This window comes from Erythrolamprus reginae, chromosome 1 (genome assembly GCF_031021105.1).
Source record: "Erythrolamprus reginae isolate rEryReg1 chromosome 1, rEryReg1.hap1, whole genome shotgun sequence".
Taxonomy (NCBI): Eukaryota; Metazoa; Chordata; class Lepidosauria; order Squamata; family Dipsadidae; genus Erythrolamprus; species Erythrolamprus reginae.
Window position 1 is genome coordinate 1660 of NC_091950.1, and position 133942 is coordinate 135601.

The 133942-nt window shown below is 56.8% G+C and overlaps 5 protein-coding genes across 5 annotated transcripts; 4 read left to right on the forward strand and 1 right to left on the reverse strand.

The window, feature by feature from the left end:
• The first annotated feature begins 5384 nt into the window (after window positions 1–5384).
• On the forward strand, window positions 5385–71764 carry LOC139158140 (inactive serine/threonine-protein kinase PLK5-like). The gene is made up of 16 exons (XM_070735558.1): window positions 5385–5844; window positions 6520–6627; window positions 7238–7354; window positions 7603–7732; window positions 9052–9145; window positions 9474–9569; window positions 9673–9871; window positions 26979–27117; window positions 27873–27913; window positions 58653–58691; window positions 59861–60083; window positions 60514–60619; window positions 67024–67047; window positions 67309–67409; window positions 67507–67586; window positions 71582–71764. Exons 1-16 carry the CDS (start codon window positions 5731–5733, stop codon window positions 71762–71764), a joined length of 1794 nt encoding a protein of 597 aa, XP_070591659.1. The 5' UTR covers window positions 5385–5730.
• Window positions 71765–77269: 5505 nt separating this feature from the next.
• On the reverse strand, window positions 77270–82521 carry THOP1 (thimet oligopeptidase 1). The gene is made up of 13 exons (XM_070743013.1): window positions 82330–82521; window positions 82019–82216; window positions 81781–81929; window positions 81507–81614; window positions 81285–81387; window positions 80724–80887; window positions 80516–80651; window positions 79952–80318; window positions 78670–78871; window positions 78404–78590; window positions 78109–78237; window positions 77658–77794; window positions 77270–77566 (listed from the first exon to the last, which is right to left on the reverse strand). The coding sequence occupies exons 1-13, from the start codon at window positions 82343–82345 to the stop codon at window positions 77408–77410; spliced, it is 2055 nt and encodes a 684-aa protein (XP_070599114.1). The 5' UTR covers window positions 82346–82521; the 3' UTR covers window positions 77270–77407.
• Window positions 82522–82637: 116 nt separating this feature from the next.
• SGTA (small glutamine rich tetratricopeptide repeat co-chaperone alpha) lies at window positions 82638–91093 on the forward strand. Its single transcript, XM_070743028.1, has 11 exons — window positions 82638–83063; window positions 83192–83295; window positions 84564–84648; window positions 85058–85157; window positions 85241–85345; window positions 85618–85756; window positions 85847–85909; window positions 86196–86233; window positions 86694–86783; window positions 87686–87811; window positions 90077–91093. Exons 1-10 carry the CDS (start codon window positions 82964–82966, stop codon window positions 87798–87800), a joined length of 939 nt encoding a protein of 312 aa, XP_070599129.1. The 5' UTR covers window positions 82638–82963; the 3' UTR covers window positions 87801–87811; window positions 90077–91093.
• Window positions 91094–91485: 392 nt separating this feature from the next.
• Window positions 91486–92952, forward strand: SLC39A3 (solute carrier family 39 member 3). The gene is given in 3 exon segments (XM_070731649.1): window positions 91486–91721; window positions 92149–92338; window positions 92341–92952. Coding segments are annotated over 3 exon segments (942 nt in total). The 5' UTR covers window positions 91486–91514; the 3' UTR covers window positions 92886–92952.
• Window positions 92953–111325: 18373 nt separating this feature from the next.
• Window positions 111326–112050, forward strand: DIRAS1 (DIRAS family GTPase 1). The gene has a single exon (XM_070731662.1). The coding sequence runs from the start codon at window positions 111326–111328 to the stop codon at window positions 111920–111922; it is 597 nt and encodes a 198-aa protein (XP_070587763.1). The 3' UTR covers window positions 111923–112050.
• Window positions 112051–133942: the final 21892 nt, after the last annotated feature.

Below are 133942 nucleotides of genomic sequence, written 5' to 3' on the forward strand. Positions count from 1 at the left end.
CTCCTTGGGGCAGACGGTGGTTTTTAAAAAGGGGGGGGGGGAAACTAAATTTAAAACAGTAATGAGAGAGGCACAAAAATCAGAGTATCAAAAAAAAACCAAAAAAAACCCCAGAACTTTTTTTGTGCTGTTCTCAGCGCTTCACTCCAGGATTCAGATGGAGAAAGACTTCGGTCATTCCCAAAACTATTTTCCCTTTCTCTGTCTCTCTCTCTGTCTCTTTCTCCAAAAAGCAGGACGTAATAGAGATGTTTCAAATGTCGATAATTCCGGATCCATTCAGAATCCTCTCGCCACCAAACTCTGAAGAGCTTTATCAACTCTACAACAAACCCCCTTTTCTCCCCCTCTTTCCTTCCTTCGGCTTGGTCACTCCCCCGCCCAAGTTGAAACCCGAGCCGTTTCCTGGACGGCTCTTCTGCCAATCACGAGTGGGGCAGTGATCCCCCTACTACGCACTTCGTCTACGTTGGAGAGAAGTGGGGTTCGCCTCGCGCTTTCTCCCCACGACGCGCCGTGAGGAAAACGCCTCCAAGCGGCACCGCAGAAACAGCCGCGGCAGAGAAAAAATCCTTTTCTCTTTTAACCGGCTCACTAAACTATGGTGAGGGATGGAGAAAGTGGAATACAGTGATCCCTCTATTATCGCGACGGTTCCGTTCCCAGACCCCTCGCGATAATCGATTTTTCGCAATGTAGGGTTCCGGAAGTAAAAACACCATCTGCGCATGCGTGCCCTTTTTTCCATGGCCGCGCATGCGCAGATGGTGGAGTTTGCGTGGGCGGCGGGGGAAGACCCAGGGAAGGTTCCTTTGTCCGCCTAGCAGCTGATCTGCTCGGCAGCGTAGCACCAGCGAGGAGCCGAACATCCGGGTTTCCCCGCTGCCCACGGAAAGGGGAAATCCGGATCTTCGGCTCCTCGCTGGTCCCCAATTCCGCCAACATCAGGCTCTCCACACGCCCTTTCGCCGTAACACGAGAGCCTTCCGAAAACTCTTTCCGAGCGCCTCAGAGCAGCACCGCCACCCCTCTTTGATTCCCTCAACCCGCCCGGCCCCTCGCTCCCCTTTTCCACACTCCAACCGAGAGAGGAGTCCGTGCTGCTCCGGCTGCCGTGTCTCCTTCTCCCTCCTCCTCCTCTTCTTCCCCGCTCTTCCATCTTCCGCCGCCGAGGTCGCCAGGAAGGGAGAAGAAGAGTCAGTGAACGGCGCCAGCCGCCTCCTCGCCCAACACAAAGCACGAGAGCCCAGACCCGGAGGCAACCCGCTCACTGTCCGCGGCCCTTCGAGTTTCTCCTCCCGGAGGCACGCTCGGCGCTCGCTGCAGCGGGGGAAGACCCAGGGAAGGTTCCTTCGTCCGCTGCCCACGGAAAGGGGAAACCCGGATCTTTGGCTGCAGCGAGCGCCGAGCGCGCCTCCGGGAGGAGAAACTCGAAGCGCCGCGGACAGCGAGCGGGTTGCCTCCGGGTCTGGGCTCTCGCGCTTTGCGTTGGGCGAGGCGGCGGCTGGCGCCGTTCATTGACTCTTCTTCTCCCTTCCTGGCGCTCGCTGTCCGCGGCGCTTCGAGTTTCTCCTCCCGGATCTTCGGCTGCAGCGAATGAGAAAATGATTGAAGCAGAGAATGACAGGAAAGAAAGAGAAAGAGACAGAGAAGTGACTCTTGGTGATGACGTATGACGTCATCGGGTGGAAAAATCACGATATAGCGTTTCGCGAAGAATGAGATCGCAAAACTCGAGGGATCACTGTACAGTGATCCCTCGATTTTCGCGATCTCCATCTTCGCGAAACGCTATATCGCGATTTTTCCACCCGATGACGTCACTCTCTTCCTTCCTTTCTCATCTTTCTTTCTCTCTCTTTCTCTATCTTGCTTCTTCCTCTCTCACACTCTCTTCCTCCCTCTCTCATCTCTTTCTTTCCTTCTCTCTCTTTCTCTATCTCTCCCCCTTTTGCTCTCGAGCGGCAAGCGAGCAGCCAGGCGGGCGGGTGACGGGCAAGCGGCAAGCGAGCAGCCAGGCGGGCGGGTGACGGGCAAGCGGCAAGCGAGCAGCCAGGCGGGCGGGTGAACGGGCAAGCGGCAAGCGAGCAGCCAGGCGGGCGGGTGAACGGGCAAGCGGCAAGTGAGCGGCCGGGCGGGCGGGTGACGGGCAAGCGGCAAGCGGCAAGCGATCTTGGGGTTTCCCCTTTGCCTGGGCGGCGGGAAGACCCAGGGAAGGTTCCTTCGGCCGCCCAGCAGCTGATCTGCTCTGCAGCGCGGCAGCAGCGAGGAGCCGAAGATGGGGTTTCCCCTTTGCGTGGGCAACGGGGAAACCCCATCTTCGGCTCCTCGCTGCTGCCGCGCTGTGGAGCAGATCAGCTGCTGGGCAGCCGAAGGAACCTTCCCTGGGTGCCGCCCGCCGCCCACGCAAACTCCACCATCTGCGCATGTGCGGCCATGAAAAAAAGGGCGCGCATGCGCAGATGGTGTTTTTACTTCCGCAACCCTACATCGCGAAAAATCGATTATCGCGAGGGGTCTTGGAACGGAACCCTCGCGATACTCGAGGGATCACTGTAGTCTGCTCCGTGGACCGGTCACAGACAGCGGGTGGGCCGGATGCGGCCCACAGGCCACCCCTTGCCCAGGTCTGCTCTAGGATTTGCAGCTGCTGTAACTGTCCAAGGGGGGGGGAGGGTCCTTCTACAGACGCACCAAGGGATTGTGACCAGCCACTTCCATTAGATCAGAAGCAAGAATGGGAGTCATGGCCTACCTCTCTGAGCAGTCTTCATTTTTAAAAAAATATATTTTATTAGTTTTTTCAAAGTAACAAACACAACAAACAAAACATATAACACTTAATGGAGCTACAGTCGCTCCACTCAAGATAGAAGTCTTCATATGAATATTAAAAAGTTTATCTGTAAAATACATATTGTTATATAAGATAAAAGTATCAATCTTAATATATAAATCTAAATCTATATCAAAATTTATAAAGATATATATGAAAAAAAAATTTATGAAAAGACAAAGAGAAAGAAAAGAGATGAAAAAGATTTATATTTGTACTAATAATTGCCATCTAATACAATTCTAATACTAAATTCAAATATGCAAAATAATATAGCAACACGCTTATCTCTTATTCCTTGTTTCCCACCAGATATATACTTTCTGCCAGATATCATAAAATTCTAAAAGTCTTCAAACGTACGTGTGTTCCCGTCTCACACCCACGTCTCTCTCCATCTATGGGGACAGCACACTCCCCACCTGGAACTGTGCAATTCCACGACTAACGAATCAACTGAGGTAAACGAGGAATAGCATGTGAGCAGCGTGGCTTAACTAAGTGGCTAAAGTAAAGAATTCATAGCATAATGCAACATAACTCTCTGATTGACTAAGCAAAGGTGCAGCATCCGACCCTGCAAACCTTGAGGTGGATAAAAGGCAAACAGAGCTTCAGGTTCGATCCTCCTCCTCCTCAGCCAGACTAGGCCGGTGGCTGCTTTGGGGTGGAGCTCCTGGGCAAAAGCCTTTGAGACGCGGCACGGGCCTTGTGGCTTGAAGCCCCACCTGGCAGAACCTGGTGTGCCTGTCTCCTAGGCCGAGACAGGGCAAGGGCTCCTTCAGGATTGGGCTTTGCGGTGAACCTGGAGGGCAGACAAGCACCCTTGCTTCCAGAAGGCATCGTTTATATCTCTCTGCACTCATCACAGAGACTTCCGCACGTGATATGTGATACGAACCCGGGGTTCGGAATTTTTTTGCCTCTTCTTAAAAACTTTTTTTGGCTTATGAACCCACCGCAGATCGCAAAATGGCGCTCTGCTGGGCGCCGCTGCCCGTCTGTCACCTTTTAAAACAGCTGGGGGGCTTCTCGGCATTCTCCTGAATCCAAACTTTTTGGGTTTGGGTTTGAGAGGCCGCTGAGAAGCGCCGCTGCCCAGCTGTCACCTTCTGAAACAGCTGGGGGGCTTCTCGGCGTTCTCCTGAACGCCGAACCCAGAAGTTTGGGTTCGGGTTCAGGTTCCGGAGGCCGCCGAGAAGCGCCTGGCTGTTTCAGAAGGTTACAGCTGGGCGGCGGTGCCCAGCGGAGCGCCGTTTTTGCGATTGGCAGCGGCGTTTTCGGCCGATCTGGAGGCTGGAAAGGAGGTGGGGAATCCCAATAGGGAATTCCATGGGCGGAGCTTTGACATCACGAAGACGTCCTTCCTGCAGGCCACGTTTCGAGTTCACGGAGAGGGGCGGCATACAAATCCAATAAATAAATAAATGAATTGCTTTTACATTGTTTCCTATGGGAAACAATGTTTCGTCTGACAAACTTTTTGCCTTACGAACCTACTTCCGGAACCAATTAAGTTTGTAAGACAAGGTATTACTGTAATTAAATAGAATGTTTCTATCCATAAACTATCTAGAACTGAACTTTTATAGCAATTCAAGAAAATCGAGCTACTTGCCTAATCTGTTATCATACTGAACCTTGTGGGTTCGGTACAAAACCTTAAAATGTGACTGCTCCTCAACAAATCATGCTGTCTATCATTGGTCCTTTTTGTGGCTATTCAAAGAATGGGACTTAATCAACTGGGAAAGAGTCCAAGCACCTATGTGAAAACCTATCTTGGTCGGTAAGCCACTCCTACCCAGTCACATGACCTTTAAGCCAATAAGTCACATGATCATCAAGCCACTCCCACCTGGTCACATCACCATTAAGCCACACCCACAAAATAAGCCATGCCCACAGTCTGTCAGTAAAAATGTTGGCAGCCCATCACAGGTTAGGGGGCTGAAGCCTAAATCGGTTGCAAGGGAGGGAAAGGGATTGTGGGGGACTTGATAGCCGCCTTCTGAGGTTCGAGGGGCTGCCGCAAAGAAGAGGAGGCCACCCACCTACTCTGCAAAGCCCCTGAAGGCGGGACAAGAAGCAACGGAAGGGAAGCAGCCTGAAACTTAAGACATTCACTGGGACGGCTTTTCTCCAGAAGTTGTAGGTGCTGCATCTCAAGATTTTGAAGAAGAGACTGGACAGCCATCTGGCCCGAATGGTATTGTGTCTCCTGAAGGCCTCCGGGACCCCTCCGAGACCGCTTCATAAGAACCTAAGAACCTAAGAGGAGCCCTGCTGTGAATGGGGCCCAAGCCCCTCGAGTCCAGCCCTCTGTGTCCCACAATGCCCCCCCCCCATTGTCCATGGCGGTCTTGAGCAGAAGAAGAAGGCAAGACCCCCCTTTCCCTTGACCCACCCCCAACAAATGGGACCCGAGGGAACCCTGCCTGCCTCAACCCACAGAGAGGCGGCTTGGCTCCCTGCCCTGGGACGGCGCCCCTCCCCGAAAGAGCCAATGTCTGAGGCGGAGAGAGACCGGTGCCGGAGCCCAAAGGAGCTTCTGATCAGAGCTCGGCCGAGCAAGAGCGGGGGCTTCTCGGGACGGCAGCAACGACGTCGGAGAAAAAAGCCCCCTCCAGACCCAGCCTGCCCACCCTCGTTCCGACAGTCAGGAGGAGGGCGGGGGACCGAGGAGGGCCGCTCCCCACCCCGGGGGTCCTCCGGACTCGCCGGGCGGGTCTTCCCAGCTGGCAGGCGGCCCGGGAGGCGGAGGCGCCTCCCTTCGGCCCGCCTCCCCCGCCCTCCCCAGGATCCCGAGGAGAAATCCGGCACGTGTGCGGGGCTGGCCAGACGCTCGGGGAGCAGCTGGACGGCGGGCCGGGGGCTGCGGGGCCGAGGCCGGCATGGGTCTGACTGCCACGGCCCGCAGGAGAGCCGAGGAGGGGGACACCTTGAAATACTTCGTGGAGGATCCCGGCACCGGGACGCTTTACAAGCGGGGGCAGCTTTTGGGACAGGTAACCCGACCTCCCTTGGTGGCTGCAGCTCTTGCTGGGGCCGCGCCGGAGACTGGGCGCCCCGAAGCGCTCCAGAGCCTTTCAAAGTTTCGCCCCGCGACGACGGCGGGTAAGCGGCAGGCGCAGGTCTCAGGCGTCGAGCGAGCCAAGGTCACAGGCGGGAGCCGCGGGCGACCAGACGGCCCGGGACAGACTGGAGCCGCTCGGCCCGCCTTCCCTGAACGCCCCGGGAGCCCCCAGCGCCGAGTCCCGCTGGCTGTCGCCGCTGCAGCCGGCGGGCAGGGGGGGCGCGTTTGCTCGCCTCTCGCAGCCCCCTGAAAACCTGCCCAAATGTCGGCTCTCGTCTGCAGAGCCCGAAGGCTGAAACCCCGGCCGGGCGGTAAGGCGACTCCCGTCTTCTCCGGGGCCCCCGTGGTGGCCGAGGGGCTCCGTCCTTCGGGCGTGGCTGGCCCTGAGGGCAACTGGCCCATCCATGCCTATTCCGTCCCCGCTTCCCCAAGGACTGGACGAACCAACGCGGCCAAGACAGACACTTTCAACCCCAGGATGGGGACAGAGCTGGGGGGGGGGTGCGCGGGGGTGTCCAGAACAACCCAAGTCAGCACTCTGGGAAGGAGGGGCCAGAGGCTGCTTCTGACTGAACCCCCCAACCCCACCCCTCTCTCTGCCCCCCAGGGAGCATTCGGACAATGCTACAAATTTACGGACACCTGCAGCCACAGAGTCTATGCTGTGAAGGTGATCTCTCAACAGCGAGTGGCCAGGCTGGGAAACCAGGGAAAGGTGAGTGAGGGGTCGGGGGGGTGTCTTCTGCCAGATCTGCTCCCACAAAACCTGCCTCTTCAGAGTCCATCCATAGGGAAGGGGGGGAGGTGGCATGAAAATCTAACAAAACCAAGGAAGGGCTGAAGGAATCTCCCCCTGGGCTCCTCTGTCCCTGGAAGGGGGCGGGGGGGGGCAGCGGAGGAGATGAATTGGGATGTCCAGCCAGGACCTGAAGGGACCGAGAGGTTAGGCACTGGGTGCCCAGCTGAGCTTCCCCTGCAGGCAAGGCTTGTCCCCCCCCCCCCCCTCAGCTTCCTTCAGGTCTGCCAAGAGTTTCTGTCTTTCTGTCCCATGGCTGGGCTGGGCTCCTCTGTCCACTGACCATGGGCAATGGGGGGGTGTTGGAGGGGGTTGCAGATCAGGGGTGGGAGGCCCCAATGCTTTCCTCTCGGGCTGAAGGGGTGGGGCAGGGGGGTCGCCCGGAGGCAGCTTCCTTTTGGGCCAAGCTGTGTCTCCGCCCCAGGTGTGCGAGGGTTTCAGCTGATTCCAGCGCTTCTGCTCTCCCGCACACCTGTGTGTGTGTGTGTGTGTGTGTGTGTGTGTGTGTGTGTGGCTTAACACTTTGCAGGTTCAACGTGAAATCGAGCTGCACAGCCAGCTCCACCACAGGAACGTTGTGGGGTTCCACCGACATTTTGCTGACCAGGAGAACATCTACCTGGTGCTGGAATACTGCAGTAGGAAGGTTAGACGGGGGGGGGGGGGTTCCTCTCTCTCTCCCTCCCTCCCTGCCAGAGTGAGGAGGAGGAGGCTGTGCTGGCGCTGTTCCTCCCACGGAGCCCGAGAGGTCAGGGTGAGGAAGGGCCTGGGCAGCAGAACATGGCCCAGACTCAGGGAAACGGCTGCCCAAGGGACCTCGAAGCGGCCAGGGGTCTCCAGAGCTTCCCCATAGAAAGGAGGCCCCCTGCCCTTCAGCTCACCTCTGCCTTCCAGTCACTGGCCGACATTCTGAAGGTCCGGAGGAGGCTGACCGAGGCAGAGGTGCGGTTTTATCTGAAGCAAATCACAAGTGGCCTGCAGTACCTCCACCAGCAAGGGGTCATCCACCGCGACCTCAAACTGAGTAGGTGGCAAAGACTTGGGGGGGGAGGGGACAGGGGAGACCCAGGGCTGTGGCCCCCAATCCGCCCTGGGCTCTTCCTGGAGGGATGGATGGTGATAGATGACAGACAGACAGACAATGATGGATGGATGGATGGATGATAGGTAGGTAGGTAGGTAGATAGATAGATAGATAGATAGATAGATAGATAGATAGATAGATAGATAGATAGATGATAGCTGGATAGATAGATAGATAGATAGATAGATAGATAGATAGATAGATAGATAGATAGATAGATAGATAGGTGATAGATGATAGACAGACAGATGATGATGGATGGATTGATGGATGGGTGGATAGATAGATATAGATCAATGAATAGATGGATAGACAGATAGTTGGATGGATGGATGGATGGATAGATAGATGATAGCTGGATAGATATATAGGTGATAGATGACAGACAGACAGACAGACAATGATAGATAGATGGATGGATGAATGGATGGAAAGATAGATAGATGATAGCTGGATAGATATATAGGTGATAGATGATAGACAGACAAATGATGATGGATGGATTGATGGATGGATGGATGGATGGATGGATAGATAGATAGATAGAGATAGATAGATAGAGATAGACAGATAATCCCTCCCAGCTGGCTTGAGGCCTTGCAGCCAGTTTGACTTCCTGCCTGCCAGGGCAAGAGGCTGGAGGGGCCACTCGGCCCAGGCCCCTCCTCCCCTCTCCACAAAGACCAGCCTGCAAGGGGATGAGTGCCTTTGCGGGGGAGGGGACCCTTTCCGGGAGCCCCCCCTTGTGGAAGAGGGAGCTGGGAGCCCGCCCCCCTCCTGGGGTTGCTGGGGGCCAGAGAAGCTCTAGGGAAGCTCCAGAGAGGAGACTTATAGTTTTATAGTTTTATTAGGTTTGTGTGCCGCCCCCTCCGCAGACTCGATAGATAGCTGTCTATCAATATCTTACGGGCCGTCACAGAGCAGAGGGACCTGCCTTGTTCTCCTTAGCACATGGAAGGACCAGAAACAAGGGGATGAAGCTGCCAGGGAGCAGATTTAGATGAGATATCAGAAAAATCTTTCTAACAATAAGGGTGTTACACCGGGGGGCCACTTTGCCACAGGAGGTGGTGGTGGGCTGGCCTTCACTGGAGGTCTTCAAACAGAGGCTGGTCAGTCATCTTTCAGGGATGGTTTGATGAATCCTGCATTGAGCAGGGGGGTGGACCCGATGACTCTGGAGGTCCCACTCTATGATTCTATGAAGGTGGGACCTCAGACCCCTCAGACCGCTCCCTGCCTCCCCCCCCCCTCCCCAGGCAACGTGTTCATCACCCAGCGCATGCAGGTGAAGATTGGCGACCTGGGCCTGGCCATGCGGGAGGAGGCGCAGCCGTCCGGGAGGAGGAGAGGGTGAGCGCTGGAGGGCAGGGGAGGGGCCGGGACCCCTGGGGCAAGGGGGGGAGGCCTTGGGCTCAGAGCCTTCCTTGGGCCAGCCTGAGTGGGCAGGGCAGCCTCAGCCCCTCCCCGGCCCCACCCCCCGGATCCACCTGCCAGATCCCAGGTCTGCCTGGGGGGCCCCTGAACAGGCCAGGAAAGGCCCAACTGCCCTGCAGTCCCTACGGTGCCCCCCCCCACAGATTGAACCTGCCCCCCACAGCACCCCCCACATGCTCAGTGGGTTCTGCCTCCCCCCGAGTAGCTTCCTGTGCATTTCTGAGTCCAGCTTCTTCCCCTCCAGGGGGGTCTGTGGGACCCCCAACTACCTGGCCCCCGAAGTCATCGCGAAGAAGGGTCACTCCTCCAGGTCGGACGTCTGGGCCCTGGGCTGCATCATGTGAGTGCTCCCGCAGCCCAGGAGGGGGGGGCCGGGGAGTGCGTGGAGGGTATGGGGTGGGGGGCTGGCCGTGGGCGCATTCACCTGTCCTTTCCCTCCCCAGGTACACCACCCTCGCCGGCTTCCCACCCTTCGAGGCCACCCCCAAGCAGGAGCTGTTCCAGAGGATCCGAGAGGGGTGCTACCTCCTCCCGGCCCACCTCTCTCCAGCCGCCCGCAGCCTGATCGGGGGGCTGCTCTCCCCTGACCCCTCTGGCCGGCCCAGCCTGGAGGACATGCTCGGCCACCCCTTCTTCGCCCAGGTGCCTCTAGGGGGGCAAAGAGGGGGGAGGAAGAAGTGGGAGGGTTGGTGGTGGGGGTCTCGATTTCACCTGGGGGGAGGGGAGGATGTGGCTGCCCCGAAGGGTTGGTGGGGGCCCTCTTGGCCAGAAGGGAGTCAGCGCCCCCTGCGCAGAGACCCCCTTGCTCCCCTTTTCTCTGGGTTGGCAAAGCCCTAAGCTGCCCCACTGGGCCTGACCCACAGAACTCTCTCTCCTCTGCTCTTCTCTGCTCTTCTCTGCTCTTCTCTCCTCTTCTCTCCTCTGCTCTTCTCTCCTCTCCTCTCCTCTTCTCTCCTCTGCTCTTCTCTCCTCTTGTCTCCTCTGCTCTCCTCTCTTCTCTCCTCTCCTCTGCTCTCCTCTCCTCTTCTCTCCTCTGCTCTTCTCTCCTCTTCTCTCCTCTGCTCTTCTCTCTTCTCTCCTCTGCTCTTCTCTTCTCTTCTCTCCTCTCCTCTTCTCTCCTCTTCTCTCCTCTCCTCTACTCTTCTCTCTTCTCTCCTCTGCTCTTCTCTCCTCTTCTCTCCTCTTCTCTCCTCTGCTCTTCTCTCTTCTCTCCTCTTCTCTCCTCTGCTCTCCTCTGCTCTCCTCTGCTCTTCTCTCTTCTCTCCTCTCCTCTTCTCTCCTCTCTCCTCTGCTCTTCTCTGCTCTTCTCTGCTCTTCTCTCCTCTTCTCTGCTCTTCTCTCCTCTCTTCTCTCCTCTGCTCTTCCCTGCTCTTCTCTGCTCTTCTCTCCTCTTCTCTCCTCTGCTCTTCTCTCTTCTCTCCTCTCCTCTTCTCTCCTCTCTCCTCTGCTCTCCTCTGCTCTTCTCTCCTCTGCTCTCCTCTGCTCTCCTCTGCTCTTCTCTGCTCTTCTCTCCTCTTCTCTCCTCTGCTCTGCTCTCCTCTTCTCTCCTCTTCTCTCCTCTGCTCTTCTCTCCTCTTGTCTCCTCTCCTCTCCTCTCTTCTCTCCTCTCCTCTCCTCTGCTCTCCTCTCCTCTTCTCTCCTCTACTCTCCTCTGCTCTTCTCTCCTCTGCTCTTCTCTCTTCTCTCCTCTGCTCTCCTCTGCTCTTCTCTTCTCTCCTCTCCTCTTCTCTCCTCTACTCTTCTCTCTTCTCTCCTCTGCTCTTCTCTCCTCTCCTCTCCTCTTCTCTCCTCTGCTCTTCTCTCTTCTCTCCTCTTCTCTCCTCTGCTGTCCTCTGCTCTTCTCTCTTCTCTCCTCTCCTCTTCTCTCCTCTCTCCTCTGCTCTTCTCTGCTCTTCTCTGCTCTTCTCTGCTCTTCTCTCCTCTCTTCTCTCCTCTGCTCTTCCCTGCTCTTCTCTTCTCTCCTCTGCTCTTCTCTCTTCTCTCCTCTCCTCTTCTCTCCTCTCTCCTCTGCTCTCCTCTGCTCTTCTCTCCTCTGCTCTCCTCTGCTCTCCTCTGCTCTTCTCTGCTCTTCTCTCCTCTTCTCTCCTCTGCTCTGCTCTCCTCTTCTCTCCTCTTCTCTCCTCTGCTCTTCTCTCCTCTTGTCTCCTCTCCTCTCCTCTCTTCTCTCCTCTCCTCTGCTCTCCTCTCCTCTTCTCTCCTCTACTCTCCTCTGCTCTTCTCTCCTCTGCTCTTCTCTCTTCTCTCCTCTGCTCTCCTCTGCTCTTCTCTTCTCTCCTCTCCTCTTCTCTCCTCTACTCTTCTCTCTTCTCTCCTCTGCTCTTCTCTCCTCTCCTCTCCTCTTCTCTCCTCTGCTCTTCTCTCTTCTCTCCTCTTCTCTCCTCTGCTGTCCTCTGCTCTTCTCTCTTCTCTCCTCTCCTCTTCTCTCCTCTCTCCTCTGCTCTTCTCTGCTCTTCTCTGCTCTTCTCTGCTCTTCTCTCTTCTCTCCTCTGCTCTTCCCTGCTCTTCTCTGCTCTTCTCTCCTCTTCTCTCCTCTCCTCTGCTCTCCTCTTCTCTCCTCCTCTCTCCTCTTCTCTCCTCTGCTCTTCTCTCTTCTCTCCTCTCCTCTTCTCTCCTCTCTCCTCTGCTCTCCTCTGCTCTTCTCTCCTCTGCTCTCCTCTGCTCTCCTCTGCTCTCCTCTGCTCTCCTCTGCTCTCCTCTGCTCTCCTCTGCTCTTCTCTGCTCTTCTCTGCTCTTCTCTCCTCTTCTCTTCTCTCCTCTTCTCTCCTCTTCTCTCCTCTGCTCTTCTCTCCTCTTCTCTCTTCTCCTCTTCTCTCCTCTGCTCTGCTCTTCTCTCCTCTTCTCTCCTCTGCTCTCCTCTGCTCTCCTCTGCTCTTCTCTCTTCTCTCCTCTCCTCTTCTCTCCTCTCTCCTCTGCTCTCCTCTCTCTTCTGCTCTTCTCTCCTCTTCTCTCCTCTGCTCTTCTCTCCTCTGCTCTCCTCTGCTCTCCTCTGCTCTCCTCTGCTCTTCTCTGCTCTTCTCTGCTCTTCTCTCCTCTGCTCTGCTCTCCTCTTCTCTCCTCTGCTCTTCTCTCCTCTTCTCTCCTCTACTCTGCTCTGCTCTTCTCTCCTCTCTTCTCTCCTCTCCTCTTCTCTCCTCTCCTCTCCTCTTGTCTCTTCTCTCCTCTGCTCTGCTCTGCTCTGCTCTTCTCTCCTCTCCTCTGCTCTCCTCTCCTCTCCTCTCTCCTCTGCTCTCCTCTTCTCTTCTCTCCTCTCCTCTGCTCTTCTCTCCTCTTCTCTCCTCTCTTCTCTGCTCTCCTCTGCTCTCCTCTCCTCTCCTCTTCTCTCCTCTGCTCTCCTCTGCTCTCCTCTGCTCTTCTCTCCTCTGCTCCTCTCTCCTCTTCTCTCCTCTTCTCTCCTCTGCTCTTCTGTCTTCTCTCCTCTGCTCTTCTCTGCTCTTCTCTTCTCTCCTCTGCTCTCCTCTCCTCTTCTCTCCTCTTCTCTCCTCTGCTCTTCTCTCCTCTTCTCTCCTCTCCTCTTCTCTCCTCTGCTCTGCTCTTCTCTCCTCTTCTCTCCTCTGCTCTCCTCTGCTCTTCTCTCTTCTCTCCTCTCCTCTTCTCTCCTCTCTCCTCTGCTCTCCTCTCTCCTCTGCTCTTCTCTCCTCTTCTCTCCTCTGCTCTCCTCTGCTCTTCTCTGCTCTTCTCTCCTCTTCTCTCCTCTGCTCTGCTCTCCTCTTCTCTCCTCTGCTCTCCTCTCCTCTGCTCTCCTCTCCTCTTGTCTCTTCTCTCCTCTGCTCTGCTATGCTCTGCTCTCCTCTCCTCTCCTCTCTCCTCTGCTCTCCTCTTCTCTTCTCTCCTCTCCTCTGCTCTTCTCTCATCTTCTCTCCTCTCTTCTCTGCTCTGCTCTCCTCTCCTCTTCTCTCCTCTGCTCTCCTCTGCTCTTCTCTCCTCTGCTCCTCTCTCCTCTTCTCTCCTCTTCTCTCCTCTGCTCTTCTGTCTTCTCTCCTCTGCTCTTCTCTGCTCTTCTCTCCTCTTCTCTTCTCTCCTCTGCTCTTCTCTCCTCTTCTCTCCTCTGCTCTTCTGTCTTCTCTCCTCTGCCCTTCTCTGCTCTTCTCTTCTCTCCTCTTCTCTCCTCTGCTCTTCTCTGCTCTTCTCTCCTCTCTTCTCTCCTCTTCTCTCCTCTGCTCTTCTCTCTTCTCTCCTCTTCTCTCCTCTGCTGTCCTCTGCTCTTCTCTCTTCTCTCCTCTCCTCTTCTCTCCTCTCTCCTCTGCTCTTCTCTGCTCTTCTCTGCTCTTCTCTGCTCTTCTCTCCTCTCTTCTCTCCTCTGCTCTTCCCTGCTCTTCTCTTCTCTCCTCTGCTCTTCTCTCTTCTCTCCTCTCCTCTTCTCTCCTCTCTCCTCTGCTCTCCTCTGCTCTTCTCTCCTCTGCTCTCCTCTGCTCTCCTCTGCTCTTCTCTGCTCTTCTCTCCTCTTCTCTCCTCTGCTCTGCTCTCCTCTTCTCTCCTCTTCTCTCCTCTGCTCTTCTCTCCTCTTGTCTCCTCTCCTCTCCTCTCTTCTCTCCTCTCCTCTGCTCTCCTCTCCTCTTCTCTCCTCTACTCTCCTCTGCTCTTCTCTCCTCTGCTCTTCTCTCTTCTCTCCTCTGCTCTCCTCTGCTCTTCTCTTCTCTCCTCTCCTCTTCTCTCCTCTACTCTTCTCTCTTCTCTCCTCTGCTCTTCTCTCCTCTCCTCTCCTCTTCTCTCCTCTGCTCTTCTCTCTTCTCTCCTCTTCTCTCCTCTGCTGTCCTCTGCTCTTCTCTCTTCTCTCCTCTCCTCTTCTCTCCTCTCTCCTCTGCTCTTCTCTGCTCTTCTCTGCTCTTCTCTGCTCTTCTCTCCTCTCTTCTCTCCTCTGCTCTTCCCTGCTCTTCTCTGCTCTTCTCTCCTCTTCTCTCCTCTCCTCTGCTCTCCTCTTCTCTCCTCCTCTCTCCTCTTCTCTCCTCTGCTCTTCTCTCTTCTCTCCTCTCCTCTTCTCTCCTCTCTCCTCTGCTCTCCTCTGCTCTTCTCTCCTCTGCTCTCCTCTGCTCTCCTCTGCTCTCCTCTGCTCTCCTCTGCTCTCCTCTGCTCTCCTCTGCTCTTCTCTGCTCTTCTCTGCTCTTCTCTCCTCTTCTCTTCTCTCCTCTTCTCTCCTCTGCTCTTCTCTCCTCTTCTCTCTTCTCCTCTTCTCTCCTCTGCTCTGCTCTTCTCTCCTCTTCTCTCCTCTGCTCTCCTCTGCTCTCCTCTGCTCTTCTCTCTTCTCTCCTCTCCTCTTCTCTCCTCTCTCCTCTGCTCTCCTCTCTCTTCTGCTCTTCTCTCCTCTTCTCTCCTCTGCTCTTCTCTCCTCTGCTCTCCTCTGCTCTCCTCTGCTCTCCTCTGCTCTTCTCTGCTCTTCTCTGCTCTTCTCTGCTCTTCTCTCCTCTGCTCTGCTCTCCTCTTCTCTCCTCTGCTCTTCTCTCCTCTTCTCTCCTCTACTCTGCTCTGCTCTTCTCTCCTCTCTTCTCTCCTCTCCTCTTCTCTCCTCTCCTCTCCTCTTGTCTCTTCTCTCCTCTGCTCTGCTCTGCTCTTCTCTCCTCTCCTCTGCTCTCCTCTCCTCTCCTCTCTCCTCTGCTCTCCTCTTCTCTTCTCTCCTCTCCTCTGCTCTTCTCTCCTCTTCTCTCCTCTCTTCTCTGCTCTCCTCTGCTCTCCTCTCCTCTCCTCTTCTCTCCTCTGCTCTCCTCTGCTCTCCTCTGCTCTTCTCTCCTCTGCTCCTCTCTCCTCTTCTCTCCTCTTCTCTCCTCTGCTCTTCTGTCTTCTCTCCTCTGCTCTTCTCTGCTCTTCTCTTCTCTCCTCTGCTCTCCTCTCCTCTTCTCTCCTCTTCTCTCCTCTGCTCTTCTCTCCTCTTCTCTCCTCTCCTCTTCTCTCCTCTGCTCTGCTCTTCTCTCCTCTTCTCTCCTCTGCTCTCCTCTGCTCTTCTCTCTTCTCTCCTCTCCTCTTCTCTCCTCTCTCCTCTGCTCTCCTCTCTCCTCTGCTCTTCTCTGCTCTTCTCTCCTCTGCTCTTCTCTCCTCTTCTCTCCTCTGCTCTCCTCTGCTCTTCTCTGCTCTTCTCTCCTCTTCTCTCCTCTGCTCTGCTCTCCTCTTCTCTCCTCTGCTCTCCTCTCCTCTGCTCTCCTCTCCTCTTGTCTCTTCTCTCCTCTGCTCTGCTATGCTCTGCTCTCCTCTCCTCTCCTCTCTCCTCTGCTCTCCTCTTCTCTTCTCTCCTCTCCTCTGCTCTTCTCTCATCTTCTCTCCTCTCTTCTCTGCTCTGCTCTCCTCTCCTCTTCTCTCCTCTGCTCTCCTCTGCTCTTCTCTCCTCTGCTCCTCTCTCCTCTTCTCTCCTCTTCTCTCCTCTGCTCTTCTGTCTTCTCTCCTCTGCTCTTCTCTGCTCTTCTCTCCTCTTCTCTTCTCTCCTCTGCTCTTCTCTCCTCTTCTCTCCTCTGCTCTTCTGTCTTCTCTCCTCTGCCCTTCTCTGCTCTTCTCTTCTCTCCTCTTCTCTCCTCTGCTCTTCTCTGCTCTTCTCTCCTCTCTTCTCTCCTCTTCTCTCCTCTCCTCTTCTCTCCTCTTCTCTCCTCTTCTCTCCTCTGCTCTTCTCTCTTCTCTCCTCTCCTATTCTCTCCTCTCCTCTTCTCTCCTCTCTCCTCTCCTCTGCTCTCCTCTGCTCTCCTCTTCCTTCCTCTCCTCTGCTCTGCTCTCTTCTCTCCTCTTCTCTCCTCTCTCCTCTGCTCTCCTCTCCTCTCTCCTCTCTTCTCTTCTCTCCTCTGCTCTTCTCTCCTCTGCTCTCCTCTTCTCTCCTCTTCTCTCCTCTGCTCTGCTCTCCTCTGCTCTTCTCTCCTCTCCTCTGCTCTCCTCTCTCCTCTTCTCTCCTCTTCTCTCCTCTCCTCTCTTCTCTCCTCTGCTCTTCTCTCCTCTCCTCTCTTCTCTGCTCTGCTCTGCTCTCCTCTCTTCTCTGCTCTCCTCTCCTCTCTTCTCTGCTCTGCTCCGCTCTGCTCTCCTCTCTGCTCTGCTCTCCTCTGCTCTTCTCTCCTCTCTTCTCCCCACTCTTCTCTCCTCTGCTCTCCTCTCCTCTCTCCTCTTCTCTCCTCTGCTCTCCTCTCTTCTCTGCTCTGCTCCGCTCTGCTCTCCTCTCCGCTCTGCTCTCCTCTGCTCTTCTCTCCTCTCTTCTCCCCACTCTTCTCTCCTCTGCTCTCCTCTCTCCTCTTCTCTCCTCTTCTCTCCTCTGCTCTCCTCTCTTCTCTGCTCTGCTCCGCTCTGCTCTCCTCTCCGCTCTGCTCTCCTCTGCTCTTCTCTCCTCTCCTCTTCTCTCCTCTCTTCTCTCCTCTGCTCTGCTCTCCTCTCTCCTCTTCTCTCCTCTTCTCTCCTCTTCTCTCCTCTGCTCTCCTCTCCTCTGCTCTTCTCTCCTCTGCTCTCCTCTCCTCTCTTCTCTCCTCTGCTCTTCTCTGCTCTTCTCTCCTCTCTTCTCTCCTCTGCTCTTCTCTCCTCTGCTCTTCTCTCCTCTCCTCTCTTCTCTCTTCTGCTCTTCTCTCCTCTTCTCTCCTCTGCTCTTCTCTCCTCTTCTCTCCTCTCTTCTCTCCTCTGCTCTCCTCTCCTCTTCTCTCCTCTGCTCTCCTCTCCTCTCTTCTCTGCTCCGCTCCGCTCTCCTCTCTGCTCTGCTCTCCTCTGCTCTTCTCTCCTCTGCTCTTCTGTCTTCTCTCCTCTGCTCTTCTCTGCTATTCTCTCCTCTTCTCTTCTCTCCTCTGCTCTTCTCTCCTCTTCTCTCCTCTGCTCTTCTCTCTTCTCTCCTCTCCTATTCTCTCCTCTCCTCTCCTCTCCTCTCTGCTCTGCTCTCCTCTGCCCTTCTCTGCTCTTCTCTTCTCTCCTCTTCTCTCCTCTGCTCTTCTCTGCTCTTCTCTCCTCTCTTCTCTCCTCTTCTCTCCTCTCCTCTTCTCTCCTCTGCTCTTCTCTCTTCTCTCCTCTCCTATTCTCTCCTCTTCTCTCCTCTCTCCTCTCCTCTGCTCTCTTCTGCTCTCCTCTTCCTTCCTCTCCTCTGCTCTGCTCTCTTCTCTCCTCTTCTCTCCTCTCTCCTCTGCTCTCCTCTCCTCTCTCCTCTCTTCTCTTCTCTCCTCTGCTCTTCTCTCCTCTTCTCTCCTCTGCTCTCCTCTCCTCTGCTCTTCTCTCCTCTCCTCTGCTCTCCTCTCTCCTCTTCTCTCCTCTTCTCTCCTCTCCTCTCTTCTCTCCTCTGCTCTTCTCTCCTCTCCTCTCTTCTCTGCTCTGCTCTGCTCTCCTCTCTTCTCTGCTCTCCTCTCTTCTCTGCTCTGCTCCGCTCTGCTCTCCTCTCTGCTCTGCTCTCCTCTGCTCTTCTCTCCTCTCTTCTCCCCACTCTTCTCTCCTCTGCTCTCCTCTCCTCTCTCCTCTCCTCTCCTCTGCTCTCCTCTCTTCTCTGCTCTGCTCTCCTCTCCTCTCCGCTCTGCTCTCCTCTGCTCTTCTCTCCTCTCTTCTCCCCACTCTTCTCTCCTCTGCTCTCCTCTCCTCTCTCCTCTTCTCTCCTCTGCTCTCCTCTCTTCTCTGCTCTGCTCCGCTCTGCTCTCCTCTCCGCTCTGCTCTCCTCTGCTCTTCTCTCCTCTCCTCTTCTCTCCTCTCTTCTCTCCTCTGCTCTCCTCTCTCCTCTTCTCTCCTCTTCTCTCCTCTTCTCTCCTCTGCTCTCCTCTCCTCTGCTCTTCTCTCCTCTGCTCTTCTCTCCTCTGCTCTCCTCTCCTCTCTTCTCTCCTCTGCTCTTCTCTGCTCTTCTCTTCTCTCCTCTGCTCTTCTCTCCTCTGCTCTTCTCTTCTCTTCTCTCCTCTCCTCTTCTCTCCTCTTCTCTTCTCTCCTCTACTCTTCTCTCTTCTCTCCTCTGCTCTTCTCTCCTCTTCTCTCCTCTCCTCTTCTCTCCTCTGCTCTTCTCTCTTCTCTCCTCTTCTCTCCTCTGCTCTCCTCTGCTCTTCTCTCCTCTCTCCTCTCCTCTTCTCTCCTCTCTCCTCTGCTCTTCTCTGCTCTTCTCTGCTCTTCTCTCCTCTTCTCTGCTCTTCTCTCCTCTTCTCTCCTCTCTTCTCTCCTCTGCTCTTCCCTGCTCTTCTCTGCTCTTCTCTCCTCTTCTCTCCTCTCTCCTCTGCTCTCCTCTGCTCTTCTCTCCTCTGCTCTCCTCTGCTCTCCTCTGCTCTCCTCTGCTCTTCTCTGCTCTTCTCTGCTCTTCTCTCCTCTGCTCTGCTCTCCTCTTCTCTCCTCTTCTCTCCTCTGCTCTTCTCTCCTCTTGTCTCCTCTGCTCTCCTCTCTTCTCTCCTCTCCTCTGCTCTCCTCTCCTCTGCTCTCCTCTGCTCTCCTCTGCTCTTCTCTCCTCTGCTCTTCTCTCTTCTCTCCTCTTCTCTCCTCTGCTCTTCTCTTCTCTCCTCTCCTCTTCTCTCCTCTACTCTTCTCTCTTCTCTCCTCTGCTCTTCTCTCCTCTTCTCTCCTCTCCTCTCCTCTCCTCTTCTCTCCTCTGCTCTTCTCTCTTCTCTCCTCTTCTCTCCTCTGCTCTCCTCTGCTCTTCTCTCTTCTCTCCTCTCCTCTTCTCTCTTCTCTCCTCTGCTCTTCTCTGCTCTTCTCTGCTCTTCTCTGCTCTTCTCTCCTCTGCTCTTCTCTCCTCTGCTCTTCTCTCTTCTCTTCTCTTCTCTCCTCTGCTCTTCTCTTCTCTCCTCTCCTCTTCTCTCCTCTACTCTTCTCTCTTCTCTCCTCTGCTCTTCTCTCCTCTTCTCTCCTCTCCTCTCCTCTCCTCTTCTCTCCTCTGCTCTTCTCTCTTCTCTCCTCTTCTCTCCTCTGCTCTCCTCTGCTCTTCTCTCTTCTCTCCTCTCCTCTTCTCTCCTCTCTCCTCTGCTCTTCCCTGCTCTTCTCTGCTCTTCTCTCCTCTTCTCTCCTCTCCTCTGCTCTCCTCTTCTCTCCTCCTCTCTCCTCTTCTCTCCTCTGCTCTTCTCTCTTCTCTCCTCTCCTCTTCTCTCCTCTCTCCTCTGCTCTCCTCTGCTCTTCTCTCCTCTGCTCTCCTCTGCTCTCCTCTGCTCTCCTCTGCTCTTCTCTCCTCTTCTCTCCTCTTCTCTTCTCTCCTCTTCTCTCCTCTTCTCTCCTCTGCTCTTCTCTCCTCTTCTCTCTTCTCCTCTTCTCTCCTCTGCTCTGCTCTTCTCTCCTCTTCTCTCCTCTGCTCTCCTCTGCTCTTCTCTCTTCTCTCCTCTCCTCTTCTCTCCTCTCTCCTCTGCTCTCCTCTCTCTTCTGCTCTTCTCTCCTCTTCTCTCCTCTGCTCTTCTCTCCTCTGCTCTCCTCTGCTCTTCTCTGCTCTTCTCTGCTCTTCTCTGCTCTTCTCTGCTCTTCTCTGCTCTTCTCTCCTCTGCTCTGCTCTCCTCTTCTCTCCTCTGCTCTTCTCTCCTCTCCTCTCCTCTCCTCTGCTCTGCTCTTCTCTCCTCTCTTCTCTCCTCTCCTCTGCTCTCCTCTCCTCTCCTCTTGTCTCTTCTCTCCTCTGCTCTGCTATGCTCTGCTCTGCTCTTCTCTCCTCTCCTCTGCTCTCCTCTCCTCTCCTCTCCTCTCTCCTCTGCTCTCCTCTTCTCTTCTCTCCTCTCCTCTGCTCTTCTCTCCTCTTCTCTCCTCTCTTCTCTGCTCTCCTCTGCTCTCCTCTCCTCTTCTCTCCTCTGCTCTCCTCTGCTCTCCTCTGCTCTTCTCTCCTCTGCTCCTCTCTCCTCTTCTCTCCTCTTCTCTCCTCTGCTCTTCTGTCTTCTCTCCTCTGCTCTTCTCTGCTCTTCTCTCCTCTTCTCTTCTCTCCTCTGCTCTCCTCTCCTCTTCTCTCCTCTTCTCTCCTCTGCTCTTCTCTCCTCTTCTCTCCTCTCCTCTCCTCTGCTCTGCTCTTCTCTCCTCTTCTCTCCTCTGCTCTCCTCTGCTCTTCTCTCTTCTCTCCTCTCCTCTTCTCTCCTCTCTTCTCTCCTCTGCTCTCCTCTCTCCTCTTCTCTCCTCTTCTCTCCTCTTCTCTCCTCTGCTCTCCTCTCCTCTGCTCTTCTCTCCTCTGCTCTTCTCTCCTCTGCTCTCCTCTCCTCTCTTCTCTCCTCTGCTCTTCTCTGCTCTTCTCTCCTCTCTTCTCTCCTCTGCTCTTCTCTCCTCTGCTCTTCTCTTCTCTTCTCTCCTCTCCTCTTCTCTCCTCTTCTCTTCTCTCCTCTACTCTTCTCTCTTCTCTCCTCTGCTCTTCTCTCCTCTTCTCTCCTCTCCTCTTCTCTCCTCTGCTCTTCTCTCTTCTCTCCTCTTCTCTCCTCTGCTCTCCTCTGCTCTTCTCTCCTCTCTCCTCTCCTCTTCTCTCCTCTCTCCTCTGCTCTTCTCTGCTCTTCTCTGCTCTTCTCTCCTCTTCTCTGCTCTTCTCTCCTCTTCTCTCCTCTCTTCTCTCCTCTGCTCTTCCCTGCTCTTCTCTGCTCTTCTCTCCTCTTCTCTCCTCTGCTCTGCTCTCCTCTTCTCTCCTCCTCTCTCCTCTTCTCTCCTCTGCTCTTCTCTCTTCTCTCCTCTCCTCTTCTCTCCTCTCTCCTCTGCTCTCCTCTGCTCTCCTCTCCTCTGCTCTCCTCTGCTCTCCTCTGCTCTCCTCTGCTCTTCTCTGCTCTTCTCTGCTCTTCTCTCCTCTGCTCTGCTCTCCTCTTCTCTCCTCTGCTCTTCTCTCCTCTTGTCTCCTCTGCTCTCCTCTCTTCTCTCCTCTCCTCTGCTCTCCTCTCCTCTGCTCTCCTCTGCTCTCCTCTGCTCTTCTCTCCTCTGCTCTTCTCTCTTCTCTCCTCTTCTCTCCTCTGCTCTTCTCTTCTCTCCTCTCCTCTTCTCTCTACTCTTCTCTCTTCTCTCCTCTGCTCTTCTCTCCTCTCCTCTCCTCTCCTCTCCTCTCCTCTTCTCTCCTCTGCTCTTCTCTCTTCTCTCCTCTTCTCTCCTCTGCTCTCCTCTGCTCTTCTCTCTTCTCTCCTCTCCTCTTCTCTCCTCTCTCCTCTGCTCTTCTCTGCTCTTCTCTGCTCTTCTCTGCTCTTCTCTCCTCTGCTCTTCTCTCCTCTGCTCTTCTCTCTTCTCTTCTCTTCTCTCCTCTGCTCTTCTCTTCTCTCCTCTCCTCTTCTCTCCTCTACTCTTCTCTCTTCTCTCCTCTGCTCTTCTCTCCTCTTCTCTCCTCTCCTCTCCTCTCCTCTTCTCTCCTCTGCTCTTCTCTCTTCTCTCCTCTTCTCTCCTCTGCTCTCCTCTGCTCTTCTCTCTTCTCTCCTCTCCTCTTCTCTCCTCTCTCCTCTGCTCTTCCCTGCTCTTCTCTGCTCTTCTCTCCTCTTCTCTCCTCTCCTCTGCTCTCCTCTTCTCTCCTCCTCTCTCCTCTTCTCTCCTCTGCTCTTCTCTCTTCTCTCCTCTCCTCTTCTCTCCTCTCTCCTCTGCTCTCCTCTGCTCTTCTCTCCTCTGCTCTCCTCTGCTCTCCTCTGCTCTTCTCTGCTCTTCTCTCCTCTTCTCTCCTCTTCTCTTCTCTCCTCTTCTCTCCTCTTCTCTCCTCTGCTCTTCTCTCCTCTTCTCTCTTCTCCTCTTCTCTCCTCTGCTCTGCTCTTCTCTCCTCTTCTCTCCTCTGCTCTCCTCTGCTCTTCTCTCTTCTCTCCTCTCCTCTTCTCTCCTCTCTCCTCTGCTCTCCTCTCTCTTCTGCTCTTCTCTCCTCTTCTCTCCTCTCCTCTTCTCTCCTCTGCTCTCCTCTGCTCTTCTCTGCTCTTCTCTGCTCTTCTCTGCTCTTCTCTGCTCTTCTCTCCTCTTCTCTCCTCTGCTCTGCTCTCCTCTTCTCTCCTCTGCTCTTCTCTCCTCTCCTCTCCTCTCCTCTGCTCTGCTCTTCTCTCCTCTCTTCTCTCCTCTCCTCTGCTCTCCTCTCCTCTCCTCTTGTCTCTTCTCTCCTCTGCTCTGCTATGCTCTGCTCTGCTCTTCTCTCCTCTCCTCTGCTCTCCTCTCCTCTCCTCTCTCCTCTGCTCTCCTCTTCTCTTCTCTCCTCTCCTCTGCTCTTCTCTCCTCTTCTCTCCTCTCTTCTCTGCTCTCCTCTGCTCTCCTCTCCTCTCCTCTTCTCTCCTCTGCTCTCCTCTGCTCTCCTCTGCTCTTCTCTCCTCTGCTCCTCTCTCCTCTTCTCTCCTCTTCTCTCCTCTGCTCTTCTGTCTTCTCTCCTCTGCTCTTCTCTGCTCTTCTCTCCTCTTCTCTTCTCTCCTCTGCTCTCCTCTCCTCTTCTCTCCTCTTCTCTCCTCTGCTCTTCTCTCCTCTTCTCTCCTCTCCTCTGCTCTGCTCTTCTCTCCTCTTCTCTCCTCTGCTCTCCTCTGCTCTTCTCTCTTCTCTCCTCTCCTCTTTTCTCCTCTCTCCTCTGCTCTCCTCTCTCCTCTGCTCTTCTCTGCTCTTCTCTCCTCTGCTCTTCTCTCCTCTTCTCTCCTCTGCTCTCCTCTGCTCTTCTCTGCTCTTCTCTCCTCTTCTCTCCTCTGCTCTGCTCTCCTCTTCTCTCCTCTGCTCTTCTCTCCTCTCCTCTCCTCTGCTCTGCTCTTCTCTCCTCTCTTCTCTCCTCTCCTCTGCTCTCCTCTCCTCTCCTCTTGTCTCTTCTCTCCTCTGCTCTGCTATGCTCTCCTCTCCTCTCCTCTCCTCTCTCCTCTGCTCTGCTCTTCTCTTCTCTCCTCTCCTCTGCTCTTCTCTCCTCTTCTCTCCTCTCTTCTCTGCTCTCCTCTGCTCTCCTCTCCTCTTCTCTCCTCTGCTCTCCTCTGCTCTTCTCTCCTCTGCTCCTCTCTCCTCTTCTCTCCTCTGCTCTTCTGTCTTCTCTCCTCTGCTCTTCTCTGCTCTTCTCTCCTCTTCTCTTCTCTCTTCTGCTCTTCTCTCCTCTTCTCTCCTCTGCTCTTCTGTCTTCTCTCCTCTGCCCTTCTCTGCTCTTCTCTTCTCTCCTCTTCTCTCCTCTGCTCTTCTCTGCTCTTCTCTCCTCTCTTCTCTCCTCTTCTCTCCTCTTCTCTCCTCTGCTCTTCTCTCTTCTCTCCTCTCCTATTCTCTCCTCTGCTCTTCTCTCCTCTTCTCTCCTCTGCTCTTCTCTCCTCTTCTCTCCTCTGCTCTTCTGTCTTCTCTCCTCTGCCCTTCTCTGCTCTTCTCTTCTCTCCTCTTCTCTGCTCTTCTCTGCTCTTCTCTCCTCTCTTCTCTCCTCTTCTCTCCTCTTCTCTCCTCTCCTCTTCTCTCCTCTCTCCTCTCCTCTGCTCTCCTCTGCTCTCCTCTTCCTTCCTCTCCTCTGCTCTGCTCTCTTCTCTCCTCTTCTCTCCTCTCTCCTCTGCTCTCCTCTCCTCTCTCCTCTCTTCTCTTCTCTCCTCTGCTCTTCTCTCCTCTGCTCTTCTCTCCTCTTCTCTCCTCTGCTCTCCTCTCCTCTGCTCTTCTCTCCTCTCCTCTGCTCTCCTCTCTCCTCTTCTCTCCTCTTCTCTCCTCTCCTCTCTTCTCTCCTCTGCTCTTCTCTCCTCTCCTCTCTTCTCTGCTCTGCTCTGCTCTCCTCTCTTCTCTGCTCTCCTCTCCTCTCTTCTCTGCTCTGCTCCGCTCTGCTCTCCTCTCTGCTCTGCTCTCCTCTGCTCTTCTCTCCTCTCTTCTCCCCACTCTTCTCTCCTCTGCTCTCCTCTCCTCTCTCCTCTTCTCTCCTCTGCTCTCCTCTCTTCTCTGCTCTGCTCCGCTCTGCTCTCCTCTCCGCTCTGCTCTCCTCTGCTCTTCTCTCCTCTCTTCTCCCCACTCTCCTCTCCTCTGCTCTCCTCTCCTCTCTCCTCTTCTCTCCTCTTCTCTCCTCTGCTCTCCTCTCCTCTGCTCTTCTCTCCTCTGCTCTTCTCTCCTCTGCTGTCCTCTCCTCTCTTCTCTGCTCTGCTCCGCTCTGCTCTCCTCTCTGCTCTGCTCTCCTCTGCTCTTCTCTCCTCTCCTCTTCTCTCCTCTCTTCTCTCCTCTGCTCTGCTCTCCTCTCTCCTCTTCTCTCCTCTTCTCTCCTCTCCTCTCCTCTGCTCTCCTCTCCTCTGCTCTTCTCTCCTCTGCTCTTCTCTCCTCTGCTCTCCTCTCCTCTCTTCTCTCCTCTGCTCTCCTCTGCTCTTCTCTCCTCTCTTCTCTCCTCTGCTCTTCTCTCCTCTGCTCTTCTCTCCTCTCCTCTCCTCTCTTCTCTCCTCTCCTCTCCTCTCCTCTTCTCTCCTCTGCTCTCCTCTCCTCTCTTCTCTGCTCCGCTCCGCTCTCCTCTCTGCTCTGCTCTCCTCTGCTCTTCTCTCCTCTGCTCTTCTGTCTTCTCTCCTCTGCTCTTCTCTGCTCTTCTCTCCTCTTCTCTCCTCTGCTCTTCTCTCCTCTTCTCTCCTCTGCTCTTCTGTCTTCTCTCCTCTGCCCTTCTCTGCTCTTCTCTTCTCTCCTCTTCTCTCCTCTGCTCTTCTCTGCTCTTCTCTCCTCTCTTCTCTCCTCTTCTCTCCTCTTCTCTTCTCTCCTCTTCTCTCCTCTTCTCTCCTCTGCTCTTCTCTCTTCTCTCCTCTCCTATTCTCTCCTCTCCTCTTCTCTCCTCTCTCCTCTCCTCCGCTCTCCTCTGCTCTCCTATTCCTTCCTCTCCTCTGCTCTGCTCTCTTCTCTCCTCTTCTCTCCTCTCTCCTCTGCTCTCCTCTCCTCTCCTCTCTCCTCTCTTCTCTTCTCCTCTGCTCTTCTCTCCTCTGCTCTTCTCTCCTCTTCTGTCCTCTGCTCTCCTCTCCTCTGCTCTTCTCTCCTCTCCTCTGCTCTCCTCTCTCCTCTTCTCTCCTCTTCTCTCCTCTCCTCTCTTCTCTCCTCTGCTCTTCTCTCCTCTCCTCTCTTCTCTGCTCTGCTCTGCTCTCCTCTCTTCTCTGCTCTCCTCTCCTCTCTTCTCTGCTCTGCTCCGCTCTGCTCTCCTCTCTGCTCTGCTCTCCTCTGCTCTTCTCTCCTCTCTTCTCCCCACTCTTCTCTCCTCTGCTCTCCTCTCCTCTCTCCACTTCTCTCCTCTGCTCTCCTCTCTTCTCTGCTCTGCTCCGCTCTGCTCTCCTCTCCGCTCTGCTCTCCTCTGCTCTTCTCTCCTCTCTTCTCCCCACTCTTCTCTCCTCTGCTCTCCTCTCCTCTCTCCTCTTCTCTCCTCTTCTCTGCTCCGCTCTGCTCTCCTCTCCGCTCTGCTCTCCTCTGCTCTTCTCTCCTCTGCTCTCCTCTCCTCTCTTCTCTCCTCTGCTCTTCTCTGCTCTTCTCTCCTCTCTTCTCTCCTCTGCTCTTCTCTCCTCTCCTCTCCTCTCTTCTCTCTTCTGCTCTTCTCTCCTCTGCTCTTCTCTGCTCTTCTCTCCTCTTCTCTCCTCTCTTCTCTCCTCTCCTCTGCTCTCCTCTCCTCTTCTCTCCTCTGCTCTCCTCTCCTCTCTTCTCTTCTCCGCTCCGCTCTCCTCTCTGCTCTGCTCTCCTCTGCTCTTCTCTCCTCTGCTCTTCTCTCCTCTCTTCTCTCCTCTGCTCTGCTCTCCTCTCCTCTCTCCTCTTCTCTCCTCTTCTCTCCTCTTCTCTCCTCTTCTCTCCTCTCCTCTCTTCTCTCCTCTGCTCTTCTCTCCTCTTCTCTCCTCTCTTCTCTCCTCTGCTCTTCTCTCCTCTGCTCTTCTCTCCTCTCTTCTCTCCTCTCTTCTCTCCTCTGCTCTTCTCTGCTCTCCTCTCTTCTCTCCTCTGCTCTTCTCTCCTCTGGTCTTCTCTCCTCTCCTCTCTTCTCTCCTCTGCTCTTCTCTCCTCTGCTCTCCTCCCTTCTCTCCTCTGCTCTGCTCTCCTCTCCTCTCCTCTCTTCTCTCCTCTGCTCTTTTCTCCTCTGCTCTCCTCTGCTCTCCTCTCTTCTCTCCTCTCCTCTCCTCTTCTCTCCTCTCTCCTCTCCTCTGCTCTTCTCTCCTCTTCTCTCCTCTGCTCTCCTCTCTTCTCTCCTCTGCTCTTCTCTCCTCTCCTCTTCTCTCCTCTCTCCTCTCCTCTGCTCTTCTCTCCTCTGCTCTCCTCTGCTCTCCTCTCCTCTCCTCTCTTCTCTCCTCTCCTCTTCTCTCCTCTCTCCTCTCCTCTGCTCTTCTCTCCTCTTCTCTCCTCTGCTCTCCTCTCTTCTCTCCTCTGCTCTTCTCTCCTCTCCTCTTCTCTCCTCTCTCCTCTCCTCTGCTCTTCTCTCCTCTGCTCTCCTCTGCTCTCCTCTCTTCTCTCCTCTGCTCTCCTCTCCTCTTCTCTCCTCTGCTCTCCTCTGCTCTCCTCTCCTCTCCTCTCTTCTCTCCTCTTCTTGCCTGCCAAAACCCCCTTTGGCCAGTGAAAGTCTCTTTCCTCCTCTCTTCCCTGGACCCCTGTCAGAGCCGCTTTCAGCCCCTCAAAGCCACAGAATTACATCAGGCAGAGCGTAAACGTCTGTGGAGAATCCGAACTCCAAACACTCCCAGAGGGTGGGGCCTTCCCTGCTCTCCTGAAATGTGGGAGCCCGCTTGGCCCAGAGAGGGTCTCCTTCGGGCAGCCCCCTCCCCTCGCAAGGCAGGCGTCTGCGTCCCCCCTCGGGCAAGGGGCTGGGTGGGGGCCAAGGCCTGGGGCTTGGCTCAGGGGTGCCAGGGGAATTCCTGGGCTGGGGGCTAGAGGGGCCCCAGAGGCCTCCTGCAATCTGACCAATCTCGGATGGGCCCCAAAGGACTTGGGAGACCCGCCCCTCCCTTGCTGTCACTCAGAGGGACCCACACCTCCCCCTCGAGGGTCCTGGGCATCATCAGCAGCAGCGTAACTGGGCTTCCCTCCCTTCCCCCCCGGCGTCTCCCCCCAGCATCCCACCCTGGCCAGGCTCCCCTCGCGCACGTGTCGTGCGGCCCCCGTCTTCCCTCTCGCCAACCCGCTTGGAAAGTTCTTCCAGAAAGCAGCCCGGCTCTTTCTCCGGGGCTCCCCTGGCCGGGACCCCCAGGCTGGTGAGTGTTCTTGGAAGGAAAAGGGAAGCGGGGAGGGCAGCCAATTCTCCTTCCCTTCCCCCAGCACCTTTGCAGGTAACATAGAAGACTGATGGCAGAAAAAGGAGCCGGGGTGGCGCAGCAGGTAGAGTGCTGTACTGCAGGCCACTGAAGCTGACTGTAGATCTGAAGGTCAGCGGTTCAAATCTCATCACCAGCTCAAGGTTGACTCAGCCTTCCATCCTTCCAAGGGGGGTCAAATGAGGACCCAGATTGTGGGGGCAAGAGGCTGGCTCTGTTAAAAAGTGCTATTGCTAACATGTTGTAAGCCGCGGCATAAAAATTGAATGAATGAATAAATAAATAAATAAATAAATAAAATAATAACTAAATAAATAAATAAATAAATAAATAAAAAGACCTCCTGGTCCATCTCGTCTGTCCTTATACTATTCCCTGTATTTTATCTTACAATGGATATGTGTTTATCCCAGGAATTTTTAAATTCAGTTACTGTGGATTTACCAACCACGTCTGCTGGAAGTTTGTTCCAAGCATCTACTACTCTTTCAGTCAAATAATATTTTCTCATGTTGCTCATGTTGCTTTTGATCTTTCCCCCAACTAACTTCAGATTGTGTCCCCTTGTTCTTGTGTTCACTTTCCTATTAAAAACACTTCCCTCCTGAACCTTGTTTAACCCTTTAACATATTTAAAGTTAGTTTTCTAGTCCTCAGCATATCTGATCGTGTTCCTCTACTACTGCCCCCCCCAGTGAGCCCTGCAGCCCAAGAACTGGAGGAGACCCCCCAGCCAGTGTTCCCTCTCATTTTTTCTCGGTGTAGGCGGAAAAGTATAGTGTCTGAGCAGCAGTCCCTTTGGGACTGGCCGGCATAGAAGTAAAAATAAATAAATAAGAAAAATAAATAAATAAATAAATAAGAAAAAAATCCCTTCTTTTTTATTAAAAGAAATTAATAATAAAGCAAAACCAAAATCTATTACTATTAAAACTAAAATCACCAAAAACACAACTACTGTATTAATAAATCCATGCTTTAAAATATTCATTTCTTAAATATTTATCATAGTATTATAGTGATCTAATAATACTATGAAAATCAATCTGAAAAACCAATGCATCAATTAATATATTTCCATATTTACTTTTCTATAATTTCATTCAATATTTCCAAGCTCAATTACTTTTCAGGAACTTCAATTTTATGAGAGTTCTGTTTTAAGAGAATTGTCTGAGACAGCTTCTTTACAATGTAAATAAGAGGCTGTCACAAAGGGAGAGTCCAGTTATTCTCCAGAGCACCTGAAGGACAAGAAGCAATGGGTGGAAACTAATCAAGGAGAGAAGCAACTTAGAAGCAAGGAGTGAATGTGAGAACAATTAATCCATGGAACTACTTGCCTCTAGAAGTTGTGAATGCTCAAACATTGGAAGTTTTAAAGAAGATGTTGGATACCCACTTGTCTGTAGGGTTTTCTGCCTAAGCAGGGGGTTGGACTAGAAGACCTCCAAGGTCCCTTCCATCTTGGTTGTTATAAAATGTTTTACATTTTAAAATATCTGTACAAGCTACAAGAGACATCTCTTTAGAGGAACATCTTCCCACCTTGTGGACAATACTTCCAGAAACTGGGAAAAGCCATAAACTTCTACATCTAGTATCTAGTTCAGTAAACACAGATCAGTTTGACATGCCTTGATGGTTAATGAACTATCAGTCTCTCTAGGACTCTCAGCTGACTTGCACCTAAGGAGGTTTTGATTTATTTATTTTTTGCAAAAGCAAAACCAACATCATTTAGAAGCAGTAAAAAATGCCTTCAATGAGAATTTAAAAAATACAATATCCAATTAGAAAAAGCCAAATTCTTCTCTCCTTCTTTCTTCCCCGCTCCTTCCCCACAGTGGAAATCCAATCCAGTCAGTTTTAAAGTCATGCTGCATTTTGGAGTCAGGGGGGGGGAATGAAGCGGCTGAGATCCCCCCCCTCTCTGGTGGAAATCCAATCCAGTCAGTTTTAAAGTCATGCTGCATTTTGGAGTCAGGGGGGGGGATGAAGCGGCTGAGACCCCCCCTCTCTCTCTGGTGGAAATCCAATCCAGTCAGTTTTAAAGTCACGCTGCATTTTGGAGTGGGGGGGGAATGAAGCGGCTGAGACCCCCCCTCTCTCTCTGGTGGAAATCCAATCCAGTCAGTTTTAAAGTCATGCTGCATTTTGGAGTGGGGGGGGAATGAAGCGGCTGAGACCCCCCCTCTCTCTCTGGTGGAAATCCAATCCAGTCAGTTTTAAAGTCACACCACATTTTGGAGTCGGGGGGGGGAATGAAGCGGCTGAGACCCCCCCTCTCTCTCTGGTGGAAATCCAATCCAGTCAGTTTTAAAGTCACACCACATTTTGGAGTCAGAGGGGGGGGAATGAAGTGGCTGAGACCCCCCCTCACTCTCTCTGGTGGAAATCCAATCCAGTCAGTTTTAAAGTCAGGCTGCATTTTGGAGTCCGGGGGGGGGGGGAATGAAGCGGCTGAGACCCCCCCTCTCTCTCTGGTGGAAATCCAATCCAGTCAGTTTTAAAGTCACACCACATTTTGGAGTCAGGGGGGGGAATGAAGCGGCTGATACCCCCCCTCTCTCTCTGGTGGAAATCCAATCCAGTCAGTTTTAAAGTCACACCACATTTTGGAGTCAGAGGGGGGGGAATGAAGTGGCTGAGACCCCCCCTCACTCTCTCTGGTGGAAATCCAATCCAGTCAGTTTTAAAGTCACACCACATTTTGGAGTCAGGGGGGGGAATGAAGCGGCTGATACCCCCCCTCTCTCTCTGGTGGAAATCCAATCCAGTCAGTTTTAAAGTCACGCTGCATTTTGGAGTCAGGGGGGGGAATGAAGCGGCTGAGACCCCCCCTCTCTCTCTGGTGGAAATCCAATCCAGTCAGTTTTAAAGTCACACCACATTTTGGAGTCAGGGGGGGGAATGAAGCGGCTGAGACCCCCCCTCTCTCTCTGGTGGAAATCCAATCCAGTCAGTTTTAAAGTCAGGCTGCATTTTGGAGTCAGGGGGGGGGGGAATGAAGCGGCTGAGACCCCCCCTCTCTCTCTGGTGGAAATCCAATCCAGTCAGTTTTAAAGTCACGCTGCATTTTGGAGTCAGGGGGGGGGAATGAAGCGGCTGAGACCCCCCCTCTCTCTCTGGTGGAAATCCAATCCAGTCAGTTTTAAAGTCAGGCTGCATTTTGGAGTCAGGGGGGGGGAATGAAGCGGCTGAGACCCCCCCTCTCTCTCTGGTGGAAATCCAATCCAGTCAGTTTTAAAGTCACGCTGCATTTTGGAGTCAGAGGGGGGGGAATGAAGCGGCTGATACCCCCCCTCTCTCTCTGGTGGAAATCCAATCCAGTCAGTTTTAAAGTCACACCACATTTTGGAGTCAGAGGGGGGGGGAATGAAGTGGCTGATACCCCCCCCTCTCTCTGGTGGAAATCCAATCCAGTCAGTTTTAAAGTCACACCACATTTTGGAGTCAGGGGGGGGGGGGAATGAAGCGGCTGATACCCCCCCTCTCTCTCTGGTGGAAATCCAATCCAGTCAGTTTTAAAGTCACGCTGCATTTTGGAGTCAGGGGGGGGGAATGAAGCGGCTGAGACCCCCCCTCTCTCTCTTGTGGAAATCCAATCCAGTCAGTTTTAAAGTCACGCTGCATTTTGGAGTCAGGGGGGGGAATGAAGCGGCTGATACCCTCCCTCTCTCTCTGGTGGAAATCCAATCCAGTCAGTTTTAAAGTCACGCTGCATTTTGGAGTCAGGGGGGGGGAATGAAGCGGCTGATACCCCCCCTCTCTCTCTGGTGGAAATCCAATCCAGTCAGTTTTAAAGTCACGCTGCATTTTGGAGTCAGGGGGGGGGGAATGAAGCGGCTGAGACCCCCCCTCTCTCTCTGGTGGAAATCCAATCCAGTCAGTTTTAAAGTCACGCTGCATTTTGGAGTCAGGGGGGGGAATGAAGCGGCTGATACCCCCCCTCTCTCTCTGGTGGAAATCCAATCCAGTCAGTTTTAAAGTCACGCTGCATTTTGGAGTCAGGGGGGGGAATGAAGCGGCTGAGACCCCCCCTCTCTCTCTGGTGGAAATCCAATCCAGTCAGTTTTAAAGTCACGCTGCATTTTGGAGTCAGGGGGGGGAATGAAGCGGCTGAGACCCCCCCCTCTCTCTCTGGTGGAAATCCAATCCAGTCAGTTTTAAAGTCAGGCTGCATTTTGGAGTCGGGGGGGGAATGAAGCGGCTGAGACCCCCCCTCTCTCTCTGGTGGAAATCCAATCCAGTCAGTTTTAAAGTCACGCTGCATTTTGGAGTCAGGGGGGGGAATGAAGCGGCTGAGACCCCCCCTCTCTCTCTGGTGGAAATCCAATCCAGTCAGTTTTAAAGTCAGGCTGCATTTTGGAGTCGGGGGGGGAATGAAGCGGCTGAGACCCCCCCTCTCTCTCTGGTGGAAATCCAATCCAGTCAGTTTTAAAGTCAGGCTGCATTTTGGAGTCAGGGGGGGGAATGAAGCGGCTGAGACCCCCCCTCTCTCTCTGGTGGAAATCCAATCCAGTCAGTTTTAAAGTCAGGCTGCATTTTGGAGTCGGGGGGGGGAATGAAGCGGCTGAGACCCCCCCTCTCTCTCTGGTGGAAATCCAATCCAGTCAGTTTTAAAGTCACGCTGCATTTTGGAGTCAGGGGGGGGAATGAAGCGGCTGAGACCCCCCCTCTCTCTCTGGTGGAAATCCAATCCAGTCAGTTTTAAAGTCAGGCTGCATTTTGGAGTCAGGGGGGGGAATGAAGCGGCTGAGACCCCCCCTCTCTCTCTGGTGGAAATCCAATCCAGTCAGTTTTAAAGTCAGGCTGCATTTTGGAGTCAGGGGGGGGAATGAAGCGGCTGAGACCCCCCCTCTCTCTCTGGTGGAAATCCAATCCAGTCAGTTTTAAAGTCACGCTGCATTTTGGAGTCAGGGGGGGGAATGAAGCGGCTGAGACCCCCCCTCTCTCTCTGGTGGAAATCCAATCCAGTCAGTTTTAAAGTCAGGCTGCATTTTGGAGTCAGGGGGGGGAATGAAGCGGCTGAGACCCCCCCTCTCTCTCTGGTGGAAATCCAATCCAGTCAGTTTTAAAGTCACGCTGCATTTTGGAGTCAGGGGGGGGAATGAAGCGGCTGAGACCCCCCCTCTCTCTCTGGTGGAAATCCAATCCAGTCAGTTTTAAAGTCACGCTGCATTTTGGAGTCAGGGGGGGGAATGAAGCGGCTGAGACCCCCCCTCTCTCTCTGGTGGAAATCCAATCCAGTCAGTTTTAAAGTCAGGCTGCATTTTGGAGTCAGGGGGGGGAATGAAGCGGCTGAGACCCCCCCTCTCTTTCTGGTGGAAATCCAATCCAGTCAGTTTTAAAGTCACGCTGCATTTTGGAGTCAGGGGGGGGAATGAAGCGGCTGAGACCCCCCCTCTCTCTCTGGTGGAAATCCAATCCAGTCAGTTTTAAAGTCACGCTGCATTTTGGAGTCAGGGGGGGGAATGAAGCGGCTGAGACCCCCCCTCTCTCTCTGGTGGAAATCCAATCCAGTCAGTTTTAAAGTCACGCTGCATTTTGGAGTCAGGGGGGGGAATGAAGCGGCTGAGACCCCCCCTCTCTCTCTGGTGGAAATCCAATCCAGTCAGTTTTAAAGTCAGGCTGCATTTTGGAGTCGGGGGGGGGAATGAAGCGGCTGAGACCCCCCCTCTCTCTCTGGTGGAAATCCAATCCAGTCAGTTTTAAAGTCACGCTGCATTTTGGAGTCAGGGGGGGGAATGAAGCGGCTGAGACCCCCCCTCTCTCTCTGGTGGAAATCCAATCCAGTCAGTTTTAAAGTCAGGCTGCATTTTGGAGTCGGGGGGGGGGATGAAGCGGCTGAGACCCCCCCTCTCTCTCTGGTGGAAATCCAATCCAGTCAGTTTTAAAGTCAGGCTGCATTTTGGAGTCAGGGGGGGGAATGAAGCGGCTGAGACCCCCCCTCTCTCTCTGGTGGAAATCCAATCCAGTCAGTTTTAAAGTCAGGCTGCATTTTGGAGTCAGGGGGGGGAATGAAGCGGCTGAGACCCCCCCTCTCTCTCTGGTGGAAATCCAATCCAGTCAGTTTTAAAGTCACGCTGCATTTTGGAGTCGGGGGGGGAATGAAGCGGCTGAGACCCCCCCTCTCTCTCTGGTGGAAATCCAATCCAGTCAGTTTTAAAGTCACGCTGCATTTTGGAGTCAGGGGGGGGAATGAAGCGGCTGAGACCCCCCCTCTCTCTCTGGTGGAAATCCAATCCAGTCAGTTTTAAAGTCAGGCTGCATTTTGGAGTCAGGGGGGGGGAATGAAGCGGCTGAGACCCCCCCTCTCTCTCTGGTGGAAATCCAATCCAGTCAGTTTTAAAGTCACGCTGCATTTTGGAGTCAGAGGGGGGGGAATGAAGCGGCTGATACCCCCCCCCTCTCTCTGGTGGAAATCCAATCCAGTCAGTTTTAAAGTCACACCACATTTTGGAGTCAGAGGGGGGGGAATGAAGTGGCTGATACCCCCCCCTCTCTCTGGTGGAAATCCAATCCAGTCAGTTTTAAAGTCACACCACATTTTGGAGTCAGGGGGGGGAATGAAGCGGCTGATACCCCCCCTCTCTCTCTGGTGGAAATCCAATCCAGTCAGTTTTAAAGTCATGCTGCATTTTGGAGTCAGGGGGGGGAATGAAGCGGCTGAGACCCCCCCGCTCTCTCTGGTGGAAATCCAATCCAGTCAGTTTTAAAGTCACGCTGCATTTTGGAGTCAGGGGGGGGAATGAAGCGGCTGATACCCCCCCTCTCTCTCTGGTGGAAATCCAATCCAGTCAGTTTTAAAGTCACGCTGCATTTTGGAGTCAGGGGGGGGGAATGAAGCGGCTGATACCCCCCTCTCTCTCTGGTGGAAATCCAATCCAGTCAGTTTTAAAGTCACGCTGCATTTTGGAGTCAGGGGGGGAATGAAGCGGCTGATACCCCCCCTCTCTCTCTGGTGGAAATCCAATCCAGTCAGTTTTAAAGTCACGCTGCATTTTGGAGTCAGGGGGGGGGGAATGAAGCGGCTGAGACCCCCCCCTCTCTCTCTGGTGGAAATCCAATCCAGTCAGTTTTAAAGTCACACCACATTTTGGAGTCAGAGGGGGGGGAATGAAGTGGCTGAGACCCCCCCTCACTCTCTCTGGTGGAAATCCAATCCAGTCAGTTTTAAAGTCAGGCTGCATTTTGGAGTCGGGGGGGGGAATGAAGCGGCTGATACCCCCCCTCTCTCTCTGGTGGAAATCCAATCCAGTCAGTTTTAAAGTCACACCACATTTTGGAGTCAGGGGGGGGAATGAAGCGGCTGATACCCCCCCGCTCTCTCTGGTGGAAATCCAATCCAGTCAGTTTTAAAGTCACGCTGCATTTTGGAGTCAGGGGGGGGAATGAAGCGGCTGAGACCCCCCCTCTCTCTGGTGGAAATCCAATCCAGTCAGTTTTAAAGTCATGCTGCATTTTGGAGTCGGGGGGGGAATGAAGCGGCTGAGACCCCCCCTCTCTCTGGTGGAAATCCAATCCAGTCAGTTTTAAAGTCACGCTGCATTTTGGAGTCAGGGGGGGGAATGAAGCGGCTGAGACCCCCCCTCTCTCTGGTGGAAATCCAATCCAGTCAGTTTTAAAGTCACGCTGCATTTTGGAGTCAGGGGGGGGAATGAAGCGGCTGAGACCCCCCCTCTCTCTGGTGGAAATCCAATCCAGTCAGTTTTAAAGTCACGCTGCATTTTGGAGTCGGGGGGGGGGGAATGAAGCGGCTGAGACCCCCCCTCTCTCTGGTGGAAATCCAATCCAGTCAGTTTTAAAGTCACGCTGCATTTTGGAGTCAGAGGGGGGGGAATGAAGCGGCTGATACCCCCCCTCTCTCTCTGGTGGAAATCCAATCCAGTCAGTTTTAAAGTCACACCACATTTTGGAGTCAGAGGGGGGGGAATGAAGTGGCTGATACCCCCCCTCTCTCTGGTGGAAATCCAATCCGGTCAGTTTTAAAGTCACACCACATTTTGGAGTCAGGGGGGGGGAATGAAGCGGCTGATACCCCCCCTCTCTCTCTGGTGGAAATCCAATCCAGTCAGTTTTAAAGTCACGCTGCATTTTGGAGTCAGGGGGGGGAATGAAGCGGCTGAGACCCCCCCTCTCTCTCTGGTGGAAATCCAATCCAGTCAGTTTTAAAGTCACGCTGCATTTTGGAGTCAGGGGGGGGAATGAAGCGGCTGATACCCCCCCTCTCTCTCTGGTGGAAATCCAATCCAGTCAGTTTTAAAGTCACGCTGCATTTTGGAGTCAGGGGGGGGGGAATGAAGCGGCTGATACCCCCCCTCTCTCTCTGGTGGAAATCCAATCCAGTCAGTTTTAAAGTCACGCTGCATTTTGGAGTCAGGGGGGGGGAATGAAGCGGCTGAGACCCCCCTCTCTCTCTGGTGGAAATCCAATCCAGTCAGTTTTAAAGTCACACCACATTTTGGAGTCAGAGGGGGGGGAATGAAGTGGCTGAGACCCCCCCTCACTCTCTCTGGTGGAAATCCAATCCAGTCAGTTTTAAAGTCACGCTGCATTTTGGAGTCAGGGGGGGGGGAATGAAGCGGCTGAGACCCCCCCTCTCTCTCTGGTGGAAATCCAATCCAGTCAGTTTTAAAGTCACACCACATTTTGGAGTCAGAGGGGGGGGAATGAAGTGGCTGAGACCCCCCCTCACTCTCTCTGGTGGAAATCCAATCCAGTCAGTTTTAAAGTCAGGCTGCATTTTGGAGTCGGGGGGGGGAATGAAGCGGCTGATACCCCCCCTCTCTCTCTGGTGGAAATCCAATCCAGTCAGTTTTAAAGTCACACCACATTTTGGAGTCAGGGGGGGGAATAAAGCGGCTGATACCCCCCCCTCTCTCTGGTGGAAATCCAATCCAGTCAGTTTTAAAGTCACGCTGCATTTTGGAGTCAGGGGGGGGAATGAAGCGGCTGAGACCCCCCCTCTCTCTGGTGGAAATCCAATCCAGTCAGTTTTAAAGTCACGCTGCATTTTGGAGTCGGGGGGGGAATGAAGCGGCTGAGACCCCCCCTCTCTCTGGTGGAAATCCAATCCAGTCAGTTTTAAAGTCACGCTGCATTTTGGAGTCAGGGTGGGGAATGAAGCGGCTGAGACCCCCCCTCTCTCTGGTGGAAATCCAATCCAGTCAGTTTTAAAGTCACGCTGCATTTTGGAGTCAGGGGGGGGAATGAAGCGGCTGAGACCCCCCCTCTCTCTGGTGGAAATCCAATCCAGTCAGTTTTAAAGTCACGCTGCATTTTGGAGTCGGGGGGGGGAATGAAGCGGCTGAGACCCCCCCTCTCTCTGGTGGAAATCCAATCCAGTCAGTTTTAAAGTCACGCTGCATTTTGGAGTCAGAGGGGGGGGAATGAAGCGGCTGATACCCCCCCTCTCTCTCTGGTGGAAATCCAATCCAGTCAGTTTTAAAGTCACACCACATTTTGGAGTCAGAGGGGGGGGAATGAAGTGGCTGATACCCCCCCCTCTCTCTGGTGGAAATCCAATCCAGTCAGTTTTAAAGTCACACCACATTTTGGAGTCAGGGGGGGGGAATGAAGCGGCTGATACCCCCCCTCTCTCTCTGGTGGAAATCCAATCCAGTCAGTTTTAAAGTCACGCTGCATTTTGGAGTCAGGGGGGCGGAATGAAGCGGCTGAGACCCCCCTCTCTCTCTGGTGGAAATCCAATCCAGTCAGTTTTAAAGTCACGCTGCATTTTGGAGTCAGGGGGGGGAATGAAGCGGCTGATACCCCCCCTCTCTCTCTGGTGGAAATCCAATCCAGTCAGTTTTAAAGTCACGCTGCATTTTGGAGTCAGGGGGGGGGGAATGAAGCGGCTGATACCCCCCCTCTCTCTCTGGTGGAAATCCAATCCAGTCAGTTTTAAAGTCACGCTGCATTTTGGAGTCAGGGGGGGGGAATGAAGCGGCTGAGACCCCCCCTCTCTCTCTGGTGGAAATCCAATCCAGTCAGTTTTAAAGTCACACCACATTTTGGAGTCAGAGGGGGGGGAATGAAGTGGCTGAGACCCCCCCTCACTCTCTCTGGTGGAAATCCAATCCAGTCAGTTTTAAAGTCACGCTGCATTTTGGAGTCGGGGGGGGGGAATGAAGCGGCTGATAACCCCCCCCTCTCTCTGGTGGAAATCCAATCCAGTCAGTTTTAAAGTCACACCACATTTTGGAGTCAGGGGGGGGAATGAAGCGGCTGATACCCCCCCCTCTCTCTGGTGGAAATCCAATCCAGTCAGTTTTAAAGTCACGCTGCATTTTGGAGTCAGGGGGGGGAATGAAGCGGCTGAGACCCCCCCTCTCTCTGGTGGAAATCCAATCCAGTCAGTTTTAAAGTCACGCTGCATTTTGGAGTCGGGGGGGGAATGAAGCGGCTGAGACCCCCCCTCTCTCTGGTGGAAATCCAATCCAGTCAGTTTTAAAGTCACGCTGCATTTTGGAGTCAGGGGGGGGAATGAAGCGGCTGAGACCCCCCCTCTCTCTGGTGGAAATCCAATCCAGTCAGTTTTAAAGTCACGCTGCATTTTGGAGTCAGGGGGGGGGAATGAAGCGGCTGAGACCCCCCCTCTCTCTGGTGGAAATCCAATCCAGTCAGTTTTAAAGTCACGCTGCATTTTGGAGTCGGGGGGGGGAATGAAGCGGCTGAGACCCCCCCTCTCTCTGGTGGAAATCCAATCCAGTCAGTTTTAAAGTCACGCTGCATTTTGGAGTCAGGGGGGGGAATGAAGCGGCTGAGACCCCCCCTCTCTCTCTGGTGGAAATCCAATCCAGTCAGTTTTAAAGTCACGCTGCATTTTGGAGTCAGGGGGGGGAATGAAGCGGCTGAGACCCCCCCCCTCTCTCTGGTGGAAATCCAATCCAGTCAGTTTTAAAGTCAGGCTGCATTTTGGAGTCAGGGGGGGGAATGAAGCGGCTGAGACCCCCCCCCCTCTCTCTGGTGGAAATCCAATCCAGTCAGTTTTAAAGTCACGCTGCATTTTGGAGTCAGGGGGGGGAATGAAGAGGCTGAGACCCCCCCTCTCTCTCTGGTGGAAATCCAATCCAGTCAGTTTTAAAGTCACGCTGCATTTTGGAGTCAGGGGGGGGAATGAAGCGGCTGAGACCCCCCCTCTCTCTCTGGTGGAAATCCAATCCAGTCAGTTTTAAAGTCAGGCTGCATTTTGGAGTCAGGGGGGGGGAATGAAGCGGCTGAGACCCCCCCCTCTCTCTCTGGTGGAAATCCAATCCAGTCAGTTTTAAAGTCACGCTGCATTTTGGAGTCAGAGGGGGGGGAATGAAGCGGCTGATACCCCCCCTCTCTCTCTGGTGGAAATCCAATCCAGTCAGTTTTAAAGTCACACCACATTTTGGAGTCAGAGGGGGGGAATGAAGTGGCTGATACCCCCCCTCTCTCTCTGGTGGAAATCCAATCCAGTCAGTTTTAAAGTCACGCTGCATTTTGGAGTCAGGGGGGGGAATGAAGCGGCTGAGACCCCCCCTCTCTCTCTGGTGGAAATCCAATCCAGTCAGTTTTAAAGTCACGCTGCATTTTGGAGTCAGGGGGGGGAATGAAGCGGCTGATACCCCCCCTCTCTCTCTGGTGGAAATCCAATCCAGTCAGTTTTAAAGTCACGCTGCATTTTGGAGTCAGGGGGGGGAATGAAGCGGCTGAGACCCCCCCTCTCTCTCTGGTGGAAATCCAATCCAGTCAGTTTTAAAGTCACGCTGCATTTTGGAGTCAGGGGGGGGAATGAAGCGGCTGAGACCCCCCCTCTCTCTCTGGTGGAAATCCAATCCAGTCAGTTTTAAAGTCAGGCTGCATTTTGGAGTCAGGGGGGGGGGGAATGAAGCGGCTGATACCCCCCCCTCTCTCTCTGGTGGAAATCCAATCCAGTCAGTTTTAAAGTCACGCTGCATTTTGGAGTCAGGGGGGGGAATGAAGCGGCTGAGACCCCCCCCCTCTCTCTGGTGGAAATCCAATCCAGTCAGTTTTAAAGTCACGCTGCATTTTGGAGTCAGGGGGGGGAATGAAGCGGCTGAGACCCCCCCTCTCTCTCTGGTGGAAATCCAATCCAGTCAGTTTTAAAGTCACACCACATTTTGGAGTCAGGGGGGGGGAATGAAGCGGCTGATACCCCCCCCTCTCTCTGGTGGAAATCCAATCCAGTCAGTTTTAAAGTCACGCTGCATTTTGGAGTCACGGGGGGGAATGAAGCGGCTGAGACCCCCCCTCTCTCTCTGGTGGAAATCCAATCCAGTCAGTTTTAAAGTCACACCACATTTTGGAGTCAGAGGGGGGGGAATGAAGTGGCTGATACCCCCCCTCTCTCTCTGGTGGAAATCCAATCCAGTCAGTTTTAAAGTCACACCACATTTTGGAGTCGGGGGGGGGGGGGAATGAAGCGGCTGATACCCCCCCTCTCTCTCTGGTGGAAATCCAATCCAGTCAGTTTTAAAGTCACGCTGCATTTTGGAGTCGGGGGGGGAATGAAGCGGCTGAGACCCCCCCTCTCTCTCTGGTGGAAATCCAATCCAGTCAGTTTTAAAGTCACGCTGCATTTTGGAGTCGGGGGGGAATGAAGCGGCTGAGACCCCCCCTCTCTCTCTGGTGGAAATCCAATCCAGTCAGTTTTAAAGTCAGGCTGCATTTTGGAGTCGGGGGGGAATGAAGCGGCTGAGACCCCCCCACTCTCTGGTGGAAATCCAATCCAGTCAGTTTTAAAGTCACACCACATTTTGGAGTCAGAGGGGGGGGAATGAAGTGGCTGAGACCCCCCCTCACTCTCTCTGGTGGAAATCCAATCCAGTCAGTTTTAAAGTCACGCTGCATTTTGGAGTCGGGGGGGGAATGAAGCGGCTGATACCCCCCCTCTCTCTCTGGTGGAAATCCAATCCAGTCAGTTTTAAAGTCACACCACATTTTGGAGTCAGGGGGGGGAATGAAGCGGCTGATACCCCCCCCTCTCTCTGGTGGAAATCCAATCCAGTCAGTTTTAAAGTCACGCTGCATTTTGGAGTCAGGGGGGGGAATGAAGCGGCTGAGACCCCCCCTCTCTCTGGTGGAAATCCAATCCAGTCAGTTTTAAAGTCACGCTGCATTTTGGAGTCGGGGGGGGAATGAAGCGGCTGAGACCCCCCCTCTCTCTGGTGGAAATCCAATCCAGTCAGTTTTAAAGTCACGCTGCATTTTGGAGTCAGGGGGGGGAATGAAGCGGCTGAGACCCCCCCTCTCTCTGGTGGAAATCCAATCCAGTCAGTTTTAAAGTCACGCTGCATTTTGGAGTCAGGGGGGGGAATGAAGCGGCTGAGACCCCCCCTCTCTCTGGTGGAAATCCAATCCAGTCAGTTTTAAAGTCACGCTGCATTTTGGAGTCGGGGGGGGGGAATGAAGCGGCTGAGACCCCCCCTCTCTCTGGTGGAAATCCAATCCAGTCAGTTTTAAAGTCACGCTGCATTTTGGAGTCAGGGGGGGGAATGAAGCGGCTGAGACCCCCCCTCTCTCTCTGGTGGAAATCCAATCCAGTCAGTTTTAAAGTCACGCTGCATTTTGGAGTCAGGGGGGGGAATGAAGCGGCTGAGCCCCCCCCCTCTCTCTGGTGGAAATCCAATCCAGTCAGTTTTAAAGTCACGCTGCATTTTGGAGTCGGGGGGGGAATGAAGCGGCTGAGACCCCCCCCCTCTCTCTGGTGGAAATCCAATCCAGTCAGTTTTAAAGTCACGCTGCATTTTGGAGTCGGGGGGGAATGAAGCGGCTGAGACCCCCCCTCTCTCTCTGGTGGAAATCCAATCCAGTCAGTTTTAAAGTCAGGCTGCATTTTGGAGTCGGGGGGGAATGAAGCGGCTGAGACCCCCCCACTCTCTGGTGGAAATCCAATCCAGTCAGTTTTAAAGTCACACCACATTTTGGAGTCAGAGGGGGGGGGAATTAAGTGGCTGATACCCCCCCCTCTCTGGTGGAAATCCAATCCAGTCAGTTTTAAAGTCAGGCTGCATTTTGGAGTCAGGGGGGGAATGAAGCGGCTGAGACCCCCCCTCTCTCTCTGGTGGAAATCCAATCCAGTCAGTTTTAAAGTCACGCTGCATTTTGGAGTCACGGGGGGGGGAATGAAGCGGCTGAGACCCCCCCTCTCTCTGGTGGAAATCCAATCCAGTCAGTTTTAAAGTCACGCTGCATTTTGGAGTCGGGGGGGGGAATGAAGCGGCTGAGACCCCCCCTCTCTCTGGTGGAAATCCAATCCAGTCAGTTTTAAAGTCACGCTGCATTTTGGAGTCAGGGGGGGGAATGAAGCGGCTGAGACCCCCCCTCTCTCTCTGGTGGAAATCCAATCCAGTCAGTTTTAAAGTCACGCTGCATTTTGGAGTCAGGGGGGGGAATGAAGCGGCTGAGACCCCCCCCTCTCTCTGGTGGAAATCCAATCCAGTCAGTTTTAAAGTCAGGCTGCATTTTGGAGTCAGGGGGGGGAATGAAGCGGCTGAGACCCCCCCCCCTCTCTCTGGTGGAAATCCAATCCAGTCAGTTTTAAAGTCACGCTGCATTTTGGAGTCAGGGGGGGGAATGAAGAGGCTGAGACCCCCCCTCTCTCTCTGGTGGAAATCCAATCCAGTCAGTTTTAAAGTCACGCTGCATTTTGGAGTCAGGGGGGGGAATGAAGCGGCTGAGACCCCCCCTCTCTCTCTGGTGAAATCCAATCCAGTCAGTTTTAAAGTCAGGCTGCATTTTGGAGTCAGGGGGGGGGAATGAAGCGGCTGAGACCCCCCCTCTCTCTCTGGTGGAAATCCAATCCAGTCAGTTTTAAAGTCACGCTGCATTTTGGAGTCAGAGGGGGGGGAATGAAGCGGGCTGATACCCCCCCTCTCTCTCTGGTGGAAATCCAATCCAGTCAGTTTTAAGTCACACCACATTTTGGAGTCAGAGGGGGGGAATGAAGTGGCTGATACCCCCCCTCTCTCTCTGGTGGAAATCCAATCCAGTCAGTTTTTAAAGTCACGCTGCATTTTGGAGTCAGGGGGGGAATGAAGCGGGCTGAGACCCCCCCCTCTCTCTCTGGTGGAATCCAATCCAGTCAGTTTTAAAGTCACGCTGCATTTTGGAGTCAGGGGGGGGAATGAAGCGGCTGATACCCCCCCTCTCTCTCTGGTGGAAATCCAATCCAGTCAGTTTTAAAAGTCACGCTGCATTTTGGGAGTCAGGGGGGGGAATGAAGCGGCTGAGACCCCCCCTCTCTCTCTGGTGGAAATCCAATCCAGTCAGTTTTAAAGTCACGCTGCATTTTGGAGTCAGGGGGGGGAATGAAGCGGCTGAGACCCCCCTCTCTCTCTGGTGGAAATCCAATCCAGTCAGTTTTAAAGTCAGGCTGCATTTTGGAGTCAGGGGGGGGGGAATGAAGCGGCTGATACCCCCCCTCTCTCTCTGGTGGAAATCCAATCCAGTCAGTTTTAAAGTCACGCTGCATTTGGAGTCAGGGGGGGAATGAAGCGGCTGAGACCCCCCCTCTCTCTGGTGGAAATCCAATCCAGTCAGTTTTAAAGTCACGCTGCATTTTGGAGTCAGGGGGGGGAATGAAGCGGCTGAGACCCCCCCTCTCTCTCTGGTGGAAATCCAATCCAGTCAGTTTTAAAGTCACACCACATTTTGGAGTCAGGGGGGGGGGGAATGAAGCGGCTGATACCCCCCCCTCTCTCTGGTGGAAATCCAATCCAGTCAGTTTTAAAGTCACGCTGCATTTTGGAGTCACGGGGGGGAATGAAGCGGCTGAGACCCCCCCTCTCTCTCTGGTGGAAATCCAATCCAGTCAGTTTTAAAGTCACACCACATTTTGGAGTCAGAGGGGGGGGAATGAAGTGGCTGATACCCCCCCTCTCTCTCTGGTGGAAATCCAATCCAGTCAGTTTTAAAGTCACACCACATTTTGGAGTCGGGGGGGGGAATGAAGCGGCTGATACCCCCCCTCTCTCTCTGGTGGAAATCCAATCCAGTCAGTTTTAAAGTCACGCTGCATTTTGGAGTCGGGGGGGGAATGAAGCGGCTGAGACCCCCCCTCTCTCTCTGGTGGAAATCCAATCCAGTCAGTTTTAAAGTCACGCTGCATTTTGGAGTCGGGGGGGAATGAAGCGGCTGAGACCCCCCCTCTCTCTCTGGTGGAAATCCAATCCAGTCAGTTTTAAAGTCAGGCTGCATTTTGGAGTCGGGGGGGAATGAAGCGGCTGAGACCCCCCCACTCTCTGGTGGAAATCCAATCCAGTCAGTTTTAAAGTCACACCACATTTTGGAGTCAGAGGGGGGGGAATGAAGTGGCTGAGACCCCCCCTCACTCTCTCTGGTGGAAATCCAATCCAGTCAGTTTTAAAGTCACGCTGCATTTTGGAGTCGGGGGGGGAATGAAGCGGCTGATACCCCCCCTCTCTCTCTGGTGGAAATCCAATCCAGTCAGTTTTAAAGTCACACCACATTTTGGAGTCAGGGGGGGGAATGAAGCGGCTGATACCCCCCCCTCTCTCTGGTGGCAATCCAATCCAGTCAGTTTTAAAGTCACGCTGCATTTTGGAGTCAGGGGGGGGAATGAAGCGGCTGAGACCCCCCCTCTCTCTGGTGGAAATCCAATCCAGTCAGTTTTAAAGTCACGCTGCATTTTGGAGTCGGGGGGGGAATGAAGCGGCTGAGACCCCCCCCTCTCTCTGGTGGAAATCCAATCCAGTCAGTTTTAAAGTCACGCTGCATTTTGGAGTCAGGGGGGGGAATGAAGCGGCTGAGACCCCCCCTCTCTCTGGTGGAAATCCAATCCAGTCAGTTTTAAAGTCACGCTGCATTTTGGAGTCAGGGGGGGGAATGAAGCGGCTGAGACCCCCCCTCTCTCTGGTGAAATCCAATCCAGTCAGTTTTAAAGTCACGCTGCATTTTGGAGTCGGGGGGGGGAATGAAGCGGCTGAGACCCCCCCTCTCTCTGGTGGAAATCCAATCCAGTCAGTTTTAAAGTCACGCTGCATTTTGGAGTCAGGGGGGGGAATGAAGCGGCTGAGACCCCCCCTCTCTCTCTGGTGGAAATCCAATCCAGTCAGTTTTAAAGTCACGCTGCATTTTGGAGTCAGGGGGGGGGAATGAAGCGGCTGAGCCCCCCCCCTCTCTCTGGTGGAAATCCAATCCAGTCAGTTTTAAAGTCAGGCTGCATTTTGGAGTCAGGGGGGGGAATGAAGCGGCTGAGACCCCCCCCCCTCTCTCTGGTGGAAATCCAATCCAGTCAGTTTTAAAGTCACGCTGCATTTTGGAGTCAGGGGAGGGAATGAAGAGGCTGAGACCCCCCCTCTCTCTCTGGTGGAAATCCAATCCAGTCAGTTTTAAAGTCACGCTGCATTTTGGAGTCAGGGGGGGAATGAAGCGGCTGAGACCCCCCCTCTCTCTCTGGTGGAAATCCAATCCAGTCAGTTTTAAAGTCAGGCTGCATTTTGGAGTCAGGGGGGGGGGAATGAAGCGGCTGAGACCCCCCCTCTCTCTCTGGTGGAAATCCAATCCAGTCAGTTTTAAAGTCACGCTGCATTTTGGAGTCAGAGGGGGGGGAATGAAGCGGCTGATACCCCCCCCCTCTCTCTGGTGGAAATCCAATCCAGTCAGTTTTAAAGTCACACCACATTTTGGAGTCAGAGGGGGGGGGAATGAAGTGGCTGATACCCCCCCTCTCTCTCTGGTGGAAATCCAATCCAGTCAGTTTTAAAGTCACGCTGCATTTTGGAGTCAGGGGGGGGAATGAAGCGGCTGAGACCCCCCCTCTCTCTCTGGTGGAAATCCAATCCAGTCAGTTTTAAAGTCACGCTGCATTTTGGAGTCAGGGGGGGGGAATCAAGCGGCTGATACCCCCCCTCTCTCTCTGGTGGAAATCCAATCCAGTCAGTTTTAAAGTCACGCTGCATTTTGGAGTCAGGGGGGGGAATGAAGCGGCTGAGACCCCCCCTCTCTCTCTGGTGGAAATCCAATCCAGTCAGTTTTAAAGTCACGCTGCATTTTGGAGTCAGGGGGGGGAATGAAGCGGCTGAGACCCCCACTCTCTCTCTGGTGGAAATCCAATCCAGTCAGTTTTAAAGTCAGGCTGCATTTTGGAGTCAGGGGGGGGGAATGAAGCGGCTGATACCCCCCCTCTCTCTCTTGGTGGAAATCCAATCCAGTCAGTTTTAAAGTCACGCTGCATTTTGGAGTCAGGGGGGGGGAATGAAGCGGCTGAGACCCCCCCCTCTCTCTGGTGGAAATCCAATCCAGTCAGTTTTAAAGTCACGCTGCATTTTGGAGTCAGGGGGGGGAATGAAGCGGCTGAGACCCCCCCTCTCTCTCTGGTGGAAATCCAATCCAGTCAGTTTTAAAGTCACACCACATTTTGGAGTCAGGGGGGGGGGAATGAAGCGGCTGATACCCCCCCTCTCTCTGGTGGAAATCCAATCCAGTCAGTTTTAAAGTCACGCTGCATTTTGGAGTCACGGGGGGGGAATGAAGCGGCTGAGACCCCCCCTCTCTCTCTGGTGGAAATCCAATCCAGTCAGTTTTAAAGTCACACCACATTTTGGAGTCAGAGGGGGGGAATGAAGTGGCTGATACCCCCCCTCTCTCTCTGGTGGAAATCCAATCCAGTCAGTTTTAAAGTCACACCACATTTTGGAGTCGGGGGGGGGGAATGAAGCGGCTGATACCCCCCCCTCTCTCTCTGGTGGAAATCCAATCCAGTCAGTTTTAAAGTCACGCTGCATTTTGGAGTTGGGGGGGGAATGAAGCGGCTGAGACCCCCCCTCTCTCTCTGGTGGAAATCCAATCCAGTCAGTTTTAAAGTCACGCTGCATTTTGGAGTCGGGGGGGAATGAAGCGGCTGAGACCCCCCCTCTCTCTCTGGTGGAAATCCAATCCAGTCAGTTTTAAAGTCAGGCTGCATTTTGGAGTCGGGGGGGAATGAAGCGGCTGAGACCCCCCCCACTCTCTGGTGGAAATCCAATCCAGTCAGTTTTAAAGTCACACCACATTTTGGAGTCAGAGGGGGGGGGGGAATTAAGTGGCTGATACCCCCCCCTCTCTGGTGGAAATCCAATCCAGTCAGTTTTAAAGTCAGGCTGCATTTTGGAGTCAGGGGGGGAATGAAGCGGCTGAGACCCCCCCCTCTCTCTCTGGTGGAAATCCAATCCAGTCAGTTTTAAAGTCACGCTGCATTTTGGAGTCAGGGGGGGGGAATGAAGCGGCTGAGACCCCCCCTCTCTCTCTGGTGGAAATCCAATCCAGTCAGTTTTAAAGTCAGGCTGCATTTTGGAGTCAGGGGGGGGAATGAAGCGGCTGAGACCCCCCCTCTCTCTCTGGTGGAAATCCAATCCAGTCAGTTTTAAGTCACGCTGCATTTTGGAGTCAGGGGGGGGAATGAAGCGGCTGAGACCACCCCCTCTCTGGTGGAAATCCAATCCAGTCAGTTTTAAAGTCACACCACATTTTGGAGTCAGAGGGGGGGGGAATTAAGTGGCTGATACCCCCCCCTCTCTGGTGGAAATCCAATCCAGTCAGTTTTAAAGTCAGGCTGCATTTTGGAGTCAGGGGGGGGAATGAAGCGGCTGAGACCCCCCCTCTCTCTCTGGTGGAAATCCAATCCAGTCAGTTTTAAAGTCACGCTGCATTTTGGAGTCAGGGGGGGGAATGAAGCGGCTGAGACCCCCCCTCTCTCTCTGGTGGAAATCCAATCCAGTCAGTTTTAAAGTCACACCACATTTTGGAGTCAGAGGGGGGGGGAATGAAGTGGCTGATACCCCCCCCTCTCTCTGGTGGAAATCCAATCCAGTCAGTTTTAAAGTCAGGCTGCATTTTGGAGTCAGGGGGGGGAATGAAGCGGCTGATACCCCCCCCCTCTCTGGTGGAAATCCAATCCAGTCAGTTTTAAAGTCAGGCTGCATTTTGGAGTCAGGGGGGGGAATGAAGCGACTGATACCCCCCCTCTCTCTCTGGTGGAAATCCAATCCAGTCAGTTTTAAAGTCAGGCTGCATTTTGGAGTCAGGGGGGGGAATGAAGCGGCTGATACCCCCCCTCTCTCTCTGGTGGAAATCCAATCCAGTCAGTTTTAAAGTCAGGCTGCATTTTGGAGTCAGGGGGGGGAATGAAGCGGCTGATACCCCCCCCTCTCTCTCTGGTGAAAGTCCAATCCAGTCAGTTTTAAAGTCAGGCTGCATTTTGGAGTCAGGGGGGGGAATGAAGCGGCTGATACCCCCCCTCTCTCTCTGGTGGAAATCCAATCCAGTCAGTTTTAAAGTCAGGCTGCATTTTGGAGTCAGGGGGGGGAATGAAGCGGCTGATACCCCCCCTCTCTCTCTGGTGGAAATCCAATGCAGTCAGTTTTAAAGTCAGGCTGCATTTTGGAGTCAGGGGGGGGAATGAAGCGGCTGAGACCCCCCCCTCTCTCTCTGTTGAAAATCCAATCCAGTCAGTTTTAAAGTCAGGCTGCATTTTGGAGTCAGGGGGGGGAATGAAGCGGCTGATACCCCCCCCCTCTCTCTGGTGAAAATCCAATCCAGTCAGTTTTAAAGTCAGGCTGCATTTGGGAGTCAGGGGGGGGAATGAAGCGGCTGAGACCCCCCCCTCTCTCTGGTGGAAATCCAATCCAGTCAGTTTTAAAGTCACGCTGCATTTGGGAGTCAGGGGGGGGGAATGAAGCGGCTGATACCCCCCCTCTCTCTCTGGTGGAAATCCAATCCAGTCAGTTTTAAAGTCAGGCTGCATTTTGGAGTCAGGGGGGGGAATGAAGCGGCTGATACCCCCCCCTCTCTCTGGTGGAAATCCAATCCAGTCAGTTTTAAAGTCAGGCTGCATTTTGGAGTCAGGGGGGGGAATGAAGCGGCTGATACCCCCCCTCTCTCTCTGGTGGAAATCCAATCCAGTCAGTTTTAAAGTCAGGCTGCATTTTGGAGTCAGGGGGGGGAATGAAGCGGCTGATACCCCCCTCTCTCTCTGGTGGAAATCCAATCCAGTCAGTTTTAAAGTCAGGCTGCATTTTGGAGTCAGGGGGGGGAATGAAGTGGCTGAGACCCCCCCTCTCTCTCTGGTGGAAATCCAATCCAGTCAGTTTTAAAGTCAGGCTGCATTTTGGAGTCAGGGGGGGGAATGAAGCGGCTGATACCCCCCCTCTCTCTGGTGGAAATCCAATCCAGTCAGTTTTAAAGTCAGGCTGCATTTTGGAGTCAGGGGGGGGGAATGAAGCGGCTGAGACCCCCCCTCTCTCTGGTGGAAATCCAATCCAGTCAGTTTTAAAGTCAGGCTGCATTTTGGAGTCAGGGGGGGGAATGAAGCGGCTGAGACCCCCCCTCTCTCTGGTGGAAATCCAATCCAGTCAGTTTTAAAGTCACACCACATTTTGGAGTCAGGGGGGGAATGAAGCGGCTGATACCCCCCCCTCTCTCTGGTGGAAATCCAATCCAGTCAGTTTTAAAGTCAGGCTGCATTTTGGAGTCAGGGGGGGGAATGAAGCGGCTGAGACCCCCCCTCTCTGGTGGAAATCCAATCCAGTCAGTTTTAAAGTCAGGCTGCATTTTGGAGTCAGGGGGGGGAATGAAGCGGCTGATACCCCCCCCTCTCTGGTGGAAATCCAATCCAGTCAGTTTTAACGTCAGGCTGCATTTTGGAGTCAGGGGGGGGAATGAAGCGGCTGAGACCCCCCCTCTCTCTCTGGTGGAAATCCAATCCAGTCAGTTTTAACGTCAGGCTGCATTTTGGAGTCAGGGGGGGGAATGAAGCGGCTGATACCCCCCCTCTCTCTCTGGTGGAAATCCAATCCAGTCAGTTTTAAAGTCACGCTGCATTTTGGAGTCAGGGGGGGGAATGAAGCGGCTGAGACCCCCCCTCTCTCTCTGGTGGAAATCCAATCCAGTCAGTTTTAAAGTCACGCTGCATTTTGGAGTCGGGGGGGGGAATGAAGCGGCTGAGACCCCCCCTCTCTCTGGTGGAAATCCAATCCAGTCAGTTTTAAAGTCACGCTGCATTTTGGAGTCAGGGGGGGGAATGAAGCGGCTGATACCCCCCCCTCTCTCTGGTGGAAATCCAATCCAGTCAGTTTTAAAGTCAGGCTGCATTTTGGAGTCAGGGGGGGGAATGAAGCGGCTGAGACCCCCCCCTCTCTCTGGTGGAAATCCAATCCAGTCAGTTTTAAAGTCACGCTGCATTTGGGAGTCAGGGGGGGGAATGAAGCGGCTGATACCCCCCCTCTCTCTCTGGTGGAAATCCAATCCAGTCAGTTTTAAAGTCAGGCTGCATTTTGGAGTCAGGGGGGGGGAATGAAGCGGCTGAGACCCCCCCTCTCTCTGGTGGAAATCCAATCCAGTCAGTTTTAAAGTCAGGCTGCATTTTGGAGTCAGGGGGGGGAATGAAGCGGCTGAGACCCCCCCCTCTCTCTGGTGGAAATCCAATCCAGTCAGTTTTAAAGTCACACCACATTTTGGAGTCAGGGGGGGAATGAAGCGGCTGATACCCCCCCTCTCTCTCTGGTGGAAATCCAATCCAGTCAGTTTTAAAGTCAGGCTGCATTTTGGAGTCAGGGGGGGGGAATGAAGCGGCTGAGACCCCCCCTCTCTCTGGTGGAAATCCAATCCAGTCAGTTTTAAAGTCAGGCTGCATTTTGGAGTCAGGGGGGGGAATGAAGCGGCTGAGACCCCCCCCTCTCTGGTGGAAATCCAATCCAGTCAGTTTTAAAGTCAGGCTGCATTTTGGAGTCGGGGGGGGGAATGAAGCGGCTGAGACCCCCCCTCTCTCTGGTGGAAATCCAATCCAGTCAGTTTTAAAGTCACGCTGCATTTTGGAGTCGGGGGGGGGAATGAAGCGGCTGAGACCCCCCCCTCTCTCTGGTGGAAATCCAATCCAGTCAGTTTTAAAGTCACGCTGCATTTTGGAGTCAGGGGGGGGGAATGAAGCGGCTGATACCCCCCCCTCTCTCTGGTGGAAATCCAATCCAGTCAGTTTTAAAGTCAGGCTGCATTTTGGAGTCAGGGGGGGGAATGAAGCGGCTGAGACCCCCCCCTCTCTCTGGTGGAAATCCAATCCAGTCAGTTTTAAAGTCACGCTGCATTTGGGAGTCAGGGGGGGGAATGAAGCGGCTGATACCCCCCCTCTCTCTCTGGTGGAAATCCAATCCAGTCAGTTTTAAAGTCAGGCTGCATTTTGGAGTCAGGGGGGGGGAATGAAGCGGCTGAGACCCCCCCTCTCTCTGGTGGAAATCCAATCCAGTCAGTTTTAAAGTCAGGCTGCATTTTGGAGTCAGGGGGGGGAATGAAGCGGCTGAGACCCCCCCCTCTCTCTGGTGGAAATCCAATCCAGTCAGTTTTAAAGTCACACCACATTTTGGAGTCAGGGGGGGAATGAAGCGGCTGATACCCCCCCTCTCTCTCTGGTGGAAATCCAATCCAGTCAGTTTTAAAGTCAGGCTGCATTTTGGAGTCAGGGGGGGGGAATGAAGCGGCTGAGACCCCCCCTCTCTCTGGTGGAAATCCAATCCAGTCAGTTTTAAAGTCAGGCTGCATTTTGGAGTCAGGGGGGGGAATGAAGCGGCTGAGACCCCCCCCTCTCTGGTGGAAATCCAATCCAGTCAGTTTTAAAGTCAGGCTGCATTTTGGAGTCAGGGGGGGGAATGAAGCGGCTGATACCCCCCCCCTCTCTGGTGGAAATCCAATCCAGTCAGTTTTAAAGTCAGGCTGCATTTTGGAGTCAGGGGGGGGAATGAAGCGGCTGATACCCCCCCTCTCTCTCTGGTGGAAATCCAATCCAGTCAGTTTTAAAGTCAGGCTGCATTTTGGAGTCAGGGGGGGGAATGAAGCGGCTGAGACCCCCCCTCTCTCTCTGGTGGAAATCCAATCCAGTCAGTTTTAAAGTCAGGCTGCATTTTGGAGTCAGGGGGGGGAATGAAGCGGCTGATACCCCCCCTCTCTCTCTGGTGAAAGTCCAATCCAGTCAGTTTTAAAGTCAGGCTGCATTTTGGAGTCAGGGGGGGGAATGAAGCGGCTGATACCCCCCCTCTCTCTCTGGTGGAAATCCAATCCAGTCAGTTTTAAAGTCAGGCTGCATTTTGGAGTCAGGGGGGGAATGAAGCGGCTGATACCCCCCCTCTCTCTCTGGTGGAAATCCAATCCAGTCAGTTTTAAAGTCAGGCTGCATTTTGGAGTCAGGGGGGGGAATGAAGCGGCTGAGACCCCACCCTCTCTCTCTGGTGAAAATCCAATCCAGTCAGTTTTAAAGTCAGGCTGCATTTTGGAGTCAGGGGGGGGAATGAAGCGGCTGATACCCCCCCTCTCTCTCTGGTGAAAATCCAATCCAGTCAGTTTTAAAGTCAGGCTGCATTTGGGAGTCAGGGGGGGGAATGAAGCGGCTGAGACCCCCCCCTCTCTCTGGTGGAAATCCAATCCAGTCAGTTTTAAAGTCACGCTGCATTTGGGAGTCAGGGGGGGGGAATGAAGCGGCTGATACCCCCCCTCTCTCTCTGGTGGAAATCCAATCCAGTCAGTTTTAAAGTCAGGCTGCATTTTGGAGTCAGGGGGGGGAATGAAGCGGCTGATACCCCCCCCTCTCTCTGGTGGAAATCCAATCCAGTCAGTTTTAAAGTCAGGCTGCATTTTGGAGTCAGGGGGGGGAATGAAGCGGCTGATACCCCCCCTCTCTCTCTGGTGGAAATCCAATCCAGTCAGTTTTAAAGTCAGGCTGCATTTTGGAGTCAGGGGGGGGAATGAAGCGGCTGATACCCCCCCTCTCTCTCTGGTGGAAATCCAATCCAGTCAGTTTTAAAGTCAGGCTGCATTTTGGAGTCAGGGGGGGGAATGAAGCGGCTGAGACCCCCCCTCTCTCTCTGGTGGAAATCCAATCCAGTCAGTTTTAAAGTCAGGCTGCATTTTGGAGTCAGGGGGGGGAATGAAGCGGCTGATACCCCCCCCTCTCTCTGGTGGAAATCTAATCCAGTCAGTTTTAAAGTCAGGCTGCATTTTGGAGTCAGGGGGGGGAATGAAGCGGCTGAGACCCCCCCCTCTCTCTGGTGGAAATCCAATCCAGTCAGTTTTAAAGTCACGCTGCATTTGGGAGTCAGGGGGGGGAATGAAGCGGCTGATACCCCCCCTCTCTCTCTGGTGGAAATCCAATCCAGTCAGTTTTAAAGTCAGGCTGCATTTTGGAGTCAGGGGGGGGGGAATGAAGCGGCTGAGACCCCCCCTCTCTCTGGTGGAAATCCAATCCAGTCAGTTTTAAAGTCAGGCTGCATTTTGGAGTCAGGGGGGGGAATGAAGCGGCTGAGACCCCCCCCCTCTCTCTGGTGGAAATCCAATCCAGTCAGTTTTAAAGTCACACCACATTAAGGAGTCAGGGGGGGAATGAAGCGGCTGATACCCCCCCCCTCTCTCTGGTGGAAATCCAATCCAGTCAGTTTTAAAGTCAGGCTGCATTTTGGAGTCAGGGGGGGGGAATGAAGCGGCTGATACCCCCCCCCCTCTCTCTGGTGGAAATCCAATCCAGTCAGTTTTAAAGTCACACCACATTTTGGAGTCAGGGGGGGGAATGAAGCGGCTGATACACCCCCCCTCTCTCTGGTGGAAATCCAATCCAGTCAGTTTTAAAGTCAGGCTGCATTTTGGAGTCAGGGGGGGGGAATGAAGCGGCTGAGACCCCCCCTCTCTCTCTGGTGGAAATCCAATCCAGTCAGTTTTAAAAGTCACGCTGCATTTGGGAGTCAGGGGGGGGGAATGAAGCGGCTGATACCCCCCCCCTCTCTGGTGGAAATCCAATCCAGTCAGTTTTAAAGTCAGGCTGCATTTTGGAGTCAGGGGGGGGAATGAAGCGGCTGATACCCCCCCCCTCTCTCTGGTGGAAATCCAATCCAGTCAGTTTTAAAGTCAGGCTGCATTTTGGAGTCAGGGGGGGGGAATGAAGCGGCTGAGACCCCCCCTCTCTCTCTGGTGGAAATCCAATCCAGTCAGTTTTAAAGTCAGGCTGCATTTGGGAGTCAGGGGGGGGAATGAAGCGGCTGAGACCCCCCCCTCTCTCTGGTGGAAATCCAATCCAGTCAGTTTTAAAGTCAGGCTGCATTTTGGAGTCAGGGGGGGGAATGAAGCGGCTGATACCCCCCCCTCTCTCTGGTGGAAATCCAATCCAGTCAGTTTTAAAGTCAGGCTGCATTTTTGAGTCAGGGGGGGGAATGAAGCGGCTGAGACCCCCCCCCTCTCTCTCTGGTGGAAATCCAATCCAGTCAGTTTTAAAGTCACGCTGCATTTTGGAGTCAGGGGGGGGAATGAAGCGGCTGAGACCCCCCCCCCTCTCTCTGGTGGAAATCCAATCCAGTCAGTTTTAAAGTCACGCTGCATTTTGGAGTCAGGGGGGGGGAATGAAGCGGCTGAGACCCCCTCTCTCTCTCTGGTGGAAATCCAATCCAGTCAGTTTTAAAGTCACGCTGCATTTTGGAGTCAGGGGGGGGAATGAAGCGGCTGAGACCCCCCCCTCTCTCTCTGGTGGAAATCCAATCCAGTCAGTTTTAAAGTCACGCTGCATTTGGGAGTCAGGGGGGGGAATGAAGCGGCTGAGACCCCCCCCCTCTCTCTGGTGGAAATCCAATCCAGTCAGTTTTAAAGTCACGCTGCATTTGGGAGTCAGGGGGGGGGGAATGAAGCGGCTGATACCCCCCCCTCTCTCTGGTGGAAATCCAATCCAGTCAGTTTTAAAGTCAGGCTGCATTTTGGAGTCAGGGGGGGGGAATGAAGCGGCTGAGACCCCCCCTCTCTCTCTGGTGGAAATCCAATCCAGTCAGTTTTAAAGTCACGCTGCATTTTGGAGTCAGGGGGGGGAATGAAGCGGCTGAGACCCCCCCTCTCTCTCTGGTGGAAATCCAATCCAGTCAGTTTTAAAGTCACGCTGCATTTTGGAGTCGGGGGGGGGAATGAAGCGGCTGAGACCCCCCCCTCTCTCTGGTGGAAATCCAATCCAGTCAGTTTTAAAGTCACGCTGCATTTTGGAGTCGGGGGGGGGGAATGAAGCGGCTGAGAACCCCCCCCTCTCTCTGGTGGAAATCCAATCCAGTCAGTTTTAAAGTCACGCTGCATTTTGGAGTCAGGGGGGGGAATGAAGCGGCTGAGACCCCCCCCCTCTCTCTGGTGGAAATCCAATCCAGTCAGTTTTAAAGTCATGCTGCATTTTGGAGTCAGGGGGGGGAATGAAGCGGCTGAGACCCCCCCCTCTCTGGTGGAAATCCAATCCAGTCAGTTTTAAAGTCACACCACATTTTGGAGTCAGAGGGGGGGGAATGAAGTGGCTGAGACCCCCCCCTCTCTCTGGTGGAAATCCAATCCAGTCATTTTTAAAGTCACGCTGCATTTTGGAGTCGGGGGGGAATGAAGCGGCTGAGACCCCCCCCTCTCTCTGGTGGAAATCCAATCCAGTCAGTTTTAAAGTCAGGCTGCATTTTGGAGTCAGGGGGGGGGAATGAAGCGGCTGAGACCCCCCCCTCTCTCTGGTGGAAATCCAATCCAGTCAGTTTTAAAGTCACGCTGCATTTTGGAGTCAGAGGGGGGGGAATGAAGTGGCTGAGACCCCCCCCCCCTCTCTCTGGTGGAAATCCAATCCAGTCAGTTTTAAAGTCAGGCTGCATTTTGGAGTCAGGGGAGGGAATGAAGCGGCTGAGACCCCCCCCCCTCTCTGGTGGAAATCCAATCCAGTCAGTTTTAAAGTCACACCACATTTTGGGGTCAGAGGGGGGGGAATGAAGTGGCTGAGACCCCCCCCCTCTCCGGTGGAAATCCAATCCAGTCAGTTTTAAAGTCACGCTGCATTTTGGAGTCAGGGGGGGGAATGAAGCGGCTGAGACCCCCCCCCTCTCTCTCTGGTGGAAATCCAATCCAGTCAGTTTTAAAGTCAGGCTGCATTTTGGAGTCAGGGGGGGGAATGAAGCGGCTGAGACCCCCCCTCTCTCTGGTGGAAATCCAATCCAGTCAGTTTTAAAGTCACGCTGCATTTTGGAGTCGGGGGGGGAATGAAGCGGCTAAGACCCCCCCCCCTCTCTCTGGTGGAAATCCAATCCAGTCAGTTTTAAAGTCACGCTGCATTTTGGAGTCGGGGGGGAATGAAGCGGCTGAGACCCCCCCCCCTCTCTCTGGTGGAAATCCAATCCAGTCAGTTTTAAAGTCACGCTGCATTTTGGAGTCAGGGGGGGAATGAAGCGGCTGAGACCCCCCCTCTCTCTCTGGTGGAAATCCAATCCAGTCAGTTTTAAAGTCACGCTGCATTTTGGAGTCGGGGGGGGAATGAAGCGGCTGAGACCCCCCCCTCTCTCTGGTGGAAATCCAATCCAGTCAGTTTTAAAGTCACGCTGCATTTTGGAGTCAGGGGTGGAATGAAGCGGGTGAGACCCCCCCTCTCTCTCTGGTGGAAATCCAATCCAGTCAGTTTTAAAGTCACGCTGCATTTTGGAGTCGGGGGGGGAATGAAGCGGCTGAGACCCCCCCTCTCTCTGGTGGAAATCCAATCCAGTCAGTTTTAAAGTCACGCTGCATTTTGGAGTCGGGGGGGAATGAAGCGGCTGAGAACCCCCCCCTCTCTCTGGTGGAAATCCAATCCAGTCAGTTTTAAAGTCACGCTGCATTTTGGAGTCAGGGGGGGGAATGAAGCGGCTGAGACCCCCCCCCTCTCTCTGGTGGAAATCCAATCCAGTCAGTTTTAAAGTCACGCTGCATTTTGGAGTCAGGGGGGGGAATGAAGCGGCTGAGACCCCCCCCTCTCTGGTGGAAATCCAATCCAGTCAGTTTTAAAATCACACCACATTTTGGAGTCAGAGGGGGGGGAATGAAGTGGCTGAGACCTCCCCCCTCTCTGGTGGAAATCCAATCCAGTCAGTTTTAAAGTCACGCTGCATTTTGGAGTCGGGGGGAATGAAGCGGCTGAGACCCCCCCTCTCTCTGGTGGAAATCCAATCCAGTCAGTTTTAAAGTCAGGCTGCATTTTGGAGTCAGGGGGGGGGAATGAAGCGGCTGAGACCCCCCCCTCTCTCTGGTGGAAATCCAATCCAGTCAGTTTTAAAGTCAGGCTGCATTTTGGAGTCAGGGGGGGGAATGAAGCGGCTGAGACCCCCCCTCTCTCTCTGGTGGAAATCCAATCCAGTCAGTTTTAAAGTCACACCACATTTTGGAGTCAGAGGGGGGGGAATGAAGTGGCTGAGACCCCCCCTCTCTCTGGTGGAAATCCAATCCAGTCAGTTTTAAAGTCAGGCTGCATTTTGGAGTCAGGGGAGGGAATGAAGCGGCTGAGACCCCCCCCCTCTCTGGTGGAAATCCAATCCAGTCAGTTTTAAAGTCACACCACATTTTGGGGTAGAGGGGTGGGAATGAAGTGGCTGAGACCCCCCCCTCTCTGGTGGAAATCCAATCCAGTCAGTTTTAAAGTCAGGCTGCATTTTGGAGTCAGGGGGGGGAATGAAGCGGCTGAGACCCCCCCCTCTCTCTCTGGTGGAAATCCAATCCAGTCAGTTTTAAAGTCAGGCTGCATTTTGGAGTTAGGGGGGGGAATGAAGCGGCTGAGACCCCCCCCCTCTCTCTGGTGGAAATCCAATCCAGTCAGTTTTAAAGTCACGCTGCATTTTGGAGTCGGGGGGGGAATGAAGCGGCTAAGACCCCCCCTCTCTCTGGTGGAAATCCAATCCAGTCAGTTTTAAAGTCACGCTGCATTTTGGAGTCGGGGGGGAATGAAGCGGCTGAGACCCCCCCCCTCTCTCTGGTGGAAATCCAATCCAGTCAGTTTTAAAGTCACGCTGCATTTTGGAGTCAGGGGGGGAATGAAGCGGCTGAGACCCCCCCCTCTCTGGTGGAAATCCAATCCAGTCAGTTTTAAAGTCAGGCTGCATTTTGGAGTCAGGGGGGGGGAATGAAGCGGCTGAGACCCCCCCTCTCTCTGGTGGAAATCCAATCCAGTCAGTTTTAAAGTCACGCTGCATTTTGGAGTCGGGGGGGGAATGAAGCGGCTGAGACCCCCCCCCTCTCTCTCTGGTGGAAATCCAATCCAGTCAGTTTTAAAGTCACGCTGCATTTTGGAATCAGGGGGGGGAATGAAGCGGCTGAGACCCCCCCCTCTCTCTGGTGGAAATCCAATCCAGTCAGTTTTAAAGTCACGCTGCATTTTGGAGTCGGGGGGGGGGGGGGAATGAAGCGGCTGAGACCCCCCCCTCTCTCTCTGGTGGAAATCCAATCCAGTCAGTTTTAAAGTCACGCTGCATTTTGGAGTCAGGGGGGGGAATGAAGCGGCTGAGACCCCCCCCTCTCTCTGGTGGAAATCCAATCCAGTCAGTTTTAAAGTCACGCTGCATTTTGGAGTCGGGGGGGAATGAAGCGGCTGAGACCCCCCCCTCTCTCTGGTGGAAATCCAATCCAGTCAGTTTTAAAGTCACGCTGCATTTTGGAGTCGGGGGGGGGAATGAAGCGGCTGAGACCCCCCCTCTCTCTCTGGTGGAAATCCAATCCAGTCAGTTTTAAAGTCAGGCTGCATTTTGGAGTCAGGGGGGGGAATGAAGCGGCTGAGACCCCCCCCTCTCTCTGGTGGAAATCCAATCCAGTCAGTTTTAAAGTCAGGCTGCATTTTGGAGTCAGGGGGGAAATGAAGCGGCTGAGACCCCCCCCTCTCTCTGGTGGAAATCCAATCCAGTCAGTTTTAAAGTCAGGCTGCATTTTGGAGTCAGGGGGGGGAATGAAGCGGCTGAGACCCCCCCTCTCTCTGGTGGAAATCCAATCCAGTCAGTTTTAAAGTCACGCTGCATTTTGGAGTCAGGGGGGGGAATGAAGCGGCTGAGACCCCCCCTCTCTCTCTGTTGGAAATCCAATCCAGTCAGTTTTAAAGTCAGGCTGCATTTTGGAGTCAGGGGGGGGGAATGAAGCGGCTGAGACCCCCCCCTCTCTCTGGTGGAAATCCAATCCAGTCAGTTTTAAAGTCAGGCTGCATTTTGGAGTCAGGGGGGGGAATGAAGCGGCTGAGACCCCCCCTCTCTCTGGTGGAAATCCAATCCAGTCAGTTTTAAAGTCAGGCTGCATTTTGGAGTCAGGGGGGGGAATGAAGCGGCTGAGACCCCCCCCCTCTCTCTGGTGGAAATCCAATCCAGTCAGTTTTAAAGTCACGCTGCATTTTGGAGTCGGGGGGGGGAATGAGGCGGCTGAGACCCCCCCCCTCTCTCTGGTGGAAATCCAATCCAGTCAGTTTTAAAGTCACGCTGCATTTTGGAGTCAGGGGGGGGGAATGAAGCGGCTGAGACCCCCCCCTCTCCCTGGTGGAAATCGAATCCAGTCAGTTTTAAAGTCAGGCTGCATTTTGGAGTCGGAACAAATGATCAACGTCTGGTCACTTTATTCTAATTGCCAATTCCAGCGCAGAGGTCAGACCTCCGCGCTGGAATTGGAAATTTGGGCAGACGTCTGAAATCTCCTGCGCTATAGCGCACAACTCACGTTACAGGGAACACTGCCCCCAGCTGCAAGGAGTGGGACCTGTTGTGGCCCCTCCCCACTTGGTAAGAAAGCCCCCCTTCCCCCGGCTGTATCAGGGTCTTCTCCAGAGCCACAACTGGGGGGGGGGCTGGGGAGCTCATGGTTGGGGTGAGTGTTCAGGGGACTCTCCCCCATTGGACGCCCCTCCCCTCCTTTGCTCTCCTTCCCTTCCCTGCTGGTGTGTCTGCTGGTGCGATGTCCCTGCCCCCCCCGCCCCCCCCCTGTGCCTGTTCTGCCGGGCTCTCTGATAGGAGCCTCCTGAAAATTCAAGGATACAAATTTCAAACACACACGCACACACACACACACACACGTTTGAAAATTCAAAGCAATGTTCTTTCTCACAAAAGTCAAAATAAACAAAGCACTTTTTGTATTGCAAAGAGCACTCTTCCCAAAACAACCAGGGAGTCTGTACACTTTCCCTTAAGTGGTCATTAAGTACTTAGCCAGCAGCTGTGAAGAAACTTCACACCCCTTCTTCTTCCAATGAGGTGAGACACACACACACACACACATACACACGTTGCTCTGCTTTGGTTTCAAAGGCGTGAAAAGGCAACAATGTCCAGCAACACAAGATTCCTGACGAACTCCGATCAGATACTCTTCCACAACGGCCAAACCCACATGCTGCTATTTATAGCAGCAGCCCTAATTACTGGAGCCCCACACAAACACAGGTGGCCTCCCCTATTTCCTGTAATATGTCCTTACTTGGTCCCTTCTACGCATAATTCTGCTCTTGCGTGGGTCCAAAACGTCATCATCTGAATCAACGGAAGATAAGGGAGATTGACTGCCTGGGCTGTGTGCCAAGCCCTCCTCTGCCGAGTCACTCCCATCTTCTTCTTCGTCCGAGGAAACTAAACTCTGAACTGATTCTGTCGGCAATAACACAGGCCTGGGACACGTTGGATTTCCCCCTCCCCCCCTGGGGCAGGAGCTGGGCCAGAACCAACGACAACAGTGCCCGAAGCCCTTTGGTCTCCCCAGTCTTCCCGTCTACCAACCGGGACCAACAGCAGGGCCCCCTTTGACACCCCCCGCCAGGGCCCCAGTCGGGTGCGTGGGTGCGCGTGTCCCCCCCTCCAGAGCGTCTCCCTCCTCCTCCTCCCAGAAGCCACAGCTGGAGGGTGGGCACCTAGCTTGGGGGGACTCACCAGTTGCGCTCATGTTGGGCCCCCCCCAGAGCTTGAAGGAAGGAGCCACGGAGGAGTCCGGCTGCCCCTCCCCCCTCTTGCTCCAAAGGGGCTCCCTGAAGGTGGGGGGGGGAAGCATGCAACCCCCCACACACATTGCTGTTTCCTCTCCCTCCCTCCCCCCCTCTCTGGCAGATGCCACCTGGGGCCCCGGCACAGTGCTGGAGAGCGTGGAACGAAGGCTGTGCCGCTGCTTGCAGGTGACCCCCCTGCGTAAGGCTGCTGCCTGCCCCCCAATCTCCCCAGGGTCTGCCTTGGTCCCCTCTTCTGCCTCCCTCGGAGCTTCCCCCCCTCCGGCCCCGTTGTGCCAGCTCCCCTCCCTTGCGTGGTGTCCTCTGGCTGTCCTGGGGGAGGGGGAGAGACTCCTCTGCCCCTGCCCCCCCGAGAAGGACCCGAAGACCTGGCTGCTGTCTGGGGGCTGAGGGGCAGGAAGGGGGCTTGCCCGCCAAGGTCGTTTTATATGGCACAGATAAACCTGCCCCTCGCAGAAGGGGTGGCCGGGCACTGGGCCGGGGGGGGGGGCAGAGTGTTTTCTCACTGTGTGGGGCCTTGGAGGGCTGGAAGCGTGAAAGGGGCCGGGGGGGGTGAGCAGGGGGTGCTGCTCCATCCGGCTGGGGCTGAGCAGGGGGCCCTCCCTCTGCAGTGGAAGAGCTGCCCGGAGGCCTGAGCGGTGCCAGCCCTGCCCTCGTGGCCACCAAGTGGGTGGACTACTCCAAGAAGTCCGGCTTCGGCTACCTGCCGTCTGACGGGTTGATGGGACCCACTAGAGGACGACACCCCGCCAGAGAACGCAAAATCCCGCAGATAAATCACTGGCTTAAAGGATGGTGTCGCCATAAGAACTTTGGCTTCCTCGACCATGGCCTGCACTATCTCCAAGAAGGGCTTCTAGCAAGCGACGGGCTACACCTCACTAGAGCGGGGAAGAACCTCCTGGGCAACCGACTAGCCCAACTCATCAGGAGGGCTTTAAACTAGCTCTGAGAGGGGAGGGTGACCAAACTATACGACAAAACACTGGACAAAACAAGGAAGGGGAACGGGACAAGCCTACAAACAAACCTGAGAATAAAAAATTTCTACCTGCAAACAAACACAAACATCTAAAATGCCTGTACACGAACGCACAAAGCTTGGGAAACAAACAGGATGAACTGGAATTATCAATACACGAGGGCCAATATGATCTAATTGGAATCACAGAAACCTGGTGGGACGAAACACACGCCTGGAACACACAGATAATGGGTTACAACCTCTTCAAGAAGAACAGGTCAAACAAGAAAGGAGGAGGTGTTGCACTATACATCAAAGACCACTACACTGCCACAGAACTACATCCAACCAAAGATGATAACCCCCTAGAAATCATATGGGTCAACATAAAAGAAAAAAAGAGCAACACCACAATTGGAGTATACTACAGACCACCCAATCAAACAGACACAATGGACGACCTCTTCACATGCCAACTAACAGACATATGCAACAAACACAGCACGACAATAATGGGGGACTTCAACTACCCAGACATCAACTGGAAAACTAACTCAGCACCAAGCGGAAAATCTGCCAAATTTCTTTCCAGTCTAGCTGACAACTTTCTAAGCCAAAAAGTTGAAACAGGAACCAGAGGGAATGCTATATTAGACCTAATACTAACAAACAGGGAAGAAACAATAGAGGGAACAGAAGAAGAAGGGAAACTGGGAGAGAGCGACCACGTCATCCTCAAATTCAACATAGTGCAATCACTAGCTACTATACCCAACACCACCACAGTCCCAGACTTCAGAAAAGCGGACTTTAACAAGCTCAGAGCGAACCTTGAACAATGCCCCTGGAACGAACTCTTAGAAGGAAAAACCACTCAGGAAGCCTGGGCGATCCTAAAAAACAGCATCATAGACGCCCAAAACAACGCAATCCCCATGAAAAGGAAAAACGGGAAAACCAAAACTAAACCTGCATGGCTAAACAAAGCCCTCGCAGATGACATAAAAGGAAAAAAAGCTAAGTACAAACAATGGAAAGAAGGACTCATAACCAAAGCGGAATATCAGCAAACAGCCAGTTCCTGCAAACAAAAAATAAAAACAGCAAAGGCACAATATGAACAACACCTTGCAGCGGAAGTCAAAGACAACAAAAAAAGATTCTTCCAACACATCAACAATAAGAAGAAAATCAAAGAAACAATCGTCACACTAAAAAACGAAGAGGGTAGAGAAATCACAGACAGCAATGACCAAGCACAGCTACTCAACGCCTACTTTGCATCAGTCTTCACACAAAAGGGAACCTCCCTCCAACCAATCTGCAATTTAACTGCAACAAACTGCCCCAGAACTGAACTCAACATAGACAAAAGCACAGTGAGGGACTACCTGAGGGAACTCAACGAATACAAATCACCAGGGCCAGACGGACTTCACCCCAAAGTCCTAAAAGAATTGGCAGACACCATAGCGGAACCACTCCTCCTCATCTACCAAATATCCTGGATCACTGGAGACCTACCGGAAGACTGGAAGCGAGCTGACGTAGTCCCCATCCACAAAAAAGGCAAAAAGACCGACCCAGGTAACTACAGACCAATCAGTCTGACCTCTATACCTGGAAAAATACTGGAGAAAATAATCAAAAAACAACTTACCCACTTCCTAGAAACAAACAAGATCATATCCAATAGCCAGCACGGATTCATCAGAAACAAATCATGCCAAACCAATCTCATATCATTTTTCAACACCATAACCAAGTCAGTTGACCAACGCAACTCAGTGGACCTCATATACTTGGACTTCAGTAAGGCTTTCGATAAAGTCGACCACAATCTCCTAATCCACAAACTAGAAAAAAATGGAGTAGACTACTACACATGTAGGTGGATAAACAGTTGGCTGACCAACCGCACCCAACGAGTTGTCCTCAACGGCACCAAATCCACATGGAAAAAAGTAGACAGTGGAGTACCACAGGGCTCTGTCCTGGGTCCTGTACTCTTTAACAGCTTCATCAACGACCTGGACAAGGGAATAAAAGGGGAACTAATAAAATTTGCAGATGACACCAAGCTGGCGGGGGTAGCCAACACCCTTGAGGACATGCTCAGAGTACAAGAAGACCTAGACAGACTATCACAGTGGGCCCATACCAACAAAATGAGGTTCAACACCGACAAATGCAGAGTCCTCCACCTCGGCAAAAAGAACCCTAGACATACATACAGCCTGGGAGATACCCCACTCAGCAGTAGTGACTGCGAAAGAGATCTTGGAGTCTTGGTGGACAATCAACTAAACATGAGTCAGCAATGTGCAGCAGCAGCCAAAAAAGCCAACTCAATCCTAAGCTGCATCAACAGAGGAATACGCTCCAAGACCAGGGAAGTACTAATACCACTCCACTATGCCCTGGTCAGACCCCACCTGGAGTACTGCATCCAATTTTGGTCGCCTCACTACAAAAAAGACATCGAAACTCTGGAGAAGGTGCAAAAAAGAGCAACCAAAATGATTAGGGGACTCGAAACCAAGACTTACGAAGAGAGATGGAGAGAACTGGGCATGGACAGCCTAGAAAAAAGAAGGTCTAGAGGGGACATGATAGCAGTTTACAGATACTTGAGGGGTTGCCACGGTGAGGAGGGGGTCTCTTTATTCCCCAGGGCACCAGAGGGCCGGACGAGGAACAATGGTTGGAAGCTGACCAAGGAGAGATTCAACCTGGAAATAAGGAAGAACTTCCTGACGGTCAGAGCGATCAACCAATGGAACTGCCTGCCAGGGGAGGTGGTGAACTCCCCAACTCTGGACACCTTCAAGAGGAGATTGGACTGTCATTTGGCTGGGGTGCTGTAGGGTTTCCTGCTCAGGCAGGGGGTTGGACTCGATGACCTAACGGTCCCTTTCAACTCTATTAATAAATAAATAAATAAGGTTTAGGTTAGGTTTATTGGATTTATATGCCGCCCCTCTCCGCAAACTCGGGGCGGCTCACAACAATAATAAAAAACAGTACAGTACACAATACCAAATCCAATGCCCACCCACCCAGTTCCAATTTAAATTAATAATCTCATAAAAAACAGTATATATAAAAAACAGGCATACAGTCAATCAATCAACAAAACAACATGGGCAAGGGGGAGGTGTTTTAGTTCCCCCATGCCTGACGGCAAAGGTGGGTCTTAAGGAGTTTACGAAAGGCAGGGAGGGTGGGGGCAATCCTAATCTCAGGGGGGAGCTGGTTCCAGAGGGTCGGGGCCCCCACAGAGAAGGCTCTTCCCCTGGGTCCCGCCAGATGACATTGTTTAGTCAACGGGACCCGGAGAAGGCCAACTCTGTGGGACCTAACCGGTCGCTGGGATTCGTGCGGCAGGAGGCGGTCCCGAAGATATTCTGGTCCGGTGCCATGAAGGGCTTTATAGGTCATAACCAACACTTTGAATTGTGACCGGAAACTGATCGGCAGCCAATGCAGACTGCGGAGTGTTGCAGTGATATGGGCATATTTAGAGGAGCCCATGATAGCTCTCGCAGCTGCATTCTGCACGATCTGAAGTTTCCGAACACTTTTCAAAGGTAGCCCCATGTAGAGAGCGTTACAGTAGTCGAGCCTTGAGGTGATGAGGGCATGAGTGACTGTGAGCAATGACTCCCGGTCCAAATAGGGCCGCAACTGGCGCACCAGGCGAACCTGGGCAAACACCCCCCTCGCCACAGCTGAAAGGTGTTTTTCTAATGTGAGCTGTGGATCGAGGAGGATGCCCAAGTTGCGGACCCTCTCTGAGGGGGTCAATAATTCCCCCCCCAGGGTAATGGACGGACAGATAGAATTGTCCTTGGGAGGCAAAACCCACAGCCACTCCGTCTTGTCTGGGTTGAGTTTGAGTTTGTTGACACCCATCCAGGCCCCAACAGCCTCCAGGCACCGGCACATCACTTCCACTGCTTCGTTGACTGGACATGGGGTGGAGATGTACAACTGGGTATCATCGGCATATTGATGATACCTCACCCCATGCCCTTGGATGATCTCACCCAGCGGTTTCATGTAGATATTAAATAGCAGGGGGGAGAGGACCGACCCCTGAGGCACCCCACAAGGGAGAAACCTCGGGGTCGACCTCTGACCCCCCACTAACACCGACTGCGACCGACCGGAGAGGTAGGAGGAGAACCACTGAAGAACAGTGCCTCCCACTCCCAACCCCTCCAGCCGGCGCAGAAGGATACCATGGTGGATGGTATCGAAAGCCGCTGAGAGGTCAAGGAGCACCAGGACAGAGGACAAGCCCCTGTCCCGGGCCCGCCAGAGATCATCCATCAACGCGACCAAAGCGGTTTCCGTGCTGTAGCCGGGCCTGAATCCAGACTGCTGAGGACCTAGATAATCGGCTTCATCCAAGGACCGCTGGAGTTGAAGTGCCACCACCTTCTCGACAACCTTCCCCATAAAGGGAAGGTTGGAGACTGGACGGTAGTTATTAAGCACTGCTGGGTCCAGGGAAGGCTTCTTGAGGAGGGGGCGCACAACCGCCTCCTTATAAAGTGGCAGAAAGGACCCCCTCCCCAAGGAGGCGTTGACAATCTCCTGGACCCAGCTCCGTGTCACCCCTCGACTGGCCGAAACCAGCCAAGAGTGACACGGATCCAGTAAACAGGTGGCGGAACTCACAGCTCCAATGGCCTTGTCCACTTCATCAGGTGTCACCAAGTCAAACCCCTCCCAGACAGATGGACAAAGACGTTTAGCCCCAGTCACCTCGACTGACTCATTGTCAGTCGACTCTGTTTCACAATTGGAGTCGAGGTCCGCTCGGATCGGGCGATTTTATCAGCGAAAAACGTGTTAAAATCCTCAGCACTACTCTGCAAGGGCTCCCCAACTCCCCTCTGATTAAGAAGGGAGCGGGTTACCCTAAACAGAGCGGCCGGGCGGGATTCCGCTGATGCAATCAAGGCGGCATGATACGCGCATCTTGCCTCCTTGAGCGCCACTTTGTAAGTCTTAATATGAGCTCTTACAAGTGTTCGATCGGATTCGGACTTACTCTTCCTCCATCGCTTCTCCAGATGTCTCTTCTGGCGCTTCAACACCCGGAGCTCCTCGTTGAACCATGGAGCTCTACGGGGTCTAGTGCCACAGAGAGGTCGCAACGGCGCAATCCGGTCAAGAGCCTCCCCTGCAGCCTTGTTCCAGGCCTCAGCAAGAGACTCTGCCGAACTGTGGACAAGTGTATCTGGAATAACCCCAAGTGCCATCTGGAAACCTTCTGGATCCATCAGGCATCTGGGGTGGACCCTCCTAATTGGTTCCGCCTCCCTGCGGGGAAGGATTGGAGCCAGGAAGTTAAGCCGCAGTAGGAAATGATCTGACCACGACAAAGGCAATGCTTCTAAGCCCCTTAATCTCAGATCATTACTCAGTTGCTCAGAGAGGAATATCATATCGGGTGCGTGTCCACCCTTGTGAGTCGGACCCTGAACTACTTGAGTCAGGTCCATGGCTGTCATGGTGGCCATGAACTCCTGTGCCAGTCCAGAGGAACCGCCGAGCGACGGCAGGTTGAAGTCCCCCAGGACGATAAGTCCGGGGAACTCCACCGCCAGCCCGGCCACCTCCTTGAGCAGGACAGGCAGGGCTGTTGACACGCAGCTGGGAGGCAGGTACGTGAGTAACAAGCCCACCTGAACCCCTAAGTCCAACTTCACCAGGAGGGACTCGCAACCCGCAACCTCTGGAGCAATGAGCCTACGCAGGCCAAGACTCTCCCTGGCTATAATAGCCACTCCTCCCCCCCTTTCCTGGGGTCGAGGTTGGTGCCATACCCAAAACCCAGCTGGGCAAATTTCAGAGAGAGGAACTCCTCCCTCCGGGCCCAGCCAGGTTTCGGTCACACAAGCCAGGTCGGCTTCCTCATCCAGGATCAGATCCCAGATGAGGAGAGCTTTATTTACCACCGACCTGGCATTGAGTAGCAACAACTTGAGCCCAGGGCCAGAATTACACTCATCACCAGTGCCTTGAGTTAAGCTCATGGAGCCTGAAGAAGGGATCGCTACTAAGCAGCGATTCCTCCTTCCCCTGGAACGGCTAGCTCCATGGCTTCCGCCATACCTGCCTCTCCCCAGCATAAATAAATAAACATGGCCTTCTGCCCCCAGCACCAGTGAGTGCCCCTTTCGTCAGCCAGGCACCACCATGCCAGGTCTGCTGTGGCTGGGGGCAAAGAGGGCCCAGCCCCACGGTGGGTGGGGGTGGGCAGGCGGGCAGGGCGGACCCGGTCGTGGTCCTGGGGAGGGGAGGGGTCCCCCGGGGCTTTGGAGACCCTGCCTGGCCTCTCCTTTCTGCAGCTGCTCCAGCAAGGGCCCTTCCAGGTTCCCGCCTCCCCCCCTTTGGCCATGCCCCTCCTTTGTTCCCTCCCCCCCAGGCACATCTGCTACCACAGTGAGGTGGGGAAGGCCGAGTCCTTTGGGTGTCGAGAGGTCCTTCACTTCTTCACCCAGTACATGCAGAGGCGGCTGCAGGAGGTGAGATGCTGGGGAGGGGGCAGCAGAGGACGGGTCAGCCGAGAGAGGGGGGGCTGTGGGGCCCCCTCTTCCCTCTGCTGACCCAGCCTCTTTTGCCAGGGGGCCACACCAGACCAGGCCTGGCAGACCAGCGAGGGTCCTGGCCCTCCTGATGCTCTTCAGCAACCGCACCCTCCAGGTAAGCGGAGGCGTCCCCTCCCCCCCTGCAGTGGGCCAGCCCTCCCCCACCCAAAAGGGAGAGGAAGGCCAGCAAAGGAGACCCCTGAAGCAGCCGGCTCCCCAGCCCCAATCCTGACCCCTCCCCCCCAGAGGGTTGGCCTGTGGGGACAATGCTCAGGCACAAAGTAGACCCCGTAGGGCTCCTTGGCTGACCGAGGAACTCCGGGGGATGGAGCACCAGAAGAGACGTCTGCAGACGGGTTGGAGGAGAAGCAAATCTGAATCTGACCAAAGACTTGTAAGTAGTGTTGGGCGAACCGAACCTGCACAATTCAGGTCCGTACCGAATTTTGCAGTGTTTGGCATACCGGACCCAAACCTGAATTTTTAAAAACATTCATGCTCCGGTTGGGCGTTCATGCCGAGCACCGTGAAACGCCACTGCCTCCTGCTCATCTGCTGAGAAGAGGAGGAGGAGCCGGGCACCGGTGGCGGCGGAGGAAGGCGAACACCGGGGAGCTGTCGGCCAGTCAGGAGGCTGGGAGGGAGGCACAAAAATCCCACAAAGAGATTCCGGGGGCGGAGCTTTGATGTCACGTATACCGGCAGGTTGCTAAGGACGCTAAGCCGATCACTTCCTGGATTCCATCTTCCCTCCATTATTTTAGTACCGCCCCCAGAATCCAGGAAGTCATCACCTTGGCATCCTTAGCAACCTGCTGATATACGTGACGTCAAAGCTCCGCCCCCGGAATCCCATCATTTTTTATTTTTACGGATTTTTTATTTTTATTTATTTTTATTTTTACGAAAAAGGAATCCGCAGCGGTGCTGCAAGAAAAGGAGGGTCTTTTCATGTAAAAATAATTTAAAAAAATTTTATGTGAAAGGACCTCCCTTTGCTTGCGGCACCACAAGCAAAAGGAGCTGGGGAATCCCACGAAGAGATTCCGGGGGCGGAGCTTTGACATCACGTATAAGGACGCCGAGGTGATCACTTCCTGGATTCCGGGGGCAGCCCCTTGGCGTCCTTAGCAACCTGACAGTATAGGTGATGTCAAAGCTCCGCCCCCGGAACCTCTTCGTGGGATTCCTCAGCTCCTTTTGCTGGTGGCGCCGGAAGCAAGGGAGGTCTTTTCATGCAAAAAAAAATAAAAAATCATGAAAGGACGCTGCAGTGGCGCCGCAAACAAAGGGAGGTCCTTTCACGTAAAAATATTTTTATTTTTACATGAAAAGACCTCCCTTTGCTTGCGGTGCTGCTGCGGCGTCCTTTTTCATAAAAATAAAAATAAATAAAAATAAAAAATCCGTAAAAATAAAAAATGATAGGATTCTGGGGGCGGAGCTTTGATGTCACAGAGCATTTGGAGTTCGGGTTCGGTTTGGGTTCAGCCGAACTTTGCGTGAAGTTCGTCCGAACTCGCCGAACCCGAACACTGTTGGGTTCACCCATCACTACTTGTAAGAGCTGAGATTGAGACTGAGCAGGTGGCGCTCAAGGCGGCAAGATGCGCGTGTCATGTCGCCTTGACTGCAGCCGCGGAATCCGCCCAGCCGCCCTGTTCAGGGTGACCCGCTCCCTCCTTAAACGGTTGTGTGTGTGTTGACGATCCCTTGCAGGGTAGTGCTGAGGACTTTAATAGGTTTTTCGCGGATAAAATCACTCAGATCTGGAGAGGTCTTGACTGGAATGCAGTGTTGGTTGACAAGTCAGTCGAGGTGTGACGGGGCCCATCTTAGTCCTGTTGTGCAGGAGGAGTCTGACCTGGTGACACCTGGTGAAGTGGTCAAGGCCATGGGAGCTGTGAGCTCCGCCACCTGTTTATTGGACCCGTGTCCCTCAAGGATGGCCTCAACCATCTTCTTTGAGGGAGAGGACCTCAACAGTCAGGGTTCAGGCCTGGCTACAGCACAGAAACAGTTTTGGTTGCGCTGACGGACGATCTCTGGCGGGCCCGGGATCGGAGTCAATCCTCTATCCTGGTGCTACTTGACTTCTCAGCAGCTTTCAATATCAACAACCATGGTATCCTTCTGCGCCAGCTGGAGGAGTTAGGAGTGAGGGGGCACCGTTTTACAGTGGTTGACCTCCTACCTCTCCAGTTGGTCAAAGTCGGTGTTGACGGGGGTTCAGAGGTTGACTCCTAGGTCCCTCCTTTGTGGGGTTCCTCAGGGGTCAGTCCTCTCCCCCCTGCTGTTTAATATCTACATGAAACCGCTGGGTGAGATCATTCGAGGACATGGGGTGAGGCACCATTAGTTTGCTGATGACACTCTATCACGCTATACATCTCCACCCCGTCTCCACTCAGCGAAGCAGTGGAGATGATGTGCTGGTGTGTCTGGAGGCTATCGGGGTCTGGACAGGTGTTAACAGGCTCAGACCCCTCCCTGACAGGACAGAGTGGCTGTGGGTTATGCCTCCCAGGAATACCTTCATATCGCTGGGGGGGGGGACATGACTTTTGACCCCCTCAGAGGGAGTCCTCATCCTCCTCGATCCACAGCTCACGTTAGAGAACCATCTTTCGCCTATGGAGAGGAGGGCGTTTGCCCAGGTTCACCTGGTGCACCAGTTGCGGCCTTATTTGCACAGGGAGTCTGTGCTCACCGTCACTCACGCCCTCATCACCTCGAGGGTTGACTACTGCAACGCTCTCTACATGGGGCTGCCTCTGAAGACTGTTCGGAGCCTGCAGGGAGCACAGAACGCAGCCACGGGCCTCTCGAGATGGGCCCATGTCAGCACAGCACTCCGCCAGCTGCAACGGCGACCGATTCTTGATTTATTAGATTTCCATGCCGCCCTTCGCGAGGTGACTCTGAACCTGATCCAAAGTGTTGGTTATGACCTATAAAGCCCTATGTGGCATTGGACCAGAACACTTGCGGGACCGCCTCCTACTGCATGAATCCCAGCCACTGGTCGGCCTTCTCCAGGTCCTGTCAGCCAGACCATGCTGCCTGGCGGGGCCTGAGGGCAGAGCCTTCTCTGTGGGGGCCCAGGCCCTTTGGAACAAGCTCCTCCCAGAGATTTGCACTGCCCCCACCCTCCCTGCCTTCTGCAATGCTTTAAAGACCCACCTTTGCCAGCACGCCTGGGCCCATCGGAAATTTTTTCCCTTGCCCCCTTCCCCCCCATGATGTCTGAATCAGCTGGGTTGGTTTTTTAGCTGTAATTTTATATAGATTTCTGTCGTGTTTGTGTGTGTGTGTATTACTTGTTGTAAGCCATAGAAATCACTCAGTCAAACAAACGAATGAATAAGAATCAGAAGAGGCCAACCGTGGGGGGGGGGGGCAGCTGATGCCGCTGCAGCCTCTGGGCCTCCCTCCCATCCCCGGAAGAGGCCGGCAGGCGTGGGGCCCTTCCCAGGGGGCCGGGCGGCCGGCTTTATTTGTTTATTCTGCCCAATGCACAATAACACACAACGAAGGCAGTAGAGGAAAGCTTCAAGTAAAATACATTAGAGAAAGAAAGAGGAGAGGGTCAACCCTGGACAAGGGGGGGGAGAAGGTTGGCGGTTGGGGGTCCCACACTTTGACCACTCTTATTTCTAAAGTCGTATTTTTTACAGTCAAGTTTGAAGCGGTTAATATTAAGCTTGAATCTGTTGTGTTGTTGCGAGGGGGGTCGGGGGTGGGGGAGGGGGCTTTCCATGGCTCCGTCCCTCTGAGGCTCTGCTGGGCTCACGGAAGGGGAAGGGGCCGCCGGGGTCTGGATGGATGTGGTCAGTCCCAACCTCCCAGTTCCTGGGATCTGGCGGCTGTGAGTGCGTTGAGTCGGGACGGTGGCAGAATGGAGCCGAGGAGGATCCAAACGTGGCAACCCCCCCAACGCCCCCCACACAAAGGGGCATTTAAAGGGCCAGCGTCCTTGGCCGCTGCTTCCTAACCTTCAACGCCAAGGGGTGGGACAAGCGTAGACGGCCGCCCTGGCATGGAGAGAGAGCCTTGCCTAGTGGGCGGAGGACGGTGCCCAATTCTGCCGCTGCCCCTCGTGTCTCCCAGGTAAATTTCTACCACGACCACACCAAGACCCTGCTCAGCCGCTCGGCCGAGGACCTCCTGACCTTCGTGGACCGCCAGCGTTGCAGCACCGCCTTCCCTCTGGGCACCCTTGCGCAACAGGGCTGGACGCTGCCCCTGTGCGAGTGCGCCCACTACGCCCTGCACTTGTTGAGCTGCCTCTAGCAGCCCCTCCCCCTCCCCGGCCCAGCTCTTCCGCCCACCGTCTCCACGGGAGGGGCCGGCTCTGTCCTGGAGAGGCCTTTGCGCCTTCCTTCCAGGGACCCCAGGCAGCGCCCCCAGCCTCCCACCACAACCCTCCTGCGGGGCAGGCCAGCTGAGAGGAGGAGCCCGGGCCCCAATTCCCAGGCAGTGTCTGTGGGCAAAGGGGGGGGGCAGAGGCTGGGTCTCCCTCCCCCATAGCAGCCCCTTCACTCACCCCAGGGGTCTCCAGGTGGGACCGGTGCCTGGACCAACAGAAGAGGCTGGGGGAGGGGGCAGCCCGGTGGTCTTCTCCTCAGCTGTTGTGGAGAGGCTCTGCAGGCACAGGGTGGGGGGAATCCCTGGGCCATCCCGGTCAGAGTCCAAATTCCCCACCGTCCAGTCAGAGCGGAAGAAGTTTCTGGCCTGAGAAGCGAAACGCCTTCAAAGATAAACCGAGGAAGTCCAGCTGCCTCCTGAAAAGGCACCTTGGAGCCCTCACTGTCAGGAAATTTCTGCTCCCCTCTTCGCCTTGAACCCCCCTCTCCTTTGGGGCAACCCCTGAGAAGACTCTGCTGCCGTGCCCGCCCTGGCCCTTCTCTTCACTGGACTAGCCGTGCCCAGCTCCTGCAACCGTCCTCGGAGAGGGGCAGCATTTAAAACCTAGTAAATAATACGTTTTAGCCTCCGGTCACCTCATCCTCTCTTCTCTGCACTTTTTCTAGAGTCTCTCAACATCCTCTTTGCATCGTGGCGACCAAAACTGGACACAGGATCCCAAGGGTGGACTTAGCAGTGCAGCATAAAGCACTATGTACCCTTCACACATCAATCCCTGCAACACCACAGGCCACGCCCGTTAGGGGTCACCGGGATAGAACCAGACGCAATTGAGTGCTGCGCATTGAGTCAGAAGGGGGGGGGTCTCTAGAGGCCACCTAGACCTACTCTCTGCTTGGTTTGGATTGCTAGGCCAACACACCCCACGTCCAGTTGGAAACCTTGGCCCAGAAAGAGGGCAGCCTGCTGCTCTGCAAGCCTCATTAAACAGAAATAGAGAGTGGGAGGGGGCCTCAGAGGTCTTCTAGTCCCCCCCAACTCAAGCAGGAGACTCGGCCTAGACCTTTTCGGACGGGGCTGCCCATCCTCTCCTTAGAAAGCCCCCACAACCGTTCCCATGCTTCATCACTTGTCCAGTCAGGAAGGTCTGGCATTCACTGGGACTCAAGACCCCTCAGCCATGGGTCCAAGAGGGGTCCTGGAGTGAACCAGCCCTCCTTCCTGACCTCACAGGGGGTCCCAATGAAGAGAGGCAGGAGTTGAGGGCTGGGCTCCAACAAGTCTGTTTGTTTATTTGTTTATTAGAGTTGAAAGGGATCCCGACGGTCATCAAGTCCAACCCCCTGCTCAAACAGGAGACCCTACACCCCCCCAGCCAGATGGCAGCCCCATTTCCTTTTGAATGTGTCCAGTGATGGGGCGTTCACAACCTCTGGTGGCAGGCTGTTCCGCTGGCTGATCGCTCTGACTGTCAGGAAGTTCTTCCTTATTTCCAGGTTGAATCTCTCCTTGGTCAGCTTCCATCTGTTGCTCCTGGTCAGGCCCTCTGGTGCCCTGGAAAATAGAGTGACCCCCTCCTCTCTGTGGCAACCCCTCAAGTACCTGCATACTGCTATCATGTCCCCCCTGGCCCTCGTTTTAGCTAAACTATTGGTGTCCAGTCCCTGCAACCTCCCTTCGTATGTCTTGGCCTCTGGTCCCTTTAACTTTCAGTTGCTCTTTTCTGTAGCGCAGTGACCACAACTGACTGCAGTACTCCAGGTATGGTCTGACTCGGGCGTTAAAGAGTGGCCTCTGTTGTGGTTGGCTCTGGGCCAGCTCCTGAAGCTGGGGGCTTCGATGTTGATTTATGGGAATCTGTGGTTTATCAGAGACCTGGTTCCTTGCCAGCGGAATCGGAGAGTGAAGCTGGCTCACAGTCAGAGGCAGACCGTGGGGGGGGGGGGGAGACAGATGGGGAGATGTGGGGGGAGCCAGCCCACCAATCAGACCCACTTGTGGATCCCCATGTGCGCAGCCTTGTGGCACGAAGGGAACAGTTGCACAGGCGTTTCAGGAGAGAGCACAGCTGTTCCAGGGGTGATTATGCTAATGAGCTCATGATAAATAAGGATGTTGGGGAGCATGGGCTGTGGGCGTTTGTCCGTTTTGGAAAGAGAGAACTCGGCATAGAGAGCTCGTCGTGTTCAAGGACTTTGTATATTTCATTGTCAAAGAGCTTTGAGGACTTTTGGCCTTTGAGCTGTGTGGATTTACAGCTGCCTTATCCACTCTTTTGTCTTGGCACGGATCAGCATCAAAGGACTTGTGGGTGGGAGCAATTTGACTCCTCTCAGGGATGGTGTTTCAAGTCTGTTTATAAACTTGATTTACAGTGATCCCTCGATTTTCGCGATCTTGTTCTTCGCGAAACGCTATATCGTGATTTTTCCCACCTGATGACGTCACTCTCTTCCTTCCTTTCTCATCTTTCTTTCTCTCTCTTTCTCTATCTTGCTTCTTCCTCTCTCACACTCTCTTCCTCCCTCTCTCATCTCTTTCTTTCCTTCTCTCTCTTTCTCTATCTCTCCCCCTCTTGCTGGCGGGCGGCGGGTGGGCGGGCGGGCGAGCGGGGGCATCAGCGAGGAAGACCCAGGGAAGGTTCCTTCGGCCGCCCAGCAGCTGATCTGCTCGGTAGCGCAGCAGCAGCGAGGAGCCGAATCGGGGTTTCCCCTTTGCGTGGGTGGCGGGGAAACCCCGATCTTCGTCTGCTCGCTGCTGCTGCGCTACCGAGCAGATCAGCTGCTGGGCGGCGGAAGGAATCTTCCCTAGGTCTTCCCCGCCGCCCACGCAAACTCCACCATCTGCGCATGCGCGGCCATAAAAAAAAGGGCGCACATGCGCAGATGGTGTTTTTACTTCCGCAACCCTACATCGCGAAAAATCGATTATCGCGAGGGGTCTTGGAACGGAACCCTCGCGATAATCGAGGGATCACTGTATTCCTACTGGTTGTGTGTTTGAAACTTATTCTGAGCTCACCGAGGGCTAATTGCCAATAGCCCGGCATAACAGTATCAATACCTCCTTAATCTGTATCCCCCTGTGGATGCAGTTTAAGATTATGTTGGCTTTTTTAGCCACCGCTGCACAATGTTGGCTCATATTTAGTTGGTTATCCACCAAAACTCCAAGATCTCTCTCTCAGCGGCTGCTGCTAAGTGTCGTTTCTCCCAATTTGTGTGCATGTCTTAGGGTTTTCTGACCTAGGTGCAAGATTTTGCTTTTTTCAAAATTAAGTTTCATTTGGTTAGTTTGAGCCCACAGTACAAATCTATCGAGACCTTTCTGTATTTTGAGCCTGTCCTCTCGGGTAGTGGCCACCCCCGCCAGCTTGGTGTCATCTGCAAATTTGATGAGTTCCCCCTCTATCCCCTTATTTATTTATTAGATTTGGATGCTGCCCCTCTCCCTAGACTTATCTAGGTCATTGATGAGTATGCTGAAGAGCGCTGGGCCCAGGACTGAACCCTGAAGTGCCCCCCCGCCCCCCGCCTGCTTCCAGGTGGATTTGGAGCCATTGAGGACAATTCGTTGGGTGTGTCTGGTCAGCCAACTGTTAATCCATCTACAAGTGTTATAGTCTATCGCACTTTTTTCCAATTTGTAAAGTAGTAGGAATAATTCTTTGGGAATAATGTGGGAACAATGCACAACCGCTTGTGCTGCTGCCAGAGGAGCCAACAACCTGGGTTTTCTCAAGGGAACCAGGGTTGCCACTCGGGGCATCTGGAAGGGGCAGGACGGGACACGTTTGAAACTATGGCCACGGAAGCCCACTCCTGCGATCAAAGCCACGTGGCTGGTCCACAAGCCCAGGAGGGGAGGAGGGGGGCTACGGACTCCGTGCCAAATCTTTAGCTTTCCCACATTAGCAGACCCCCCCCCAGGGGCTCCCTTGGCGGGACCCTTCTCTGCTGCCCCCGTGGAGCCCTGGCAAAGGGAACCAGAGCCAGGCGGGGGCACCGAAGACTTCTATGGCGCTCCCCGGTCCTCTCTGAGCGGTTGAGAGAGCCAGCCTCTTGCCCCCAACAACCGGGGGCCCCGTTGGACCCGCCTGGGCAGGAGGGAAGGCCGAGTCAACCTTGAGACAAGGCGGGGGGGGGGGGAGGTTCTGCCAAGCCTGACAGCCCCGGTGGCTCCCTTGGAGGGGGGGTTGAATGAGCCTTCTCCATGCAAGGGCCCATTCTCTGGAACTGGGGGGGGGGCTCTCAGGCAGCTCAGACAAGGTCCGTGGGCCCCTCTGGCCATATTGGGGCCCAGTGGCTGCTCTGTGTTGGGCTGCCCTCGCGGACTGGACACAGGGGGGGGGCTTGTGGAAGCCGGTGTTCGATTGTGTGTGTGTGTGTGTGTGTGTGTGTGGAGGGGGCCCCCTGAATTCAAACCACTCTAGGGAGGCCCAGCAGGGTAGCAGGCACGGCCAGCCCCCCCCCTCTGGCTGTTCAGGCTGCAGGGTCCCACCTGGGTCAGCCCCCCAGCATCGCTTTACATTCCTTCCTGCCCTGGGGACCCATTACCCTCCCCCCTCCTGGGGATGGGGCCAGTTGTGGTGCAGGCGAGAGGAGCCTCCTCTCCCCCTCCCCCCTTCCAGGCTAGGCAGGTGGGCCTCTCCGGCGGGGGAGGGGCAAAGTGGGGCAGCTGGGGGGAGCTGAAGAGAAAGAGGCCCTGCAGGTCCCGGGCAAGAGAGGCCCAGGTGGGGGGAGGGAAGGCAGGCAGGGAGGCCCCTCCGCCCCCCCCCCCGGACGGCGGCAGTAGCAGCAGCAGCAGCAGCTCAGGCACCCCATGGCCCATGATCCCCACCGGCCAGAAGGGGGCGCCCCCTCCCGGGTAGGACGGGCAGCCCCCCACCGCTGGCGACATCACGTCACAGAGGCCGTTCAGTCGGTGCCCCACGGAGGGCGCTGCCGTCTTTCGTTTTTTTATTCCCCCCCAGTTTTTTTTAACCTTTTTGTGGGGGGGGGCTTCTTTCCTGGTTTGTTTCTTCTGCACAGAATCCATGTTTCTGGCCCTCTGCGTGCGGTCGCCCTCCTGCTTTGGGCCCCTTCTTGGTTTTCCTTGCGGCCGCGGGGGAGGAGGAAGCGAACTGGCAGTGGGGTCAGTTTAGAGCCCCCCCCTCACGCCTGCGCCCCGGCCAGCCTCTGCCCTGTGGCCCTCGGGAGGCTGGGAGCCCTTGGACACTGCCCCCCCGGCCCCTCCGCCCAGGCCCTGCCCCTCCCGGCCCCCCCTCAGGAGAGCCCGCCTCCAGCCTCGGGGCCCCACGTGACGTCTGCCTGGGGTGGGGGAGGGGGGAGGCCCCTGGGTCAGAGCCCCCCAGAGGCTGCCCTTCCCCCGCTCCGTCTGAGGTGGGGCTCCCTCCCCCCAGCGCCCCCCCCAGCACCACCTCCACAGAAGGCGGGTGAGAAAGCAGTTTAATAATGCCGACCCCCCCCCCGTGACAAGAGGGGGGGCAGCTTCAATCCAAGCACACCACTACATCTACCGGGGCAGCCCCAGGGGAGGGCCCCGTCCACGACTCTCCCACGCGGGCACTCAGCAGGCGGAGGGCGGGGGGCCGGGCCCCACGGCCAGCCCCTTGCTTTCCAGAAAGGCCTCTTGGGTGGGGGGCCTCCCCAGGAACCGGAGCAGCATCTCCCCCGCGTCCACTGAGCCCCCCGGCCGAAGGATGCACTGCCGGTAGTCCAGCCCCACCTGCAGGGAGCAGAGACGGGGGTCTGACTGGGGGCCGGGCGGGGGCGCCCTCCCTCCCTCCCCCAGCTCCAAGTGGGGGGGGCTCCTGTACCTTGGAGTTCATGACCCCCTCCTGCTTGAACCGGGTGTAGAACATGTCCATGGAGTAGACCTCGCTCCACAGGTAGCCGTAGTACTGGGCATCGTAGCCCCCCGCCAGGTGCCCGAAGGTGGCCGGCATGTTGGTCCCTGGGGGGGAGGAGGGGGTCAGGCCCAGCTATGGCTTGTGCCCGGGGGGGGGGAGAGGGCAGAAGGCAAACCCCCCCCCAGGGACTGTGTGTGCTAGGAGGCTCCTGTGCAACCCCTCCCCGCCTGGCTATCCCCCCCCCCATGAGATGCCTGGCCGAGCCCCCCGTCTTTCCCCTCCGAACATGGCTGGGCCTCCAACTGCCCCTCTGCTCACGCGCCAAGGCCAAACCCTCCCCGAGACAGGGGGTCTCCTCCTCCCCAAGTGGTGGTGGTGGTGGGGAGGAGGAGGAGGGGAAGCGCTCCCTCCCTCTCACCAGGGGTGGCCGGGACCCCCAGGATCTCTTGGCAGAGCCGGGCGTACTCCTGGGCGGGGTCTGCTTTCGGCTGCCGGTGAAGCGCCTGGTCGACCTTGGCCAGAACGATCTGCCGCAGGTTGAAGAGCCCTGGGGGGCCAAAGGAAGGGGGGCAGAGCGTGTGAGGGGGGCGCAGGGGCCCTCCCCTCTCCCGTCTCCCACCCCCCTACTGGGCAAGAGGGGAGCGTGTGTGTGTGTGTGTGTGTGGACAGATCCAGCGCCCCCCACCCGGGAACTGGCCCCCTCCCGCGCTCACCGGTGTTGGCCTGGCGGGAGCGGATGAGCCCGTCCAGCAGCTGGGAGGGGATGCGCTCGCCGGTCTTGTGGTGCCTGGCCATGCGCTGCAGGGGCCCCTTCTCCCACACCCAGTTCTCCAGCATCTGCGAGGGGGCCTCCACGAAGTCCCGCTCCACGTGGGTCCCGCTGAACATGGCGAAGTCCGCCTGGGGAGGGGGGTGGAGGGGGTCAGGGCGCTCGCGAGGGGCTCGGGAGGGGCCCCCCCTTTCCTCGGGGCCTCCTCACCTGGGAGCACAGCTGGTGCATGACGTGGCCGAACTCGTGGAAGTAGGTCTCCACCTCGTCGTGCTGCAGCAGGGAAGGCGTCTCCTGCGTGGGCTTGGTGAAGTTGGCCACCATGGCAGCCACGGCCATCTGGCGGCTCCCGTCCGGCAACAGGCAGCCCGGCTGCAGGCCAAAGCAGGCCGCGTGCCCGTATTTGCCCTCCCTGCACAGGCGGGAGAGCCGGTCAGGGCAGCCAGAGACTCACAGGCGCCCGTCTTGCCCCCCCACCCCCACAAGCGGCCCCATGGGTGGGCTCAAGGGAAGGAACCCCCCCCCCTTGGAGGAGCCACTGGGCTGCCGTTTGCCTCCTGCCTGGGGCTGGACCATAAGACCCCAGAAAGGCCCCCCACCACTCTGCTAGTCGCCCTGTCTTTTTGGAAACACTGGGATGGGATGCCGACCCCCCCCCCTTCAAAAAATGGGTTGCCCCCTTTGATGAAGCGTAAACAGAGTCCTGGAATGACGAATGTCGCTTTGCTTTCTTACAAACCTCCTGGAACCAACGGGGGGAGGGGCTATTAAAAACTCCGCCCCTGAACCTGGGATCCGCCCCCTTTGCCCTCCCACCCTCTCCTGTTTCTGGACAGGTGAGAGGAGGGGGCCCGATCCTTTGGAAGGAGCCAGACCCTCTGCGCGGCCCCTGCCCATCTGCTGGGAAGCCCACCGGAGCCCCTCCCCCCACCGGAGCCCCTCCCCCCACCGGAGCCCCTCCCCCCACCGGAGCCCCTCCCCCCACCGGATGGAGCGATGGAGACTCCAGAGGCAGGAGAAGCACCCCCCCCCCTGGCCAGGCCTCCAGGGCAGCCCCTCGAGGGGAACAGCACAGGGGTCAATCGAAACACACACGCACATACGCAATTTCAGCCCCCCCTCGGCCCCAACCTCCCCACGCAGCCCAGATCACCGAGGGGGGAGGGGCTTGCTGGGCGGCCGAAGAAAAGGCCAGGGGGGGCATGTCCAGCAGGAGACCCCTGCCAGCTTCACGGAGGGCAGAGGGGCTTCCTGCTGGACACATGAAGCGGAGGGCCGGCCGGACTGAAGGAAGAGGAGATGCCAGGAGGGCAGCCCAGAAGCCTCGGGGGGGGGGGGGAAGGGGCAGAACACGGAGGATGAGGCGCCCCCCCCTGCATCTACCCAGCCTCCGTGGGGAACAGCTGCCCAGGGGGCTGCGCTGGGAGGTGGGAGGCCCGAGGGCAGAAGGCGCCCCCCCACCCCTGTGTCCTGCCCCCCACCCCAGGCTCACCGCGGGTAGAGGTCCAGGTAGAACTGTCCGAGGGTCTGGCCGGAGTCCCGGTCCTGCACGGTGTAGAGCTGGACGTCCGGGTGCCAGGCGTGGGCCTCCTCCTCCCGCCGGAAGTCCAGGCCCAGCAGCTCCTGGTAGATGTCCAGCAGGCCCTCGGTCACCACCCGCATGGGGAAGAACTCCTTCAGAAGGTTCTGGTCCACGCTGTACTGCGTCTCCTCCACCTGGTTCATGTAGTAGCGCATGTCCCAGGCGTTGATGCGCCCGTCGAAGGGCAGCGCCCGCTGCTCACACTCCCGCCGCTTCAGGCCCAGGATGACTGCCCGCTCCTTCTCACCCAGCGGCTGCAGCTTGGCCGCCAGCTCATCTGCCGGGGGGGGGGGAGGGAGGGATGGGGGGGCTCAGCACAGGCCCACGGGGACCCTCCCCCTGCCACGCTTCATGAGGGAGCCTGCACACACGCGGGGGGGGCCCTCCCGGACTCCCATCTACAGCCTCCCCCCCCACTCCTGGAGGACGGACGGAGGCGTCGGGCCCCGAGACCCCCCCAGCCCCCCACCTCACCCAGGAAGGAGGCCACCGCCTGGCAGTCCTTGGCCATGTTCATCTCCAGCACGAAGGCCGCGTGGGTCTCGAACCCCAGGAGGGCCGACTTCTGGGCCCTCAGCTCCACCAGCTGCTGCAGGATCCGGCAGTTCTCCTGTGGGGGGCGGGGGGAGCAAGCTCAGCCTCTGCCCGGACCCTCCGTCGCCCCCCCACCCCCCGCACCCACCTCTTTGCAGCGGGAGTTGAACCGCTCCTCCATCCGCCTCCGGGTCTCGGGCACGTGGCACTTCTTCATCAGGGGGAAGTAGTGGGGGTACTTGAGGGTCACCTTCAGCTTGCCCCCCTCCTCCGCCTTCTCCAGGGAGCCCAGGAAGTCCTCCGGGAGCCCCCCTGGAGGGAAGGGGCCGGTCAGTCCAGAGCCCCCCCAGGGCAGCCCCCCACCCCCACCCCAAGATGGGCGTTGCACTGGCTGCGTGGCTGGCGGTAAGGATGACAACCTGCCCCCCTCCGCTGTGCCCGCTGAATGGCCCCCGTGTCCCCCCCCGGGCAGCCCAGCCACACACGCAGCTCCCAAGGCCACAGGAGCTGTTGCCAGGTGGGGGGGTGGGGCGGGGGGCAGCCCCCCAACCCCACGGAGGCTCCTTTTCAAGCCCCCCCCACGTGCCCTCTGAGCCTGGAGGGGGGGTACACTGGACCACAACATCATGAGAGGCTCAAGGGAGCCCGTTGGCTTGACCCCCCTCCCTGGCCAGCCCCCCCCCCTCCAGGGCCCCTCCAGGCCCCTCACCCAGCTCCTCCCGCGTGAAGGCCAGGAAGGTGGCGTCCTCATTGAGGTTCTTGCTGAAGTCGATGCAGAGGAGACTCAGCTGCTTCTTGATCTCCTTGACTCTCTGGGGGCCAGGGACACGCACGCACACACACACACACACACACACACACACACACACGGTGAGCATCCAGCCCCTTCCTCCTGGGCAGCCCCCCCCCCCCCCGCCAGGCCCCTCCTCACCTCCTGCACCTCCTGGGCCAGGTGGAGGCCACTGCGTTGGCCCAGCTTGACCAGCCTCTCCAGGTAGCGCTGGGCCTCCGGCTTCAGGGACGCCCGGTCCAGATCCTCCTGGGGGGGCAAAGGGGCCCCTGGCAGAGCAGCCCCCCCCTCTGCCCCCCACGGCCGCGCATGCGCTGGGCAGGAAGCAGCCAAGGGAATTGGGGAGGCGCCCGGACACCGACCGGCCAGTCTGCCCGGGGGAGGGGGAGGGGGAGGGGGCGGGCGGGGCTCCCACCTGCAGCCAGGTGATGCGCCGGTAGACGTCCTGCCGCATGCTGGTCTCCACATCGAAGTCCGAGAGCTGCTTGTCGGCCTCCGTGCTGGCCGCGCGCACCTCCCGGTCGGGGGAGACGTGTTGCGGGAAGTCCAGCATGTTCCGCTGCACTGCAGGGGGGAGGGGCGTGGGGGGTCAGCCTGGGGGGGGGTCGGGGCCCGCGAGGGTCTGTGTCCCCCCCTCTCTTCCCCCCCCCCACCTGTGTAGTCCCGCTCGGCGGCGGCCAGGGCGCGCAGCGTGTTGTGCTCGGACACCTCCCGGCGCTCGAGGGCGCCCACCGCGTCGTACACCTGCCGCGTGCGGCTGACCAGCTGGGCGGCGGCGCTGCGGATCTGCTCGGCGCTCAGGTCCCAGCGGAGGCGGCTGCCGCGGGGCGAAGGGCCGGACGGGGCGCTTCCTGGGCGGGGAGAGGGGGCAGCACGAGGCGGGCGCCGTCAGAGCCTCGACGGGGCCACCCAGGAGGAGACCCCCCGCCCGCCCCCCCCCCTCCCGGACCGGGCCCGGAGTTACCAGTCGGGGGAGCCATGCCGCGTGCGCGCTCGCTCGCTCGGTCGAGGGGAGCCGGACAGAGCGGGACCGCCCCCCGGAGGGCGGACCTCTTCTCCGACCCGCCCCCCAAGCTCCCAGTGTCGGGAGGTTCCGTGGGCCCGGCCGGCACTCGGAGGGGAGAGGCAGCCGCCCCGCCCACCGCGCGCCCAGGCTCCTCCCTTCGGGCGTGCGTGCGTGCGTGCGTGCGGAGGGCGGGTCCCGCGTGTCGTCCACCTGGGAGGGAGGAGCGCATCTCTTGCGCGCGGGACTCGGAAGGGAGCTGCGTCAGGCGGCGGCGTCCCCTTTGCTATTTCCTAGCTCTAGGGCGAAGGGGGAAGTTAGGCGACCTGGGCGCCGGCCACTGGCGGAATCCCTCCCGGCGCGCAGGCGCGGAGTCCCGAACCGGCCTGCCCCGCTCGCGCCTGCGCAGACGGCCGGAGGGCGGACAAGGGGCCGAGCACGCCCGCCGCCGCTGCTGAGTTGGGGCGCCAGGCGGAGGCGGAGGAGCCGGTGTGGGGCGGGCCCTTCCGGGTGTCCGCAGGAACCCCCCCCCCCGCAGGAAGGACCCCCGGCGCCAGGGAGCGACCCCCCCGCGACCCCCCCTTCGCGACCCAGCATGGCGGAGCAGAAGCGCTTGGCCTTCGCCATCATCGAGTTCCTGCAGGGGCAGCTGCAGCACGGGGGGCTCTCCGCCGACGCCCAGGAGAGCCTGGAAGGTGGGTGGGAAGGCGGCCCCCCCTACGACCCCCCCTTCCCCCCCTTCCCCTCGACCCCCCCCGGCCGAGTCTCCCGAGGGGGCAGCTGACGCCCCTCCCCTCTGTCTCTCCCCCCTCCGCCCCCGCAGTGGCCATCCAGTGCCTGGAGACGGCCTTCGGGGTGTCCGTGGACGACAAGGGCCTGGCCATCTCCCAGAAGCTCCCGGAGATCTTTGAAGCCGCTGCGGCCAAGGTGAGGATGGGCCGGTGGGAGGCCAGAGGGGGGGGCTTCCCGGGGGGGGTCATCATCATCATCAGGCAGGGCTGAAGGCATGCAGGCAGCTGCCTCTCCCTCCGCCTCTGCCCAATGGTCAGCGGCCTTCCAACTGGGCATCGGCGGCTGGAGGATTCTCACAGTTGCCCAATTTGGGGGGGGGGGTCTGGAAGGTTGGTGGGCAGGAAGTTTGGGGGGGTTGTAGTTTTGCCTTCTGGTGCTGCGAAACCAAATGGGGGGCGTCCCCCCCTGCCTTGCCTGGAGCCTGGGGTGTTGGCACCCGACCTTTGACCCGACTGGCGGCCTGGGTGAGCAGGGGGGGGGGAGTTGGACCCGGTGACCCAACTCCATGATTCTGTGGAAGTTGACGCCCCGCCCCCTTGCAGGACCCACTGCTGTCCGAGGGGCCTGGGGCTGAACGGAGCCCACTGGTGAAAGAGGCACATTTAGTGGGATCCCCTAAAACTCCTGAGATGCTGATTGGCCCAAGTCAGGCACCCCGGCCCCTCTCCCCGTTTCCTTCTGCCTGCAGCCCACCTCTCTTGGGTGTTGGGGGCCTGGGTAAAACTGACAACCCCCCCCACCCTCCCCCACTGCAGCCCTGTGGCAATTACACTGACCGCCAGGTTTCAAGCCCTGAGGGATCTGGAAAGTGACCGCCCGCGCGCGCGAGAGAGAGGTCAGAGCTCTGGACGGTCACCAGGGCAGGCAGCTGCCTTGTATCAGCCCTCGGAGATCCTCTCTGACAGGGAGTGATTGGCAGGCTGCTTGCTGGAAGGCCTCCCAGGGCCACAAGGGCAGCCAGACAGGGGCCCTGGTCGAGGGTCTCTGCTCCTGGCCCCCCAGGCAAGAAGGGGGCATGGCGGCCATCAGCTCCCCACCCTTTCCTCACTTGGTGGCTTCTAACTGATCTTCCTGTCCGCTCACGCCCTTCCCCACCGCATGGCTGGACGCATGTGGTCCTTGGCGTGCGTACATGCATAGGGCCAAAAACCCTGCTGAAAATGCGTTCTGCGCATGCACAAAAGCCAAATACAAGGTGGCGGTGCCCAGGGGCCAACACCAACAGGACCGGCTCCTGGTCATATCATCACCACCAGTTTGGGACCGGTCAGAAGCGGTAGGAGCAGTCCCCATAATTCCCGGCCAGCGTTGCCATCCATCGCAGGCCCTGTCCACCCCCCCTTGGACCCCGCAGCCCCCCCTCCTTGCCAGAGCACCCACCCCCGGTGCCTTCTGCCCCACAGGAGCCCTTGCAGAGCTGCCCCCTCGCTGAGCCTGCCCCTCCCTCCGAAGAAGAGGTGGCCGAAGCAGAGAGGCTGAAAACGGAAGGTCAGCCCTTGGGGGAGGGGGCGCTGCTTGTCCTGGGCCCCCAGCAGAGTCTGAGCCCCCCCCCAGCACCAGGAGGGCCAGAGAGACGGGCACTCATCCTCAGAGGCTGTGGAGGGGTGGGGGCTTCCTGGCTCCCTCCCTCCCTGCCCCTCCCCAGGCATGCCCCCGTCCATTGGGGGGGCGGGGGGCCTCGCAGAGGACTGCAGCGCAAGGGGAGCCGCCGTGCCAGCGATTGGGGGGGGGGAAGAGAGGCTGCAGATGGGAAAGGGGAAGAAAGGTGGGGGAGGGGGGAGGCCGGGTTTGCCCCCCAGGCGAGGGGCCCCCAGAGCGGCTGCCAGGCAGTGCTGGAGGGGGAGGGGGCAGCAGGGGGGCCAGGTAAGGCAGCCCCTCCCTCCCTGGGCCTCTCTAGGAAACGAGCGGATGAAAGAGGAGAACTTCCAAAGTGCCGTCGCCTTCTACGGAAGGGCCATCGAGCTCAACCCCTCCAACGCCGTCTATTACTGCAACCGGTGAGGGGGGGGGGTGCCTCGGGGGGGGAGGGGGGGCTGCCTGGGGTCCAGCCTCTCCTAAGGAGCTCCCCCTCCCCCTTCAGGGCTGCCGCTTACAGCAAACTGGGGAACTACGCGGGGGCCGTCAGGGACTGCGAGAGAGCCATCCGCATCGACCCCAAGTACAGCAAAGCCTACGGGAGGATGGGGTACGTGGCCCCACGCTGCCCTCGGGACTGGCAACCAGGGGGGGGGGGGGGAAGACCCTGAGCAGGAGGAAGAAGGGCCCCTCCCTCCTCCCCTCCCCCCACAGCGCTTCCCTCTGGCTTCCAGGGAGGGAGGGGCAGGAGTTGAACCCCGTGCAAAGGGGGCAGTGCCCCCCTCCCCCAGCAAAGGTGGCCTCAGTGGGGGGAGAGCCTGTTGGGGGAGGGGGGAGAATGAGGCCTCCTCTTCTGCTCCCCCCCCGGTCCCCCCCCGGCAGGTTGGCCCTGTCCAGCCTGAACAAGCTCTCGGAGGCCGTCTTCTACTACCAGAAGGCCCTGGAGCTGGACCCAGAGAACGAGACCTACAAGTCCAACCTGAAGGTCACTGAGCAGAAGATGAAGGAGGTCCCCAGCCCGGTGAGCGGCTGGGGAAGAGGGGGGGGGGCTGTGGGGCCGGGAGAGGCCTGGCAGGGGGCTGCTCTGACCCACCCCGCTCTCCCCCCACAGACGGGCAGCGCTGGAGGGTTTGACCTGGCTGGGCTGCTCAACAACCCCGGCTTCAGGAGCATGGTGAGTGGGGCCCCCCAAAGGGAGGGCTCAGGGGAGCCGAGGGGGGCGGGGAAGCTGCCCGGGGATGCCCCAAAATAAAGGGGGGGGGCAGTTCTCAGGGGGGGCGTCCATTGACCTGTCTCTCCTTGGCCCTTTGGCCCCTGAGCCGCTTCCTCCGGGGGGAGCGTGAGGGTTTTGGCCTAGCCAGGGCTTGTGGGGGGCAGCGTGGCCCTGTCCGGGGGGGGGAGGCTCTCTGACCGGCCAGAGCTGAGTCAGCCCCCCCCCTCCCTCCCCCCCCCCTCCGCAGGCCACCAACCTGATGAACAACCCGCAGGTGCAGCAACTGTGAGTGACCCAGGGCTTTCTGGGCCGGGGGGGGGGGAGGGAGGAAGGGAGGAGGGGGGGTCCCGGCTAAAAACCCCCAGGACTGGATGCTCTCTCCAAAGGGGACGTTGCTCGGATGGCCGTTCGAAGCCAGGAATCCTGCTCCAGGTGGGGCCACTCTGGGGAGGCCCTTAAAGGAGGAGGGGCGCTGTCCCCCAAAGTGGGAGGGGCAGGAACCAGCCACTGCAGCCCGGGGAGGGGGGGGAAGGGAGGGGCTGTTCCATGGGGCGGGAGGTGACTTTCCTGGGGGAGGTTTGAGTGGAGCAGTCCAAATTGGGTTGGGGGGATCCCCTGCCTCCCCACAGGCCCTGTGTGCCCAGTGATTTCCTGCCCCGCAGTGGGATTGCGTGGCCCTCGGGGACCCCCTCCAGAGCCATGGGGGGGGGGATGCGTGGGGCTGACGGCCCCCTCCCTCTTGCAGCATGTCTGGGATGGTGTCCAGCAGCCAGAGCCCCCCAGCCGCCCCCGGAGCCAGCCCTGCCCCCCACGACCTGGCCAGTCTCATCCAAGCGTGAGTAGCAGTGCCCCCCACCCGTGAGGTCTTGGCCCCCCCCTTCCCCTTGGGACCCCCTCCCCACTTGGCCCCATGGGGGGCTTTCCCACCAGCCCCTCCTGCAGTGGTGGGCTGGCAAAGAGCGCAGCCCATGATGGGGCTTGTGATCCTCTACCCCCTTCCCCCCCCCTGCGAGTCTCCCAAGGGGGCAGCGGACGGGCCCCTCCTCCCCCTCGACCCCCTGTTCCCCCCTCCCTCTTCCCCGTCTTGCCCCTCTTGCCCCCCAGCCCCATTCCTCCCCCAGCTGCTCCCCTCAAGGAAGGGGGGCACAGCAGGGCCCTGACTGCCCACTTGGGAGGGTCCCTCCGAGTCCTCCAGCCTGGGAAGCCGGAATCTCCGTCAAAACCCCCAGCCCCCAGCCGGGCTCCCCTGGGGCCCTCGGACTCACCCAGTCACATCCAGCTTTTGGGGCTGAAAACCCCCTCCCCCAATTTGGGTCCACTTTGCTGAGTTGCCCCCGGTTTCTTTGGATCCCGAATGTGGCCCAGACTCCTGAGGGGGGGTCTGAAGAAGGACCGACGGCCCCCAGTGAGGGTGTGGCACTCCCCCCCCCCGGAGCCCAATGCTCTGCGTGCCTCCTCTGTGGCCCTGGCCCTGTTTTCCCCCAGAATGACCCCCGCCCCCCACCCCCTCTGGCCGATCTGCCTGCCAAGTGGAGACCTGGGCCGCCCCCCCCACTTCCCCTGCCCGCCAGGGGGGGCCGCCCCCTCCACGCCTGCCCGATCTGCGAAGGGCTTTGAGGCCCCTCCTGCCCCCCCCCACGGCCTCCGAGGGTAGCGGCTAGAGAGTGCCGTTGCCCAGTGGGGACCCCCGCCTGACGCGGCTGTCTTGCCCCCCCCTGCCCCCTATGCTGTGTCCAGAGGTCAGCAGTTTGCTCAGCAGATGCAGCAGCAAAACCCGGAGCTCATAGAACAGCTACGAAGCCAGATCCGGAGCCGGACCCCCAGCGCCAGCAACGAAGAGCAGCAGGAATGAGGCAGCTGCCGGTGAGGGGGGGCCGCCCCGGGGGAGGCGGGCTTAGCGGGGGGGGAAGCCTGGGAAGGACGCGGGCGGTTACAAGGCCCTTTGGCCTGGCGGAGTCAGGTCTGCTCTCCCCAGGAACCCAGGTGGGCAAATTCACCTTATTTATTAATTAATTGGACTTGTGGGCTGCCCCCCCTCCCCGTGGACTCGCGGCGGCTCACAGCACATCGATGAAAAACAGTGTAGGACGACACATCTGGTCCAGCTGATATAAACCATCTGGAAAGGCTGAAGCATTAAGAGCCATTCTGCCAGATTCAAACCCTGGACATACACCACCCGTTCATGGGCCAGACGCTGGGCTCTAGTGACCCCAAGGCTGGCGGCATAAGCAGGGTCTTGCAGAAGGCGAAGAGGGTGGGGGTGGTACGAATCTCCAGGGGGAGCGGATTCCAGAGGGCCGGGGCCCCCACCGAGAAGGCTGTTCCTCTAGGCCCTGCCAAGCGACATTGTCTAGTTGATGGGATCTGGAGAAGGCCGATTCACGCGGCAGAAGGCGGTCCCATAAGTAATCTGGTCCCATGCCATGTGGGGCTTTATAGGTCATCACCCACACTTTGAGTTGAGTCTGGAAACCAATTGTCAGCCCATGCAGTCCATGGAGCGCTGGAGACCCACGGCCGGGCCTAGGGGGCCCATGACTGCTCGTGTGGTTGTACTTTCCAAACGCTCATCTGAGGTCGCCCCACATAGAGAGCATTGACCCTCGAGGCGGTGAGGGCATGAGTGACCGTGAGCAAAGACTTCCTGTCCAGATAGGGCCGCAACTGGTACACCAGGGGGACCTGGGCAAACACCCCCCTCTCTGTGGACGCCCAAGTTGGGGACTCTCTGAGGGGGTCAGAAACTCCCCCTCTGGGTGATGGACGGACAGATGGACGTGTCCCTGGGAGGCAGAACCCACAGCTACACCATCTTGTCCTGGTTGAGCTTGAGCCTATTGGCCCCCATCCAGGCCCCGACAGCCTCCAGGCACCGGCACATCGCTTCCACTGCCTCACTGAGAGTAGCAGCCTGTCACCAGCACATGGATGGTAACTCACCCCGTGCCCTTTTGATGATCTCGCCCAGTGGTTTCATGTAGATACTAAACAGCAGGGGGGGAGAGGACCAACCCCTGAGGAACCCCACAAGGGAGAGACCTAGAGGTCAACCTCTGACCCACCCACCCCTAACAGCGACTGCAACTGGCCGGAGAGGTAGTAGGAGAACCACCATAAAACGGTGCCTCCCACTCCCAATCCCTCCAGTCGGTGCAGAAGGATACCGTGGTCAATGGTATCGAAAGCCGCTGAGAGGTCAAGGAGCACCAGGACAGAGGATAAACCCCTATCCCTGGCCGGCCAGAGACCATCCAAAGCAGTTTCTGTGCTGTAGCCGTGTCAGAATCCTGACTGCTGAGGGCCTAGATAATCGGCTCCATCCAAGGACCGCAGGAGCTGGAGCGACACCACCTATACAGGGAAGGTTGGAGACAGGACGACAGTTGTTGAATACGGCCGGGTCGAGGGAAGGCTTCTTGAGGAGGGGGCGCACGAGTGCCTCCTTGTACTGAGCTGAAAAGGACCCCCCCCCATGAAGCGTTGGTAATCTGGACCCAGCTCCATGTTACCTCTCTGCTAGTCGAGACCAGCCAGGAAGGACACGGGTCCAGCAAACAGGTGGCGGAACTCACAGCTCCCGTGGCCTTGACCGCAACCAGACGGGTTGCATGAACAAAACCTTCCATGTCTGAAGGCACAAATTTCCCCCTGCTGCTTTTGACTGCTTGGCCCATTAAGGCCGCATTTCTTCTGACCGCTGCATGATTCTGGCAAGTTCCGGCTTCTTTTGTCGTCTTCCCCTCTCTCTCGAAGGCCGTCCACAAACGACACTTTCTCCCCGGCCCCTTTTCAGCAGGTCCAAAGGGCAGGGAGGAGGGAGGAGCAGGGGACTGGAATGGGGCCCTCATGGTGGGGGGGGGGGGGAGCCCCTTGAAAGGAAGGCCATGGAAGGACCCCCGTCTGCCGCATGAGGTTGCAGGCTCTCCCTCCGGAGGGGAGAGGCCTGAGCCACCCCACAGCTGCTGTGGGCAGGAGGCTTCCCGGGCCCCTTGGCACAGCTTGCTGCCCAGTGAACGGATGCCAGGCGGAGGGGGTTTCCCCCACTGAGGGCAAGAAGCCCCCTTGGTGAACCGAAGCCTGCCCGCCGGCCCTTATCCTCTGCTCAGGCCCCTCTCCATCTTTCAGGGCGACTCTGCTCCTGGTCAGGAAGACCCCTGTGGCCACAAGGGAAGGACCAGCCGGAGAGCCTTCGAGATGCTGCCGCCGCCGCCACCAGCCCAGCCGCTGCTCCGTGGGAAGGGGAGCCAAGCCGGATCCAGCCTGCATGTTAGAGACTGTTCTGCTTCGCCCCCCTTCCCTCCTTCCTCCCAGCCGTCCGTCTGTCTGTCCTTCCTCACGGATTCTGCCAGGGGGAGGGGAGAATTACTGACCACAACCCAGCATCTCCCCCACCCCTGCCCCAGACCTGTGGCTCAGAAGACCACCACCACCACTCCTCCCCCTCCCCCTTGCTGGATCCTGGCACCCCCAGGCTGGACGGCCTGTCTTGGGGAGAGGCCCAGTTGACTGGCTAGCAGGGGAGCTGGAGGGTCCGGCCCAGGGGCCTGGGAAGGACAACGCTTGTCTTTAAGAAGGATCGTGCCGAGTCTGGTCTGACTTTTCTGTGGGCGGTTGGGGGCTTCTTTTGAATATTTGCTTCTTTGGGTTGGGGCCTGGCTGGGCTGGCTAACGTGGCATCTCCTGCCCAGCACGGGGCAGGGTTGGGGGGCCATGCCGAGCAGCTCCTGCCCGAAGAGCATTGGGTGCCTAGAGCAGAGCCCTCGTTTGAACCTCTTGAACCCCCAGATTCCCCCCAGAGGGCCCTCTGCCAGAAGCCCTCAAGGCTGGCCTGCCTTCCGGAGAGGAGGATGGTGGGCCCAACAGCCTCCGGGGGCCCTCCTGGTCGGCCCAGGTGTGCCTGCTCCACCGGCTGCCATGGGCAGAGCCTTGTCACGGGTGCCTCCAATTTCTCGCCTGGCCCTTGCTGGGGGCTGCAAAAAACCATCTTGTGGGATGGCTGGGCACTGGGGGGGATGCGACGGGGGGGCGGGGTCTTCTCCATGCCCCTCCCCCCGTGGGTGCTGGGAGGGAGGAGGGCCCCCAGGGTGCGTCTGTCTCCACCAATGGCTTTTCGTTGACCTAGGAAATAAAACTTACTTTGGACATTGTCTGCTGGTGCCTGGGGGGCTGCGAAGGGAAACGGGGAAGGGGCGGGGCTTTCCTAGCCTGGTGGGCACCTGGGGTGGGGTGGGAGGGTTCGAGAGCCGCCAAGGGGTTTGTGGGAAAGGATCGCTGGGTGGCAGGTTTTCCGGCATAGGCAAGAGGGGCGGGGGGGAGGTTTGGGGGGGGGGGGCACCTTCGGGCTGGGCGACCCTGGCGGAGCGTTCGCTGCGGGGGGCGGGGGGGGGGGGGGAAGGGGGTGGGAGGGGGGCTTTGGGCCCGGCAAGGGGTTGGTGTGTGTTGGGGGGGGCGATGAGCGCCCCCTGGCGGAACCTTCGTGGCGGGAGCCGCGTTCCGCCCGGACGCCTTTTCCTGCGCGCGCCGAGCAGCGAGCGTCGCGGTGACGTCATCGCCCGGGGCGGCCATGGAGGCGGCGGCGGCGAAGGTGGCCTGCCTGGCGGGGACGCTGGCGCTGATGCTGGCGGGCGCCCTGCTGCCGGTGAAGCTGCTGGAGGCGGACCCCGAGCGGGCGCAGCGCTCCCGGCGGGCCCTCGGCCTCTGCAACGCGCTGGGCGGCGGCGTCTTCCTGGCCACCGGCTTCAACGCGCTGCTGCCGGCCGTGCGCGAGAAGGTGGGTGGGTGGGTCTCGGGGGGGGGGTGTCCCGGGTCGTCCAGTCCACGCCCCCCTCCCGCCTTGCCCCAACGAGGCTTCCCGGCGTCCACTTGGGAATCTCCCCCCTGTGGGGTTTCTGGGCCCCACGGAGGCCGGCCATCCCCTCCCCCCGAGTCCTCCGCTTCCCTCCGTTGGCCCCTCGCGAGACCCCCCCCCATTTGACCAAACGGGCCCCTTCCTCGGCCCCTCCTGCTTCCCGTGCCCCCAACCCCACCCCCCTTTGGGTTTTCTGGGTTTGAGCTCAGCGGGTCCCTCAGCAGGGCCTTCTTGTGGCGTCCTCTTCCTGAAGGTTCCTGCAGAGCCCAACATGTGGAGAGGGAGGGGGGCAGCTCTCCCCCCGCAATTAAAGAGGGCGGTGGAGGATGTGGGTTTGTCTGCCTTGCAGCTCCAGGAGGTTCTGAGGCGGGGGAACGTGACCACCGACTACCCGCTGGCTGAGACCCTCACCATGCTGGGCTTCTTCCTGACGGTGTTTGTGGAGCAGCTGGTGCTGACCTTCCGGAAGGAGAAGCCGTCCTTCATCGACCTGGAGACCTTCAACGCCGGCTCGGACGTGGGCAGCGACTCCGAGTACGAGAGCCCTTCATCGAGCCCTCCTGGGGCCACGGCCACCGGTCCGAACGGGGCGGCCACCGCCACGGGCTGCCCGTCCACGAGCTCTCGCGCTCCAGCCCGCTGCGGCTCCTCAGCCTGGTCTTCGCCCTGTCCGCCCACTCCGTCTTCGAAGGCCTGGCCCTGGGCCTGCAGGAGGAGGGCCGCCGGGTCCTGAGCCTCTTCCTGGGCGTGGCCATCCATGAGACTCTCGTGGCCGTGGCCCTGGGGATCAACATGGCCAAGGCTGGGCTGAAGGTCAAGGAGGCGTCCAAGCTGGCCGCAGCTGTCGGCCTGATGATCCCGCTGGGGCATCGGCATCGGCATGGGGATCGAGAGAGCGCCCAGGGCCTGGCCAGCGAGGTGGCCTCGGCCGTCCTGCAGGGCATCGCGGGGGGCACCTTCCTCTTCGTCACTTTCCTGGAGATCCTGGCCAAGGAGCTGGAGGAGAAGGGTGACCGCCTGCTCAAGGTCCTCTTCCTGGTCCTGGGCTACGCGGCCCTGGCCGGGCTGGTCTTCTTCAAGTGGTGAAGGGCCTCCTGTGCGTGGCCCCCAGGGGTGGGCCGGGACCCTCCTGTGATTGGCCAGGGGAGGCGGATGGGGGGCTCACCGAGAGGGTGGGCTCTTCCCCTCACATTCATTGGGGGGGTGGGTTCGGGGGGGGAGAAGAGCTGGGGCCACAGTGACCTTTTCAGCCGAGTTCTTTTGTCGAAGACGTTGCAGGTGACCGGGCACCGTGGCCCTGGGGGGGCTCACTTTGCCCTCAAACAGTCGCAGGTGGTGAATTGGGGGGAGGCTCTGGCCGGAGGGCGGGACAGGACTCCCGCCCCCCCCCTTCTCCCTGCTGGGGACCTTCCTGCGTTGGGGGTTTGGACCTGGGAAAGGGGCTGAGCGCCTGGCTGCCCACGAGGCCCCATTCCCGGCCGGCCGGCTTGCTCAGTCCCTCCTGCCCTCCAAGCCGAGGGGGCGGGGCTGGCTCCTGGGGGGCCGGGGGTCTCTGCTTCAGGATATACTTTTAGGCAACTTGAAGCTCCCGGCTTGATTCCGGCCGTGAGACTGGGAACAAGGACGCTTTGGGGGTCCCCAGGCCACCTCGTGTGCGTGCGTGTGTGCGTGTGTGTGTTGTAGCCCTGTTGCCGGCTTCTTTGCCAAGCGGTGAGCCCAGCCCCGCCCCTCGACCACTGCCAGGCCCATCCTGGAGCCTGGTTCTGCAGCCAAGAAGAGACCGCCAGCCGGGGCTCTCGCTCAGGGACACCCCCTCCCCTCCCTCCTGCATCCCCAGCCCTCCCCTTGGGCCCCTCCCCCGAGCCCCTGGCCATGCAGAGCTGGACTTTCTGGCCCACCAGGCAAGAGGCTATGGGGACCAGGAAGCTGCACCTATGGGGGTGGGGGTGGGGGTAGCGGTGGAGGAGCCCCCCACACACTCCTGCTGTTCCTATACGGGGGGAGGGGAGAGCCGCCCCTTCCTTCCCTCCCACTTGGCTGCAGCTGGGACCCCGAATGGCAGCAGGCCCGGGGGGGGGGCGTGTACAAGGGGGCCCCTTCCTGCCCCACTGTGGCCTCTGCCTGGCTGCCAGTTGTGTGCTTGTGTGTGTGTGTGTGCGCATTATTTATTGCATTCCTGCTGTGGGATCGGATCCCCCCCTCTGGTTGGGTGGTTTTGTTACACTGGCAAAGTTAATCTCCTCCGTTGTGCTGACCTGTCCGGTCTCTGCAGGCTGGAAGAATAAACCTCCTTTATTGCCCCTCTTGTGACTCTGTCTGTGGGGGCAAGCGAAGCGCCTGGGGGCAGCCGGTGCCCTCTTTTCCGGTGGGCAAAATGCCACCCGGAGCCTCACCCAAGCTGAGAGGGGGGGCACTTGCAGAGGGGGCCCTGGCTGACTTTTCCTTGGCCCCAAGGGGGGGGGAGGCACTGGCGGAGTTCCCTCGCAGAGGTTCCCGTTGTGCCTTCGCTGGGCTGACCCGATCCGAGTCCCTCCCTGCCTTGCCCCTCTGCCCCCGAGCCCCAAATCCTTTCAGCTTCTGCTCCAGCCCCTCCCCCCGCAGGCACCAGGCTGTGAATTTCATCCACGGGTGGAGCTGCAGACAGGTGGGTTGGGAGGTGGGCAGCAGCAGAGTGAAGCCCTCCGAGTGAGGCCGGGGGGGGGGGGGGCGCTCTGGCCATCAATTGAGGAGAGGGGGGGCAGGGAGGAGGCAAGAAGGAAGCTCGAGAGAGAGAAGGTCCGAGACCACCCAGCGAAGGAAGTGGGTCTCTTGGCTCAATGGGTTGGGGGGTGGGGGTCCCGTCTCTCGGGTTGCCTGTCCCAGAAGAAGAGGGGAGGCCACACGGGGACCCTGGTTCCATTCCGCCATGGATGCGGCTCAGGGGTTGCGCAGTGGGGCTGCGGGGTGGAGCCAAGGCCCCCCTGGTGCACCCCAGGCCTCTGTGCTTGGCCTTTCTTAAAGCCCACGTGCCCCAGACCTTTTCTTGCTATGGCCTCTCAGTTCATGAACCAGAGGCCAGGGCTGTCGAGGCCCTTCTGGACCTTGGGCAGAGGCTTCTGGGGGGGCTCGCTCTTCTTGCCAGCTTCAATTCCCCTCAAGGGCCCTGGGGGTGGATTACTGGCTGGATAAGGTCGGCCGGCCAGCCACAAACCCACCTGGGGGGGGTGATGTTGCCCAGGCAGGCCCACGGGTCTCTCCAACCCTCCGTGGTCTGTGATGACCTGCAAAGCCCCACGTGGCATCGGGCCAGATTGCCTCCGAGACCGCCTCCTGCCGCACGAGTCCCAGCGTCCGGCCAGGTCCCAAAGAGCCGGCCTTCTCCAGGTCCCGTCAACTAGACGATGTTGCTGGGGGGGGGGGGGCTAGGGGAAGAGCCTTCTCTGTGGGGGGGCCGGCCATTTGGAAGCAGCTCCCCCCCCCCCCGGAGATTCTTACGGTCCCCGCCCTCCTGGCCTTCCGCAAGAGTCTCAGGACTCACTTGTGTTGCCAGGCTTGGGGCCGTTAGATCTTGGCCAACGGAGGCTTGTATGGCTGTTGTATAAATGGGTGCGATTGATTTTAATAGAGCTGGGAGTTTTAAAATAGTTATGCAATTTTTAATGTAATTGGATTGATTTTCATTGCAACTTGCTGTTTTTTTTATATGTTGTAAGCTGCCGTGAGTCTTGGGGGAGGGGCGGCATAGAAATCCTATTAATAATAAATAAATAAATGAACAAACCCCAAATGCCCCCCCCTTTGCACGAAGACAGATGCAAATAATGATTTAGGCACCTCTGGTTTCTCCCTTGCCATCTTTTATTTATTTATCCATTTGTCCAATACACAAATACATAGGAAGAAAAAACAGACATGTAGTAAAATATATAAGGGTAAAGTGGACTTAGAGGATACATGAAAGAAAATATATATAAGTGAGAGAAAGGAGAGACCACTGGACAGGGGACGGAAGGCCCACAGGGCACTTATGGACGCCCCTTCTTCCATTCGAGGACCATTATTCCTTGACCTTTTCCTTGTTTTTACACATTGAAACATATTTTTTTTACATTTGTTGCTGCTGTTTCCCTGAAAATAAGATTCTCTTATGTTTTTTTTTTAAACCCTGAAGTGAGAACTCGGCCTGTGGGCTAATTATCGTGCGTGTGTGTGTGTGTGTGTGTGTGTGTTATTTTGGGGGGAAGCAGGGGAGTTCACTCAGAGCCTTACTTTTATCAATAAGGGGTCGCATGCGTGCCTGGACCCCCCCCCCCACACACTTTATTTTCCAACCCCACACCCGTCCCGTTGTGCCCAGAACCAGACGTGGGGGTCTGGCACCCCCAGATTTCAAAGGTCGTTCAGTTCCGCCAGCAGTGGGACCCCAGGCGGCCGTGGGCCACAAAGGCGGGGCTTGCCAGCGGGAGTCTTTGCCGGGAGTCCGGCGAAAAAGGCGGCCATAGCCTCGGCGGGGAGACCTTGCTCCCCCCCCCCCTTCTGCTCTCTGCGGGCATCCAGGGCGCCGTCGGCCCAAAGTCTGCGGGTTCTGCGAGGCAGCGCTGGGCGGAACACGGCCACAGGGGGGCGCTGCGTTGCTCGAGGGCCCAGCGGGGCCCCCACTCGGACCGGGCTCAGGCGATCCCGACGGCGCTTCCAGCCAATTCTGCTCCGGCCGCTCTTGGCCGGGCCCGGCGGGGCTTTGGGCGAGGCAGGCGGGAGGCGCTCGTCCGCTCAACCGCCGTTGCTCCGGCTCTCGCCCGAGCCTCGCTCCCAAGCGCGCCGCCGCCGCCGCCGCCTCCTCGTGGAGCGGGCAAAAGCGGGCGGGGAAGGGCTCTGCCGGGCGCGGGGGCGGCGGGACCGCGGCGGACTGGCTGGCCGAGGGAGCGCTGCAGAAGCCGCGGCCACGCCAGCAAGCGCCTCCCCGCTCTGCCGTAGCTCAGCCACGTTCACACGTGACGCGCGCCCCTCCGCTCCCCCCCCGCCCGACGCAGCAGCAGCGGCAGCATCTCTGTCATCGCCACCGCCGCAGCAACAACCGCCGCCGCGACCCTCCTCCCGCGCCCGCCCCGAACGCGCTCCCCGCATGGCTGCTTGGCGTCCCGGTCGACTCTGCGCTTCCAGGGAAGGCTGAGCCCCCCCCCCCCCGCCGCGCCAGGTAAGACCCGGGAAGGTGCGGCGGGGGAGGGGGCTGCGGTGCAGCGAGCCTTCGCCCCGGGACCCCCGAGGTACCGCAGAAGCTCTGCTGCCACCGGGGGGGGATGGAACGGTGCCCGAGACCCTCCAGGCCGGGAACTGCGGCGGCCGCAGCACTGCTGGGCGCCCGGGCGGCTCCCCGCTCCCCTCCCTCCCCTCGCCCAGCGCATCGGACGGCCGGACTTAGCGGAGCGGCGGGGAGAGAACGCGGGGGCCGCGGCGAACGGGGAGCGCGGGAGAGAAGCCGCCGCCCTCCGTCCCGGGGGTCGCAAGCGGGCCGAAAGGCGCAGGGCTCCGGGATGCTCCTGCCGCGGCAAGCGCGCTCCTTGCGCGCTGCCCTTTGCCGGCCGAGCCGCGACCCTCCCCGCCACCGCCCGCCAAGGAGCGCCTCGCCTCCTTCACCTTGTTACCGCTGCCGCCCCCCGCCCAGCAGGTAGGGCTCGGCCTGCGTCAGCGGCTCCGTGGAAGAGTCGCCCCGAGGGAGGCGCGATCGGTCCTCCCGCTCGGAGTCCCGGATCTGCTGGGGGGGGGGCGGTAGAGGATGGGGGGGAACCAGTTGAGTCCCACCATTGCGGGATGTCGCCCTCTGTGACCCGCCGGGGGAGGAGGCCGTTTCACTCCACACCGTGTCCAGCGCACCTCACTCCCCCCACCCCGCTGGGCAGCCTCCCCCCCTCCCAGAAAACAGCCTTGCCACTCAGTCCTCTCCCTGCCTGTTCCCCTCAGCCCCCCCCCCATCCTGCCTGGCCATGCCTCCCTGCCTCCCCCCCCCCCCGTCGGCTTCAAGAGCAGGGAAGGCGGGTGGTCTCTCCCCCAAAGGATTCTCTGAGCCGTGTCTGGGGAGCTCCTGGCCCCCACCCCTGACATGGTCAGAGACCAGGTGGGGGAGGCCTGGATGGAGGGCTTGGCATGGTGGGCTGGATCACAAACCTCTTCCTCCTTTGTCCATTTTATACCCAACCCCCAAGCCCCCAATCAAGGGACCACGTGGTGCTCAACAAACCTCCTGCGAAAACAAAAGCCATTAAAACAATAAACATGGCAACAAAGACTGTGGAACCGTCCTCCTCTCCCCCCCCACCAGCCCCTCCCCACCCGCCTTTTGAGGAAGCTGAGGGGGAAGCCCCCCCATCCCCCCCTCCTTCCTGAGTGGTGGTGAAGGCGGTGCCAGGCCTGGGGGGCTCCAGAGGCTGCTGCCAGGTGCCAGGTGCGAGTGTCGGGACGGAGCCAGCGAAACCGAGAAAAAGAGGAGAGGGAAGACGGGGACCTCTGTCCTCCACTTGGCACGTGGGATTGGACACACCAGGAAGAGTTGGGGGACTCTCTTCACCCCTCCCCCTCCCCCTGGGCCTCATGGAGTCCAGCTCCCCAAAAATGCCCCCCACCCCCCGCAGAGAGAGAGAGAGCAGATCCTTCTTTGGGTAGCAACAGCTGAGTAGCAGGTCAGTGAGGGTCGTGGGGAGTGGGGGGGGTCCTCCCAGCCCCAAGCACACTGCAGCCTCCTCCGGAGAGTCTCCTCCCCACCTCCGGGCCCCCAGGGCACCCCAGCCCGGCTCCCTGGTGGAGGGGGAATTCCTCCGGGGGCCCTTAGCGACACAACAGAAGCTTCTCTGGGGAAGACCCCCTTCCGCTACGGCTGCTCCACCCGGGACGTCCCATGCAAGGCTCAGTCAGACGGGGGCGGGGGGGGGGCTTTGTGGGCCACTGTGTTTCCCCTGGTGCCAGCCTGCAGACTGAGGGGGGGAGAGTCTTGGGGGGGAGGGTCCTCCGGGGCTTTTGCCCAGGAAGGAGCAAAGGACCCGGGGCTTTTGCCCAGGAAGGAGCAAAGGACCTCAGCCTCTCACAGCGCCCCCTCCCACCCAGGGCTTTGACAGGGGACAGCTGAGGTTCCCCCAAGGGCTCTGGGTGGAGGCTGGTCAAAGCTGCTTGTGTGTGTGTGTGTGTTGGGGAACCTTTTCCCTTTGTCTGTCATGGCTCAATCTCCACCTCCCCCCCGTTCTGCCAGGGTTTCTGGGGGGTGGGGGCTCCATTGGCCAGTGAGGAGACTTTGACGATGGGGCGGGAATTCTCCCCCGACCTCTGTGGTGGGTGAGTGCTGGACCCTCAGGGTCTCTCTCCGGCCAGGGGGGGAGGCAGCCGCTCGGAGGCCAAAGGGAAGCACCCCCCACTCTCCAGAAGCGCCCCTGTCAGGGGATGTGGGGGCCCCTCCTCCCCGCCTGGCACTCTGGAGGCTGCTGCTCTCACAGGCTCCCACCAGAGGGGCTTGACGGGGGGGGGGGGGCTCCTTGCGGGCTCTCCCAGGTCCTGTGGTGGGTCGGGTCAGTGATCAGACGCTGCCCAGGTGGGACGGCTTTTGAGACAGGGAGGTTGGGGGGGAGCTGGGACCCAGGGGTCGAGGCAGGGGGTCTCCTCCAGCTCACTGGGGTGGACAAAGCAGAGAGACAGCAATGGAGCAGGGACTTCACTGCAGTGTGGTCACCACCATCGCCCTCCACGCAGTGGGGCAGGGTCAGGCCCCCCTTCCCCCCGTTGCCAAGTGGGAGCCCCCTGCCGCCTTTACTCCAGACGCCGCCCCCTCCCCTCCTGCTGGCCACTTTTGAGGGGCAGGCAGAACGTGGCGGTGGCCCATTGGGGAGGCACTGAGCACAGGGGGCTCCCTCCCTGCCCGGCCCCTTCTGATCCGGAGCCCCTAGTCTGCCTGGTTCGTGGGGGTCTCCCGTGCTTCTTCGTCTCCGGCACTGCTTCCCGCTGGGCTGTGGGGACCCCCGTGGGCAGGAGGGGGCACTCGGAGGAGGCCGAGCGGGGAAGAGGCTTCGGAGAGAGGCCAACTCCAAGCGCCCCGTCTCCTCTGCACCCCCTCCCCACGGAGCAGCCTGGCTGGGGCCCTGGAGCAGGTCACGGGCCGAACCGCTGGGCCTACTAAGGGAGGTCACCCCCCCCCCAGCAAAGCCAGGCTGCCTTCTGCTCTCCGGTGGGCGGACGGCTTTGGGTGGGTGCCACGTGACCCCAGCCTTTGTCCAGCTGCCCTACCAGGCAGCTTTGCGACCCAGGGAAGGAGGCCAATCGGACACGGCCGAGAGCTGCCACTCAGGGGAGGAAGTGAAACCCTCGCAGGAGGAAATTCTTCACGATTTTGTCCCTCCTGGGTGGGAGCTGGGACAGCAGTGCTGCAAATGTCTCTGAGACAGTTGTATATTTAGCATAACAAGAACAAGAACAACAACCACAACCGCCTCATCTGAGACTCAGTCTTGGAGGAGGGAGCTGACCTGGCGTGTATCACCGAGACCGGGCTGGGCCAGGAGGGGGGTGGCCCCCTTCTCAGAGATGTGCCCGGCCGTGGTTCGTGTACTGCAGGGAAGTGGTGGGGGAGAGGCGACCGCTGCCCGCAGGAGGCTACTTCCCTTGCAGGATCCCTGCCCCGGAGATCGTTGGGCGTGGGTCTCCCCTCCTGGGCTCAGGGGCTCCGTTGGGCTTGTGGCTGACGTACCTGCCTCCAGCTGCGTTACAGGGGCCCTGCCTGTCCGGCTAGAGGCAGTGGCCGGATTGGCGGGAGAGTCCCCCAGGCGGAGGGTGCGTCCACTTGCCACCTCTTGGCAAATCCTTGGATGCGACTCGGGAGTTCATGACAACCATGGAGCTGACCCAAGTAGCTCAGGGTCCGACTCATCATAATAAAACAATTGCAATATAAAGCAGTTAAAACCCCCCAATACAACAACCATTCAACAACCTTCACACTTCTTGGGCACTTAAGGGGTACAGGGGCTCCCCCCTGGACATGGCCAGATCGTCTCCTGCTGAGGCTGGACTTTAAGGCACCACTCGTCCACCGCAGGGGGGTGGGGTGGGGGCGGAGCTGATTAAGTGGTTCTGCCCCAGAGGCCGATTGCTCCCAGAGGGTGATTCCAGAGGGCACTTGGGTGAAATACTGGACTCCCTCGTCCACAATCCAGCTGCTGAGTCCCTAGTGGCAGCCTGCAATAGGGCGACATGGGGGGCCACCGGATTGCGCCCCCTTTGCGACCTCTCTGTGGCGGTGGATCCAGGAGAGCCCCCTGGTTGGCCGAGGGGCTCCAGGAGATGAAGCGCCAGAAGAGACATCTAGAGCGACGCTGGAGGACGCCTGCGAGACCGTTATCAGGGCTGACGTAGTGGGGATGCGAAGGGCAGAGTGCTGGCCTTTCCCCACCCTCATTGCACCCCGCCGGTTCACGCTTAGCTGCCCTCTTCAGGGTGACCCCTTCCCCTTCCCAGGGCGGAGGGGGGGAGGGGCCCTTGCAGGGAGAGCAGAGGAGTTTGGAGCTGGACTCTGGGCAACTTCAACTGAGATGACAGGGGCGGGTCTTAGTCTCATGGTGTGGGATGAATTTGAATCTGTGACGAGGCAGGAGGAGGCAGGAGTCCCTCTCAGCCATGAGTCCGTTGGACCAGGCCCCTCCGGCTGGTTTCGGCCCCTTCCGGCTGGTTTCCAGGGGATAGTGAACGTGTCCCTTGAGGGAGGGGTCCTTCCCGCAACCATGAAGGGAGGAAGCAGTTGTGAGGCCCTTCCTCAAGGACCCTTCCCTGGGCCCAGCTGAATTCAAGAACCTCCGTCCGGTCTCCCAACGGCCTTTGTAGGGAAGGTTTGTTTGGACTTCTGGGCGGCCATTCTCCTCCCCGTAGACTCAGGGCGGCTTCCAGCACATAAGGAGATACAACAACATAAGAAGTCCAGCTTGAAAACCCACCTAAAACCCCTCACTCACATCAACAGTGGTGGCCCTCCAGCTCCCACGGTTATGGGGTGAAACCGATGATTATCTGGACCCCTTTCAATCTGGCTCCAGGCCTGGCTACCTTCAGGGAAGCTGCAGGGGCTGTGAGGGTCTGGATGGGGGTCAGCAGGCTCAAGCTCAACCCCGACAAGACCAAGTGGCTGTGGGTTCTGCCTCCTAAAGACTACGAGAACTGTCCACCCTGGGCTCTTGGGAGGGGGGGAAATTGTCCCCCTCAGAATGGGCTTGAAATTCCTTCCTTCCTTTCTTCCTTTCTTCCCTCCTTCCTTCCCTCTTTCCCTCCTTCCCTCCTTCCTTCCCTCTCCTCCCTCCGTCCTACCTTCCTTTCCTTCCTTCCTTTCTTCCTTCCTTCCGTCCTTCCCTTCCGTTCCTTCCTTCCCTCCCTCCCTCCGTCCTTCCCTTCCCTCCTTCCTTCCTTCCCTCCTTCCTTCCTTCCGTCCCTCCTTCCCTCCCTCCCTCCCTGCTTCCTTCCTTCCTTCCTTCCTTCCTTCCTTCCTTCCTTCCTTCCGTCCCTCCTTCCTTCCTTCGATTTCTATGCTACCCTTCTCCTGGGACTCTGGGCGGCTTACCGCATGTTAGAAATCTACATAAAACTTCTTCCTTCCTTCCTTCCTTCCTTCCGTCCTTCCTTCCCTCCCTCCCTCCCTGCTTCCTTCCTTCCTTCCTTCCTTCCTTCGATTTCTATGCTACCCTTCTCCTGGGACTCTGGGCGGCTTACCGCATGTTAGAAATCTACATAAAACTTCTTCCTTCCTTCCTTCCTTCCTTCCCTCCTTCCTTCCTTCCCTCCTTCCTTCCTTCCGTCCCTCCTTCCTTCCTTCGATTTCTATGCTACCCTTCTCCTGGGACTCTGGGCGGCTTACCGCATGTTAGAAATCTACATAAAAACTTCTTCCTTCCTTCCTTCCTTCCCTCCTTCCTTCCTTCCCTCCTTCCTTCCTTCCGTCCCTCCTTCCTTCCTTCGATTTCTATGCTACCCTTCTCCTGGGACTCTGGGCGGCTTACCGCATGTTAGAAATCTACATAAAACTTCTTCCTTCCTTCCTTCCCCTCGTTCCTTCCTTCCTTCCTTCCGTCCTTCCTTCCGTCCTTCCTTCCCTCCCTCCCTCCCTCCCTGCTTCCTTCCTTCCTTCCTTCCTTCGATTTCTATGCTACCCTTCTCCTGGGACTCTGGGCGGCTTACCGCATGTTAGAAATCTACATAAAACTTCTTCCTTCCTTCCTTCCCTCGTTCCTTCCTTCCTTCCTTCCGTCCTTCCTTCCGTCCTTCCTTCCCTCCCTCCCTCCCTCCCTGCTTCCTTCCTTCCTTCCTTCCTTCGATTTCTATGCTACCCTTCTCCTGGGACTCTGGGCGGCTTACCGCATGTTAGAAATCTACATAAAACTTCTTCCTTCCGTCCTTCCTTCCTTCCCTCCTTCCTTCCCTCCTTCCTTCCTTCCGTCCTTCCTTCCCTCCCTCCCTCCCTGCTTCCTTCCTTCCTTCCTTCCTTCCTTCCTTCCTTCCTTCCTTCGATTTCTATGCTACCCTTCTCCTGGGACTCTGGGCGGCTTACCGCATGTTAGAAATCTACATAAAACTTCTTCCTTCCTTCCTTCCTTCCTTCCTTCCTTCCCCTCCTTCCTTCCTTCCGTCCTTCCTTCCCTCCCTCCCTCCCTGCTTCCCTTCCTTCCTACCTTCCTTCCTTCCTTCCTTCCTTCGATTTCTATGCTACCCTTCTCCTGGGACTCTGGGTGGCTTACCGCATGTTAGAAATCTACATAAAACTTCTTCCTTCCTTCCTTCCTTCCCTCCTTCCTTCCTTCCCTCCTTCCTTCCTTCCGTCCTTCCTTCCCTCCCTCCCTCCCTGCTTCCCTTCCTTCCTTCCTTCCTTCCTTCCTTCCTTCCTTCGATTTCTATGCTACCCTTCTCCTGGGACTCTGGGCGGCTTACCGCATGTTAGAAATCTACATAAAACTTCTTCCTTCCTTCCTTCCTTCCTTCCTTCCTTCCTTCCCTCCCTCCTTCCTTCCTTCCCTCCCTCCTTCCTTCCTTCCGTCCTTCCCTCCCTCCCTCCCTGCTTCCTTCCTTCCTTCCTTCCTTCCTTCCTTCCTTCGATTTCTATGCTACCCTTCTCCCGGACTCTGGGCGGCTTACCGCATGTTAGAAATCTACATAAAACTTCTTCCTTCCTTCCTTCCTTCCTTCCTTCCCTCCTTCCTTCCCTCCTTCCTTCCCTCCTTCCTTCCTTCCGTCCTTCCTTCCCTCCCTCCCTCCCTCCCTGCTTCCTTCCTTCCTTCCTTCCTTCCTTCCTTCGATTTCTATGCTACCCTTCTCCTGGGACTCTGGGCGGCTTACCGCATGTTAGAAATCTACATAAAACTTCTTCCTTCCTTCCTTCCTTCCTTCCTTCCTTCCTTCCTTCCTTCCTTCCTTCCTTCCTTCCTTCCCTCCTTCCTTCCTTCCGTCCTTCCTTCCCTCCCTCCCTCCCTCCCTGCTTCCTTCCTTCCTTCCTTCCTTCCTTCCTTCGATTTCTATGCTACCCTTCTCCTGGGACTCTGGGCGGCTTACCGCATGTTAGAAATCTACATAAAACTGTATTCTAAAAAACTCACAAGTTAAAACCAAACAAACAAGTTCACACATTACATATCGAACATTCATCCACTGGGCAGAGCAAGATGTCACAGTTTCAATGGCCCCAAGTGTGCCCGGCAGAGGTGGGTCTTCAAAGCTTTGCGGAAGGCAGGGAGGGTGGGGGCAGTAAGAATCTCTGGGGGGATCTTGTTCCAGAGGGCCGGGGCAGCCACAGGGAAGGCCCTTCCCCTAGGCCACGCCAGATGACATTGTCCGGTTGATGGGACCTGGAGAAGGCCGACTCTGTGGGACCTGAGTGGCCTCTGGATATTTATTTATTTATTTGTTTATTAGATTTGTATGCCGCCCTTCTCCGTAGACTCGGGGCGGCTAACAACAATAATAAAACAGCATATGACAAATAACTAAAAACCCTTATTAAAAACCAAACATTCACACAAACACATCATGCATCAATTGTAAAGGCCTGGGGGGAAAGGAATATCTCAATTCCCCCATGCCTGACCACAGAGGTGGGTTTTAAGGAGCTTATGAAAGGCAAGGAGGGTGGGGGCAATTCTGATCTCTGGGGGAAGTTGTTCCAGAGGGTCGGGGCCGCCACAGAGAAGGCTCTTCCCCTGGGTCCTGCCAGACGACATTGTTTAATCGACGGGACCCGGAGAAGGCCAACTCTGTGGGACCAAACTGGTCGCTGGGATTCGTGCAGCAGAAGGCGGTCCCTGAGATATTCTGGCCCGATGCCATGAAGGGCTTTATAGGTCATAACCAACACTTTGAATTGTGTTTGGAGACCAATCGCTAACCAGTGCAGCACAATTTGTGAGTCTCCTAGACTCACAGCTAAAACAAGATCAACATTTGACAGGTGATGCTGGAGGTGTAGTGCCCCAACTGCGACCCTACCTGGATGGAGAGGCCTTCCCCACAGCCAGTCGTGCCTTTGCCACCTCACAATTAGACTATTGCAGGGCCCTCTCCATGGGGCTGCCCTCCAAGAGTGCTTGGAAGTGACAACTGGTCCAGAATGCAAGCTGTTGTGGGCGCACTCACAGCGACTGCTCTTGCCCCCCAAACTCTACCTGCGCGTTTGTTTTTCTCATCTAAATGGGGAACTGGACTTTTTTCACCATTGAATTTCAGCTGGTTCTGGACAGCGCCCCTTGCGCAAGTCTCTCCAGGTCCTTCTGTGTCCTGCACCCCTCTTCCCACCAGTCTGGTGTCACCTGGGAATTGGGTGAGGTCCCATCTATCTCCTGTCCTCCAAGTCGTTGATGAAGATGTTGAAGAGTCCTTGGGCTACTCCACTCCCCCCCAGCCTCGAGTGGGGAAACCCAGCTTGGGAGCGGCCAGACTGACCCTCTGCTCAAGGACAGTGTCCGCCTGGCCCACGTCCAGTCACCGGTTCCCCTGCCCAGCAGCTCTTCTGGACAGCCACATTTCTCAGCCCTGCCCTCCCAGTCTGACCCTCTGGCGCTTGGGGCCCGGATTCCCAACCGGAAGGGTCTTGGCCTGGGCTGGGGGGGTCTGGAGGGAGCCGCCCTTTCCCCGGCCCTGAGAAGCCCCCTGCAGCTCCAGGCTCTCTGCTCCCACCCTGTGGCATTCCATCCCCCACCCCCGGTTCATCCAGGGCACTTTTTCCTGTGTCCTGCAGGACGATGGCCGGTCGCAGTTTGGGATTGACTCTCAAAAGGTAGAATCGCCTCTGTGGTTCTTTTGGCGGCCATGCCGCGCTGCCGGTTCCTTCTAGCTGGCCATCCGCTCCCATTCGGTGCTCTCTCTCTCTGCTGCCATCATTCCCAGGCCACTCCCATCGGCCGGGTCATTCCTCTGGCCCCAGTCAAAACCACTGCATCCGTCTGCTGGGGGCCGTTATTCGTAAGCGGTTGCTTACTTGCCCCGATCCGTTTTGGTGGTTGACGGTCTTCCCCACCTTGTGCCGCCTCGGGGCTGCTTGGAGGCTGTGGCCAGACTGGTGGGTGGCTGTGCATTGACCCCCAAGGCCCCTGTCCCCAGGGAGCAGCGGGAGGGCAGGCGGCCACCGCCAGAGCTTCACTGGGGGCCGCCCTGGCCTGTGTTATGGGCCCATCTGGGGCCTCGTAAATGACGGCCAGCTCCAAGTCAGGACTTGGCTGGACTGCTCTGGAAGATCGTTGTGACCTCACTAACTCAGTGAAGTTTCGGTTCCGCCTCTCCCGGGTTTTGTGGGCTTTCCTGGAGCTGCACAATTCACAAAGCGACTCCGGGCAACACACCATGGAAAGAGCCAAGCGCTGAGAAAAGGATCAGCCACCAGGGGAGTCAAGCCCCAGATTCCCCAGGGGTGGGGAGGGGGTCACCATGGGAGCCTGCTGGGAAAAAGCCCCCCCCCGCCCCCCCTCGGAGGAGCTGCCGGAAGCTCAGGGGTCCCTGGTCGAAGGCCGAATTGATTTGACTTATATGCCACCCAATCCCATTGGACACAGGCTTACAACAATAAAATAATACAACAGTACAATGAAAATTCAAATATAAAAAACAATAAAACCCCAATAAAACTAGTCAATAAAAGCCCCTAAACTACATTACACAACCCGACACTCGCACATTTGGTGTCTCCTCCTGCAAAGTTAAGGGAGGCCGCAGAGTCTGATACGGATGGGGGGGGAGCAGGAGCCGGGAGGATGGGGCAACTGAACGTGACACCCCCCCCCGGGCATGGCTCAGCTGCAGGAAGGGCCCTGGAGCCCAAATCTTCCCTGGGGGGGGGGGCGCTGGCTGGAGGCCCTCCAGAAAGGCTGGGCCTGGGCCAGAGGTGCCCTCGACAGTCTCCTCTCTTCTCTCCTCTCCTCTTCTCTTCTATCACTTCTCTCTCTTCTCTTCTCTCTCCCCTTCTCCCTTCTTTCCTCCTCTCTTTCTTTCTCTTCTTTCATCTCCTCTTCTCCTTCCTCTCCTCTTCTCTCTCCTTCTCTTCTCTCTCCCCTTCTCCCTTCTTTCCTCCTCTCTTTTCTTTCTCTTCTTCATCTCTTCTCCTTCCTCTTCTCTTCTCTCTCTTCTCCCTTCTTTCCTCCTCTCTTTTCTTTCTCTTCTTTCATCTCTTCTCCTTCCTCTTCTCTTCTCTCTCCTCCCTTCTTTCCTCCTCTCTTTTCTTTCTCTTCTTTCATCTCTTCTCCTTCCTCTTCTCTTCTCTCTCCTCCCTTCTTCCTCCCCTCTTTTCTTTCTCTTCTTTCATCTCCTCTTCTCCTTCCTCTTCTCTTCTCTCTCCTCTTCTCCCTTCTTTCCTCCCTCTCTTTCTTCTCTTCTTTCATCTCTCTCCTTCCTCTTCTCTTCTCTCTCCTCCCTTCTTTCCTCCTCTCTTTTCTTTCTCTTCTTTCATCTCCTCTTCTCCTTCCTCTCCTCTTCTCTCTCTTCTCTTCTCTCTCCACTTCTCCCTTCTTTCCTCCTCTCTTTTCTTTCTCTTCTTTCATCTCCTCTTCTCCTTCCTCTCCTCTTCTCTCTCTTCTCTTCTCTCTCCACTTCTCCCTTCTTTCCTCCTCTCTTTTCTTTCTCTTCTTTCATCTCCTCTTCTCCTTCCTCTCCTCTTCTCTCTCTTCTCTTCTCTCTCCACTTCTCCCTTCTTTCCTCCTCTCTTTTCTTTCTCTTCTTTCATCTCCTCTTCTCCTTCCTCTCCTCTTCTCTCTCTTCTCTTCTCTCTCTCCACTTCTCCCTTCTTTCCTCCTCTCTTTTCTTCTCTTCTTTCATCTCCTCTTCTCCTTCCTCTCCTCTTCTCTCTCTTCTCTTCTCTCTCCACTTCTCCCTTCTTTCCTCCTCTCTTTCTTCTCTTCTTTCATCTCCTCTTCTCCTTCCTCTTCTCTTCTCTCTCCTCTTCTCCTCTTCTTTCCTCCTCTCTTTTCTTTCTCTTCTTTCAATCTCTTCCCCTTCCTCTTCTCCTCTCTCTCCTCCCTTCTTTCCTCCCTCTCTTTCTTTCTCTTCTTTCATCTCCTCTTCTCCTTCCTCTCCTCTTCTCTCTCTTCTCTTCTCTCTCCCTTCTCCCTTCTTTCCTCCTCTCTTTTCTTTCTCTTCTTTCATCTCTTCTCCTTCCTCTTCTCTTCTCTCTCTCTCTTCTTTCTCTCCCCTCTTTTCTTTCTCTCTTCTTTCATCTCTCTTCTCTTCCTCTCCTCTTCTCTTCTCTTCTTCTCTCTCCCCTTCTCCCTTCTTTCTCTCCTCTCTTTCCTTTCTCTTCTTTCATCTCTTCTCCTTCCTCTTCTCTTCTCTCTCCTCCCTTCTTTCCTCCCCTCTTTTCTTTCTCTTCTTTCATCTCCTCTTCTCCTTCCTCTTCTCTTCTCTCTCTCTCACTCTCTCCCTTCTTTCCTCCTCTCTTTTCTTTCTCTCTTCTTTCATCTCTTCTCCTTCCTCTTCTCTTCTCTCTCCTCCCTTCTCTTCCTCCTCTCTTTTCTTTCTCTTCTTTCATCTCCTCTTCTCCTTCCTCTCCTCCTCTTCTCTCTCTTCTCTCTCTCTCCCCTTCTCCCTTCTTCCTCCTCTCTTTTCTTTCTCTTCTTTCATCTCCTCTTCTCCTTCCTCTCTCCTCTTCTCTCTCTTCTCTTCTCTCTCCACTTCTCCCTTCTTTCCTCCTCTCTTTTCTTTCTCTTCTTTCATCTCCTCTTCTCCTTCCTCTTCTCTCTTCTCTCCTCTTCTCCTTCTTTCCTCCTCTCTTTCTTTCTCTTCTTTCATCTCTTCCTCCTTCCTCTTCTCTTCTCTCTCTCTCCCTTCTTTCCTCCTCTCTTTTCTTTCTCTTCTTTCATCTCCTCTTCTCCTTCCTCTCCTCTCTCTCTTCTCTTCTCTCTCCTCCCTTCTCCCTTCTTTCCTCCTCTCTTTCTTTCTCTTCTTTCATCTCTTCTCCTTCCTCTTCTCTTCTCTCTTCCCCTTCTTTCCTCCCTCTTTTCTTTCTCTTCTTTCATCTCCTCTTCTCCTTCCTCTCCTCTCTCTCTCTTCTCTCTCTCTCCACTTCTCTTTCCTCCTCTCTTTTCTTTCTCTTCTTCATCTCCTCTTCTCCTTCCTCTTCTCTTCTCTCTCCTCTTCTCCCTTCTTTCCTCCTCTCTTTTCTTTCTCTTCTTTCATCTCTTCTCCTTCCTCTTCTCTTCTCTCTCCTCCCTTCTTTCCTCCTCTCTTTTCTTTCTCTTCTTTCATCTCCTCTCTCCTTCCTCTCCTCTTCTCTCTCTTCCTTCTCTCTCCACTTCTTCTTTCCTCCTCTCTTTTCTTTCTCTTCTTTCATCTCCTCTTCTCCTTCCTCTTCTCTTCTTCTCTCTCTCTCCTCTCCCTTCTTTCCTCCTCTCTTTTCTTTCTCTCTTTCTTCATCTCTTCTCCTTCCTACTTCTCTTCTCTCTCCTCCCTTCTTTCCTCCTCTCTTTTCTTTCTCTCCTCTTCTCCTCTCTCTCTTCTCTTCTCTCTTCTCTCTCTTCTCCTCTCTTTCCTCCTCTCCTTCTTTCCTCTCTCTTTCTTCCTCTCTTTCATCTCTCTCTTCTCCTTCCTCTTCTCTTCTCTCTTCTTTCATCTCTTCTCCTTCCTCTTCTCTTCTCTCTCCTCCCTTCTTTCCTCCTCTCTTTTCTTTCTCTTCTTTCATCTCCTCTTCTCCTTCCTCTCCTCTTCTCTCTCTTCTCTTCTCTCTCCACTTCTCCCTTCTTTCCTCCTCTCTTTTCTTTCTCTTCTTTCATCTCCTCTTCTCCTTCCTCTTCTCTTCTCTCTCCTCTTCTCCCTTCTTTCCTCCTCTCTTTTCTTTCTCTTCTTTCATCTCTTCTCCTTCCTCTTCTCTTCTCTCTCCTCCCTTCTTTCCTTCTCTCTTTTCTTTCTCTTCTTTCATCTCCTCTTCTCCTTCCTCTCCTCTTCTCTCTCTTCTCTTCTCTTCTCTCTCCCCTTCTCCCTTCTTTCCTCCTCTCTTTTCTTTCTCTTCTTTCATCTCCTCTTCTCCTTCCTCTCCTCTTCTCTCTCTTCTCTTCTCTCTCCACTTCTCCCTTCTTTCCTCCTCTCTTTTCTTTCTCTTCTTTCATCTCCTCTTCTCCTTCCTCTTCTCTTCTCTCTCCTCTTCTCCCTTCTTTCCTCCTCTCTTTTCTTTCTCTTCTTTCATCTCTTCTCCTTCCTCTTCTCTTCTCTCTCCTCCCTTCTTTCCTCCTCTCTTTTCTTTCTCTTCTTTCATCTCCTCTTCTCCTTCCTCTCCTCTTCTCTCTCTTCTCCCCTTCTCCCTTCTTTCCTCCTCTCTTTTCTTTCTCTTCTTTCATCTCTTCTCCTTCCTCTTCTCTTCTCTCTCCTCCCTTCTTTCCTCCTCTCTTTTCTTTCTCTTCTTTCATCTCCTCTTCTCCTTCCTCTCCTCTTCTCTCTCTTCTCTTCTCTTTCCCCCTCTCCCTTCTTTCCTCCTCTCTTTTCTTTCTCTTCTTTCATCTCCTCTTCTCCTTCCTCTCCTCTTCTCTCTTCTCTCTCCCTTTCTCCCTTCTTTCCTCCTCTCTTTTCTTTCTCTTCTTTCATCTCCTCTTCTCTTTCCTCTTCTCTTCTATCACTCCTCTTCTCTCTCTCCTCTTCTCTCTCCCCTTCTCCCTTCTTTCCTCCTTTTTCATCTCCTCTTCTCTTTCCTCTTCTCTTCTATCACTCCTCTTCTCTCTCTCCTCTTCTCTCTCCCCTTCTCCCTTCTTTCCTCCTCTTTTCTTTCTCTTCTTTCATCTCCTCTCCGGCTTCCTCCTTCTCTCTTCTCTTCCCTCCCCCTGGGAAGCCTGGCATGGGGGGAGGGGGAGGGGGAAGAAACCCGTTTCAATCCAGGCTGCATGTGTGGGGGGCCGGTGTAGGAGGGCAGAAGGGCATTTCTGGGGCCTGAGAGGTCCAGGGCGCTTCCCTGAAGTGGGTGGGGCAGGGGCTGCCTCTGCCTGCCCGCCCTGGTTGATGGCCCTTCTTCTTCCTCCCTCCCCCCCCCTTCCTCCCAGGTGGGCAGCCGCTGACCCCTCCCTGCCGCCAGCCCCTCCAAGATGCCGGAGCAGAGCAACGACTACCGGGTGGTGGTCTTCGGGGCCGGGGGCGTGGGCAAGAGCTCGCTGGTGCTGCGCTTCGTCAAGGGGACCTTCCGCGACACCTACATCCCCACCATCGAGGACACCTACCGGCAGGTGATCAGCTGCGACAAGAGCGTCTGCACTCTGCAGATCACCGACACCACCGGCAGCCACCAGTTCCCGGCCATGCAGCGCCTGTCCATCTCCAAGGGCCACGCCTTCATCCTGGTCTTCTCGGTCACCAGCCGGCAGTCACTGGAGGAGCTGCGGCCCATCCACCAGCAGATCGTGCAGCTGAAGGGCGGCGGGGAGGCCTTCCCCGTCATGCTGGTGGGCAACAAGTGCGACGAGACCCAGCGGGAGGTGCAGACGCCGGAGGGGGAGGCCGTGGCCAAGGAGTGGCAGTGCGCCTTCATGGAGACCTCGGCCAAGATGAACTACAACGTCAAGGAGCTCTTCCAGGAGCTGCTCAACCTGGAGAAGAGGCGCAACATGAGCCTGAGCATCGACGGGAAGCGCAGCACCAAGCAGAAGAGGACAGAGAAGCTCAAGGGCAAGTGCAGCCTCATGTGAGGGGCCGGCCGGCACCCCCTCCCCCGCCTGGTCCCCTCCTCCCCCCCCTCCGGCGGCCCTGGGCTCTCTTGGTGCTGGCCGGACACTGCGCGGCCTCCTCGCCTGCACCTCCCACTCCCCAGCAGCAGCAGCAGCAGCAGCAGCAGAGCCGGACTTGGACTCGGGAGGAAGGGGCTCAGCTGGGGGCCAACTGACCACTCAGGCCCCTCCCACCCCCTCTGGAGCAAACCTCTGGGACCGACGAGAGAAGAGCTGCAGCGCCTGCTGGCCCTCCGTTTCTGGGAGGGGCCGAAGGGGCCTGGACTGACTTCGGCCTGATTGAGACTCTAGAGTGGCTAAGGGGGGGGGCTCCTGAATGAATGCCCCCCTGCCAGGTCTGCACAAACTCCGGGAGGGGGGAAGGGGAAGGGGGCAGGTTGCTTGCCCCCCCTCACCAGTCAGTCCCCACCCCCACCCCTGAACAGACCCCAGCCAGCCTCCCTTGGCTTCATCCCCCAGGCCCTGTGGGAGGCCCCCCCCTGAGGTAGTGCAGCCCCCCCTCCGGAGGCACAGGACCCCTGGCCCCCTCCCCCATCAGCCATGTGAACATGCAGCTTATTGTGAGCCCCCAGGATCTGGGTGAGGCCAGACGGGAAGAGACTGGGGGGCCAGCACAGGGGAGGAACGCCGGCTGGGATGGGGGGGGCAGAGGAGGCCTTGAGCTGGGGGGGAGCGTGTGCCTCCCAGCCTCCGTCTTCTGCATTCCCCCAACACTGGGCGCCCCCACCCCTCCTGCTGAGGAGGACGGAAGCAGCCACGAGGGGGGCAGTGAGGGGACCCCCGCCCCGTGGCTTCTCCTGCCACCCACCTGCAGGCTCCCCAGAGCCCCCCGCCCACAGAGAGGAGAGGCCGGACAGCCCCCCATCCCGCTCTGAGACTCCCTTCTCTGCCCTTGGGGCCACCTCATTCCAAAAAGGCCCTGCAGGTGCCCTTCAACACGCCCCTTCCCTTCCCTCCCTTAAAATTGCAGGGGAGGACTTGGCGTCTCCGAGTTGGAAGCAGGACTGGAGGTTCACGGGTGGGGTGTGTGTGGGGAAGACAGCCCCCGCCTGGTTCCTTCCCTGCCAGTCTACGTGCTTTGGCCTCTGTCCCAGGGGGCCACTTGAGGCAGGTGGGGGGGCAGAGGCCGGGGGGGTCCCCCTCCCCACCTACCCAGAGAAAGAGAGGAGCCCTTCGCTTGCAAACCAGGCCGCGGTCCGGCCGAGCCTTCAGGGGGCTCGGGGGCAGGAGGACCTGGGCCTTTTGTGAAGGTGCCCCCTGCGCCAGCTGGCAAGGCCCACAAGAGAGAGGAGGGCAGGGATTGGCTTGGCTTGGTCTGCCTGGCGGTTGATGGCCCAGGACGGACCCAGCGGTGGCAGGGAGGGGGGCCACTTTCCCTCCAGCTGCTGTTGGCCCACTTGCTTGGTCTCAAAGCATGGGGGGGGGGAGTGGGCAGAGAGGCTGGCTGTGCAGGGAAGGGGGCCGGTGGGGCTCTGGCGCAGCCTCCCTCCACTGGGAAGGAGCCACCCACCCCACTGAGGACCCAGGCTGGGAGCCACTGAGGCTGATCAGGGCGGCTGGTCTTGGCCAGGTGGAATCTGCTTGACCCCTGGACCCCCCTGGAATCCCCCTGGCCAGGCCTGTCCAAGGGGGGGCACGGGGGGGAGGCCTCTGTCCAAGGGCTGCAGGGGACCCGGTGGGACTGGGCTGCTATGGCTCCAGCCTGGTGGGGGCCGGCCAGAGCAGATCCTTCGGACACGCGGTCTCAGGTCCTGCTGGGGGGCTTCTGATGGGAAGAGGGGAAAGGGCCCGAGTCCAGGCTGAAGAGCCCATGTGCCACGGGGGAGGGGGTGCATGCCACGGGGGAGGGGGTGCAGGCCTGGGCAGCCCTTGGCGAAAGGAAGCCACCTGCGGGAGCTTCCGCACTCGGACCGCGCCAGGATGGGCACCGACCAACCCCCACCCCCACCCCGTTCTGTGCGCGCGCTCCAAGCCCCTGGGTTGCCCCGGCATCCTCGCAGCTTCCCGGCTGGGGGGCCACAAGAATTCTCTGCGACTGTAGCCAGGCCTCCCCCTTCCCCCCCCCCCCCCGCTGGATCCGTTTCCGAGGGCTGCTTTGGGCCGCCGCTCCTCCTGCCGCAAACGGCCTCCCCGTGCGTGTGAATGCCCCCCCCTCCCGCCTGCTGCTCTGCCCCGACGGAGGGGCTCGCCCGGGGCCTCTGCCGACCGAGGAGGCGCTCCGCTGGGCAGGCAGGTGGTCCGGGGGCCGCGGTCTTCTTCCAGCCCCGGCGGCGGCGGGGGCGACCCTCCCTGGCGCTCCCCATGACCTTCCCAGCCGGGCGACCTCGCCTTGTAAATACGACCCCCCCCGGACTAGTTTCCGTCCCAGCAGCCCGCATGCCTCGTGGAGCTCCCGTGCAAAAGGCAACCGAGAAACGCCGCAGACGCGCCCCCCCCGCCCCCCCCCCCACGAGCCGGTCACCTTATGTAATAGCGATGCAACAATAAAGCGGAGACAAACGAAGGGCGCGGCGACGCCTTTATTCAGAGCCGACCCTCTGCCCCCTCCCGCCACCCCGCGGCTGGGCGTCGTCTTCGGGGGGGGGGGAGTCGGCCAAAGCTCTTCCCGGGACAAGTGAAGGAAGCCCCCCCAAGCGCGGGCCCCTCCTTCCTTGACCGGGGTCCCGGGGTTGCAGGCCCCACAAGCAGCCCCGCGGGGAGGCAGGGCGTCGCTCTCGAGGGGCAGGCGGGGGGGGGAGAGATTGGGGGGCGGGGACTTCTGCCTGACCCATGGGACCGTTTCAGGGGGCATCCCTCCCCGAGGCCATCAGATGTTAGATGGGGGAGCAGCCTTCCTGCACAGGGGTGACCATGAGAGGGCGCCCCCGACGCCTGCATCCCGCCCAGCAGCCCCCCCTCCTCTCCGCGGGTGGGGCCCTCTGGGCTCTGACGCTCTTCTGGTGGCCTGGCCCCCGTCGCCCTGGAGACCAGCGGCGCCTCTGCGTTGGACAGCAGCCGCTCCCGGGATGTGTTGGAGGAGAGAGCGGTGACGCCACCATGCACGCACGCACGCCCCCCCCCCCGTCCCTCAGCAGATGGCGTGAGTTGGTGACGTCAGTCCCTCCAGCCTTCCCAAGTGAGCCCCACCCGGAGAGAAAGGGGCAGCCCCAGGCAAGTGGCTGGCAGTTCCCTAGGCACTCCTATGCCCAGAAGGACGCTGGACCCACCCTCGGACGGGGCACCACCAGGAGATCTCAGACAGCAGGGGCTCCTCTACCATTTTCCTCCGGGGAGGGTCAAGTCTGGTCCCTTCATTCCTGCGGAGGGGGAAGGCTAAACCCCCCCCCCCCGCCTCCCAAAGTTACGCTGGGCTTCCACTCCCCCCCAAGGCTTTCCTTCCCATAGCTGCCCTCCTTGGGGGGCTGGAAGGAGAACACAGCTGATAGAATCACAGCTGCCCCCCACCCGGAGCCCCTCAGTGGAGCTGCCTGGCGCCCCCTCCGCCCCCAGCAGTCTTGCGCTGACAGGAGTCCTGACCCCACCCAGGCTAGGCAAGGGGAAGCCCTCATGAAGGCTGCGTCAACACGCACTGCAGCAGCGCTGGACGAGGCCGGTGACAGACGGGAGCGAGCTGCAGGGGCAGCCGGCCTGGCGGACCCCGTACCCAGGGCAGGCAGGACCCTCCGCTGCATCGGCTCTTCCCCGGGCAGCCCCCGCCCCCCCTGACGCCCGCGCCCCCCCTTGCCTGCAGTTGGGCGCAGAAGGGCCCGGCGGTTCCCAGTCCAATCTGGCCTCCACTTCCAGCACCTAAGCCCTCGTCCCTCCCTGTGGCAGCCAGTTCCACCGGCTCTCCCAGCCGACGATTGGGCAGGGGCTAATATTTGGAGTGCACACCCCGGGACACCCCCCCTCCGCAGCCTGCTGGATGAAAGCCTCCCCCCCTCGGCCGGCAATGTTAACCTCCCAGGGGCCCTTGGTGGGGGGACCTGACGGGCAGGGCGGTTGGGGTGGCTGTCAATCACCCTCCACTGAGATGGCCTCCGGGCAGCCTCCCTCCTTTGGGATCTGCCCCCTTTCTCCACCCGTGTGTGGGCGTCCTCCCCACAGTCTGCCCCTCGTTGCGTGGTCAGAGAAGAAGGCCCAGAAGAGGGGGAAACCTTGGGGGGGCGCTCACTCTACAGGTGGGAGATCATCGGCGCATGGGGGGGAGGGGTCCCATCTCCTCAGATTCGCAATGATTTTGATGAGAATCCCCATCTCTGGAGGGGCCGGCGACGATGGAGGGAGGGGCTGTCGTCATGGTCAGAAGGAATCGGGCCAGATCGGATGGAGAGCCAGCAAGACTCCATCCTGGTTGGCGGGGGGGACGGGACACCTCGGGGTCCATCCAAGAACCCGGGAATCCGCGCAGGGAATCTGGCCCGGGGAAGGCAGAGCCGGGCAACCGGCCACGCGCAAAGGCGCTTCCCTTGGGGCAGCGGGCTGGGCGGGCATGGCTTGCTGGTGCCCCTTCCCAATGGGGAGCCGCCTTGGGGAGGCTGAATTCGGAGAGCCCCGCAGGGCTGTGGTGGCCAAGGGGGGCGAGGGGCGAAGGCTGCCAGGCTGGAGGAGGCTCCGGCGGGGGTTGCCCGGGATCCCCCCGCCCCCCTCGGACCCAGCCTCCCATTTGACCCTCCTCGGAGCTGCTGGAGTCGATTGGCCAGGCGAGCTGTCGGTCAGGGTTGCGTCGCGGGCGGAGAGGGAGGCGGCCGAGCGGCGGCGGCGGAGGAGGAGCCGGGGGGAGCTTTGGGGTGTGTGTGTGTGTGGGGGGGGTGTCCCTCGCCTGCCCGGTCTGCTTTGGCCCCCTCTGCCCGCCACCCGTCAGCGCCGCTCGGCCGAAGGGACGGCAGCTCCCGGCCCAGCGCGGCCACCCTGGTCGTGTCCCGCCGGGAGTGGCGGGGAAGGAGAGGCGGCCGCGGTGCCTTCTGCCCGCTCCCTCCGGCCGCCCTCCCGGCCCCGCCCTCCCCCAAGGCCTCTGCCCCCCCACCGCCCCCCTTGGCCTCTCTCGCTCAGCCCCTGCTTGCCCCCCCTACGGGTAGCCTCCCCCCCTTTTCTAATAGGAACCTCCGCCCCCTCCCCCCAGTGAGGACAAAGGAGGCCCGGAGGGGCGGGGCTGGAAGGGGGGGCTTCTTCCCGAACAGCCCCCTTGGCCTGCCAAACAACCCCACCCCACCCCCCAATCCCTCCTGGCGCTCCCGGTAGTATCTAGTGTGAAGCACCAAGACGTTCCTCCCGGGCTCTCCGGGGTGTCTCCTCCCTTGGGCCCCGCTCGGACCCTCCCCTCCCAGGGGCCCAAACGCTGATGCGGCCAGTGGACAGGGCAGGGCCTGTGGGAGGCTTTCCACAATTAGCCCCCTGGTCTTGGCTAGATGGGTCCCCCCCCGTACATCCAGCCCCCAGCCCCTCCCCCGTGGGTGCCTGTGCCCCAAAGACTGCCGCCCCACGGAGCCCTCCCCTCCCCGAAACCGAGCGGGCTTCGTCTTCGGACAGGATTGGATCTCGGAGCATGGATCCGCGGGTCGTGGGTTTGGGAAACCGAGGCACTGAGTTGCCTTGCACGGAGGGGGGAGAATGGGCTGGCCTCCGTTTTGGGGGTTGCTTCCCCCCAAAGTTTGCTTAAGGGTCTAGTCAAGGGGGGAGTTCACTGTCTTTGGTGACCTGCAATGGGGTTGGTCTTTGTCCCTTTTGGTGGGCCCTTTCCCTGTATGGTCAGTGGCTCAGCTCTCTTGACCCCTCCCTGCCCTGGAGGGGCGAGGACGCTGTGGGGAGGCTGCTCCAGAGGCCCCCCTGCTCTCAGGAAGGGGAGGCCCCAAGAGGCCCTGGGTGCTGTGGGGGCTCTGCGGAAGCACCCCCTGCTCCCCCCAGGAGGACCCCTGAGCCTTCCTCCTCTTTCTCCCTGTCTGAAGCGATTGTCCGGGGACGGGACCCTCCCCTTCTCCAGCATCTCTCGGACCAGAGCAGGGAGGGACAAAAGCTCGCCCTCCTCTCCGAAGCCCCCACAGGACCGGGCTGGCCTGAGATCGGAGGTCCGTTTGGACCCCCCTCCCCCTCCTGGCTGAGCCCTTTGCTCTCTCCCCCTCCAGTCAGAAGCCCCCCCTCTCAGGCAGGCGTCATCACCCCCCCTGATTGCTCTTCAGCTTGCTGGTGTCCCCCCACCCCATCCGGGAGGAGGGGCTCCCTCGGGGTCCAGTGGGCAACCCAGCAGAAGCCCTTGTGGTAGCCCTCAATCCACTGGCCCTGCGCCCCAATGGCAGGGGTCCCTTCTGGGCTTTCCGGGGGGCTCCGGTCACTGAAGTGCCCTCGGGGGTGGTTGGAGGCAGAGCGAACCCCACCCGGTGGCCCCATTCCGGGTTCCAGGCCCATGGGACCCCTTTCTCCTGTCAGGAGAAGCCTTCAAGGCTTCCAAGAGGAACAGAGTCCAGCTGGGGCTGAGGGCCAGTGCGCACGGGAGGGTCTCGGGAGCTGGTCCAGGATGACTTTCAGCCCCATGGTCCTCCCGGGTGGGCCCTCCGGGTTATGGCCAGACCCACGCGGTGGCCTTGGTGGCAAAGAGGGGCTCTGCACGGAGGAGGGGGCTCATCCGGTTCACCAGCCCCAGTGGTCCTGCATGCCCAGGTGGCCGGTCAGAGCCTTCGAGAGGTGCCGGCCGGTCTAAATATGAGGGAAAGGCGTGGGAGTGACCGGAAGACGAGTGGCATCCAGCCGAGGCCGGCAGAAGAGCCGCCGAAGAGGCCTCAGGCCCCAGCAGCTCCAGGGTGGGATGCAAATTGTCTCCTGCGGGTTCTGTGGGCGTGGCCCTCGGTCACGTGACCCCACCAAGCCACGCCCACAGGACCCGGTAGTTTAAAAACCTGAACTCGCAGCTATTGTGGCCTGTTGTTTTCTGCCCAGGGTCCCAGGGGGCTCGAACGCAGAATCTTCGTGGGCAGGAAGCAGGGGGGGGGGGCGAGTGAGGGCGGGGCCTCTGAAGGGGGGGAAATGGCGGGGGGGGCAGAAGGAGGGGAGGGGGAGCTGCAGGGGGAGGCCCTGGGGAGGCTGGAGCCGGGGAATGGCGCGTTCCCTGACCCGACCAGGCTGGGCGGCCAGCGGGTGGCGTCTCCAGGGCCCCAGGGAATGGCGCGTCCATGGTCCCTGCCCCTGACCCAAGAGGGAGGGCAAGCCAGCAGTTAACTGACCGTTGCTGAGCTGGGCTGGGGGGGCGAAGGCAACGTATGCAGGGCAGGCGTGGTGGGCTGAGCGTCGACCGGGGCAGGCGGGGGCAGGGCCACCCAGAGGTCTGGCGAACCAGAACAAATTACCGGTCCACCGGTCCACCAGTATCGTCTCTGCCGAGGGGACCCTCCTTGGGCCATGTGGCCTTCGTGCCTTCATTTGCCCCAGTGGGTCAAGGAAGACCCCCTTGGCCCCCAGGCCACTCCCTGGCACCCCCCCTCAGTGGAGGCCCCATGCTGTCTGCAGCCCAGCTGCGTTGGGGGTCTGGCCCCACGGCCTGGATGGCTGAGCTGGGCCTCTCGAGGTTTGCCTGCCCTTCCTGCTCTTGGTCTGGGGGGCAGCCGTGATTTCCTCACCGGACACACCGTCAAGGTCTCTCCCAGGGAATGTTGTCCCTTTGGGTGTTTTTATCCAAGCCTGCTTTCTTGGGGGGGGGGGGATGGATAGGTAGCCCTCTCGTTCGGTCATTCTCCTGCCTCTTGGGGGAGATGCCGCCCGGGGGTCTCGTAAGGGGCTTCGAAGCCTTTTGCTCCACCAGATTCTCTGCAGCCGCCGATGCAGCGCTAAAGGATTCGGTCCACTTCCGATTGGCCGTCTGTTTTTCTCCCAAACTCCTGAGATCTCGCCCCCTCCCATCTGGGCCGGCCTCTGGGCAAAGGGAGGGAGAAGGCTGGTGGGCTCTGGGCCAGCCAATGGGAGGGCTGAGGGGGGGTCCCTGCCCTTCTTCCCTCCCAGAGACACAGAGGGCGCTTCCCCCTTGGGGAGGGGGGCTCCTGGGGGCCGTTTTGGACAGCTTCCCCTCCCCTGCACTGCTCCAGGGTTTCTGGGCCCCTCGGAGGCCACTGAGCGGCCCATGTGAAGAGCCACGGTTGCGAAGAGCCCACGTGGGGCCACGGGACTGGCTTCAGGGCTGGCGAGGCGGTGGGCGAGGGTCCCCCTCGGGGGCTCCAGCCCCACCCTCCCGTCCTGGCAGCCTCCCCCCTGGGGTCTCCCTGGCCTTCCTCCCCCCTTGCGCAAGGAGCCCCGCTCAGCACACCTCAGAGTGTGTGTGTGTGTGTGAGAGAGATAGTTGTGGACCTCACACACCGCTCGGTGCTTCCTCCTGACCTCTGCCACCTGGTCCCAGGAGGGGCTTTCGCTTCTCCCCACCTGATTTGTGCCCCAGTCGACTCGGCCTTTGAGGGACACCCCCCCCCACACACACACACGTATTTCCCCATAAGGGCTGCCCTTGTTTCTTCTCATAAAAGCCCCCCCCCCTGAAAAAGAACCAGTTTCCCCTTCATATGGGTCCCATTGAGCAGGGCTGTGGGGTGGGGAGGGCAGCTGACTCCCTGTGGCTGGGAGTGGGGGTCACACTTCTGTGGGGTGGGGGCATCCGGCCTGAAAGGGAGCTAATTTGTGATTGGGGAGGGCACGGAAAGCGAAAGAGGTGTGTCTGTACTCCACGTGCCACCAGGGGGCGCTATGCACTCGTGCCTCTCCATCCAGGCGGCTCTGCTCTGCCCTCCGGGTGGGGGTGGGGGCTCTGAGCCTCTGAGCCTTCCGACCTCGCACTGGCAGTAACTCCCGCACAGGAGCCCCCCCCGGGGGGAAGTGGCCAAAGGAAGAGCCCTTCCCGTCTCTCTCACCCGCAGGAGAGCGAAGGAAGCCCCCCCTCAAAGGGCTGCGCAGGTGCTGGGCCGCCTGCAGGGGGCACTCACTCAAAGCCAGAGAGCCACATGGGGCGGCTGCTTTGGGAGGAAACCAGAGGGGCTCCCGGAGAGTCTGGGGGGCAGCGGCAGCCCAGGTGGGGGTAGGGGTCTCTGTGCCGGCAAGGAGACTGGAGGGGCTACTGAGGGAGGAGCCCCAGCAGAAGCCCCTGCCGTGCCCGGCCATCTCTCTGTTCCCAGGCAGGAGGGGGAGGGAGGCGGCTTCAATGCTGCAGGGCTGACCCCCAGCCCCCCAACACTGCCCAGGCCTGAGGGGGTCTCGGAGTTCTGAAATCCAGGCGGGGCTTCAAGGGAGCCATCCTGAACACGTCCCCCCACCCCACCTTCGGGCCTGGATGCCCGGGTGAGTCGGCAGCGGCAGAGCGGCCGTCTGTGGGTCCAGAGGGAGAGGAGGTTGTCCAGGTTCGCCTTGTGCCCCACTTGCGGCCCTAGGTCGGAGTCCCTCCTCACAGCCCCTCGGGCCCTTGCCCCCTCCCGTCTCAATTACTGCCACGCCCTGCACATGGGGCTGCCGCTGAAGAGCAGCCGGTGACGGCAACCAGTCCAGGGCCTTTCTGTGGGTGTCCCCAGGCGCTCCCACCTCACACCAACACTGCGAGCTGGCCTGGCGTCCGGTCTTGGTGATCACCTGTACAGCCCCGTGTGGCTCAGGGCCTGGCTATTTACGGGACCGTCTCTTGCCACCTTCCTCCCAGCAGCCGATTAGGCCCCACAGCAGGGTCGGCCTCCTCCAGGTCCCGTCGACTGGACAGTGTCAGTTGGCGTGGCTGTGTGGCAGGGCCTTCTCTGTGGTGGCTCCAGCTCTCTGGCACCGGCTGCTCCTGGAGATCTGCACCGCCCCCTCCCTCCTGGCCTTCCAGAGAGCTGTGAAAACCGCCTCTACCTGCCGGCCCACGGCTGATCTGGCCCAAGCAGGGGTGAATGGACGGTTTATTTTGGGGGTTTGGGTTGAATTGTTTTGTATATTGTTTGCATTGCTGTAGGTCGCTCAGAGTCCGGCAGGGGTTGGGCGGCCTAGGAACACAACCAACCAAGCAGCCCCGTGAGGAGCGCCAGTGGGGCAGCTTTGGGGCAGAGGCGGCTTGTCCCTGCTGGGCGGCCTGGGGCCAGACTGCTCCTTGGCAGAGCCCCCCCCTCTTGACCGCTTGGCCAGCAACCCTTTGGGCAACGTCCTGCCCCGCCCTCTCTGCAGCCTGGCCAGGGGCTTGGGGGGGTGGGCTCCTGCCCGAGACCCCCCTCCCTAAATGGTGACAGCAAAGAGCAGCTCCTCTGGTACAAGAATGAACCAAAAAGAAAGACCCCCCCTTGCTGCCCCAATGGTGTGTGTGTGTGTGGGTTTTTTTGGGGGGGGGCTGCAGCTGCGGCTCCTTTTTCTGAAAGGTGCTTTGGGCTTTGCTGGTCTCTGCTGCTTCCTCCTCGAGCCCACCCCCCACCCCCCAGGCCTTGGAGTCCCCTGGATGATTGACAGAGCAGGTTAAAGGCATCCTGAAGGCCCCCCACCTGGGGCTCCCAGCTGCCCCCCCTGCCTGTGGCCAGACCCCGATGGATGGGACAGGCAGGGGCCCCACTGCTCCCTCTGCCAATGATTGGAGATGAGAGGCCAAGGAGACCCCCACGTCCCCTCTATTGCCCCCCCCAACCTCTCTTTGTATGTAATAGACTCCTGTCGTCCTGGTCGCTCTGCTCTGCCCTTTCTCGAGGGGAGAAGGCGCCCCCTCCTCAGCAAAGCAAGTGGCCCAGGGACCCTCATGGGGTGGAGACCCCCAAAGCCTCGGCAGGCCGGCTCCCTTGCCTGGAGGGTTGGGGCAGCCCCTGGGAGGCCGTGGGTGGGGGGTGGGGGCTCCTTTCGCGGGAACTTGCATCCCAGGGAAGCCCCCGTCAGCCCCCCCAGCCCCTATTCCACTGCCAAGTCTTTTGGGGGAGGGGGTGGAGGAGCAGCCCCTCCCTTATGAATCCCAACCCACAGAGCCGGGCTGGGGGGCTTCCCTCCAGCAGCCAAAGGGGGCAGCTGGTTGGTCCTCCGCCTGCTGCTGGGGAAGCCCCTCTGGGGTGGGGGGTGGGGAAATGTGGGAGCCAAATCCAAAGGTGGGGGCCACCCTGGGAAAGAGGAGCTGAAGAGCCCCCCAACCCTTGTGAGAAAAGGCCCCCTGGCTGGTCTCTGTGGTCCTTGTAGGGGTCCAGTCAGCGGCCGATACGTCTCCCAACAGCTCTTGAAAAAACAGATTAATTTGGGTATTAAATGAGCTGCGTTTTGTCCTTCGCGTTTTGGCAGCGAAATGTGCCGATGTTTGACGGGGAAGGTGAAGCCCCCCCCCACTTCCCCATGGATCTGCCTTCCCATTACTCCAGGCTGCCGTGTGGAGCTCGGGACCCCCTGGCCTCCTTTGCCCAACAGGCTGGCCGTTCGCTGGGTTGGAGCCGGTGCCTGGAGGGGGCTCTGGCCTCCCCTCCTCCTGGGCCAGCCCCCACCCCCCTTTGAGCCAGCCTGGCAGAGTCAGGGGGTCGGCCACGAGGGGCCGGGGGGGCACCAGGGTTTCGCTGTCGGGAGCTGTGGGCAGGGGCCTCGGGCCACAGACAGGATCATGTCCCACAACAGTACTTTTATTTATTCATTCCTCATTTATTATTTGTATTTATATGCCGCTCTATCTCCCAAAAGGACTCAACAGCAGCTGTCAACAACCATAAATACGACACCCATAAAATCAACAATGCAATAAGACCTACAATGTCCTAAAAACCGTCCGTTCCTGGCCCCAGGCCTGCTGGAATGACCGGTAGGGTGGAGATAGAGTTGTCCTCGGGGGGGGGGGGGGTCGGAGCTGAGGCCCTGCCAGCCAACATTGTTTGGTGGACGGGACCTGGAGAAGGCCGATTCTGCGGGACCTTTTTGGCTGCAGCAAGGCGCGAAGTGTCTTGCCCATTGTGGTCCTCATTGTCTCCCCCCCGGCTGACAAGAGGCCTCTGCCACCTTCTCAGGGGCCCCAGCAGCCCCCTTACTGCCCCCCTCCATCTTCACAGGCCCCCAGCTGGGCTTCCCCACCCACCCGGCACTGGGCTGGTGCAGCACCCCGGACGCCAGGCCTGCCAGGGGGGCCTGTGGGGCAGGCAAGAGCGACCGAGGAAGGGCTCGACTGAAGCAACCTGGGTGGGTCAGAGGTGGGTTCCAGCAGGTTCTGACCAGTTCTGGGGAACCCGTAGCGGAAATTTTGAGTAGTTCAGAGAATCGGTAAATGCCACCTCCCACTGCCCCCCCCCCATTCTCTGCCTCCCAGGTCCCAGCTGACTTTGAGGTGTTCTGTCAGGCTCTCTGGTAGACCCCTCCCCAAAATTCACAGGCAGTGTTCCCTCTAATTTTTTTGGGGGGGGGGGCGGAAAAGTATAGTGACTGAGCGGCAGTCCCTTCGGGACTGGGCGGCACAGAAATAATGAATGAACGAATGAATGAATGAATGAACAAACAAACAAACAAATAAAAAACCCACCCTGTTTTGCCTCAGAGAATTTCAAAATAAAATACTGTACTGTGTGTCTATAACTGAGCTCATAATAGGGCAACTCTATCAATATCAAAATGCCACTTAAATAGTTGAGCTAGTTTCAAACTAGATTTTGATTTTCTTTCCCTCTTCCTTACTGCCATTCTTTTTCTTTCTCTTTTCCTTCCTCTCTTTTTTTCTATCTGTTTCTCTCTCTTCCTCTCTCTCTCCTTCCCTCTCACTGTTTCCCTCTCGGCCTCTGGGCAGGTTTGGAAAACTCTGAGTTGATGATTATTTTTAAGTGAGCGATTGCTCACTGCTCAGCTTAGAGGGAACTATGTTCACAGGTACAAATTTCAGACACACACACGTTTGAAAATTCAAAACAATGTTCTTTATAATGAAAATTCACTTAAACCAAGCCCTCTTTTGGTATAGCAAAGAGCACTGGTCTCCAACCAAACTGGTAATTTGTACAAGTCCCTTATCAGTTCTGTGATACTTAGCTTGCAGCTATGAGGCAATTCACAGTCCTTCTTCTTTCACAAAGTGAAACACACTTTGCTCTGCTTTAGTTTCAAAGCGGGGAAAAATCAGCACACAAAAGGTCAAAGTCAGCAAGGCAGGCACGAAACACAAGGATCAGATAATCCTCCACAATGGCCAAACCCACAGGCTGCTATTTATAGCAGCCTCACTAATGACCACAGCCCCACCCAACCACAGGTGGCCTCATTTTCTTTGAGAATAATCTCTCAGTTGTTGTTGCCTGTGCATCGCTCTCCGCATGCGTGGCTGTATCATTAACTCTTGTTCCGAATCCTTTTAATGTCATAGATTTTGCTGTTATCCAAATACCTAAATACTTAACTTTTTTTGTTATTTTCATATTTGATTTTGTTTCTAGTTGTATCTGAGAATCTATCATGTTTTTAGTTAATATGTGTGTCTTATTTTTATTTATTTTCAAACTGGCCAACGATCCATATTCTTCTAACTGGTCTATTATACCAAACTCTTAAAACAAATTAAAAATGATTTAAAGACCTGGAGCAATTTGCAATTGTCTCTACTAGGTAGGATTTCCACAATCAAAATGAACATTCTACCCAAAGTATTATTTTTATTTCAAGTAATTCCAATTAACCCAGGGAAAGATTTTTTTATAGAGTTAAATAGAATAACAAAAAAATTTACATGGCAAGATAAAAAACCTAGAATAAGACAGTGTTTCAATTTTCAAGTTTAATCAGATTTGTATGCCGCCCCTCTCCGCAGAAGACATAAAAGAGTGAGGAGGCCTCGCCTGTCCAAATTGGAAGTTATATTATCAAGCCGCAACTTTGACTTGGACCAAAGAATGGCTTACTTTACAAAATAGAAGATTACTAAATTTAGAAGGACATGATTTAATATTAGGATGGCACGCCTTTAAATGGTATGAAAAGTATAAAACACATTCCTATTTCAAAAGACATATTATTAAGAAAGCACTTATAGATGTTTGGAATGAGGTTAAAAAAGATCACTTCTTAGTCATGCCGGAATGGATAGCTCCCATTGAAGCCATAACTTTCCCAAATTTATTACAAGAGGATCAGATCTGGAAATATAAAGATTTAGTAGATAATCAGTGGAATTTGAAAACAAAGCAGGAACTGTGGGAATCGGGCCTGGCAATAGACTGGTGGCAATATATACAGATTAAGTCGAGATTTTATAAAGATAAAACAACTTACAGTGATCCCTCAATTTTCGCGATCTCGATCTTCGCGAAACGCTATATCGTGATTTTTCCCACCCGATGATGTCACTCTCTTCCTTTCTCATCTTTCTTTCTCTCTCTCTTTCTCTATCTTGCTTCTTCCTCTCTCACACTCTCTTCCTCCCTCTCTCATCTCTTTCTTTCCTTCTCTCTCTTTCTCTATCTCTCCCCCTCTTGCTGGTGGGTGGGCGGGCGGGCTCGGTGGCAGCAGCGAGGAGCCGAATCGGGGTTTCCCTGCCACCCATGCAAACTCCACCATCTGCGCATGCGCGGCCATGGAAAAAGGGCGCACATGCACAGATGGTGTTTTTACTTCCGCAACCCTACATCGCGAAAAATCGATTATCGCGAGGGGTCTTGGAACGGAACCCTCGCGATAATCGAGGGATCACTGTATATACTTAGGAAGGATAATAATATATTAGGTAAATTACTAACCACAGATCAAAGAAAATTGATAGGGAAAACATATAAATTTCTAATTAATAGTAAAAATATAGAATGGATATTAAAGGATAACATGATTAGTTGGGGTAGAAACTTAAATAGAGAGATAGATCTGAATACCTGGGAAAAGGTCTGGACGCATAACTGGAAAATAACAAAGTCAACTGCTTATAAAGAAAACCAGATCAAGATGTTTTATAGATGGCACTTACCACCAAGTAGAATTTCAAAAATGTATCAAACTAATTCGCCCAATTGATGGAAATGTAAAATAGAAATAGGTAGCTATTATCACTGTTGGTGGACGTGCCCAAAAGCTAAAGAGTATTGGAACATAATAGAAAAATGGCTGAGAGAAATAACTCAATTAGATATTAAGAAAGCACCAGAATTTTTTCTATTGGGCATATCAAATTATAAATACAAAAAAGATATATATTATTTAATAGTTCATATATTAGTAGCAGCTAGGATAGTTTTTGCACAAAAATGGAAAGATAGTGAGATTCCAAAAGAAACAGATATTCTGAAGAAGATTTTAGACTGTGCCGAATTAGATATGATGACGAGACGGTTAAATAATCAAGAAGAATCAGAATTTTATGATATTTGGCAGAAAGTATATACCTGGTGGGAAACAAGGAAGAGATAAGTGTCAAGTTATATTATTAGCATATTTGAATTTAGTATTAGAATTGTATAAGATGGTAATTTGTGTATAAGATGGTATTTTGTAATTCAGGGCGGCTCACTTGTTGTGAGCCGCCCCGAGTCTTCGGAGAGGGGCGGCATACAAATCCAAATAATAAATAAATAAATAAATAAATAATTAGTATAAATATAAATTTTTTTCACCTTTTTTTCTTTTTTTTTCCTTTTCCCTTTTTTCTCTTTTCTTTTATAATTTTGTTTCCTTTTTTATATATATCTTTATAAATTTTGATTAGATTTACTTTACTTTATATAACAATATGTATTTTACAGATAAACCTTTTACTTTTATATGAAGACTTCTACTTTGAGCGGAGCGACTGTAGCTCCATTAAGTGTTATATGTTTTGTTTGTTGTGTTTGTTACTTTGAAAAAAATCAATAAATTTTTTTTTTTAAAAAAAGACCTCATGTTCTGAATCCAAGGAGGAGCTAGATGATTGATCTCCTTCTGAGCTGTCTGCCCCACTCTCCTCCTCCCTGTCACTCATGTCTTCTTGGTCAGAGGAGCCTTCATCAGCAGATTCCACCGGGGCAAAACAGGCCTACAGCATGTGGATGTCTCCCCCACACCCACAGTCCTTGGGGCAGGAGCAGGGCCAGAGCTGACCGCAACACGAGGGAAGGGGGACTATGCAGTGCCCTCCGGCTGCCACACCCACAGAACCGATAGTCAAATGTTTGAATCCTGCCACTGGGGGGGCTCCTGGGTACTGGAGGTCACCAACCAGCCCCGCCTTGAGGGGAGCCCGGAGGCTGCAGGAGTGGAGGGGGGGCAGAGCAGCGTCTCCCCCGGGAAGGGCAGTGTTGTATCCTGTAATGGCTACCTTGTATCTCTGTAAATAGTTTGTTCCTTGTTAAAGCGCTGTCTGAGCTAGAATCAGGAAGTCGCTCCTGATTGGCTCAGACGCGCGCTGCTCTTGCTTTGGCGGGAACCGCAAATGTATAAAAGAAGCGGTTTCTCCCAAGCAGAGCAGACGGTACTAGCTGAAAGTCACTTACCTATTCTGAGCTGAATAAAGGTACCGTTCTCACTTAACCCTGTCTCTGGGTTTACTTCACTGGCGACGACGGACGAAAGAAACCACACGTGCAACATGAACAATCTCCAAATCGGCCGGGCTCCTGAGTTCTTCGATCCCGAAAAGACTTCCTGGGACGACTACTCAGCCAACTTCGAGATCTTCCTCGAGGCAGCAGGAATATGGGATGCCGACGCCGATCGAAGACGGGCCATTTTCCTAAATTACTGCGGTCCAGAAATCCGCGCCCTCGCCCAGACTCTCACCGACCCGCTGCCGGCAAGATCCGTCGCTTGGGACGTTCTGCAAGCCAAGCTCGCGAGCCATTTCAAGCCAACAAAACCAGCCATGGTTTTCCGGCACCAGTTCTCCAGAATGGCTCAGCGCGAAGCGGAATCAATCAACCAATTTGCAACGCGACTTCGAACGGTGCTTGCGAAATGCAAGTTTGACAACGCGGAAGCTCGCCTAACCGATGCCTTAGTCTTTGGCATGAGAAACGCCTCGGTCAGGAACAAACTCCTCACCGAAGACGAACCAACCCTACAAACAGTGATTAAGCTAGCACAAACCGCAGAGGTCGTCGACGCCGCTGCTAAAGAGCTGATGGATCACGAAAGGAAAGAAGTCATCGCCAAGATAGACTCCACGTCTTCCCGCGCCGAGGACCCAGACGACCTTAGCCCACCAGCCCACAACGAGGACAGCTGTTTCCTGCTGCAAGACCAGCCGAGACACCACAGACTTCCTCACCCCGCCGCCCCCTGCGCCGGCTGCCGAGGAAACCATCAGCGCCAACGATGCCCCTTCCGGGACGCCATATGCCGCCGCTGCAACCGACGCGGCCACATCGCCGAAGCCTGCAGAGCATCTGCACCGGAGGAAACCTTCTCCACCCCGCGCCATCAACGACCCCAGAACCAAACACCTCAACCGCGAGAAAACCGACCTTTTCGTTTTTCGGGCCGAAAGAACTACTCAGCCGCTAACCGCGACTACTCAAGAGGTAACACTCAATTTTCCGTGAATAACACGGCAACAAAAAATGGGGGCAAGATTGTTATTTCATTACTTCTAAATAACAAGCCATGTTCTATGGAGCTTGACACGGGATCTAAATACACCATTATGCCGTGGGAAAAGCTTAAATTGTACATGCCTAGCCTGTCTAAATCTGAGCTATTGCAAACCTCGTTGGTAATTAGAGATTTTCAAGGGGGGATAATCTCTGTTCTGGGCAAAGTGAATGTACCTATCGTGTTTAAGAATGTTAAATGTACCCTGCCGATGATTGTTGTTACAGGGGCTAAACACTCTCTCCTGGGGTTGGCTTGGATGGAACCGTTGGGAATTGAAATTTCTGGTATTTGCACTGTTAACTGTGATAGCATGCCTAACTTTTTACAAGAGTTCCCTGAAGTGTTTAGCCCCACCTTGGGGTCGTATAAAGGGCCCCCTATCTCGTTTTCTATTGACCCCAAGGTCCCGCCTGTCCGGCTCAAACCTCGCAGTGTACCCCTTCCGCTCCTTCCCAAACTTGACCTGCAGCTGGATAAGCTCATAAGCCAAGGCATTTTAGTTCCTGTGGAGCAGGGACCATGGGAAACACCCATAGTCACGCCTCTAAAACCGGATGGCTCCTTAAGACTTTGCGCTGACTATAAATCCACGCTAAATAAGGCCCTCCAACATCACCCTTACCCCATTCCGGTGGTACAACAACTCCTACACTCCCTGGGGGAAGGGAAAAGGTTTGCAAAGATCGATCTCGCACAATCTTACCAACAGTTGCCTGTCGATGAACCGACAGCAAACGCGCAAACCATTGTGACCCACAGGGGTGCCTTTAAATGTACCAGATTACAGTTTGGAGTAAGCATAGCCCCAGGGATATTCCAAAGCATAATGGAAAGATTGTTATCAGGGATTAAAGGGGCCATTCCCTATTTTGATGACATCTTAATTGCAGGGGAAAACCAAGAACAGCTCAACAAAAGGATAAGGGAAGTACTTCAGAGACTTCAAGACAAAGGGTTGAGAATTAAGCCTGATAAATGTGTCTGGGGAACCAACAGTGTAGAATTCCTAGGTTATAAAATCGATAAGGAGGGTACCCACCCCACAACTGAGAAACTGAGAGCCATTAGAGAAGCCCCAGAGCCACAAAATAAGACTGAATTGCAAGCTTTTTTAGGCCTTCTTAATTTTTACTCCATTTTTTTAAAACAGAAGGCAACAGCAGCAGAGCCTCTACACCGTTTGCTACAGAAAGAAACCCCTTGGACATGGGGGAGAACTGAACACGAAGCCTTTGTACAAATAAAGCAATTATTGACTTATAAAAGTGTGGTAGTCCAGTATAGTACTTCGCTACCTATCAGGCTTACGTGCGACGCTTCCCCGTACGGCGTGGGAGGAGTCTTGGCTCACGTTTTGCCTAACAAAACAGAGGCCCCAATTGCTTTCTTTTCCAGAACGATGACCAATACTGAAAGGAACTATAGCCAACTAGATAAGGAGGCTCTAGCTCTAGTGGCAGGAGTAAAGAAGTTTCATAATTACCTTTTTGGGAGGAGTTTCGAATTGGTTACCGACCACAAGCCCTTATTAGGCCTTTTGGCCCCCAACAAGCCTACTCCTCCATTTATGTCCCCAAGATTAATCAGTTGGGCCCTTTTCCTCTCAGGATACCAGTACGAGCTCATCCATAAAGGGGGTAAAACCATCAACCACGCAGATGGCCTCAGTAGGTGCTCCATGGCAGAGTTAGTGGAGGACCCTGCCCCTTCTGCTGATGTCTTAATGATAGAACTCGAAGACAACCCACTAACTACTGCAAGGGAGGTGGCTGCACATACGCAGCAAGATCCAATCCTAAAACAGGTGGTTAACTGTGTACTTAAGAGATGGCAAAATGACTCTGTGAAACCTGAATTGTGTGACTTCAAAACCAAAAGACTTGAATTGTCATATGTAAAAGGTTGTCTGTTGTGGGGGGATAGAATGATCATTCCTAAAAGCCTAAGGGTAAAAGTACTTGAAATGTTACATGTGGGCCATCCTGGGATTGTCAGGATGAAAGGCCTAGCCAGAGGGCACTTATGGTGGCCAGGTTTAGATGCTGATATTGAAAATTGGGTAGCCAAATGTGATCCATGCCAAGAATCACGGCCTAACCCCCCCAAAACAACTCCAGCAGAGTGGGAGCAACCTGCAGGGCCTTGGTCCAGGGTCCATATTGATTTTGCAGGGCCAGTAGGGTCACAATACTTCTTAATAGTGGTTGATGCATTTTCCAAATGGGTGGAAATCATAGCAATGAACAACATAACCACAAGTGCCACCATCAAGGTTTTGCGCAGGCTGTTTGCTACCCATGGTTGCCCTGATATCCTAGTGTCTGACAATGGGCCTCAATTAACGGCCAGGCAGTTTGAATTGTTCTTAGATAACCTAGGAGTCAGACATGCACTCATCTCACCTTACTTGCCCTGGGCTAATGGGTTGGCAGAACGTTATGTTCGTGTGGCTAAGGAAGCATTGCGCAGGTCAGGCCCTGGAGATGTACAACAGAATTTGGACCAGTTCTTGTTAACCCAGCACATTACCCCAAACTCTCACACGCACGTGAGTCCTGCTGAGTTACTAATGGGAAGGAAATTAAGGTCCCCACTGGATAGGTTACACCCAAGGTTTTGTACTAACAACCCAATATATGTAAACCCTGAAAGACAAATGTATTTGGGACAAAATGTATTTGTAAAAAAATTTGATGGAGGTGTAAACTGGATGAAGGGAATTGTTGTTAAACAAACTGCTCCAAAAACATACATGGTAAAACTGGAGGATGGTCGAATGTGGAAGCGGCACATTGACCGCATTCGGAAACGCATGGAAAACCCCCTGGAGCAAACCGCTGACAAAGACTCTCCCATTTCAACAGACTATAACTCGCAACCCGATTTACTAGACATTCAAATGGACTTATCGGGTCAGGGCGAATCCTCCAGCGACGCCGAACCATCGTCCTCCTCCGAAGCCAGCGTCGTGCCTGCCAGGCCGAATCAACAGGCCGGAGCCCAAACCAGGCCCCAGCCGCGCCGGGGGAGCAACAGCGAACCAACCTCCACCGTCGGTAGCGAGGACGCAACTGAACTGCGCAGGTCGGAGCGAGCCTCGCGGCGACCCAACAGATTGGACGACTTCGTCACATGGCTTTCGTGATGGATGTATCCAACTAAGGAGGGAGGGGTGTTGTATCCTGTAATGGCTACCTTGTATCTCTGTAAATAGTTTGTTCCTTGTTAAAGCGCTGTCTGAGCTAGAATCAGGAAGTCGCTCCTGATTGGCTCAGACGCGCGCTGCTCTTGTTTTGGCGGGAACCGCAAATGTATAAAAGAAGTGGTTTCTCCCAAGCAGAGCAGACGGTACTAGCTGAAAGTCACTTACCTTTTCTGAGCTGAATAAAGGTACCGTTCTCACTTAACCCTGCCTCTGGGTTTACTTCAGGCAGCCCAGTGGGGGGAGGGGCTGCTTTGCAAACGGAAGCCCCGAGGAAGGGAGCTGCGCTGAAGCGGCTGCGGGCGCTGCGGTCATGGGAAAGGCTCCGCGCCGCCACCCTCCCCGAGGCGGGGGAGCAGGTTGGAAGGTGGCCCGGTGCGCGCTGGCGTCGGGCGGGTTGCGAGAAAGCAGCGCGGGCGACTGTTGCGCGTTCCCCAGCAGGGCTCGGCAGGGAGTCCGCAGCTCCGGTCCACCCGCGGCTGAGCGCGGCTGGCTGCTGCTCCCGGGTGCCGCTCTTCCCGTCACGGCCGAGGGAGCAGCGGAGGCCAGCGAGGGGGCTCTAGCGCTGGAACCAGAGGCGGAAGGGGAGGGGGCGCGTCACAATCCCAAGCTGAGCCTGAGCGCGGGGAGGGGCGGGCTGCTTCCGAAGGTGCCACCCTGAGCAGCCCCTGCAGACCTCAGGGCATTCTTTGGCAGGAAGGACCCAGGCGGGGGGAGGGGACCTGTCATAGAAACAGAAGACTGACGGCACAAAAAGACCTCCTGCTCCATCTAGTCTGCCCTTATACCATTTCCTGTATTTTATCTTAGGATGGATCTATGTTTATCCCAGGCATGTTTAAATTCAGTTCCTGTGGATTTACCAACCACGTCTGCTGGAAGTTTGTTCCAAGGATCTACTACTCTTTCAGTGAAATAATATTTTCTCATGTTGCTTTTGATCTTTCCCCCAACTAACCTCAGATTGTGTCCCCTTGTTCTTGTGTTCACTTTCCTATTAAAAACACTTCCCTCCTGGACCTTATTTAACCCTTTAACATATTTAAATGTTTCGATCCTGTCCCCCCTTTTCCTTCTGTCCTCCAGACTCTACAGATTGAGTTCATTCAGTCTTTCCTGATACGTTTTATACTTAAGACCTTCCACCATTCTTGTAGTCCGTCTTTGGACCCTTTCAATTTTGTCAATATCTTTTGTAGGTGAGGTCTCCAGAACTGCCCCGAGTCTATGGAGAGGGGCGGCATACAAATCCAATAAATTATTATTATTATTATTATTAACTGGACACAGTATTATTCCAAATGGGGTCTCACCAGTGCTCTATACAGCGGGAT

Excerpts from the sequence above, each read along its gene's own strand:
- LOC139158140 (XM_070735558.1), top strand. The coding sequence starts at position 5,731 with ATGGGTCTGACTGCCACGGCCCGCAGGAGAGCCGAGGAGGGGGACACC. Across the intron at positions 27,914-58,652 it reads TGGAGGAGACCCCCCAGCCA|CTGCAAGGAGTGGGACCTGT; the intron begins GTGTTCCCTCTC and ends CACTGCCCCCAG. Across the intron at positions 67,587-71,581 it reads TCAGCAACCGCACCCTCCAG|GTAAATTTCTACCACGACCA; the intron begins GTAAGCGGAGGC and ends CGTGTCTCCCAG.
- THOP1 (XM_070743013.1), bottom strand. Across the intron at positions 81,615-81,780 it reads GGCGCATCACCTGGCTGCAG|GAGGATCTGGACCGGGCGTC; the intron begins GTGGGAGCCCCG and ends TTGCCCCCCCAG. Across the intron at positions 80,652-80,723 it reads TCAACTCCCGCTGCAAAGAG|GAGAACTGCCGGATCCTGCA; the intron begins GTGGGTGCGGGG and ends CGCCCCCCACAG.
- SGTA (XM_070743028.1), top strand. The coding sequence starts at position 82,964 with ATGGCGGAGCAGAAGCGCTTGGCCTTCGCCATCATCGAGTTCCTGCAG. Across the intron at positions 85,346-85,617 it reads AAAGCCTACGGGAGGATGGG|GTTGGCCCTGTCCAGCCTGA; the intron begins GTACGTGGCCCC and ends CCCCCCCGGCAG. Across the intron at positions 86,784-87,685 it reads CTGGCCAGTCTCATCCAAGC|AGGTCAGCAGTTTGCTCAGC; the intron begins GTGAGTAGCAGT and ends TGCTGTGTCCAG.
- DIRAS1 (XM_070731662.1), top strand. The coding sequence starts at position 111,326 with ATGCCGGAGCAGAGCAACGACTACCGGGTGGTGGTCTTCGGGGCCGGG.